The sequence below is a fragment of the Taurulus bubalis genome, assembly GCF_910589615.1.
Source record: "Taurulus bubalis genome assembly, chromosome: 11".
Classification (NCBI taxonomy): domain Eukaryota; kingdom Metazoa; phylum Chordata; class Actinopteri; order Perciformes; family Cottidae; genus Taurulus; species Taurulus bubalis.
This window is the reverse complement of record NC_136599.1, coordinates 15866753-16010931: the sequence shown is the minus strand read 5'-3', so window position 1 is coordinate 16010931 and position 144179 is coordinate 15866753. Positions and strand designations below refer to the sequence as shown.

Sequence of the window (144179 nt, the reverse complement as noted above, 5' to 3'; positions counted from 1 at the left end):
GCCGACTGGAAACCATATGACCCGATAATATGCACATGACACGGTGTTTACTGCCAGGAGAAAACTAGCCTGTTGTTCAAGTGTCCCTTTCATTACAAAGCACTTCACTCCTCAGCAGCAACATGCAAGTGACAATCAGGAGTTTAAATTAACAAACGTGAAATCTCTTTCCAGAAATGTTGTCATTTTACATGGACACACAATATGATGAAATAATAAAACACTGTCTTCAGTATTGCCCCCTTGAGTCAGATGTGACTCTTTCCAGCATCCTAACTTCCATTCATCGAAACACACACACACACACACACACACACACACACACACACACACACACACACACACACACACACACACACACACACACATTTCTCCTCACACCCTGCGAACAGGGCAGGTATGTGTGGTGATGTGTGTGAAGATACATCAGTGACATACCTCAGTCTGGAGAGGGCTGCTTCCTCCGATGCAGGTTCACAGTCTACTGAAGGAGTGCCGACCTGTTTCGCTTTCTCTCCCCCACACACACAGCAAACACACACTGACACACCAAACACACTCTCACACACACACACCACGTCACAGAGAGAGAAAGAGAGAGAGAGAGAGAGAGAGAAAGAGTGAGAGAGAGAGAGAGAGAGAGAGAGAGAGAGAGAGAGAGAGAGGGGCGCTTCTGTCTCTCCTCCTCACCTGGCCCCTTTCATCTCGTCATCACCTCCCACCCAACCAAGCTGACCGCCCCCCTCCCCATCCCTTCAAACACACACCTCCCTCCCATCAGTTCTCTTCTAGCCAGGTCTTCGATTCAGGTGGGAGAGCACGAGCACAACGGAGAGATGGTACCAAAAAAAGGAGGAGAGGGCTCCTGTCTTCCAGCCTGTGATGCACAAAGATTGAACACACACATACACACTTTCATACACACATGTGCTGTCTCCAGCACGCGCCCAGGGCAACTGCAGAGCCGTGCAGAGCAGACAGGCAGGCGGCGGGTGGGCAGGCTGGCAGCACCCAGGCTCCCTGCTCTCCACTGGGTCTTAGTGCCTTACTGTCTCTAGGCTCCTCACTTTGCTTTTCAACCTTTTCAACGAATCTCACCGCAGGTCACATCAAGTCCCCCTAACAGGAGCAGACGTTGCAAACAATAATGATAGAAAGTCCCCTTTATACTCTGGATCAGCTTTTCTCTGATTCTCTGTCTCGTATGCTCAGCTCGCCGAGATCTCCCTCCATGCATAATCCAGCAAAAGCCCTCTCACGAGGCTGGATTATTGATTCACAGAGAGGAAAAGAATCCCAGTGGTCAATGTTAATGAGCTGAGATTAACATTTACAAAATCCCGGCGTACACAACATACATATTACACTTCTGTTTCCTGCTCTGAGGAACGGCTTTGTTTTCCACTGGACTGTGAGATGTTTGTGGTTTGTGATATTCATTTGTTGAGAGCAACAATATCTTGATTCCGCTTGGGGATTTAAAATACATACATGCTGTATATGTACAGTACATATAGTTATATAGAGACACATCGAGATCAAGAGAGCTGAAACAATTAGTCGATTATCTGATTTAACGATCACAAGAAAATGTAATTGAATCAGAATGGTTACAGTTTAATCAAGAGAAAGTAAACATATTATTAAACATATTAGAATTTTGGACTGTTAATTGGACAAAACAGGACTGAACGTTACTTTGGTTTTAAAGAACTTGTTATTTTGAAAGATTATATATGATAAAAATATTGAAATAAGTGTAGAGTGTTGTGATTGCGGTCATAAAAACATCAGATATAAAGCATAATTTGCACAGGTTGGCCCACTGTTGCTGCCTCTGGCTCATGTCCTCAATCATGCTTTTAGTAATCGTGCCAAATGAGAGGATTTAATAACAATGTGCTTTGGACACAAGCAGTAACCTTTTGATGTATGGCGGTGGCTGTTGTATCTGTCAACTCAACTTTATTTCACTGTGCATATCTCCTTTTGTTATCCAACATCCAGTGATAGGACTTTATTTTTAGGTTTTCTCGTCTTAATTGATGCCTTGCAAAATTGCTATTTCCTCCCTCAGGATTTGCATGAATGGACTGTCCCACACAACATCAGTAAGTGGCATCTCTCTGTCATGCAGTGTATTTCCTGAGGGATCCATTCATCAGAGGAAGTGCAGCTGCACAAACACTGATTTGTTTATGAGTCATTGCTTTTTGTTACTGATAAATCAATTGGTAAATTGAACACATTTTCAGTTATTGATCCAAGTGCAGTTCAACAAAGGTTATCTACCATGAACCTGCTGCTGCCGTTTGAAGATCACACGTTGCTGCTGCTGAGAGGCTGCAGTCGCTCATACGATCTGTAGGAAGAAGGATCAGACATTCATTTGTCCCATAAATGTGTTTTAGCATTGAACTGTGGTAAGATGACTAAAGATAAATAAAACCCCAGAGTGTTTATGAGTAATGATCAGGGATTGAAGAAGGAAACTGAGTATAGAGGAGTCTTTGTTTGTGTTTGTTAATGTTCCACTCTTTTTGTGTCCTGTGACTGTGCTCGTGTCTGAGGTGTTGAATAATGACAGAAATAGCAGATACTTGCTCTGGCCAGGCGCACCAATCAGGGGTAGGGGAATACAATGGTTTCCGTGGCAACCCCCTCCCCTCCCCCCCTTCTCTCTCTCATCCCCCCTCCAATCCCCCAACAGCAGATAAGAAAAGAAGAAAAGTATCAACCTCAGACCACAAATACACACTCTCTCATACACACTAAATGCATTACCAGCCATTACGAGTAGAGTTCAATGTGTTCTGCCACCATGTTGGATCGCTGATCTCAGCTTCCTTTTTCCTCATTTAACTGAACACAGGTGGGCTGATTCATGCTCAATTACAGCTGCTGATCTCATGTTGTTGTCCATTGTGATCTCATATCTCATCAGCAGGGGGAGCTCTCACATTTGACAAGAAACTGCAACACCTGACATCCCAGAACAACATTTAGCCAACTGACAAATGCTCACAGAGCAATACTTCAAATAACATTTAGCTATTTATATGGTCGTCATCATGACCATTAAATGCATGTTTCACACTGAAATGCTTGGCCTCATTCGAGCTCACAGACTGCAGACAAAAGCTGTGGAACAGTTCATCAGTTTTAAGAAGGATGCAGTGCAGCAGGCACACACACTCACTGTTGGAGAAAGAGGAGATCATGTTTGGGCAGACAGACACCAAACCCCCATGGATAACTTAAATCATTTTGCATTATTTCATTTAAATTGCTTTGCTCAGGGCTTTATTTTCCCCATGACCTACATACCAGCAACTGAGGGTGCACATTATTTTAAAGGCAAATTACCTATTTGTAATGTCTACATTTTCTTTTTGTGTATACATAGCATTTTTTAATCTTTTACATCGTCCTATGTGAAGACTAGTAGTCAATACATTTATAAAACATGCGGGAAGCCAGTTTAATCATCTTTGCTCAAGTTTCAGCCTCCCACGGTACCCAAGAGAACAACATCCACCTGGAAGGTCACATCAGACTGATTACTAACACCCTATCATGCACCGCAGCAGATGAGGGAGATGCACACTTATCTGAGCTGACAAATCTGGAGCAACATTGTGTATCCTCACATATTTCAGCTAAACGAAGAGCTATTTGAAACCGGACTAAAATTACATGTATGTGTAAACACACATGGCCAATAAAGCTGATTCCGATTCTGATTCTGAACTGCCAAAAGTAATGCTAAATTCTATTTAAATACTGCAGCTGCAAGGAAAGAGCAGTGATCCAAAATTGTAGGGCTTGTTTCAATGAAAAGTGTCACATGGTTGGTCTACATGCTCCTCGAACTCATTTTCAGTTAATAGAGCATGTAGATTGTAAACTATTTGATCCTGTTTTAAAAATTTCTGGACAACACCGGACCATGTCAGACACATTAAATATCCAATAACACATTTTATTTAAAGACATACATATTTTACAGCAAAGATTGGAGTTTGATTAATACACTGCATGACTGAAATCTACTTTTTTTTAGAGCTCACTTTAACCATTAAGATCATAAGAATATTTTGGAATAGCTTGCTGGGAGTCCTGGGACAGCCAGAGAAAACACTAGCCAGTGACGGGAACTGATTTCTGCTGTTAGATTTTCCAAACGAATGCATTGGAGTCCAAACAGACACAATTAGCTCTCTCTGTTGGCTCCAGGTTGGCACTGTCATCCTCTGCACACTCTGAGTCACTGATGAGTGTCGACGCTCCAGGCCGCTCTGTCTGTCTGGGGACGCGTAATGACGCCGAACCTCAAAAAAGACTGTTTTGTAAATTAAATTAAATTGAGGATGGTATGGCATCTTGCAGGCATTTGAAGTCCTCCTGCTGATAATCATTTTCTTATCACCATCATTTTTATTTTTCAACATGCTTCAGACTTGTGATTTAAGTCAACTTCATCAGTTTTGGACCGCCTCAAGCCCACAGATGCTCGATGACTGTTTTCAGTGTCACACTTTTTATTGTGAGAGCATCATGACTCCCCTTCGAATTACTGTTTTTTATTCACTTACCGTTTTGTGTCATTGGACGGATTAATTTGCCACTTTCTGTGTTATTTAAAAAAAAATGTGTTTCCTGTTATACTATATGCTCTATGACTTTTTTGACATTTTGATAATCTGGCTTCCCATGACATTCAGTTGCATTTTTAGCATCAAGCTGGTGGTTCAGTAAGGTGAGAAGTCCTTGGTTGAGTCACACATGGCCTACAGGGGCTTTGCTGCTTTACACGGCGGCAAGACACGACCACACAACCACGACACACAGCTCAGAACTACAAGGAAATATAAGATGGAAAATGATGACATCAACCGTGCAATATAAATAAATCTAATACATCAAACCTTTCTTTCTGTTAAACTTGTAACACAAAGAATAAAAACATGAAGTTGTTGATTTGCATGGGGTTGTGTGCTGGACTAGCGCTTGGCGTGCACAGTTAGTGCAACATATCACCCCCTTAAAACCACAATTTACAGTTGTTGTTTTTGGCACAAATTAAACAAGTGAGATAGAGGAGATGTATAAATGCTCATTTGTGCTGTTAGGTGGAGCCTGACTGTTTCCAATCGCAATGCTAAGCTAAGCTAATCGTATCTATCAGCTTTGAGCCATCACCAAGCAGAACCAAGCCCGAGGCCTTCACACCCCCTCCGCTCTGAAGGTTATACCCATCATGCATCACAAGTCTTGTCTTCACTGATAATAACAGCATATTTGCATTTATATTCTAGAGCCTCTTTCACTTCCTCACTCACATCAGGAAGCTTGAACTCAGCAGTTTTTGAAGTAACATCAATATCCACCATAAATATGAGCACTAAGTGCATTTACTGTCAGTGAGTTGAGCCCAGATGTATCTTCACTTATCCCACCTTTCATTTTTTTGCTTTCTCCATTTTGACATTATGGGAGTGGGTGTAATCTCTAACTTTTTATTTTTCATAAGAGGATTATGTTTGCTTTCTCTCTTCAGAGAAAATGTGTAGTTATATAACAAAGAGATCATTCTTTTTTATTTTTAAGTCCCATTATTTATGAGATTATTGTATCATTTGTACTGTAAACAGTTACATGTAAATCCAACATTATTTACCACAGGGATAGTCCAACAAATCCACTTCAGTCTGCCGTTTTTTATGTGAACACAGAATTCATACAGACTCATAGTTGATGTTTGCATGTGGACTCAGATTGGGGAGTGACACACATGGGTCTTAGCCTCGGAGTCTGCAGGTGGAAGCAGGGGTGGAGAACAGATTATTATATCAGTAGTGAAACAAGAGTTAGAGTCTATATCCATGAGGCTGCACTGAGCTCAACAGTTTAGCTCAAATGTTGAGCAGACAGACGATAATGTTTACTATATATTTGCCAAATTACTTCAGTATGTTAGCATGCTAATATTTGCTGATTCGCTGAAAACTAAGTACAGCTGAGGCTGATGAGAATAATGATAATATTATTCATAAGACACTAATCAAAATCTGTGATTCCAAAGTGTTTACAAAGAGAAGGCATAAGGTAATTATCAAAGTGAAAATAGTGAAACATGTTTGACCAGAAACCAAAGATTTAGACAAATACAACATTTGACCAGATGAATGCAGTAGATGAAAAGGATATTTAAATCTGGACCAATGTGGTGGGGACTGACCGACCTGACATTTCCATCTATACAAAATAATTCAAAATGTTTCCATTACACTTCCTTTCATACATCCGAGACAACAAAAGTTACACTATTTCACTCTCAGTGTCTCATTTTTACTTGTTATGAAGAAAATTAAACCATGACTAATGATGCTTCACCCAGTTTTAACTTGAATTATTGAAGAAAACTTTGTTTTTGTCACATGCTTCCACAACCGCATTTAACAATGGGAAAATGATATCAAAACATCTGTTTACAAACTGTCACGTAACACATGTAGTCTTATCCAAGTCTCATTTATCCAGTTGTATGCTCAATATAGGCCTATTTAAGCACATGCATTTTTGCTAAAACGGGACAAAGCAAGTGTTTTTTGGATTATTTGTTTACTGTGGAGGCATACGAGAAAAAACTAAGCTGGGGAAACATTCCTTTGATGAAAAGTTTAAATACAATTTTATATGGCAATATATTTTCATGCAAGGCAGTTAAATGACTTCAGTTGTACAATAGCTTAAATGTCACAGTGATGAGAGAAATAAAGAGTGATTGTGTGTCAATATCACACTGGCTCACTGCACAACCTATTCTCTCTGGTTTGACGGGTGATGAAAGAGCATTACTCACTCGAACTGTCCAAATACACATTAGGTGACAGAAATAGTCATGACATACATATTTATGAGAACATTACAAATGCCAGTGGTCTGCAAAAGTGAAACATTGACACGACAACTTGTCACGTCTTTAGTGCAGTTTGTGAGCTTTTCGCTCACTGGTGCTGATGATGTGTTTTTCTTTACAGTAGTTTTTTACTCTCAGCCCTCATCTCTTCTCTCCACTGCCATCTTGCTCACGTCTTCCATGCTCATTAGAGCCAGAGAGCCGAGTCCTGCAGGCGGGATGTTGTGAAAGCCAGACAGATGCTGCACAGTTAATAATCCAAGCCAGCTGTCAGCATTCAGAAGGGTGAGACACTGGAAATCAGCTGAGCAGCATTCAGGCTCGTCCGGCTCTCAGACACAGTGGCTCAACGACCTAAAACATATTTTTGCTTCAGCCACAGCAGCACATGCACAACTTCACAGACTGTTTTTCTTTTACCTGCTGACTGCAAAATACAAAAACCCAGAAAAAAGCTATCGTTCGACATTTTGGGGAATACACTTATTTCAAATATTTCTTTAATGCAGCAATCATCATGCACAACATCCACAAAATGTATTCTACACGGCCCTGGTTATGTTTTGACACAAATGCTAAAACATAAATCTACATAAACATATGTAGATTTATGTGTTCATTAAAATAACAAATCTATAAAGACTGCAGGATTTCTATTTTTGACAACAAGGGATTTATCTTTCTGTGTTTACAGTCGAATCAGATGTAATAAACTCAGTGGAAATCCATTAACAAGGTTACAAAAAGAACATTTGATGCCCAAGGGCACCATATCTTTTAAGAATCACTATGCTTTGACTGTGTGTTTGTGTAAGAGGGATAGTTGTATTTGTACTTGTCACCGGGTTCACAGCTCTGTGGTAATGAAACAGGATGGAATTGTAATAATGACCCTGCATTAAACCTCAGATTCCCAGAAACCGTCCTCAAGCCACAGAGAGCAGAGGGCTGTGATTAATAGAGGCAACAGCAAGAGAAGTAGATATCCTTTTAAATCCCGTACAGCTCGCCACAGGGCTGTTCTGAAGATTATTACAGACTGACACTGTCATAAAAAAATCTATTTAATATCAGTAGCATGCTCTCTCTCTCTTGTGATCCCAGAACGCCTGGCATTTTCTCTTGATTGTGGTTTTGGTTGCAGTGTGTCCTGGACTCCTGAACCCTGATAGCCATTAATTACCATGACACAGATGTCAGAAACCAAATCTGATGTGACCAGGTTTGCAGTAACAGTGTAGAGTCAACCGATGCCTCCGAAGGTCAAAGAAAAAAAGTTATTCAGACAAGTGAAATTAGCAATACCACAGAGTAAAAACATTCGGAAAAAAGGTCCTGTAGCTGAATAAGAGTTAAAACTGCTTTCATCAATACTTTCAAACTAATTATAACGACATGTAATGTGAAGGTGTCGCCCATACGGGCAAACCCACAGATGATTGCAGATTATTTTAAAGCATTACGTGCCACCGCCACTGAGGTTGCTTTCGTCATACCGAAGTGGGCGTTCGTGTATAATCTCAGCCCCGAATGCACTTTTTTTTGTTGCATTTTCTTATTAAAATTGTGAAGCGGGTGGATAGTCTCAGGGTCCCGGTATTGCGCAATAATTTCTGCCTGTTGAAACTGAACTGTGCGCCGCTGGGAGAGTGCTGCACTGCCAGAGTGAGCGCTTTCATCCCTGATGCTCGTTCGCAGGCTGTTTCTCTGGACCTGCTGAGTGAGTGTCTGGTCTTGATTGGAAGATTGGCACATGGGAGAGCACCCAAGGGCGAGCCTGAATAATAGATACATCCTCCAGCAGCAAAGTAACTGACTCATTTCACTCCCTCATCAAACAGTGTCCTCAGCATCAGCAGTCGTTATATAACAACTGCAAAGGCTAGTTTCAGCTTAACAGGGTCCGTCTGTCTGGAGCTGCTGCTGAATTGGCTTTTTGGGCCGACTTCCCGCTAGTGCATCATGGGATTGGAGAAACCACATGCCGGAAAGATAGAGCTATAATTGAGGTTAGATTACATAGGGGAAAGTTTAAAACGTTAAATCCTCTTTACTCACATTTGAGTCACTGATGTGCATTCATGCCTGAGGGGTGTGTCTTACGCAATCAGGACAGTCAGGTTTTGTTTTGGCTGGTGCAGTGAAGGTCAGAGTTCAAGGGCAGTAAGAGGATGTATCAGATAATAGTCAAGCAGCTCAAGATGGGAATTGAGAAGGTGTGCATTTGAGCATTTTGACAATGATGACTACATTTAGAATTAGCAAAGAGCATCAACGTGTCTATTAATCGAAGAGGAAGCGCACACACACACAGACACACACATTGGCAATTGAGGAACGTCCTCAATGTGTGCTCCATTATTCACAGCCTAGAGCTAAATAAATAAAAGGCACAGAGTACACACCCCATATCTAATGATGCAACAGGACACTTGCTTTGGAAAAGCCAAAGGACATTCTGTCCAACACGTTCTCGCTCTGCCACCCTCCCTTCTTCTCTTGTATCAACGATCTCCTCTTTCAGCCCTCTGTCTCCTCTCCTGCTCCACCAAGGCCTCCAAAACGCCTCCCTGCGTCCTGCTCGTGATCCAGTCACTAGCTTGGCGGTTTGGAGGACATTTAATGAGCATTTCATGTGAAGGTGCAGCTGATTCATGTTTCCAGGCTCCGTAATCTCTTATGGGTTGTGACTTCCGAGCCACTTAGCCTCTCGATTACAGTCCCTTCCTGTATTGTATAGCACCACCCCATTATAATGTAATGTTCCATATCTCACTGAGGTTTTGAAGAAAATTATCCGCCATTAAATTAGATTTCCTTAACACACATTGTAAAAAAAAAAAAAAGCATCTTGATTCCCTTCTAATATTGCCGTATTCACAATTCAAACTATATTACTGTGGTATGTTGCTATTGATATTTACTCTGCTTCTTGTCTGGAAAAATGCAGAAAAATGTTTATCTCAATATGGCGCCGGTATAAAAAGATATTCAGGACTGCAGCCTGTTACTTCCTTTACTTCCGTGCATGCTTTCCTCTCAGCCTCATTACAGCACTCCACTCCAAAACGCAGATTCAATGTTCTGCCTGCCCTGAAGCACAATCATTGCCATTTGACTGGAGAGCTGTAGAGAAGACCTCTTTGCCCAGGCTTGATGTGCCACGAGTGGCCACAGGCACTGGGAAGTGAAAAGTGAGGGAGGAAAACGAAAGTTAAGTGCTCAGTAAACAAGACTGGAGGTCAGTGTTTCAACCTGCCCACTCTGGCTTGATGGACTCTTAGCAAAGACAACGAGAGGGACTCCGGGGCATGCACTGTCTCAGTCATGTGCGAGGGAAGTCCTCATGCCAAGTGATGGGCTCTGTGTTGACTGCTGCTGCATTGCTCGCTGCACCTCTCTGACACGCTCCCGAAATGGCTCCAGAGCAGAGAGTAATAAGAGACGAGTCTAAGAGACGAGATTCTAAGAGACGAGACTCTAAGAGACGAGTCTAAGAGACGAGAGTCTAAAATGAGACTAAGAGACGAGAGTCTAAGACGAGACTAAGAGACGAGTCCAAAATGAGTCTAAGAGACGAGAGTCTAAGAGACGAGTCAGACGAGTCTAAGAGACTCACGCTGAATGAAACATTTAAAATGAGGGGGAAACTCAGAAGAAACGTGCAAAGCTGAGTGCTAAATACAGGATTAACTCCTGGTGGCTGGAAACCAGCAGCACATACTCTACATACTTATCACTATCAAGAAGCCATTTTGTTATTCTTGTGTCGAACACATGGAGCCAAACATTTGCAAGGCAGTGAGTCACTGACTATTAGAGTATTTTCCTGCCTTCTCCAAGGGACCTCGTCTCATTGTCTGAGTGCAGGGGGGCACGGCTCTTATTGCAGACAGAGGATCAACTTTGTTTCCCCACATAGTTCATTAGTAGAGAATCATCCGTTTCCTTTGGGACCAGCTTGCATGCATCAACTCCTTTATCTTTCCCCTGAGGAGCGGATTAACAGGTATTAGAGACAGACTGGGCAATGCTTCATCTTCCAACAGCTCTCTCTCCATTCAGAATATGAACATAGCTCAATTATGTCTTCTGTTCTGTTTTTTCTCTACAGTACACCTGAATGCAGATGTAATATTTCCCCAGCTTCAAATAGATCTGTAACGGGCCCTCGGCTCGACAGTTTCACCTGACAGAGATAATTATGCCCAGTTATTACAGCAAAGCTTGTAGCTGCATTAGTGGCAGCTCTAATTAGTGAGTGAAAACAAAGTGTGCCCTGCCTCTTGATTGTACCCATTGTTCATGCTCACAGGCTGACACTAGCAGCCGTTTCTCCAGGTTTGAGAGTCATTGTCTCCGCTGTCTGGATGGCTAAAGTACGGCCTGTTGCTAAGCAATGGGAGACTAGTACGAGCCAAGGTTACAAACAGCTTTGCTTTTATTGAAGCATGTGTCGTCCATGTGGGCTTTCCCTTCCAGATATGATTGTTGAGTGACCTTGTTTCATCCCGGCACTTCTGAACAAACATAAAACTGAAAGTGTTGCCATGGAAACCAAGAGCGGTCCAGATGCAGACTAAACAAAGATTACGGTAACATTTATAAAGTATTTCTTTGCTCTTTCTTCTCAAGGCCGTTCCTGCATCTCTCAGATCTTTGTTTTGAGCCGGAGGGAAGATGCTGACCGCTGATGAGCTTATACTCATTATTAACAATAACAATGTCTTTGGTGAAAGCTGTATTTATCGGCATGATTAAACCAGATGTTGAATAATTACAGCTATGAACACATTCCAGTGAGAAAATGAACGATAAATTCACCTGGAAGTAGTTTTTATTGTGTAGCATCAGTATATGTGCTTCACATTTCAACTACTTCAACTAATCATTGGCTAAAATCTATTTTTTGTCATAAAAAGAATAATGTGAAAACAACGTGACATTGTGAAAAAGGGCCCTAAGACCCAAAAGGGATCAACAACTACTTCAGGAGCAGGAGGTATTTTTCCAGCCATCGGCTACAAACAAGATTTGTAGTCAATGTTGTGGCTCAAAACCTGACTTCCATTGAAGAGTTTGGTCTCGTTTTGAACTGAAGAACGTGCAAATGAATTCCATACCCAGTATGTTATGATCTAAGTTTTACTTACTGATAAATGTGGAGGAGATTCTTTGGTGTAGTTTCTGAGATCAGTATTGTGTATGGCCTTTGTATCAAAGATGACATATTATGCACAAAGTTACTTACATTGTCTGAAAGCGTTTCAGGTTTGTTTTGTACACAACGTTCACAGACAAGCTGGCCAGCTGCTAGCTTGCAGGCACTCACATGTCCACGTGTTTAAAAACAGGTTTACAAAGACAACAACATCAATCATACCTGTGGGCAAAAACAACCCTTTATCTGTGTTGTGCCATGTCGTGGGTACAACATGCACAGCCAGCATGGAGTCTAGTTGCATCCAGTGGTGGAGGTAATGTTGCTGCCGGCTCAGAGACAAGAGTGTATGTTTACCATGTCAGCAGAGAGGCAGGTGGAGCACTGGAAGCACCTGCTGTATGTACACATCATTTACATCGGTGTGATCAGGAGAGTGTGCTAATAACCTTCTCAGGTGTATAATGAGCTAATAGCTTTCAGAAGGCAAAATATCTTGTAATCCTCATGTTATCATTTGTGAAATATGATCGGGAAATACATCTCAGGCGCTAAAGTGCTGGTTACAAGACCCATATCATTTCACAATACCCCTTAATGATTAATACGTGGTGGATCACAGTCAGAGAAAGCCAGATGTTCTGTCACATTTTTTTATATTACAATATACAGTATGCTAATGAATTATGGACTAGAGAGTAAAATTGGTAGCAGATGTTTCTCCCTGTGCTCACAGAGAGGCGTTTTATTTTTGTTGCTAAGATCGAGACATCGATCCATGCTAGAAATCCCATCTGAGCAGGTAAACACAGATACACAAGAGTAGGAAAGACACCTCAGATTTGCCACGGAGCCAAAGCAGTCAACGAAAGGCCGCAGACGGTTGCCAGGCAACACTATCCCTATCACAGCAGGAAGTGGAGTCGAACATTAATCACTTTCAGCATCTCACAAGAGTTAGTGCTATTGCTCCGGTGAGGCAGGGGTTTCTCACTAGGTTTAGTTGGTTCACACCTGTATTTCCTGACATTTTGCCTATTGAGATAGAATCAAGATGTCTCCAGCAAGTGTATTGGCATAATTAATGGTATTCATTTCTGAGAATTTATATCAGTTTTTGTTCCAATTTACTGTTCAAGTTCTAACATCCCAACAAAGGAGACATTTTACTGTCGAAACAGTGTTTGTTTTCAGAGGGAAACAAGTTAAATCTGTTTCAAATGAGTTATCTTGTGGAGAATTTATTTGGCACTCAACTTCCTGAAAACAAACCATGTGGGAAGTCAGCCTGCAGTTCAGTCTGCTTCAAATCTGTTTGTTTCACCTGCCAAAGCACACTGTTTCAAGGCAACTCCAGCTCCAATAGAGTTTCTGAAATTATATATCTGCTATGCTTTTTGTCTCACAAGGGTCCAGCCTTGCACCAAGACAAAAAAGGCTTGAGCCTAATGTCAGCAAAACAGGAACAATACAAGGTGACATTCAAAGCACAACATGTCACAGTATCTTATGGTCCTCCCTCTATTGGTCAAATGAGTTTGAACTTGGGATCAAATCAGCAAAATGGGACCATATAGAGAGTAACCCCTTCAGCGTCTGACCGATATTGAGATAATATGATCAGCTCTGATCACCTGATACATCTCCATCTAATTGATCAGAAGACACTCTCACACATTCATGTTTTACAATGAGGTAATAATTCCATTAAAAGTATCCTGTGTCCCCTGTTGCGATACTGTTCATTTATTAAATTATTTCTGGTGGCATTTTGAGTAGAAGGCTACATGTAGCAGCGTATTGGCCATGCATGGGTTCTAACAGCTTTGCATAAGCCAGGCTCGCTGCAGCAGACCTGTGAATTGAGGAAAACCCGAAACAAAATTTCAAAAAGGCAGCATGTGGGCGGATTCACTCGAGTTAGAAAAAAAAAAGACACGGTTCTCCCCGCTTAGTCGGCACTCATAAACAGACCCAATCAAATACATAAATAGAGTCTGCACATTGAGCGAGAACAGAACGGGAGATGTGTGAATATTATTGTTGGAAAGCTGGACAGGCTGATGGCTGCCTGCCTAACTGAAATTATAGAATAATGTTCTGATGTAAATAGTAAAACCAGTATAGTATCTGGGATAATCAGCAACTAAATACGTACATAAATAGTACAATTAAAAGAGTGTCTCTTGTGTTATAAAAGCCCTCAAAGACATGGCACAGTAACAAGTTGCCGGCTTTATGTGTAAATTTCAAGGCTGAAAATTAGAATGAAAACTGCAGCTGAATCACACATCCAAGGATAATGAATGAACCAAAGATAGTCCAGTATATGTATGACACAATACAAAAATGGCAGTAGTCCGAACATGTTAGCATCAGCTGTCGGATGGTGTGAAGATGGACTGAATATTGCGTGACTGCTTAGCATGGCCACATTCAGCCACTTGTTGGTGGACCAGGTGGACTCTCACCTGGTCAACAAATACATATATTACACATTAACAGAAATCGTATAGTTGCATAACTTTTGGCTGACAATGAGACTGCAGTGAAGTCTTAATTAATATCAGACCAAAAAGGGGACACTAAACAGGGCATTACAAAGAGGGGAATGGCATGGTCACCAAGATGATTTCTTTCTTTTAGTATAACAATGACGTTGTTGTATTGAATCAATAACCTCTGCTCCTCAGCAGAGTTGGTCATTAGACTAATAATGATGGTATAATGGACACTGAATAACATGTTCATGGCCGGTTGGACCCTCTCGTGGGGTTTCAGTAGTGTCTCCGCAGCGCATCTTCGGTGCGCCACTTTCAGTAAACAGCGCCTTCTGAGTTAGAGCGCACAAAACACGTCCATCCCTGCAGCACTGCGCGAAGACAGCAAGCACCAGGCCTGCGAGGAGCCACAGGGAAGCTTGCCAGCCACAGACTGCTCATTCTTAATGATCTCCACGGCTGCTGATAATACCAGACAGGAGCCGGATCTGCTCCAAATGCGCCAATTATCCGCAGAGGACGGACGTGCGCAGGGCTGTATGCTCAGCTGAGAGCAAAGACAGTTGATTATCGATGGTTGTCAGCAGTTAAAAGCACGCGCGTGCTCTGCTCTTTACGTAATCTTGTTGTTTTTTTTGCGTAATTTTGCACCGTTGGATGCCGCGTGGACCAGGATTATTTTGGCGAGGATATCTCTAGGGGTCTCCCCGCCTCCATCCATCCATTTTTGTCCTCAACAGCAGACACACACTCATTCAGACGGGGACTATTTGTCTGGAGCAATATTGTAATTGTAAACAGACGAGGAGCTGTTTTGATGAAATCCAACATCGCTGCATCCCGGTTGAAGGTAGGTGTCTCTCGGTTTCCTTCTCAATCTCTCGCCTCACGTTTCCATGTTGTGCTCGTTTGTTTTCGAGCAGAATGGTGCAATGCAACGTTTGCACAGCTCTTCCACAAATGGAAAGGACATTTCAGAATGCGGCATAGCCTAAATTTGCATGTTTCACATTTGTATGCACATGTTCTTTATGTTATTTTAGTGTCGGCTGTAAAACATTTTCAGCGTCTTAAAGAGATCAAGAGAGCGAGGGAGGGAGAGAGAAAGAGAGAGAGACAGAGAAAGAGAGAGGGGGAAATGGGAAGAGGAAGACAAATCAATGCATGTCTTCCAGGAGTGTGAATGCACATTGGTGAGTGCGAGTACTGGTGTGTGTGTTTGTTTTAAAGGAAGGCGTGCGTTGTGCAAAGCAGCAGGTTAAAGTTAGTATTGTACACAATATATGCGCGAGGAGCCGAGAGAGACAGATGCTTAAGGTGCTTTACTGCATGTCCACATGGATGCAGAGGTGATACGTAACTAAGGACATGCATTCAAGTACTGCGCAGTATGCACAACACAGATACATATAATATAACTCGTATAATACGTATTTTCCTTTTGGGTAACTTGGCATTTAAGAGGGAGATAATCCAGTCAGTCCATTCAGGCTGGGCTGCACTCCTTTATTTGCGTATTAAGGGTTTACTTATAAAACATTACAAGGATATAAAACAGGTATACCAAGTGCAGTAACATTACAATGCTGGTTTTAAGGAACCATTCTTCTCACTGAATACTTTTAATACTTAAAATAACAACTAATATTTGTTACTTTTTGTTTATTCGTAACCGTCATGCAGGTATTTAATAGAAGGATGGGAAATATATGCATTTATGTTTGTCTCAAGGGATCATAATTAAACATAGGTATTATATTTGCACTTACAGTCCTTACTGAAGTAAACAAACCGATAACAGCATCTAAAACATTTGTTGTTTGTCCCTGTATTAATGTGAGACATCAAGTTCATGTGTTCACTGTTTACATGTGTCACAGATTTCCATTGTGGTACCTTTGGGATATGAATACTTTCTCTCTGTGGCATAAATGTACCTGTGTGTCTACACATGTTTGTTTGTACAAAGGATGATATTCCCTTTCATCCATCCATCTATCTATATATGTATCTATAGTATAATCTGTATTTCTGTCTAATAATTACATCTGTTTGTTCCCTCTGTTTCTGCTTTTTTCCCCAGCCTTCACTGTGCAATGCCTGGGGAATTCTCCAGCTGCTCTTCCATGCTTTTCTCTGAGAATGGGATCGTAGTAAACATATCTGGGATTTAGATCAACAGCTAGCATGTTGCAGCCTTTTACCAGAACAGGTGACGGCCTGCTGAAAACATCACCTCATTGGAGAAAGCGTCCGGGATGGGTCCTCTCCCTCACCCTCTGCATGGCTCTCCTCTGGCTTCCGGGGGCAGCGGCATCGATCCTAAACTGCCATAAGACATGCATCTGCGCCTCAAACATAGTGAGCTGCTCCAAGATGAATCTGACCACCGTCCCGACAGGGCTGCCACACTACACTGCTGTGCTGGATCTCAGCTACAATGAGATAGAGCATCTGCGATCTGAGTGGACGCCGGTCAAGCTTCTGAAGCTGCATAACCTCCTCCTCAGCCATAATGGTCTCCACTTCCTGTCTTCAGAGGCCTTCCAACATGTGAAGCCCCTGCGTTACTTGGACTTGTCCTCCAACAACTTGCAACTGCTGGATGAGTTAATCTTCGAGCCTTTGGTCAACCTGGAGGTCCTCTTGCTTTACAATAACCACATTTCCCAGATTGATCGCTCAGCTTTTCTCGGCATGATCAACCTTCAGAAGCTCTACCTAAGCCAGAACCAAATCTCCCGCTTCCCTGTGGAGCTGGTCAAGGACAAGTCCCGCCTGGAGAAACTTAGTCTCCTGGATGTGTCCTCCAACAAGATCAAGATGTTTCCCCTCGATGAGTTCCAGGTGCTGCCTGCCTGGATTAAAAACGGTCTCTACTTCCACAATAACCCTCTGCTGTGTCACTGTGATCTTTACACACTCCTTGCCCATTGGTACATTCGAAAGCTCAACTCTGCTGTGGACTTCAAAGACGACTACACGTGTATTCTGCCTGGCCCGCAAAAAACCCATGTAGGCGTTTTTGATCTCAGCGGTGACAGTATGAACTGCAGCACATTCAAGGAGGCAGATGAAGAGGCTTTTTTGGAGCAGAGGCTGATCCTTAGCTGTGACACCAAACACAGGGGGATGTTAAAAACCTGGACGATGCCTGGCAATGTGGCAGTGACAACTGGAAGCAACCAGACAGCCAAAGTCTTGAAAGATGGAAATCTGCAGATTGATCCAGTGAGGACTGAGGACTCTGGGACCTACACTTGCTTTGGCATGAGCTCGGCCTTCAATGAGACGATTTATGTGGTGCTGAAGGTTCACAACTTCACCATGCATGGGGGCAGCGAGACCCTGAACACAGCCTACACCACCTTGGTGGGCTGTCTGGCCAGTGTGGTGCTTGTGCTCATGTATCTTTACTTGACGCCATGTCGCTGCTTCTGCTGTCCCAATAAAGGTAAGGCTCGGGGTGATGACAGCATCCACTCGTCCATGCTCAGCGTGACCCCGACTCACGAGGACCCGGCACTCAAGGCCGAGTTGAACAGGCACGTGGCTTTCATAGACTCCAAGGACTTGCAGGGCCAGAACGGAAAGCTGAACCCCAATGGGGATGAGGATGATGACGATGATCTGGATGCAGAGGCTGGTTCTCTTATGAAGGGGAAGAGGAAGAAGTCAGTAGCAGAGTCCATCAGCTCCGTCTTCTCGGACACTCCCATGGTGGTCTGAGAAGAGACTGGATGTATATGGTACAATGTGAGCCATGTTTTCATTGACGTAAACTGTGACCTTGTGGGAGGAAACGGAGGAAGGAAGTTCATCTGTAGTTGTCGGCAAGTGGAAATAAGGATCTCAAAGGGAGTAAAAAAACAAACGATCTTGTTGCCCACAAGGACAATGAGCAGGACTTTTCCAGCATTTTAATCTGTAGCACTTAATATTCATACTGTGAAGGAATGGCAGTGTACATGAACAGTGGGAACTACTGAAGTCTTATGAGAGTATACGTAGACAGTATATTGTTGATATGAGCACTCAGGAAGTGATCCATTAATCTGCTAAAGTGTGGGAAATAGATATAATACAATGCACAGGTTGAAATTAAATTTGAAAAACTTAGTTTATATTTAAACCATGGCTGGCTCATAATTATATATATATATTAAACGGACTAGACTATATTCATTGTACCTAAACATTAGATCATAGGTGTGACCCTCTATCAGGAAACGGGCCATGAATACATTTGTTGTTAACCTTGAGTCATCTGTAGAGAAACAGCATGCCATAAAACACCCTCATTAAATGAGGCCTCAGGCTGATCTGTAGAAGTGGGATAAAAATAAATAATAAATAAATGTGCCCATGGAGAAAGCAGTAGCATAAACACTATATTAAGAGGCAATCGCAGGTTATTCCCATTCTACTTCATATCCGATATTTAGCTACACTCAGATATAGTTCATCGGTCTGATATTTATTAATATTCATAGTCGCGATATAGGACAAATTGGTATTCGAGAAAGAGGGATCAATTTACACAGAGGCATGGTATAAAATAGTTAATCAGCTGGAGGCTGCTTAACTTGCTTATGAATGGACTATAAAGGAAAAAAATAGCCTCTTAGTTATTGCACATCTACAGTATAACCCCAAAAAGCCTTACACCATTCAAAACATGGCACACAGACAGCAGATACACATTAGACATGGGCAGGGAAATAATTTTGTCTTGAAAGATTATCAACATATTGTCTCAGATCTGTATACAGACCGGTACCATGTTCTTAGAAGGACTACTAGACTGAGGTGCCCCTTGCTGAGGAGCTTGACTCTTCCTCTCGACCAAGTTATATTAATTTGTTTCTCTCAGTCACACAAGCAGGAAGTTAAAGACCAAGCTAAAAGCTGCTAGCTTGAGTTTATTTGATTCATTATTGTATGTATAATGAGCACCTTACACAGAATATGAACCGTAATGTGGACATATGTCATAAATTATGTAGTAGATTTAAGTATTTTGCTTGGATGGACAATTAGAAGTGTCACACTGTTTTGTCCTGTGGTAGTACACTGTGTTAGCAGGTAAACAGAGTCTGCCAAATAATAAAACCTGCAGGGTTCCTCCAGACGATTATGAGTAACGTTGATGAGGCTGTACATTATTTGACAGGACAGAAATTATTCTACAGTTTGTAGCTACTGTCAGAAAGCCTCTCGTAAAACTAGAGACATCAGAAGATAAGTTGAATTATTTTCCGTGCGAAACACCTCGTATGCTATGCATATTTCATTAACAAGGTTTAAAGCAGACGTGGACAAGAAAGAGTGATTTTAATAAATGGTGTCGTAATACAACAAGGCTAGTTACATCTTTTTTTTTTATGGGATGCAGCGTCCCTCTGCTTTGTCTTTGTCTCTCTTAGGAGCAGGTGTGTTATTATGAGTCACAATAACACAAAGCATTTCTCTCTGGCTCCCTGCAGACGAACAGCTTGAATTCAGTCCAGATGTGTTCGCTTTTATTTGTGTACCTCTGTCAGTACGGAACTGCCCTCACTATAGTTCAAAAGCAATCAGTCAACCAGGCAATGATGTGATGTCCTTTAAGTAGTCTTTAATATGTTTATGAGGGAAATGCCTGGAGCTTTCATTCAACATTTGCTCTCCCACTGAGTCTTATGATTTTAAAGAATAATTATAGTATAATGTATTGCTCAATGCTTCTAGGTTTTCCACTTCACCACAACACTACATATAACAGATAGGTACATCAAATCCCATTCAGCTAGCAATTACATGTTAGTATAGCTCTAAAATGTTAAGATGTACCCTTTTCTGAGTGCAATAGGTTTTTACGCAAAATTGTTATATTCACAGTTGCAGTGTGCAACGCAGCATCTTCTGTGTGTGGGTGAGAAGAGGAAGTCACACTTATCAGAGAGATGGTGTGTGAATCATTCCACTCTCGCACACACATAGGAATACCAGGTGGAAAAATGGAAAACCACATTTAGCACTACTGCTGACTGGCTGCAATTGGTGAAACATCTGTCCCATTTTTAGTGCTCCAGCCTTTAGGTGTTGTGCTCTAGAATTTAAATATATGTGCTGTTTGTCAATCCAAAACCTCTCGGATTTCAAGCCATGGTCCCTCAAGGCAGCATGAGAAGCTACTAAATGGCAGATACAGAATCTAATATGGCAAACAATAAAATAAACTCATACACAGATATAATGGCCTTTGCGTTGCGCACATTGATCTGATAGACTCTCAAGGAATATCATGTGTCTGCTCCGCAGTAAGTTAGTGTCAATCGATTAAATCGATTTGGCTAATGATTGGTCTTCTGGATTTTCACTCAAAATATGTGCTATTGCGAAGGTCCTAGCATCGAGGAGAAGAGTGGCTTTGTTGTCTCCAAAGCAAATCTGCCTTCCTATATATATATATATATATCTATATATACAGTATATATGTATTAAGACTCACTTTTCTGTGTTCAGTATTGATTAGTTGTGTACTGCTATGTTCTACCAGTGTACTGACTGTATTGTATAATCTGATGTCATTTTGCATTACATCTGCCGCTGTGCTACTGTTAGTCGTTTCAACATTCAAGTCTTGACCATTAATGTTAATTTTTTAAGCGGGGTGGGGTTTAGTTTTTTATTGACATAGGATGTATTTTACACTTGACTCTGCTGAACAATATGGTTAAACTGAAAATATGTATTGAACATGTTTGTAAAACTGCATAGGAGGGGTGCCAGTTTTGAAATCATCAATCCATCCTAATGGGCAGTGAGTATGTAGCCAGCAGTTATTCTCAGTCAGTATCATAAAGCCATAAGGAATTCAAGGAAAAGCAGAGTGCTTCATCAGATTGGTGGCTATGTCAGGTGATATATGGAGTTGTGGGTGATTTCTCAAATGGATACAACAACAACTTTTTTGTTGATAAAAAAGTCAAAGAATATTTTTATAAAAGCTGGGGAGGAAAATCAAGAGACCTCTCCGCCAATGAATTCCAGAAACACAACGGGTTCTGAATGGATTTTAAGAGACGGTGAATAAATTTTCTCAGGACTACGTCATTTTTAAGTTCTAATTTAATACGATGTACACGTTTTCACATTTGCAGCATCAATAAAACTAAATATTGGGTTTAAGATCTGCAGTTCACAGGCCTTTTGCCATCTGCAGTAATGCTACATTTACTGTTCCCTTAATTATTAGGGAAGGGAGGTCTCTGCCCGACATACATCTAGCTCCGTTCATCTGACGGTCTAGTAGCAATTATGGAAACATCCTTGAGATTGTGGGGCTAGAAGCTGTCTGCGTTCATAGTGTCTAAAGTACAAGAATGGAGCTTTCTAACAGCATTAAAAGCACAGAGTTTATTGGCTACTGCCTCAAAGATGAGCTGGTTGGTCACTGCCATAAAATCTGAAAGGTCTTGCAGCTTAAGTGGAATGGCTTTGCATGGTTTGCTTAAGAGCTTCTCTGACTGCAGGATAGATGCAACCTAGTAGGCATTAAAGATAAAGAAAATGTAATTTGACTTAATAAAAAAGATCAAGTTTTTCACTTTGTGCTGAATCGTCCTTTACTGTTATCTCTTACTATTTCCAGAAATCCTCTGTGACATGTTCCTGTATTTGTTTTCCGCTAAATCTTTGCGGCTGATATCTCATGGAGTAGTTTAAGGACAAAGTTGTGATATTTTGCCAACGTTACTATGACTAATGTAGAGGTGCTAACACAGTAAATATAGTGTAGCCATTGGGGGATACTTGAGACACGCACCATGTATTTCCCTGATTAGTAACTGACTAACGCAAATCTCATCTACATAGATGTGTATAAACTCCATGTGAGTTATAAATGTTCATCATGAACTGATTAAATCGTATTTGTAATATAACAGGCAAAGTAGGTATATATAAAGTGTGTGCTTACATAACATGCTGGAAATGTCTAAAGGTTCATCATGCTGCTTTTTTTCAGAGGAGCAACATTGATGGCTGAACAACATCTGGTGGTAAACTGAGGAATTGCACTACTGAATAAACACTAAATAAACACTTTATATAACTGTAATTTGAGTGGACAAGAACATTAAAGTAAATGTTTTTCAAAAAGTCCATATTGAACTTCAGTCCACACATCAGTGCTAGCTCATTCATACACATACCTACATACATACATACATACATACATATATATATATATATATATATATATAGAGCTGTCGTAATCCTTCTGGGAGTTACTTCACACCTATAGTGTCTACCTGGTAAAACGGGAACGAGACAAGGCTGTCTGCTCATCTACTGACAGATTTTTCCAAATATCAGAAAATCTAAACATTATCAAAGCAGCACTTGGGACAATAAGAGAAAACCCTTCGAATACACCTGACCATCTTTAATGCGCTCATCTATTGGTACAGAACCACAGAAAAAAAAAAAAAAAAAAGAAGACACGGGGCGAAATATGGATTGAAGAATTTTTTATTGTTTTGATGATATCACTTTTCATTTTAGCAGCATGATGAGTACTGAGGTATTTTTACATTCTTACACAAGTTACAAACTGAGACATTTAGTCACGTAGAAAAATAGACTGTTTGCAAAAAGACATACATATGGTAACATGCAGACAAATATTTATTCCTGATGTCTGTGCATAAAAATGTGAAGATCTAAACATGTGTGGACAGAAACATACAGACACATACCATGCAGGCAGCAGACTTCTTCTCGAAGTGTTTCTTTAAGGCTGGCCTCTTCATTGTCTGTGAAGATAAGAGGCAAACAACTGTCAGCTATAAATGCAGTTATTGTTGGTAAAACATTCAATCAAGTTCAGGTCAAGAACTTGTTCAGTGCCACTCATGTCATTTTAGACTTTACGGTCAAAAAACATTGATGTTATGCGACCTGCAGTATTGCATGCCACAGCTAGCAAGTCTACCCACTCTTCAGGAGTTGGATCTTTTCTCCAGGCCCAAAGCATGCGTGTGCTCGTTATTCTTTCCATTCTCTCTCCTCTCTGGGAAGGGGAGGACAAGCGTTGACACTTGGTTCTGGATAGCGAGGAGCTGATGGGCTGAGACTCGTTGCTGCCTTTGCGCTTTTGGCCAGCACCTCTGTGGTCGTAGCCCCCAACCTTCTGCTGAATCCCCGGGGGCTTCCCTCTGCTGCGGGGGGAGTGGTTGAGAGGAGGGCATGGCTTCTTTTTGTGTGAAAAGGTGCCATTTACCGTTCCTTGATTGGAGGGGACGTGTGGCTGGTCCTTCTCATTGAGTGGGTCTCTGATGTATTTGGGGGATTTGTCCTCACCGCTGTGAGCAGCTTTCGATGCTGCGCTTGCATCGTGCACAAGTCTTGCAGATGTGGTGGAAGACGTCGGTTTGATACTGTGAGAGTTGCGCTGACTGGTTTTGGTTTCCAGTGGTCCCAGTGAGGTAGACTCAAGGCTGAGGGAGCCAGTGGATTTGGTGGGTCTGGCAGTCTTGACAGGTGATCCTACAGTTGGAGGTGTGACATGAAGGGACCTGAGACCTGATGATACTTGAGGCATTTTCCTGTAAATTAAAAAGGAAAAACATGAAGCAGAAGAAAAGCAAAACATCCAAGCAGGAGATCTAAGACAGGTCCGGTCAGAGCTGTCTGTCTGGCAATCAACCACAGGCACACACTGTGTCTTGCTTATGGCCAAATTAACGCTCAGTAATAGAGCATTCCTTATCAGGCTTGTCAAAGGTGAAATAAAACAACTGTGAGTGCTGCCCAGCAGACTCTTGGATGAATAGCCCAGTTGGGCTAAAAGATCCTAATAAAAAATATAACAGGATATTATCACTCACCGGATGTGGTTCTCGTGAATGAGCGGCAGCCTCATTTCGTTATTAGACAGAATATGCAGTGGCTGATCATCCCAAATGTAAGCTAACATTCCTGCGATTGACTACCAGGTAAAGTTCTAAAATCGGGCTCCATTAGTACACTTAAAGCAGACAATACTCTTACGTTTTTCTTATGCCTCTGTTGATGACGTGAAAACTTGGCAATCAATACTTTCGTCCACTTCAGATCTTTTTTTTAATATGAGTATCAGATCAATGTCTGTCCTTTTTCCTCATTAGATAATTATATTACATTTAAATGGGAATGCACTTTTTTTTAATACTGGCTCCCAACTCACTGAGTAACTCTTTTCTTCACCATGTCATGTTAAAATAGGTGTCATTTCTATCGTGTAGAGTAATGATACTCACTTCCACAAGTGTGTGCTGACATGGTGCTCCAACATGGCACTGAGGGCAAACCGCAGGTGCTGCCATCGCCGGTTGAAGGTGAAGATGCTGCAACCCAATGTGCGGCATCCAAAAGTGCATAGCTACAAAACAGAAACAGGTTTAATCCTATTGACACTGTCCTTTTGAGGAGGTGCAAACGGTGAGTTTAAGTAGAATTCAGCCAAAAGCATTGAGACCCACCTTTTTCCTTTTAATTGAGACAATGAAAATTAGCCTTGTGTTTTTCACTCTCTAAATTCCAACTGCTTAACTTTTACCCTCTTAAAACAATCATACTAAACTACTTTTGCATTGTACTACTATTTCTGCACTCACCCCAAGAGGTTTGGGGTGCCAAGGTGTGGCAGGCAGGTCTATGGCTTCCACCTGCTCATCGTCTTCACTCTCCTCGCCTGAACACAGGCTCTTGTTGAAGAGAATTTGAGGCTCCACTTCCACAGTGCTGTCGCCTTCCTCCTCTGGAATGCTTTCTGATGGGACTCTGGACCTGCTTTGAAGGCAAAAAAGGTTACAACCAACTGAATCATGAAGGGTATTGATCATATACTTCCTACGTGTAATGTGTGTTACTGGAGGATTCCACTAGAGGGCACATCAGAGGACTCTCCGTATAGAAGACAGCCATCAGGACAAGCATATTTGTCAGTGTGCAGAGGCAATGACACATGATACAGATGTGTGTAATTATCAAAAAGCAAGTATATCTACAGTTTAAGTATGTGCCCTTGTTTATCTCAACCAGTGATTTAGAGCAATACTTCATCTCCAGAAACAATTTGTTATAGTTACTCAAGGGAAGATTTTAGTCAATCAAATTACATTTATTTATTTATATATAAAAATAAAAAAAACACACACATCATACCTGAGAATGTGACAGTTGCTCTTAACGGTTTTACTGCTCTGAAGTGTTATTTTCTCTTGTTGTTGATGCTCTTTGTCTTTTGATTTGACAGGAAGCTGCTCCATATCTCGATCTGCAGAGGCTGTTTTCTGCACCTCTGTCAACTGATCAATGGTCTTAGTCCTTCCCAAAGCTCTCTGCTGCTGGTGGCTAGAATCCATCTGTGTAGACATGAACAGCACAGGGGAGAAAAGAGGCGTTACATCCCATCCCAAACGATGATAATCAGATAAAAAAAAAAATCTTCTATGTTTCTTTTATCAAGTGACAAATGCAACCGCTACGACAAAAGTATCACATCTCAGTTAATAATAAACACCAATAAAGACACTGGTAACAATATTGGACAAAAGGCCATGACAATAGATTGAAAGTTTACATTGCATATAAGCTCCTGGCTGCAAAGCTTCTTCCTCTCTGGATCCAGAACCCCAAACTGTTTGTTCAGGTCACATTCTTTCTCTATGGGAAAGAAAGCAAACACAGTAGTCAGTGAGCAACAGAGACGGTCAACGTGATCCACTGCTGGTGGAGAGATTACAGACCACCGTATGGTCATTTTATAGAAAACTAATAGGCGACTATTATGCATACAATCTAATTATACTGGCATGTAAATACTGCTGTATACAACATACGATGACAAAAAAAATTCCCCTTGGGGATTAATAAAGTATATATTCATTCATTCATTCATTCATACCCTGGCAAATACACTAAATGTTTATTGGTCCTTGAAAGTTCAGAGACATGGTAGAAAAGCAGTCAAGGAAGAAACAACAGATGTTGTATAAACAAAAGACTTACTGTTGATGTTTTTGTAAGTCCGACTGTAGGTTCTCGTTCCCAGCAGAGGACTAGGAGACTCACTGAACTGCCCAGCTGGGGGCTTCTGCACTGAGGGTAACTCTGAAGGAGAAGTGGAGGAGGAACAGTGGCCAGGGGGCAGGGGTCCTGAGTGCCGTGGAGGGACCCTGAGGCGAGGCATGGAGGAGGACGAGTGGTGTGGGAGAGGAGACTTCTCCTGAGGGATCTTCTCCACTGAAGGAAAACTGGAGTAGTGAAAGTTGACTTCAGAGATTTATGCAATATAGGCTTGAAATGTAGGTTTACGCAAGTTCCAAATGACATGCAAACTAAGACAGTTTCTAAGTGGGAGCATATTGCAAAGCATTTTGTATGTTGAACGTAATACATTGTTGACATGATTTCTTTGATGTTCTGCATATTTAAGAGTTACTGCATTCAATTCAACATGTTTTTGAGACAAATGTTATACTGTTGTTCCACCCACATCTATCTTCCAACAGCTTTAGTTAGATTCAACAAAGCAACAATTAAAAAAGAAAAAGGGATGGTAACTGGGCCACATTTCAAGTTAAGCAACATCTAAATCAAAATATTTTGCATTCTGTTGTTATAAAATAAACAATCGTAAACAGTACCTCACTGCCTCCTGCTGGGCCTTGCTAGGCCTGTGCTGGTGTACCGGTGACGCTGCTGAGGAGGCGCTGGCTTCATGACCTCTGCCATCTTTTTGCTTTTCTCTCGAGGAATGATTTGCAAGAGGGCGTGCAGGGCGAAGTCGCTGCTGTGAAGCCAAAGAAGAGGACTGTCCACACGTCTTAGTGAGAGGACCATGCCGGCTCTCACAGTGCTTCTCAAAGGCTTGAGGCTTCACCACCTGGCCACAGTGGCTGCACACCACCAGATTGATCTCATCGTGTGATGGGCAATGGCCAAATGTGTGCATATCTGAAAAGATGAACAGAAGAGTTAATGTGATATAGATGAACTTGAGGCAATGCTGAATGAGTGTGATTGAGTTTCATGGGTCACCTTCTTTCTTGAGGGTCGTGGTCTCGAGGGGGTTTCTCCCATGCTTGCTGCTGTTGTCAGCATTAAACTCAGCTGCATGAAAGGAAGAAAAAAAAAACAGTCAGCATGACAAATTGCGAGGGGACTTTTTTGTAGCATCATCCAAGAGGCAGGTGTACACATTTATAGATAGCTTTGCTGAGGAAACCCCGGAGCAGTTCGCTCAAACCAGTTCCAGATTTAAGGAGGTTTTGAGCGGATATTGCTAATAAATCTAAGAGTTATCCAGATGAAATTCCCTTCTCCAAACCTCACCTATCAAACATCGACTGCCAGCAACTCCCTTGTTGTGTGGTCTAGTCGCAGCTGGCCACTCAGTTTTGCTGTTAGCAAACTGGACAAATCCCCCTTAAGTAGTGCTGTTGTTTAGTGTGACAGTAGCTTCCAGGATAAAGCTAACGGTAAACTTGCCTGGCCAAAGGTAAGGCACTCGCGTTGTATTTGTAGCACACGTTACCAAATGCAAAATAAACTATTATTATAATTAGTTTTCTTGTTTGTTACCAGTTAACATTCCTAGCAAACGTGCCCTGCACTAGGACCCAGCAGGTCTTTTGTTTGGGTCGCCCTTTATGCCGCTATGTGCATGTAACAACAAATAAATCACAGGCCGTGGGCACTGTGACGTGATGAAGACCGGGTCCACGGCAGGGCGGGCGACTCACCGTCAGATGGTGAAATATTCACTCTTTCCACCCAACAACTCCAGTTTAATCCGACAAAATCGTCGAGATTAGGATTTCGCCGATCCAAAGCGGCCATTGCTGCACTTGCGCGTTCACGAGGTGATCGCGTCAGTTCGCGCGCATCACAGCCGCGTCACAAAGCTCGCGGCCGCGACTTTTAACGTCGTGTAAGTAAGGCTAATATAGGGAGGGAGGGAATAGGTATTTGTAAAGTCATCCTTAATACATCTGCATTCACAGCAAAAGTCACTACATTGATTAAACTCTTTGTTTTATAACTAGCAGAATAACCTCTAATACTGAAGACATTTCTGATTAAAGATACAATGTGGATAGAGATTGTAGCAGAGACTTTTATTATTAATACTTAACTAACACTGTGTCTACCTCCTAATACCTGTATGCTGCTGTTTCGTCAGTTGAATGACATTCTTTATATATATATATATATATATATATATATATATATATATATATATATATATATATATATATATATATTTGTGTGTGTGTGTATAAACATTGAACAAAAAGTTTGGAAATTTGTGTTTGGTAGATTATTTATCTGTTTTAACAATGCTTCTTGGCAATACATTGTACACCATTGGAAAGCCTGTTATTTTCCCTTTTAAATGGTGCCCCATTTGTACGGAACAACTTGCATTTCTGGGATGAGCAGCACACCTGAGTATGTGGGTTGCCCCCATGAAAAATGTGCCAAATTTTCTCTGCCAATTCCAAACAGTTTATTCTGTTGTTGCTATTGACTCTTGTTTGGTGGATTGGATGATTTATGTCAGTAACGAGGAAGAAACAAGACATATTGGCAATCTTAGAATATATTCATTTAACAAACAGTCAGGAGCGTGTGGGAGAACCATCCACAGCCACAACAGCCTGGCTCCTCCTCCTCATGCTGGTCGCCAGCCTGGTGAACACTGCTGTGGATGACAGAATAAGCTGTTTGGCATTTTAATGGGCGCAACCCACATAATCAGCTGTACTGCTCATAAATGTAAATGCATGTTCCTTACAAATGGGGCACCGTTGAAAAAGGGAAATAAACAGCATTTCCAACGGTATAAAATGTTTTGCCAAGAAGTATTGTTACAACAGATTTCCAAACTTTTTGTTCGATCTGTGTGTGTGTGTGTGTGTGTGTGTGTGTGTGTGTGTGTGTGTGTGTGTGTGTGTGTGTGTGTGTGTGTGTGTTCAAGTGGTGGGCCAGCTAAGCCTTCTCTGCTGGCCTAAACAGAATCACATAGTTAAAGCTATTTTATAATTTAATTTTGTTTCACAAATACACTACATGCATTATAATTATGTTCCCCTATTAGCTTATTTTCTCATGTACAGCTCCTGTCTTCCTCTGTTGCTCTGCTTCCAGCCTGCAGCACTGCTTCAAGTGCATCTTTTTTTAAGGAGAGCTTTTATCCAATCATATTTCACCTCTATGTCTCTATGGAAGGAGAGTGGCCCCGAGGCCTTCTAGCTGGCCTTTGCAAATTAAAGTACATGGGGACGTTATCGTTGATTGTCATCGTCTTTAACCAATCTAATCTTTAGTTAGACATGCTGGGCGTATTCTTTGACGTGCCAGGGCCTGTGAGGTGGCCTGGAAGTACGTCAGTATTAACATGCGCTGTGATTGGTCAGTGGGCCAGCGTGACTTTAGTCAACAGAAAGCTACCTAGCTGCTAGCAGAACTCGGTAGTAGTAAGAAAAGTTCAGGCTGAAACATAAGAGAAGTTATGACAATTTTAGTGTTTTGCTTGGTGTAGTTTTTTAAAAACTCAATGGCTGAAGGAGGAGGAGAAACGGACTTGGTGGCAGATTTACTGACAATGCCTTTCTCACGAAGGGTTACGGGCGCATGGAAACTTATTCCAGAAACGCAACTGGGAGGCGCGGCTGTCCTCACTGGCGTGCAAAAAGAGGAGGATGAACTTTGTCTTTAAGTGAACAGCATCTGGTGATTAAACTGCTTGTCGTGTTTTTACATCTGCAGTAGTGTTGTGTTAATGTGTCTGTAACGAACCTCCAATACCCACGGCAGTCTTGGGCAGCACAAAGGGCAACACGCTAGGATTTGCCGTTTCTTAATAGCTTTTATTTATGTCAGCTCTACGGTCTTGGCTGTCTTGTGTGCGCTCCCGGCCTTGCCCCTGTTGTGGCTGCATCACCTCTGCTCCCCGCTCTTTCCCGTTCCTCAGACGCTACTCCTGTTATAACGGGGAGAGATACACACACAAATTGCCCCTAGCTGAGGCTGATTACACCTCATCCTGGCACCTGTTCCCTGAACCACAGCCTCGCTCAGTTTTATTATATAATTAATATAATTAATATCAATGATCATGGCTCACGCTCTTGAGTGTGCGTTGTTTTAGTGCCGCAATTTTGTTGTATTGTTTTGTCCTGTTTTGTTATAACGAAATGTAACTGGTTGTTGAAGTGGACTACATGCATTGTTCGTTAATGACGCAGCATCCTATCATGCGTGTATTTATGTAAACTATATCAGACGGCACAGAAGGCCCAGGTAGAAAATGCACGGCCCGCCACTGTTCTAATTTTAATCGATTAGTCTATTGAATGTTATAAGATCGGTTTAAAAATACCAATCACAATTTCAAGATCAGTTATTAACATCTGATTCCCTGACAGGATCACTTGACTGGACCGAAGTGGGTCAGGAGGTTCATTTGAAGGCCTGTGTGTGAGAAGATGCTTATGGTGTCAGCTGATGATGATGATACCTGATAGAAGTAGCACATCTGCCACCTAGTGAGTGTAAAACAGTATTGCATGTTACCTGGCCTTTCTTGCTAAATGCCTAATCAGTACTACTAATTCAAACTATGGCAAACAGTAAGTGTTTAAGAGGTGTAAGATTGTATTCAGCTGTCTGATAAAAACATTACATACATACATATGTGTGTGCTCCCACCAGTTAAAAAAATTAGGCGTAAAATCAGACACGTAACAACAAATCCAGTTCATCCTTTTAATGATGCACAGCATTTCATGTCAACTTCTTCCTGAAATGTGAACAGCAACTCCAGTCTCATCTATGTGACACTTATAAAAACACAGTTAACTCAAGCTAGAAACTGTGAATCAAGCAAGGCTATAGCAAAGTAGGAAATCATAATAATGGCAGCAACAGAGTAAACAGCTCATCTTATTATCTTACAATAAGGTAGATGCCAGGCAATAGCAAGAACAACGGGTAATCAGTAACTGGTTAAAGATCAGTAAATTATTACTAACAGAAGGTTATATAATACTTAGGATCATCACTTTGAAATAATGTCGGATTGCTGGGGTATTAAAATCAACATTATAAACATCCAAGGAAAAGATAAGAAATGCTGTGTAATACATGTAATAGTTACATGTAAAATATCATAAAGAGCGAACATGCTGTTAGTCTAAAATACTTTATTAACTGCGGAATTTAGCCTTCCGTAGTGAGCCGATGAGGCGCAACATTACACAAAAAGATGCAATTAAATTGCTTTTACCCATTAGAAATAATCTCATAATTGCAACTGGATTTTATGAAGAACAACTATTCAACATTAATTCGTTGTAACAACATGTTTAGATACCTATTGCAAGTTTTAGGTTTGGGCTCAAATTTGATTTTGTCTAGACCTGTGTTAATAATAAATGCACTTCAAGTATTTCATATTTGTATTTCGTACACTCAACAACCCTGAGGTTTTGTTTTTTTAAAGAAAATGCTGATGGTACAGAAATGCTGTTGGCAGTTGACAAAGTGATGCTTCATTCTGATTTATCACCAACAAGGATGCACAGCCCACATCTGCAGTACCATGTTAAATAAGGGGCACTTTGGGTATGAATGTTTTAAAACATTCAAACTGAGCCTCTATGAGAAAAACATCTGAATGCTACAATTTCCTGTATTAGTTTGACGATGAACAACTCAAGTTCTAATACATTTTCTAAGTGTATTTGAGACAACACAGCCCTGAATATGAAATTAATACTTAGCAGAAAAAGGAGCAGTCAGAATTGGAAACGTATTCCGTGTAATCTACAACATTTTGACAGTTGGTACCAGAACGACTCTTTCCATTTGAAATGAGGAAGCTGCGCGGTTATGATGACCCGACTACTTCCTGCACATCTGCAGGCGGGTTGGCTGATTTGTGAAAAGGTGTTTCCTTGAAAATGAACCAGCAGTTGCTGCCCCAGAGGATGAGGTTGAGAAAACCAGAAATCTGCCAAAGAATAAGGCATAAGTCAAATATCCCAGGCTGTTGTGCACACAATGTCTGAAAAAGATAAAAGTTCCATGCAACTTACCACAGAGGCGTTCAGCCGGCCCATGTGAGGCATAGCACCTGGGGTGCACTTGTGCTTTCCATCTTTGCACACATCAAGAAAAGTTACAATGTTTGCAGGACTGGTGGCCCACTTCACATCAGACAAGCCTTTAGCCCAAGCAGAGGAGGATGCCAACCACAAGAAGGCCAAGGCGGCAGTCACCAACAGGTCCTGAGAGAAAAGAAATGACCAGATTAAAACCAATAAACCGACTACAGTGGTAGCTTCCCTCAAGCAGCTTTCTTGGATGTGGACTAGCTAGTGCAGTATGTTCCTTAGTTGCTTGGGAACCACACCCCTTCCCTCTTTTTCATTTACACAACTCTGTTAAATGCACGTTCTCTGACCTCCAGTCGGATTCCAGGATGAAGTGGACTCATTGAAGTCCAGCAGCTGACGTCAAATGCAACATTTTACACACACAGCAATATAAATATTACCTTCAAAGCTAAAACTCCATTAATCTGTTCAGATCGGTGGTTTCACTACTGTATTTGCACAACAGCTCGAAGGAAAACTCTCCTGCTTCAAATACAAGCTCTCGTAAATCCACACTGTGTCATTTCATCTCACTCCATGGCTAAGCTATTTATACATGGAGAGGAGGACTTGGCTAAGCACAAACATTCGCCAAAACTGTAAAATATGGAGAATTCAGACAAACATACCACAGTGGGACCACGACTAGATTCTCTATATATGTGCTGGTAGCCCAAGTAGAGGACGAGTGTGGCAGTGGCGTAGAGAAAGGACAACACGCCAATGCAGACATAAAACTGGGCCGAGGATGCATGGTCTCCAGTCAGGAAGAACTCGGTAGCGGTAGTTTGATTGATTTTGCAGTCAGGAACATGATAGGGATGCTGCATCAACCTGTATAAACACAGATATTAAAATGATGAACACTTTCCAGTAAACTGGTTATTCACTGTAAAGGAGTGTGAGACTGTTTGCTCACACACACACCACACACACACACCTGAATGGGTAGTTAAAGTCTGCCTGTATCTCTTGACTGGCACTCCCTTGGCACTGAACGTTGATGCTGGTGGTGCCGCTGTAACCCCCAGTCGTAGCAAAGGCAAAGATGGCGAACACCTGCAGACGCATGATGATAGGAGACACTTTGGCATAAGAGTGCTGATCAAACTGTTTAACACACAAACACACACTTCCCTTTATGTTTACGCAACACACCTTTGACAGGAAATAGTCTTAATCACCAGATGCCTTCAGTGTGAGTGGTGTTCAGAGTTTACAGCTAAAACTAGTATAAGCAATGCACTGCGACGTTTCATCTGGGAAGTGGAAGCACACATGCCAAAAGCAAAAAACACATTTTGTATTGTAAGTAGGCTAGAAATATTGTCGACCTTGGCAGCAACTTTTCCTACTTCGTATATCATTAGCTACAGGTGCTACACTGGACATGCTAACACATGTTAGACAGAAAAAACGAAAATGCAAAGTATATACAGTGTATACAACGTGTATATAAGTATATACAGTGAGATATATTAGCTCAACAGTGTGTGCCAGTATGCTGTTGTCACGTTACTTATCTGGACACACACGCCCTCCTGAACTGGCGTTAGAAACGTCCACAGCTCAAAGGATGGGCGTCATGGCGGTCACAAGACAAACAACATAATCAATTCGCGTGGAATTCCAGCTCCCCGGGATGGACAGCTCGTGCTTCAGACACGCAGTTAGACTGAGGCCATATGCTCAAAAATATGTTAAAAACTCACCCATTGCAGCAGGCGGATGAAGGCCAGTGGTTCTTTCAGAGGTCCCAGGTCAAACGTGAACCCTGCAGCCAGCACTTTCTAATAGGAAACAAACATGCAACGTGAGCGAGAAGCTGCTACACTGCAGAGGAAGTCACACGAAAATATGTGTTTGCTACAAAAAAAACTAAGTATGCGCCATGAAGCGTTCAAGCTTCCAGTCAGCGGGACTACCTGGGCGACGGATTCCATTGTGTGTCCGGAGATGTGCAATATATAACAAGAATATATAAGATACTATAATGTGCCTCTTTCCCTCGATCCGTAGCAGCTCTCTCTCTCTTTCTCTCTTTCTCTCTCTCTCTCCAGGCTTGTCAAACTTTTCTCTAACTTCAGCGAATCGCAGTACATAGCACGTGATCACTGACGTGCACGCGTCAACAGGCGGCGCTGCTGGGACAGTGATCACAGCGGTGTTTAAATGTGGTTATGATTTCAGTAGATATGTATGTGTCCATCGCATGTAGGTATTAGCAGCTATATTAAATCAGAACATATACACTATGACATGTATAAGCAGACAGTAGTGCAATGGTGCCGAGTGCAAGGGATGCTGGAATGAGGGAGTTGATCTATAAGTGAAACTTAACAAATACTTAATTTCATGTATCACATGTAAAAGTTATCATATTTCAGAATGGCCTCTGTCAGTATACATTAATGGATAAATGAATTGCATTATTATCAGTAGTAGTATGTAACTAAGCAGGATCCAACCATGTGTTGTCTTCTGTCTGAACTGTACTTATACGGAACTTGGAGGCAACAAGGTACATATACAATGCAAAGATGGCAGGAGATGTTAGGGGCTCTATTGGGTCCCAGCAACAACCGTTTACCCTGGGGCCCCTTATCCGGTTAATCTGGCCGACCAGTTGAAACGATGGTGAATATGTACATCATTGATGATGATCTAATTTTAGATTAGAATGTTCAGGAGTACATAGTGAATGCACAGTAATGGTAATTATTTTTCACGAGAAGTCACCATTTCCACAGACACTACCTGAACATTACTAAACTATCCCTTTTTACACAAAGCAAGCCATGTGTTAAGTGTGGGCTGAACTCATTGACATACAGATCGTTTGGGTCAAACAAAATGCTTGGTAACAGGGAAAGGCACTTTGTTCCATCCTTCAATTTTCCCACTGTCTCTCAACACACTGCAACCAAAAAGGAAAATCTGCATAAAGATACCGCTCTCATCCTAACAGAGTACATCTCGAAGGCATAAGAGTGGCTTTGTTCTCCACCTTTTAATAGTTGACTGAGCTGCCATGGGGGAGGGGCTGCGACTCCATTGTACAGTCTTTTTGTGGAGGAATGCTTCTCCCCAGATCAGATTGTTTGGCTTTCTGAGTGAATTTGGAAATCAAGAAATACACAAGCAAGACTTGACACATACAAAAAGAGTATTCCCAATGATCCAATGCACGTTTGGGTGTAGCTAAGTTGTGGGTTCAACTTTTTAAGATTTTAGGTTTTAGTCAGGGACATTAAAACTTGTTCAACAGCTTTTTATTTTCAGCTGTGAAGAGATGACACCCTTTTGTTATGGTGACATGCCTGCAGACTTGTCGAACAGGTTATGCACTCTAAAGGACAAACATGAGCAGAATTAAATACTCATCCTGACTGTCGGAGCAGATTCTCCCACCCTCTACTAACAGAGAGTTTGTTTCGGTTAACCCGCTGGTATGACTTGGCAACTAAATCCCATCCTGTCCTACTGGAAGTTTACTACAATGGAAACTTAAAACTCCATATTTCTTATGTTCAGATTACAGTTGGTGGTCTGTATCTCTTCAGTCAGGCCCATGGTGGTTATGGGTACAGGATTCAATTTCCCTGCATCACATGACCAGTCGTCATGGGTTTGTTATGACCCGCTGTCTCATCACATGCACCAATTTAATCAGGAACATATTTGGACTCATTGCAACAAACACAAATATAAGACTACAGCAGGCTACACAAAAACAGCCACTTTAATTCATTCACAGGTGTTCAGATCATGTGATACAAAGGTTAGTTTTTTCTTTGATGAGCAAGCTCAAGCTATCCTAAATATTTTCGAGAGATTTTGGTAACTGAGACGGCGGTGACTAGAGCAGGTCACCCGTAACCATAAGGTTAGTTCAATAGTCTCTATGTTGGAGTGTCTTTATGCAAACACTGAACCCAAGTTGCTCCACAGACACGTTACAGTAGCCCACTGATCCTAGATGCTCAAAATGGATTAAATGCAGAGCTCAAATTTCATGTATGTACGAAATGTGTTTGTGTTAAAGTCAATGAAATAAGCATTTTTTTTCCTCCAAAATATCTGCCTTAAAAAATGGACCACTAGTTAGTTAATTAGTTGCAAATCATTTTCTCCAGTTGTTTTCAGGACTGTTCCATTGGTGGAGAGGTCACTGAGATCCAGCTCAATGTAATCTCTTATTGGCTTCTCCTTCTTTTTTTTAAGTAACGTATTTGCGCTATTAATTAGATTGTTTGTTTTTAAATTAGATTGGATGGAGTATTTACGATAGTATTGCTCAACCTAGCTTGGCATGCTTTGACAGCTAATAAGCAACTCCTCTATCTGACCCCGCCTTTTCAGAATGTAACCAATCAAAACAGCGGATAGGTGGAGCAGACGAAAAGATCAGCCAATCACAGCGGCTCTTCGCTGCACAGAGTATTGCAGTCCACAGACACAATTTGCGTACCCGTTACAGTGTATCATGTTGGCTGAGGAGTTACAGCGCGAATGATTGGTGTCAAATATTCCGGTTAATTTCGCAAAATTGCAATTTTTTTCTTCTGTTTTGATATTTGCTCCGCTGCTGCGCGGGGAAATAATCGGAGTGTTGAGGGTTTTCAAAGCCCCGAAATAATCGCTGTCAGTGTTGTTGATGTCATCCTCGGCAGAGCTGTAGCGACCTTCAATTTGTAGGCAAGACCAGCATAAACAAAGACTGGTTTTGGGGTGTTTCTATCGTCTTTGTTTTATTTTTGTTTGCTAGTGACAACAGAAACGAGGATGGGACTTTTGCTGCCCTCTCTCCTGCTGTTATCTCTTTCCACTTTCACAGCCGGTGTAGATTTTAAGGTGGGATCCAAACCATTCGCACAGTCGTTTTTGAGGCATCCAAACAGTGAAGAGAAAGCTGCGAACATCATAAAGAGATCTCTGCCTGCATGGCTGGCGGCATCACCAACCCACAAGATAAAACGAAGAAGCACCGAGCTGGGCGACAACTGCAAAGCTCTTCAAGGATATGACACCAAGTTAGCAGACAACACCCACAGTGTAAGTTACCAACCGAGGTCCTGTTACTCTTCACACATCCGACAATTAAATGAGCCTAGACAAGATGATGCGCAGGTGCTAACCAGGTGCACTCATAGGCCTAATCAGCTATTCTCTGCGCTTAGAAACCTGGCTCCTGATGGGCTGTTTTCCATTCAACTGTAAGCAATATAGCCCGAGATGACAGTTAAATACAATATCTATTGCACTGCAGATTTATTTGTGTATTTATGTGTTGTAGGCTACAACAAAAACACACAATTAAATCAACATGACTGGCGGGGTCCAAGTCTTTACACCTCAAACAGCCATTAAAGATACCACCTTGGCTTTCTGTTGTCCATATTTTTTATCTCTCACATTTGGTGCAGTGAAATACAGTGTAGTTAAACAGTAACAACGCCTATTTCCCTCGTGCTTTAAGACCTACGTAGGCTCCACTCAGCTCACCAGCTCCACCAGACCGGTTTACCTCTCAAATGTTCCAGTAATGGCCATGACCTATATCTCATTCTTGTGCAGGATTCAGCTGCATTCTGTATGTGAGGACGCCACTTGTCTGCCTCACTGAGAGTGAATCTGTTTACAGGGAAATTGGCCCAGTGGGATCCATGTGACTGGCTGTGTGGTAGTTATTTTGTAATAAGCCTAATTAAAAGTTTTGTTTGTGTGGTGGTGAAAGCAGTTAGCATTGGCAAGCAGGAACTCTGTTAGGACACAGAGAGACTTCAGTATTGTGATTGGAAAGGTCAGAAGGCTATATTTGGTCTTACTAGATGTATAATGGATTTCCCTGTTATAGAACAGGAAGTAAAAGCATCCAAATAAATGCAGTTTATAAAATATATATTTAACTATGCAGTGCCGTTTTCTATGCACCTTATTTGCATAGCTCTTCATTGCCATGGGATCAACTTTGCATGGCAGTCTCTGTATGCTTGTCCCTGGTAATCTAAAATCGACAGAATTCCTGGTGGCTCAGCTTCGTCATTCCCCTTGAGGTTTCTGTTGCAGGTCCCATCGGTACTGGAGCTGCTTACAGCATCAGACCTTGATTTGCACATAACTAATGTCAGAGTAAAGTCTGATCCCAGGCTTTTGTATTCAGTAGCTGTATTCAGAATACTTGTCTCTTCTGGGATTCTTGGCTGGTCTGATAAGTGGTGCTTCACTTTTTACACTTTGTCATGTACGCTCAACCACATGGTCCAAATTCACAAATAGGTTTTCACTCCAGTTCATAATTGTGTGGTCAGTTCATCCCTTCTTGTCAGCTAGACTCCAAATCCTCACTTATTTTAGTGTCATTCACAGATATTTTGGATTTACTGCTCAATTGGTGATTTTTAACGTGTTTATTTTTGTATGTGTTTTACATCTTTTCTCAGTATACCTTCAATGACCTGAGTGGGTCGGTGTCGCTGGCCTGGGTTGGAGATGGCACAGGGGTGAGTGTTATATTCAGTGAATGGTATGGAGGTGACAGGGTAGCAAAGAACCTAGTAGATTACACAACGAGGTCCCTCACATAAGGGTCTCATCATGCACGTTAATAAATGATCCATGCTCCACTTTCCTCAAGCTGAACCTCCTTTGTTTCGGCAGGTCATCCTGGCTTTGACAACTTTTCAGGTGCCCTTCTTCATGATAAGGCTTGGGCAGTCCAAACTCTATCGAAGGTAAATCTCACAACCTCACCTCGAAACAACATAGTTTGCATTTGTTTTGCATCTAATTTGACTGTAACCATTTGTCTGCCAGTGAAAACTACGGGAAGTCGTTCGAGGACGTGACCAGTCTAATTAACAACACCTTCATCAGATCAGAGTTTGGCATTGCAATCGGTAGCGCTGGGAAAGTAAGTAATGTCCTCATCAAGAAGTGTAATGTGGGTCTTCTTCTGTGAAGAACCTTTAATGTCTGACCATTTTTTATGGTTTCATCAGTCTGAATTTTGGGCTCTGGCTTATAGGTGATCCTGACCGGAGAAATGTCCGGAGGTTATGGGTCTCGGATCTTTGTCTCCAATGACTATGGAAAGAGTTTCACCCCTCGGGGCCTGACCTTCATCCCCCTGACTCAGATCACGTATAACCCTGAGGATTCCAATGTACTGATGGCCCTCAGCAACAGCGTGAGTAGTGAATGTGGAAAAGCTATATATTTAAGTAACCAGTTTGAATGCAAGCTAGTTCATATGAACTTGAAAGATTAGATTAGTAATTAGTAATAGTACATATGTCATTAATTTATGAGGGCAAGTGACCTTTTTTATGGCAGGTTGTAAAACTTGCCATAAAACTCTATCATCTCACTCCCTCATGGCAAATGAGACCCCTGTTGAGCAATCATTTGTTTGCACAGAATACATGTATTAACATGGCTATAACCTTTTATGAGCAGCTCTAGGTGACCAAGTTCTCCGGAAGCTGTGTGAGCCATGTAAACGGTTCATCATCGAAAAAATCTTGTTTTTTCTGTCCTCAGAATGAACTCTGGCTGTCTGAAGATTTTGGTAGCAACTGGAAAAAGCTCCACGACATGGTGTGTCTTGTGAAATGGTGAGAGACGACACAAACTGATGATATCTTTGTCAGGCGATAGATGAACAAACAGTAATGTTATTCAATATCCCCAAGTGACTGGAAATATTTCTAGTGCGTATTGTTATTGGTTTGACATGCAGCTAAGATTTCAAAACATGACATTGTATCCTCCTTTTCTTTCCCTCAAACAAGCTAATTATTAAAGGTAGTTGACGACGAAATCAATTTTTTTAAACATGTTTTGACTCCTTCACAGTTATGCCAGCCTGCTCTCCCTTACTGAGAGTTGTAATAACGTTAAACACCCTGAGATCAACATGTGGGGCGTTTTTCTGCAAATACTTTTATTGTTGCTCCACCTTAGTAAAATAGCCAGTATAACTGCATTGCAGTGCAGTCAGTGACTGTTTAACTTGCTCTGGTGTGGCCAAGCCCTCACCGCATTCTTGTTGTTTTTAGAGGAACTTCCTGGTACGTATCGCTTAGTAACCTTAACAGCTCTAGATATCTGTTCAGTCACATTTAAGGCTTCGTTTTCAAGGTCTGAGTGAACTGAGAGAAATAGTCTTCAATACTAACCCAAAGACGTTGATCTGAACAAACTTCTGGAAAAGTTCCAGGGGCAGACAACACGCAAAAGACAGTAGATATTAAGGAAGGGCATGCCTTTATGCTTGTTGCATTTGATAAGCCATGTCATGTGATGCTTACTTTCACAATGAAGCAAAGCTTATTATGGGAATAGATAGATAATAGATAAAGAATCCAGTATGAGAGCTGATTTCTTCCATCCTCATGTGTTATTTAGTGAGATAAAAGCTCACCGAGAGCTGTTACAGCCTTTATCAACAAAGCAGCCTGCATCTATATTTTGCTCACATATCCTTGAGTCTGTGGACTCAAATGTGTGTGTTTGCTTATCTGACATTTTTGGTACTTTCCACTCTGGTTCTAGGGGAAGAAAAAATACCATCTTCTTTACAGCCAATTACAACGGATCCTGCAGTAAGTGATCCCCCCTTTTAAGCAAAATCTGAAATGAAAGCTTGGTATGTGCAACGTTTGTTTCCATGTACTGAGGAGCAGCACACGAAATATAATGTATTCTCAAGGCAGTTTCAAAGATAAGCATCATCATGTTTTTATTGAATCCTCTGTTTATCACTGATTAACTGGATTTGGATTGGATTATGAATAAAAATTGTAATGAGAAATGTTTTCAAGATTTTCATATTCCTCTTATGGGCTATATGCAATCATTAGTTAAACGTATGAATCAGAATAATTTGGTTGCCCTTTCATTTCTAAATTGTCTTGTATTATTTTTCAGGTGAACGGGGAATGCTGGAACTGAAGAGGACGACGGACTACGGTAAAAACATCAAGACTGTCGCCGGTAAGATCTACTCCTTTGGCCTGGGTGGACGCTTCCTGTTTGCCTCTGTCATGACAGGCAAGGTCAGTATACAGTTGATCCAAATCTCCCACAGATACAGAAACATGATCAGGTATCCAGAGGCAAAATATTGCTTGTATTTAGACATTTGTGTTTGTAAGAAACTTTTTCAGTCTACTAAATTTGAAATAAAGTATGCTGTTGTGAGGTGAGAAATGTGTGCTGTCCCTAAATCCTTTTTATGACATAGGGCGATTCAAATCAAGCATTAGGAAAATATTTGTGTAGTATTGGTATATTTAGAACAGGCATACTTTCTATCTCCATGTTTGGTTTGATAGAGAAGGTTAAATCGCCCATGAGGAAGTTTGGTATTTTGAAGGAGAATCAGTGTGCTCCTTTAATTATCAGATGGGGAAATGTTCATGGAAAACAACAACTGATCATATTAACTTCAATGGTCAGAGTCAGATGAATAGTTTGCTGCACTCATGGCGAGCTCATGTGGATATTGTTACGCTCAAAATACATACAGTAGCTCTCATGACACATATTGTGTGCTTATTTTCTGCATGACCCTGTTTCTTTTCCTCTGCCTTTTAGCATGAGGTAATTACTCTCCAAACTGATCTAATTATTTCCTCTTTCTTTCTGTACTGCCTCTTTCTCTGCAGAGCACTCTGAGAATGATCCATGTGTCAGTGGACCAGGGAGAGACGTGGAACATGGCCCAGCTGCCCCCTGTTGGTCATGAGCAGTTCTACTCCATCCTGGCAGCAAACGATGAAATGGTCTTCATGCATGTGGACGAGCCAGGAGGTCAGGGCATACATAAATACATCTCACCTGTATACTCTTCCTGTTGTATAGCAATGCAGTACAATTATCTAGGAGTAGGCCACAGTGTGTTCGCCTGTTTAGAGAATGTAATGTAAAAAATGCACATGTGGTCATGTAGAGAACTTGCACCATATTAACACAATATTTCATTATTTCAAATGAACATCTCTGAAACCCTGTATCTGAATTTTCTCTCCAGTAGTAGTACACTAATTTGTGTTTTTTTTTCTACGTTTACAGATACAGGATATGGCACCATTTATGTGTCAGATACCCGGGGCACTGTCTACTCCAAGTCATTGGAGCGCCACCTTTACACAGCCACGGGGGGCGATACAGACTTCACTAACGTCACCTCCCTGCGAGGAGTTTTCCTCAGCAGTGTCCTGGCAGAAGGTAGCTCTATTCATGTGCCTGTGCGTTGATAAGGAATAGCAACATTTGCCTGGACTCAAATTCTCCTCAGAAAAACATACACATATGACTTCTCCATTACATGCCAGAGGGAGGGTGTTGAGTAAATATTTAATTAGATGTTCAGTGTTAGATGTGCTGTCTATCTGATGCGGCTGGCTGACAAGTCATCAGAAATACCACATCACCTGTTAAAATCCTGACTCCATCATGTCTGCTGCTCGCTGTATTTTCTGTTGAACAATCTCCTCTTTCTTTCTCCGTGTATATAACATTTTACTGTCACACAAAACAACAACAAAACTACTTAAAGCAGGTTGTGTTGCTGGCAGTGGATGTGTGATAAGAGAGGTTTATCCAGATAAATTCTACATTTATTAGCAAAATTCAGTCAAACTATCTCAAATCTGAAACCTGGATGGATGTGAGCATCCTGTTCTCTTTTTCTTACCTCCACGACCATTCAGTGGTTACATGATTATTGCTAGCAGTGAGGTGGCAGATTGCAACCAGCTGAAACTTCTCCTGTGTGCCCACTAGTCCCTTACGAGTTACCAGTGGCTCACTACCTGTTTCTGAGGGGAATATGTCCATACATTTGATAACAAAAAATCACTTTCTATACCTGTTTAAACATTTAAACAAAACATCCCGGCCCCTTCAGACACAAAATAAGCTATCCGCTATTGCCGATGTACAATGAGTGCAAAGTATTGGACTGTAGATATAATGGTTCATTCTAAGGCAACAAAAACGAAACACTAAATGATTCACTGAAGAAAACATACCTTCTATTTTTATATTTAATTTCCACCAATAGATCCTCCTGAATGCTACACATTAGCTCTTTATGCTTTATCTGCAAACAGTGTTTTTGGACAGAGGTATCTCAATGCTTCATGTGATGTCTTTGTCTTCCTGTTCCAGATAAGTCTGTGCAGACTGTGGTGTCCTTTGATCAGGGAGGGGAATGGGTTCCCCTGCGGAAACCTGCCAACGGCAAGTGTGACGCTACAACCAAAGATCCAGACAAGGTAAGGAGAGAAACAATAATCGATAGAAAGTTGATCAGTCTTGATCAGTGTGCTTTGAATAACTATTTATTTTTCGTGTTCTTTTTTTGACTTTCACAGTGTTTGCACTATGTACAATAACAAATGCTTTTGTGTTTGCGTCTATAGTGCTTTCTCCACCTCCACGCGGCCTACAGTACTGCTATGAGGCTGAACGTCCCCATGCTCCCGCTGACTGAACCAAACGCTGTGGGTCTCATCTTAGCTCATGGTAATTATTCTTTCTTTTTTTGATGGAGTAGAAGTTATTAATTGGATAAACTAGAGATTTTTGCAATATCACCATTCCTGTGTATCTCCTCAGGGAGTGTTGGTGATTCGATCTCCGTGATGAAGCCTGATGTTTATGTGTCTGATGATGGGGGGTACACCTGGATTAAGGCCCTGGTTGGGCCCCATCACTACGCTATTCTGGACTCTGGAGGGCTGCTGGTTGCCGTGGAGCACAGCCCCACTCAAGCTATCAACACGATCAAGTGAGTTACAGTTGGAAGGAACAGATGAGTTTGTAAAGTTCGGAGTCTGTTTGTCCTTTATGGGATTTACATATATTCTGATTTTAATTTAAATTGCAAGCTATACAACTTCCTCTCATATGTTATTGCTTTACTTCTAAAGTTTGTTTGGTTCATGCTAATGCACATTGTTTGATGTCCTGACAGATTTTCTACTGACGAAGGACAGTGCTGGGGTGTTTACAACTTCACTAAAGACCCCATCTACTTTACTGGGCTGGCATCAGAGCCGGGAGCTCGCTCCATGAATGTCAGTGTCTGGGGCTACAGAGACTCCCTCCTCAGCCAGTACTGGATCTCCACCACAATTGACTTCAGGGAGCTTCTCACCAGAGACTGTAAGTGGCATGACAATGGGTTTGATATAACAAACTGACTTTTAACACACTTTTAACACAATATTAGGTGGCGACAAGGATTATGTGCAGTGGTTGGCCCACTCAGATGACATCAGTGACCCCAACGATGGTTGCATGCTGGGCTACAAAGAGAAGTTCCTGCGTCTCAGGAAGGACTCTGTTTGCTGGAACGGACGAAAATACCAGGTCAACACCCAGCCAACCCTGTGTCCATGCACCCTGGATGACTTCCTGTGGTAAGACTCAAGCTGGTTCCCAAATCCACATTACATACCAATTATGTACAGTATATTCTATGTAACAATTGGTATCGTTTACTATTTTTGCAGTTAGTATAAAAAATAAATTGACATACACAATAATAACAGGAAGTAATGCAATCAATCAATTAATCATGCAATGTCAGATGTCCATCACACTGTAGTATTTAAATGTTTCCTCAAGTTAAACTTCATAAATAGGAAGTAAAATGTCTTTCTTAATTTAATAATTCTTTAAAACTGACCACAATACAATTTTTTTTTTTATCTGCTGTGAGCACCCCCTCCATTGCCTATGTACATTGCATTGTGGGAGAAAAGTATCCATTTAGCACGCATTCTGTCTCGTATACCTAAACATCCTGTTGAGATAGAAGTACTGCTAACGGGCTGTGATTGCTTTTATTGAAAGTTAATTTACTGGTGTACAAGTCGACTCAAGGAAAGTTAAAACGTTGCTTATTCAAATGTGATTAACTTTCTTATCTGACACTGACACAGCTCATACAGAATGGATGTACTTTGACACATAAATTACAGTAATTTGAGGAAGAGTTCACATTCAACATGGCAAATTGGTATTGAATAGCAGTGTAAAAGTATCCTGGATTAAAAATGAATTGTGGCTCGGGATATTAAATCCACCCTTGCTTATCATCCTGGCATCTTCCGACTCTTTGCAGTGACTTTGGATACTACCGTAAGGAGAACAGCTCGGAGTGTGTGGAGCAGCCGGACCTGAAAGGCAAAGTGCTCGAGTTCTGTCTACACGGCCAAGAGGAGCAACTGCAGACAAGTGGGTCAGTGAATGTGTTGACTCTCTTTCATCATCAATGCTACAGGATTTCCTTCAACTTTACTGTAATTGTCTATTCTGCTCCATCATTTTTTTTAGTTATTGTGTAGTGTATTGCCAAAAGTCTTATCAAAGCAGTGACTTTATTTGTATTTTTTTAATATGAAAATAATATAAATATTAAAACAGATACTGTGTACATTGTTTAGTGTCCAAAGCCATCCCCACTGACATATTTCATAGTAGAGACAGTGACAGAGGATTGCTCTCAGTGATGAGGAAGTCATTGTCATGCAGAGATAAGTCAGAGGAAGCAGGTGAGGGCGAGAGTGGTGAGTCTCATGTTTTCAGTGAGGAAGAATGACTGCTGACTGTAAAAGCAGAGGACATTCTTGGTAAATCGTGCACACAGTTTGACTCATATAAAATGAATAATTGTTATACAGAAGGTTTTGTAAAATTGTGATAATGAATAAATTACAATTAGTGGAAGAACAATAAACTGTTTTAGACTGATTTCTATTTGAAAGAGCCAAAACTCAAAAAAGATATCAGTTACAGCTTCAAACCTCCAATTAACTTCCATGCACTCTTGATGTTTCTTTGGTCCACAGCTATAGGAAAATCCCTGGAGATAAATGTGAGGGAGGAAAGATGCCCGAGCGTAAAGAGATCGACCTAAGCAAGAGGTGTGTGAGTGACCTGGTGGCCCCTGAACTTCTGGTCAGTAACCCTGCCTACTGGATAATGTCATGAGTATAGGTTCATTCATGCTATGTATGTACTGTATATTTGCCTACAGTGTGTTCCTGCACGACCACTTTAACACACTGCTGTTGTCTGCTGTTATTTTTACAGATTGACAGTCACTCCTCCAAGCATGTAGCCATTACGGTAACAGTCATCATCATCATGCTGCTGAGCATTGCAGCAGGAGTTGTCTTTGTCAAGAAATATGTCTGCGGTGGCAGGTCAGTGTTTCTTTTCACACAAATGTATAGTCTAATACAAAACCAAAATCTGTCCAGGATAGCAAAGTGTATTTTTGTAATTGAGGCAGCACTTTTCTTTTTGTCTTGTCCTTCATGTGTGTTTTCCAGATGATTTTAAGTGACCTGATAATATTTTGAATGTGCCCTCCAGGTTCTTGGTTCACAGGTACTCGGTGCTGCAGCAGCATGTCGAGGACAATGCTGTTGATGGGATGGACGACCCCCTGGAGACCAACCACACTCAAAATGGCAAGATTGAGTTTCACGACGACTCAGATGAGGTACAGTGGATACCGTTTCCTCGCTCATACACGGGCTAAGATAGAAACAATGGGCCATTGTTTTGCAATGGAACCGATGGCATACGTCTGTATCTTTAAAGCTTGCTAGATGTCCCATAGAAATGCAGAGAACTTAAGTAGTTACATAGAAACATAGAAGGACATAGAAAACAACCAACCCAGAATACAAATAATCTCTTACATGCTACTGTTAAATCAACCCTAACGGTGGTTTTGCTTGGGTTCATTGATGGAGGAAGAAACCCTTTACATGTCATGAGCCTCTTTGTCATGTAATTAAACATTAAGGACCCTGGTGATGAAGCCATGATGTCCCACTGTGTACTCCTCCTGTACAGACCCACCACCTGCTGTGACAGCTGAACTTGTCTTATATAAGTAGTGAAGGTGTAGAAGGAAACCAAGCAACATAATAGTCCACAATGATGATGAGATAACAGATGTTGTTCATTCTTGTAATTTGACCAGCTAAGTAAATGTTGCAGCGCTCTCTGGTGGACAAACTCTGTAATGGGACAATTTCTAAATGACCTCAAACTTTGGCATTTCTGAACTGCAATTTCTATTGTCAGCCGACATGCACGGCGATACCAGAATACCTGTGGTCAGCTATCACTAGCCGATACATTGCCCAGGATGGGATCAGTCAGATTCAAGATTGTTGAAAAGGGACAAACATGCTTTGCCCTCCAAATTATGCTTGTCACATAATTTTCTTAGAGTTGAAGCTAAAGCTTCAACATCGGCCAAGAGTAAGTCCGAGTTTTAAAGCTAAAAACATGGGTTTAAATTATTGCTCCAAAGCCACTACATTATCATACATTTCCCTACAACCAGGCTACCTGAGTAACCGAGTTAAGTGCATGTGTAAACATAGTCATAATGGTTTCTTGTTTGCTCACCTGTGTTGGTTCTGGCTTCATTGGTATGCTATTTTCTTGTCTTTGCACAGGACATGCTTGAATAGCGTGCACAACCTGTCAACAGGTTTCCAGTTCACCCGAGGCCGGCCGCTGATCCTGTCACTCTCTTGTCTCCAGCTACTTTACCTTTCACTTTCTATTATAAACTTTGGCCTCAGCTATCAGACGAAGAGTGTGCATCACTCTGCTGTCATCTATGAAGTATAATGAATGTACGGAGGCTTTCTGGAACTAATGCCACAGTTAAGGGGGAAGGAGGTGTTTTAGTGTTTGTGCTTCAGTTTTTGATTCTGTTTGAGTCTCCAAGTTATTTATTTTAGGGAACAAAGAATTTGTGCAGTAATTTCAACTGCCGACAGAGCCAGAGTAATGGGTTTTGAAGCAAAGCTTGTTGTATAAATCCACCACCATTGCATTACGGGTCCTGCCTCTCCCATCACCTGGGAGCGTTCCTGGAAATACTTCTCACTTCTGTCGGAGATCTGTGTCCTTTTTCTCATGCAATTGTATATAAATCCACTTTTCTTTGCCATTTTCGACATGGTATGAATTTGCTAGGTGTAAAAAAGGTTGCTGTTGGTTAATAACTCTCCCAAAACCATTTGAGTCTTAATCCCTACTTTTAACAAAGTAGTTGTTTGTCAAAAAGTGTCCCCCATATGGCTCAGAGTATGTAAATGTGAGGTTTTCAGCTTTCTCCTCTGGGCACTGATTTGTGAAATCCCCTGTTGTAGTCTGTATTTGGAATACAAGCCAGCGTACTTTTACTCCATGGCATTTAGAACCACGGTTGAAGTAATAAGATATACGTGGAAATGTCCCTTTGCATTAGTTTTAATAGCAATAACAATGTTTAGATTCAGTAAATTGTCCATGTAAATTCCTCATGGCATGTTTGGTGAATGAAGATGTCATTGTGTGAAACACATTAATGTATAGGGAGGTAAAGTGTGTCTGTTTCAAGACAGGATTTGTTCAAAAATGTATGTCTGCAGTTATAACTGCCCAAAGCACAAGGTCCTTTGTATGCTTACAGTTTGTAGTTTAACATTTTTCCTAAATGTGACCTAATGATTAACGTGATAAGACTGTAATAATCACTCTAGTCATATACGAGTTGTGTTTATAATCATTTGAGCAGTTTTTGTACTAACAAACTTTTGAACTTGTGTCACACATTGTGGTTCGAATATGTTCAGAAATGACAGAAATAATTTTAGTTTGATAGTAAATATCTGTCGATATTTTTACATCAGATTCAAATAACTGATTTACTGATTTGGAGACAGAAGCATAGGAAGCAATAAGAAAAAACTAATAGATTGTGTAAATGTTGTATATCATAATTAAAAGTGTAGTAGCCTTTTAGAGTTAAGACATGGTTGTTGGGACTGTTTTTAAATTGGTATTTGCATCTGAGGTAGAGCAAAACACAGGGTTGTTGAAAGTTTTTAATTTCACAGTGAACTGCTGTTTTTTTAAAACTTTTTCATCATCCTGATACTGCTGTAATTTTAAAGCTAAACTGGATTGGTCAATACCTCTCAAAAGATCTGTCGTCTATCACGCAGTTATTTTTTTCTTCTTTCAAACATTTATTGCACAATTATTTGTCTGTCTTGCGTTAAATACATTGCTTTCGTGCAGGTTTTATTTATTCATGACTTGCAGATTCAGAGTGCAGTAAATTGGATGTGGTTATACAAGTGCCTGTTGTGAGGATATGATGCAAGGCCCTCTCGAGATGTGGCCAGCATCTCTTTACTACTATTTATATCAACTAATGTGTAACCAGTTCCATCTATTTCATTAGTGACATCCTGGAGTTGCACTTATTGCCTAAATTATATCCTTGAGCAGTGACGTACATGTGTGTTTCATACGAGCGCCCATTGAACTGCATGTCATCTTTCACTATTTAAATCCACAGAGCTTTGTAAAGAAAAATACCCCACAATATGCTGGTTATTATTTATTTCATGTCTTGGTATGATAAATAATTCTGATTGGAATTTTGACGAGATTAAAAAAACGAGTGAAAGAGTGGATACAGGGTTATTATGTAGCTGCTATACACTGGGAGACACTTGGCAAGTTATTGTATGATGGTTTATTGCATTATGTAAAAGTAACCCATTTTTCTTACTGTTTAAAACTGCTGTATAAAAGAATGAGTCATTGTGATGGTTCTGTAAATATACAAGGCTACTTCTTTGTATCTGCTATGTTTCTCTCTTCTGTAAATTTTAGGCAATGTTCTTTGGGTTTGCCAATAAATTCATGAGTTCCTCTATTCGTCACCGAACTCTTATTTTACAGCAAAGGTTAAAAAAACATAGAAAAGGTTGTTTATAAAAAAGGGATTAATTACCCAAAAATATTTCGGTTGTCAGATGGCTGCTTAAATCCGGTTGAAATACTCTTAAAGTACAACTGTAGTTTCAGACTTGAACAATTGTTTTTATTTTGCCGATATACTAACGGTTTAGAAATTCACTGAGGAGATACATAATTGTCATAATTCCATCCCTGAACATCACACATGGTTAGTCAACAGTTCAACACAGGAAGTCCTCAGATTCTATACAATAAGTTGCCCTCTCCATCAAAGAAGTCATTGCCAATTTGTACCACAGGGTAAGGCTTTTCCATATCCATAAACTCTTCAAGTTCTTCGTCTGTCAACAGCTGTCCATCCCAGCTCTCCTCGTCCTCTTTGTCTTCCTCTGTAGGATTTGAGTTAGAAGCGCTGTCCTCTCCTTCTGATATAGTCACAGGGACGTCTTTACTACCAGCTCTGAAGTGGGTGGCCTGGAGAGCACCAGGGGCAGGAATCTTTTCCAGGGATCCTGTACTTTCACCTCGAAGCATCATCGCCTGCTCAGCCACCGGCACCACTGCACATTCTCTACTTCTAGGTGGGAGTGCAGCTAATGTGTGGATTCCAGGCAGCTTCAGCCTATTCGACTCGGCACCTGAAGGCAGCGCCTGCTGGCCGAGACCAGACAGTACTTTGGCATCCTGCTTCGTTTTTCTATCAGGAGCGGAGACATGCTTGCTCCGGAGCACTCTCAGGATGACATCTGGGGTGACAGAGTAGCCCTCAGCCAGACGCTCTACTGTCCACTCTTCTGGTTGCTCTTGCTTCAGATATCTACAAATTTAGGACAATGTTAAGCCTCATTCATGCAATAACCTTGAAGACAGAACAGGTGAGTGGTTGAAGTGAGATAACAAAGCACCTCACCTTATCTGCTCAATAGCATCCCAGGTTAGCTTCCTCTGTGGAGCTCCTAGTGGAGTCATCTGCCTTCTCAGTATATGATATTTTACAGTCTTCTGCCTCTTTCTTTCCTCCCTGAAAAAAACCACGGGAGGCAGCACACATAAAAAGCATTGCACATTATATTATTCGTTTTATACTATAATAATGTCGACTCTTACTCAGCCAAGGTCTGTAGCTTGTCTTCTACATCCTCCAGTCCAAGTTCATCAAATGACATCTCATGGCCGTGTCTCGGAGCTCTGTTGGACCCTCTGTCTCTGGGCACACGGCTCGGTCCCAGGCTCGCCCTGCTGGCTCCGCTGGCAGATCGACATCCGTTCATAGAAACGGAGGGCATCGCGCACAGAGCACCAAGCCTGGAGAGGAGCGAGAAGACCTGCGGAGGTCGAGCCATGTTTACGCCGTGTTCTCCCTTCGCTTTTTGAGCCAACAGCACGAGCTAATTGTCCCACAGAGGAGGCTCAAACTGTCGGGAACAAGTTCACTGACATTGACGCACTTCTAATAGTCTTTGCTCAACCCGAATAACGTCCCCTGCTTGTTGTGCCCACTAGAGTTTATCAGTTTGCGTGCAGTTATTACAGAAGGACACTTCACCTAAAATAGACAACTCCGAAACGTGTGGACGGACTTCCGCAAACGTCACTCCATACGTCACAGCGACGCGCGGCACTGCCCACTACCGGAATGGAGGCGCAGTTATGGGCTGGACCTCCATTAAACGAAGAGGTTGTCTTGTACAAAATAAATTGCAATATCATCCATTACACGACTTAACAACTGATTATGCCATTTTAAATGCCAAACAATACGACGGGCGGACCCGTAGAGGCCATCATGTAACCCAAGGGGAACTGTCAAAGAAAACAGAAAATACCAAAATGGCAACATCTGCCGGTCGCCCGCGGCCCTGCAGCCTGCTCCGTCCCCGCGTTCATGTGTCACGCAGCTGCGCACCTCCTCCTCCCAGGCGCCGTTTGTTTCATTTGCGCCATTTTGTCCGCTCACTTTGTTGATTGGGCTTTAGCGAGCTGTACTAGAGCCAATCAGAGGGAAACCGGACAGCGAAGACACGGTAAGGGAAACCCGATTGAAGGCATTGGTAGTTGTCAGCACGGATTGGTTTGCCACGAACCAACCAAATTACTAACCCGGATAAATGCAAAAAAACCCGAATGGCAGTTTGGTTTCGACCGCTGCGTCCTTGGGCCGGTCGGGCTGCAAATACCGGCCCGTTCTCGCCGTTGGCTCCTTGGAAACATGATCCCGGTGGTCCACGAGCCCCGAACAACGTTAGCGGATAAATAGACTCAAACAAAGGAATGGGCGGTACACGCCTTTGTCCTCCGTCAGTGAACGTTGCCTCGTACATGATCACTAACGTTATAATCACATAGCAGCATAAAGGCGGACGGTACCTGTTAACTGTTTACCTGTTAGCTGTTTACCTGTTAGCTGGCCTCCTGCTTTGTAACGTTCACTACGCGTTGTACGGAGCTAACTAGCCCGACTAGCTCCAACGGCGATATCAGCTAAACACCCAGTAAAGACGAGCGTGAACCCAGTGTGTGCTTCTTATATCGAGGCCAGATTCCCGACGTAGCATTTTATATATGAATGGTACACACGTTAGTTGGGGGATGAGTTGAAATGGTGAAAAGGCCCCACTTGAATATCCTTCATGGCAAACGTGATCAAAAAATGAGTTGGCTGCAGTAACCTAAAAAAATCGGTTGACAATACCTTGTTTTTTTCTGGAAGATCAAGAAGGTTGTATGTACATTTACAATGCATTGCTAAGAAGCATACATCTGCTGTCGGCTAATACTGTACGTGTCTTTCTTTAGTTTCTAGAGGAGGTTGTGACAATAACAAGCCATGGAGCAGTACACCACTGCCACCACTACTACTGGGGAGCAGATAGTTGTGCAGACATCCAATGGACAGATCCAACAGCAGGTGAGCATAAGGTTTACTCTCATTCGTTTAGTTTGGATAAATACATCGTCTTTTACCACCAACAATTTAACACACTCTGCTAGAAGGTAACAGATACCCAGAATGAAAGCGCTCCAGTGGATTCCAGAGCCAATCTTTTTTTCTCTCCTGTTAATTACTTGTCTGAGACTGTATTATCCTGCATTACCTTTAGACACAGGGCACAGTGACTGCTGTGCAGCTGCAAACAGAGGCGCCAGTGGTGACGGCCTCAGGCCAGCAGGTGCAGACACTCCAGGTAGTGGTGTCACCGCCGCCGCCCTGCGTCAGTCATGACAGTGTTACAGCCTACGAGATTGCATGTTCCAACCAGGGCTGTTTTTGATGACCCTTCTTTGTGCTGTTTGGTTCATCCTCCCTCCCGGCATGTCTTACAGCTGCCTGAACTGCATGTTCCTCAGCACAGTGTGTTGCGTGTTAGCCTCGGGTTCCCGCTTGGGCTCTCATGACTACTGTTTGTCTGAGTTGTGTTTGTCTCTTGCAAGTTAAGCAAGTTTGACGTTCTTCCCAATGAGAACAAAGGTGCTCTGAAACATGTGTCATATGGATGCGTTTTGCTGTCAGCTGAAGAACCAGAACTGAACAGCAAGGATCCATTTTCATTATTGGCTGTCACCTCATCATCTATCTATGCTTTTTTGTTTTCTAGTGGCAAATTGTCAGTGGATTGCTTGTTTTTGGCATTTTCCCCTATGGTACAACTGCTGCCACAGGCTTTCAGTGGTCCATTGTGGTCACTTAATGAATAGATGCCAATGGCACAATTTGTACATGTTAAGTTGCATAGTGAATGCAAATTAACTTGATTGCAACATCTTTTAAGCAAATCATGTTTAAAATGACTTAATCAATAATCTTGGTTCTACTCTATTTTTTGTTTTGTAATTGTAACCGAATTTAATGGTAATTGTATTATAGAATATACTGTAAATAGGCTAGTTTGGATTTGTTATGAAGCCAGATAGTTTCATGTTTGTATCCCAAAACAAAACAAAAAAATCATCACATTTAATCCATGATGTGGTATCCTGGATGTTCCAGATTTGACATCATTTGCTTGCGGTCTGTGAGTCACCCATAAGAGATATTGAGGTAACAAACACTGGCAGTGGTGCTGTAATATCTTTCTGTATCTCTCTGTAGGTCCAGGGACAGCCTCTGATGGTCCAGGTGAGCGGTGGGCAGCTCATCACATCATCAGGGCAACCCATAATGGTGCAAGCCATGTCGGGGGGTCAGGGTCAAACCATAATGCAGGTCCCCGTATCTGGAGCTCAGGGATTACAGCAGGTAAGAGATGAGGCTCAGTTACTAGATTCAGTTCTGTATTCATATTGAGCCACATTATCTTGTATAAGGACATGTGTTCTCTGCATAATACTATCGGCAGATGTAAAAGGTGGGTGTAATATTTTAGTATGAGAAGCACATTGTGACTGGGCTTTCGTTTAATTAGTCATCAGTTGCTATACATGTTGCTGTTGACAAATGCTTCTTACTGGGCAGGTTTTCTAATTTAAAGTTACTACAAGGTACCTTAAACTAGTTCAATAAATACATAAATAAATATCAGTTTCAATGTAATACTGATGCCTGCTAACTGGACCATCAGTGAGACGATTGGCTATTTCTATATAGTTATTTTTAAATGCCTGTCATCAATGTCACCAGATCAGAATTGGAAGAAATCATGCAGGTTCACCAGAAACCCTTTCAGCTCAGACTCCAACAGGGCCCACCGAGGACAGACTCAGATCTGAATCTAAAGGTAGTGCTTTGTCCATGCGTAGATCCAGCTGGTGCAGCCGGGTCAGATCCAGCTGCAAGGCGGACAGACTATCCAGCTCCAGGGCCAGCAGGGTCAACCCCAGCAGATCATCATCCAGCAGCCTCAGACAGCCATCACTGCTGGACAGAACCAGGTCTTAAACTCTGACCAGTTGAACGGCAAATCCCTTTGGTCAGCTTATTGTTAACATGATTACTGAGTGTCTTCTCTTCTTACTTGTGGTCCCACAGGGACAACAGATCAGTGTCCAGGGCCAACAGGTTGCACAGACGGCTGATGGACAGACCATTGTCTACCAGCCAGTCAATGCAGATGGCACCGTCCTGCAGCAGGGTAAACTCAAATTTCTCCTACATTTTATGTTTGCCTTCTGCTGTGTATACTTTCTAAAGTAGTAATTTCCCATAAAAACTGTGATATTAATCTGTTTGCAGGAATGATCACTATTCCAGCTTCCAGCTTGGCAGGTGCCCAGATTGTACAGGCAGGCGGTGCCAACACCAACACTACTAACAGCGGCCAAGGCACTGTGACCGTCACCCTGCCCGTCAATGGTAACATGGTCAATGCAGGTGGAATGGTCATGGTAAGACCCTGTGCAGAGGTATCTAGCATCTTATTACCTTTTAGTTTTTTATCTCGACACTCGCAGTGTGGTGGAGGTCCCTTTTTTAAGAGCACCAAATACAGTTTTTCGAATTTATAGTTTTTGTGCCAATCATAACTGCCTTTCTCTATCCATTGTGAAACTTTAGAAATGTGGTGTAGTAACGTATTCATATCGTTTTAGTAGAATCATATTGTGTGATATGGTGATGCATCAATATTTTTCTAAAGTGGTATGTTTAATGGAAAAGATGTAAAAATAACATTGGATTTGTTTTCCATTGAATGCAGTGAATATTGCTCTTTATTTAACACACATTGTCCTTCCACGTGGGTATTTTCACTTTTCTTAGGACTGTACTGGCATTTACAGACTGGTTGATTGCCATCTCCCTCAACTCTTCTGCACTTGTTAGGGCAGGACAACTTTTTTTCCAGGGCACCTTTAAGTGCTTTATTTGTTCAGGACATTTGGTGACCTCATGCAATTCCCAGAATAACTCCACCCAGTGTCTGCCTATAGAGAAGTCTATTCAGCTAGAATGACTGAAAACATCTGTATTTGCACAGTAACTACTTGCTTATGTCAGCATGCTACTATACATGTGTGCTTTCCATGCCAGAGGCTTTAAACACTGTCTCTGTTTGTGTCTCTCCCTCTATCAGATGGTGCCTGGAGGTGGTGCAGTTCCCACAATGCAGCGTATCCCCCTGCCAGGGGCTGAGATGCTCGAGGAGGAACCTCTGTACGTTAACGCCAAACAGTACCACCGCATCTTGAAGCGAAGACAGGCCCGTGCCAAGCTGGAGGCTGAGGGCAAGATCCCCAAAGAAAGGAGGGTAAGACACATTGATTAATGTGACCCATACAGGCACATTGAAGCCCCTTCTTCATCAATGCCTGCTAAATGTATGCCAATGCACATGTTTTGTCTAGCGACATTCTGTGTTTACTCTTGTGCTGTGATAGTGTCCGTCTAGTGGCATTTAGCCAAGTAATCTAAAAGACGAAAGGCAAGTGCGAAAATGTGTTACGTTTTTTCTCCAGTACTGGTACAGAGGTGGCACAAAGTATTCACAATATGCACTGAACCTATACATCTGCTTAATCCATAGCAGAAATACCTTCACGAATCTCGCCACCGTCACGCTATGCAGCGCAAGCGAGGAGATGGAGGACGTTTCTTTTCACCTAAAGACAAAGAGGAAATGGCATTGGCCTTGGCACAGGTAAGAATTTGTGTGCAAAAAAACATCACCTACATCAGCACAAAAAATATACTGACTCAAGCTAATATAGTACATATGTTATAAATTGTCAACTAAGCACTTAATGTGTATGGAATTAGGTGTCACTTTGTTTGAATAGGAGATATCTCATTTTGCAATTAAACTCCTCATAATTTATTATGGTGACCTCACTGATCATTTCTCCTCCTCCTCCTCCAGCAACAACAGGAGGTAGCCCAGGCAGTAGCAGATGAGACCGTGGCCCAGATGATCCGAGTCTCATAGCACAACATCCTCTCTTCTGTCTGTGAACTGCCTGAGACTCTTCATCCCCACCCTGAGACTCTTCATCCCATCTAACCTGATCTGCCACACCATCTACTCTCACTTTTACTCCCTCCTGCCATGCCGTCATACACCAAATCACAGCACCGCCACTTGGTTTCTTCTGTTATCTCTCCAGTCCGACACTGGTCTTCCAGAGAGCCGTCTATGTGGCAGCCGAGCCTGTTGACGGTTCTGGACGTCTTCTCTGAAATTGAGGATGCTTCCACCTTCAGCTTATCTGATCGAGAGTTTACAACCAGCTTTTTATTTTCATAAGAATTTGACAATAATGATGCATGAATTTATAGGTAACCAAGGCAAGTCACTCGCAGCAAATAACAGCTGATGTCACATCCCGGTCTGTGAAAAAAGAAAGAAGAAAAAAATAGATTTTGTCACCAGTGGATGCTTTAAATATTTTTTGTAAATGGTTCATTTGTTTTCAGAGATACGCTTTAATTATTGGTGTCTTGTATCTTTTATGTGATGCCCTTTATTTTGACTTTAGATTTTTTTCAACCCATGTACCGTGGGGGCTGGACGCATCATAAGTCCAACCTGCATCCACTGAGCAAAAACTGAAATGTCATACTAATGTGAAGATATTGTACAGCCATTCTCTTCCCCAGTGTGTATTCGATGTACTAATTTGCCCAATTTTGCGGATGCATTTTATACAATTTTGTTGTTAGACATAGTGTTTGTAGGAAAACAATGGATTGGTGTTTAATCACATTATTCTATCTATGTAGTTACCTCTTCATCAGTCAGTCCACCTAAGTGTTTAATTTTTCATTGTCAATAATAGATTTTTTTTTTTTTGTATCAGATGCAGCAATGCAATGTTTTTGTTAGTTTTTTTATAATGGAAAAAAAGTTGGACATTCTTGAAACTTATGTCAAGTAAATTTTATTAAGAGACTCAAGGTTGTTTGTGGTTACTTATTCACTCACAGTTTTGGTTAGTTTAGTTATTAATCTTTTCAGAATCAGAAACCGTTTATTTGCCAGGAATATTTACACAAACAAGGAATTTTTCTAGACGGAAGGTGCATACATTAGACATGAGACGTTAGAAGAGACAAAAAACAATCAACAACAACAGTGCAATGGGTATTAAATTAAGTATAAGATAAAGTGCTCAGACAAACATAACGTTAATGTAAGTGTATGTTAAAGTGACATGAGTGTTTAAATATGAAGTGTGCAGGGGAGTGCCCGGTAAGGAGAAAGAAAAGAAAGTTCTCAGTGGGGGACCCGGGCTCTGTTGATGAGCTCGACTGCCGACGGGAAAAAACTTAGTGTGGCGTGAGGTCTTGGTCCTGATGGACCTCAGCCTCCTGCCAGAGCGAAGGGACTCAAAAGTTTGTGTCCAGGGTCAGCGGGGTCAGTTACAATCTTCCTAGCTCGTTTCAGAGTCCTGGAAGCGAATCATTCAGTCAAGATGTTCCATGAGTCTTATCTATTAGCTTTCTATCAATACTTTATGGGAGTTGTAATTGTGCTTTTGGGTAGTTCAATTAATACAAGTATAGCACATTTTCTAAATGTATTATGTAGTTTGTATATACAATATGAATGTGCAAAATATTAGATAACCTAAAATGTAGTAAAAATTGCTTGCTTTAACTTTGTAATGTAATATGATAGAAGTATGATGTAGCATACAATTAAAATGGCCAAGTACAGGAACTAATAATAAATTGTACATTATTTTGACATTATTATTTTATCCAAGTAAATGACCCTGAGACTAATTACATTCTAAAACTTAGTGTTGTTTACACATTTTAATAAATAAATTCAACGTAATACAAAATGTATGGAGTGACTAAAATGGCATGGTCTTTTCCGTTTGTTACACCTCCTAGGGCAAAGGGTCAAACACTGTCCCGAGCAGGCTCAGCCAATCAGACGCTGTAGAATACAGACGTTGGTACCACGGTCTGCCAATCACAAGCGAAGAGGGCGGGACATGTCCTCAGCCTCCTATGACGCTGAAGGGCCATTGAAATACTGCTTATATTGAAACGGAACATCTAGGTTACACTCGCGTCGACTCACAAGTAGTAACCTAGTACTAACCGGTGAATGTAACCAAAACTAGCGCTACTCTTAATTTGAGGAACCAGACACAGCCGTTGCTTCTCCGTATTCCTCCGCACCGGCTCTGGCTGGATGAACGCCGCCTAACGTTGCTCGTCCAGGTGACAGCCTCGTCAAACCGCCCCCTCCCCTCCGGAGATGCTGCCGCCGCCTGCGGATGACAGCAGACCAGAGGACCGAAACAAGTGCCTGTGCCGCTCTTTAGAAAGTAGTGAAGATAGAGAGCAGTCTCACCTCTTTTAAACAAGGCTACGTATTGCTCCTGCGCTGGGGTCTAGTGGAAGAAGAGCTTCCGCCACGGTGCAGTCATTTTAAGCCACGAAGCTTAACGACGCTCGCTGACAACGCGTCTCTCTTCAGCCAACAGTCTCACCATCTCCTGGATGCGATGACCGACTCGGTTGTGGACAGCAAGGCGGAGGTGAAACAAGCCACGAAATATGTCAAGGAGACCGAAAACGTCGCGGAAAAATATTCGGCGTTAACCGTCAGCAAGAACAGCAGCGATGTGAACATGAACGTCGGGGAAATGCCTTCCGCCGCGTTCACCGCAGTCCCCACGCTGAAATCCGTCAAGAAGGTAAGAAACGTGATGCTCGCCATCACTCAGTGCCACCGGGCGGAGAGACTGTACTGTCTGCAGGCACATGCGTGGAGGACACAGCAGCATTGTTATGCAGAGAAGCACCAGTAAATGTACTGTGTGTTGAATTGCCATGTATTTATTCATAAACCACCAGAGAGACAGCAGGGAGGTTAGTTCAGCTCTGATGCCTCGTTACGTGTGGTGCTGCAGTGTCACACTCTCCATCCCGAGCAGAGCTGCGACGTGAACAATTGTATTTAACATTTATGTTGTTCATATGCGACTATATAATTTAAGAAGTTAGACCACCAAGCAAAGCCGTCACTTGTGGTATATCTCTAATCTTTGCTTTTGGTTGCTTTTAGTATGTTATTACTGGCTACAGCATATTATGTCAAAAGGGCTTTCATATAATTTGGATTATTGTTAAAACCTGCCTTCATGCAGCCTTCCTGTTTATGTAAATCACAATGTCGACATCATGTCACATCCTGTCGGCAGGAAACAACTAAAAGCCAAGTTGAGCTCTTAAACCTCTGATTTAAGGCCTCTGAAAAGTGAAGTAATACATGGCCTAACATACCTGAGCTTAGACATATGAGGTGTTACATGAGGGGTGGGCTTTGCTTTATGAAGGGAATGAATTGCCATCACAGAACTTTGATTTTGTTGAAGGTGGGTCAGGGAGATTTCATTTGTAAAAAATAATCGGGTATATATACATATATATATATATATATATATATATATATATATATATATATATATATATATATATATATATATATATATATATATATATATATATATATATATATATATATATATATATATAGAGAGAGAGAGAGAGAGAATATATTATTGTTCAGGAGTGTGTGTGTGTGTGTGTGTGTGTGTGTGTGTGTGTGTGTGTGTGTGGGCACTACAGTTATTATTAATATGAACAGCATAACAGAAAGGTATTCGCAGCACAAGGCCCTGTGAGAGGATGCCTTAAACGTCTTGGCAATCACAGAGCGGCACAGAACAATCATCAGAATTAAAGACTCCCTTGAGATGACTGCTCATTACAGATCCACCACAATGTCTTACAGCTGGCAGCAGGCAGCAGATTAACATGGAACAGACAGTGGATTTTATTTTTCATACCATGCTATTGTTAAGTTTGCCATCTCAATTGAGGGAAATTTTTCTATCCCTCAAGGTGACCTTTAACTTGTGACACCGGTCCTTCTTACGGATTTGCTTTGTTTGTGTTTGACACACACAACTGATGAAATATTATGCCATGTCTCGATATTATGGCCTATGCCCATGCCTATACTGGCATGTTTGTCAGCAGATATCCAGAATTTTCTTTAATTTGATTTGTGCTTTTATTCATATAGATATTTATATTTATTGTAATAATTCCATTGAAGCTGTACAAAACGGGTTGCTATGTTCACTATCACTACAATCTTGATACCAGCCTCACAATGTCGGTATCAGTTGGGTTCTACGTGACACATTACATAATTACACAGGGATTGTGACACAACTGCTATTCTGGGACCGAATGCTAAAATTCATGAACATTTTAAATCTCACATGCAGGAGCGGTCGCCACGCCTCTTGATGCTGTGTGCTTTATGTTGATCATGATTCCTTTGCTTTATTACACACTTTGAGATGTGTGTGACGTCTTTGTACTTCTGTATTGTTGCCAGAAAACAACAATAGTTTGCATATAATTCAGTCACAAGCATTACACATTTATGAAATGTGGTAAAGATAAATCTTAGTAGTCACAATGACATGTACCCAGCACAAGAACATTGCAGTGGCAGAGGAAGTTAATTAATCACAAGCAGACAGTCCCATTGAAGCAAAATGCTGAGTTTCTCCTGTAGGCTTTATTGCTTGTCCTGTTTGACAATAGTTGTGTGGTATGGTCCCTGTTAAATAAACTAACAAACAAATAAACACAGCTGTAAAAATCACCTGCAATTTGAGTGAACCTCTCTAACTGTAGAGGTACCACTTATTGTTACAAGTCAGTAGTGTACATTCAAAATGATATGTTTTGTGTAGCTGCATTTGTGATTTGATTGTTTCAAAGTTGAAGTAGGCTGATGTCCAAGAGGTGGACAAAATAATCAGCATAATACACATATCTATATTCCCAGCAGCGGGGTTTACAAACTTCAGAATATTAGCTCAGACCCCCTGTCTGACGAGGCAATAACGTGTGGACCGCGAGTCGCCTCGGGGAGCCCGATTGAAAACATATTGGATGGTAGGAATGTGCACTCCGCTTATGAAAACAAAGCAGTGTGTTATGAATAAATGTGAGAGCCTGGTGTCAAACGGAGCCACCTGTTTGCATGGAAACAATGAATAAATAAAACAAATACTGAAAATGATTGGAAAAAAAAGATAAAACTAATTTAAATCCTAGAAAATATGAAGGAAAAAGAAGCGTTCCATCCATGTCTGATGGACATTGTCACATAATCTACTGAGAGGGGCCACGAACGAAAACAATCAATGCTACAAAATGAAGTGTGCATGTGCGTGTGAGTGTGTGTGAGAGAGAGTCAAAGAACACCACTACTCCACCTCCTCTCTCTCTCTCTCTCTCTCTCTCTCTCTCTCTCTCTCTCTCTCTCTCTCTCTCTCTCTCTCTCTCAATCCATCCAGCAGTTACACAATACGCCCCACTGGGAACTGAACTTACTCACTGTGAATTTGTTCATGCATCATCATCCTTTTTATCTGACCCCTGTGGGCTGTTTTACATAGATAAAAAAAGAGAAAGGATTGTACCTCATTTTTGCTATCTCATCTTGTTAGTCTGCCAGTTTTGTGAAGGTCTAAATAAAAATATTCTTGTGGTGACATGTACAGTAAATGATGTGGCTTCAAACTAGCTATATGATCAAAAAAATAAACCTAACAACAGTTTCTTTCTAGTGTTCATTGAAAATCAGCCTGCCGCAGTCCACACAAGTATAGTACTGTGATACATATTAACACTGAGGGAAAAGTCACCATAAGATGAGAAATATAACACATCCATACTGACTTGTTTTATCATTTCCCAGCTATGTTCTTAGTTTGTCTTTTGGTATTTAAAAAGGATCCCTCGAGTTCAACTACAGTATTTGTTATCAGCATTCTTTCTCTTTTCTCATTTTACAATTGTAGGAACAACATGGTATTGGTATTGCAGATGATGTTCATGAGATATGGTTGTGGGTTATCTGTTATACATATTCATTGACGATTTAGGTGTATGGTAATACGTAGAAGTTGTAGTTTCTGGGAAAGGTCACATAGTTCTGAAGGAAGGATTAGCATTGTGTGTTTTTTTCACAACACTGTAATCCGTCATGCAAGCGCTGATCTCAACAGGCGCCTCTGCAGAACACATGAAGAGCTACATCTGTCTGAGGAACTTCACACCTGTTGCACCCCACTGCTTTACTGTCTACACCATTTGTCCTCAGTTAAATCCGAGAAAAAAATACTCCTCCCCTCCTGTCTTTGACTTGTTGAACTCTGTAGTCGGTATACAAAGATCTGTGTGGATTAGACTGGATGTCTTCTCTGTTAGATGGCGCTGTAGAGTACTAGTGGTGTCTGGCTAAGTAGTTAATATCACCTTATGCCAGGCCCATATTGAACCCTTTACACTCCCGACTGACAGTCACACCACAGATTAAGTCTGTGACCTGGCCTGTTATCGAAGAGAGAAAGGCTATTTTTAGCCGTAGGATGGGACTGGATGGGCCGCTTATTGATGCAGCTAAAGGCTAATGGAAACAGGGTTTAATTCCTCCTGTCAATCCCCTTTCATTCAGCAGTCCAAATCAGGAGTACAGCCTGAAAGTAAAAGCTGCAGCAGATGTGTTTTTTTTTTCTGTGTGTATTTGATGTTTTTTTTTCTGTTCCTATTTATTGTTTGTGTCTATACGTACAAATCTGAATCTTCCAACATTTGCTCTCTCAGGACTTAAAAAGCGTAAATCATAAAATACAACATACCGACTTTAGCAGCTGGCTGTCAAGGGCAGAGAGAGAGAGAGAGAGAGAGAGAGAGAGAGGGGGGGAGAGAGAGAGAGAGGAAGAGAGATAACTCTCTCTTTCTCTCTCGCTCTCTCGCTCTCTCTCTCTCTCTCTCCAGGTTGGCCATTACAAATCTCGATAATAGGTGGGAACCTCCCCCTGGCTCTGCCTGGGAGTGTTCTGGGATAATAGCATCAGGGACACCTAGTCCCATCACACAGAGGACACACACAGCAAGGCAGGCTAGAGAACTGGAGAGTGACTGGCAGCCATGGCACACAAACATGGGCACGGGAGAGAAAGGGTGAGTCGCTACTAATGCATCACCGGGAACTCACCCAGCACACTGATTCTTATAGATACTGCTGATCCACAACACACGTGTGCCACATTTACTTTTGGCATGTCATATAGTGTTCTTGTTTTGGCAGTTATGTAAAATGATTATTTATCTTATGCAACAATGCAGACTACACAGAAGTGGTTCTCTGTTAATTGCAACCCAATATTTGAGCTGAAATGCAGGTAGAAGTCAATATTCTCCTTTAAAAGGCCAAGGTTAGTCATAGAGCTCACTTCTGGTATAGTTTACTGTCTAAGAGGACCCAAAACAGAATGATGAATGATGAATAATTCATCATTAATCAGATTATCTTGTTTTCCCTAATGCTTTAACCACAAGAGAAGCAGTCTCAGGTTTTTTTTGGGGGGTGGGGGGGATACAGAAATTTAAGAGACTGTGCAAAAACTAACTTTTTTACAGGTGCATGAGAGAGAGCACAACCAAAGTTGTAAAAACAGAGACATGTAGAGATCTCAGTTCAAACTGTCTCACAAGCTTCTTGAGTTTCGTTATACTGACGCAGTAGATGTTGAAGGTATCATTGCTCATCGGAAACAGGGGCTTTGAGATACAAACACTCAGCAAATAAAGTTACTACTGTTGTAGCCATTAATGCTACAGCTACTTTCTTTCTGAACGAATGGCACATTAGTCGTAAAAAAAGTACGTGAAAACCTACCCTTTTTTGTCTCATAAGGCAGAAGGAGTGTGGTGTGTGAAGCTATTTTTCTTAGAGATCACAAAAGTTGGTGATGACCATATGAGCTTTATTTATTCCACCTCGGCTTCCGCTACCGTGTGTGTGGACTACCAGGGAACTGAGTCATGCACGCTAGTTCAGCACAGCTGTGAGCTTACACTCCTCTCACTATTATCTTTGACAGAGCAGATCATATCTTTACATATAACATTGCCTAAATGTTGATTACTCTTTTGTGTCATAATCATTAACACTAAGCTTCCACTATAGGTCACGGTTGTGGGCTGGTGGTCATGTGTGCACTGCACATCTTACTCAAATGTTACCCAACTCACTGTTGTCAGTCTGGCATTTATGTGTTCCCGGATTTATCCTCAGTGTGTTGTGTCAACTCTGATGGCCTGCACGCTAGTTTTAAGTCCAAACACATTCTATGGACGTTTAAAATAAGAGAACAAGGAAATCCCACAGCAATGTCACTATGAAAGATAATTGAATGGAGTTATCACTGAGGAGAACAAAGCTGTGAAGAAATGTAAAGATAGCCTCTAACACTACCAATAAAGAAACATAGTTGTTTCAGGAATTAGATAGTGTAAGCAACAAGAAGGCCTTTGAATGGGTTTCAGGGGCGTGGAACCTCCTCCAGCCATTAAAGCACAAGTAAACCATCAATATAAATACATAATATTATGACAGCAATCAAGACATTATCACTCAGCAGTGATGACAAGGAAATAATGAAGGAAAGCAGAAGGACACATCAATAAAAGAATGTGTGAATGTGCACGTTAAAAGTTCACCCCTCTTCATTGTATGCCATTATACGATGTTGTGACATGATACAGTGTTGACAGAAAGTTTGAGCGTGGCAACACGTGCAGCAACACCAACAGCAACATCAGGCTTTCAAGGTAGCATTGGTGAACCGTTTTATTCATGCGAAATAATGTTGCTCAACATGCAGTCGTGGATCTGTTGCCGGCAGCGGTCGGAAAGCATTTGTGCATCAGTGTTCACCAAATGTGATGTGAAGTCCCGGAACAGAACAATTCAAGCCAAAGCTAAAACTAAAGAACATTTATGAGGTTAAGACTTGAAACCCATCTGCAGGCTTCCTATTTCAGTAAAATGCAGAGTACATCATCTAGCTATGTCTTACAGGCCTATTTATTTACAGTGCCAGGTGGAAGCAAAGTAGAAGCTAGCCACCTGGACTTCTACGTGTGTAAATAAAAGTATTTCTGCAAAAATTTTAAAATTGCATCAACTTCTGTTGTTTGGTCGAGTAGCCCCAAAGACTGGACAGGTGAGACTTTAAGTCTGTTTCGGGCCTGTCAAGAAAATAGCCGAGCTCGCTGTGTGCTGATCCACTCGATGTGTTTCCAGGTCTTTGATCTTGGGCCCTTTGAAGGGTCGGGTTGACACGATGCACCACACCAACAACTGAAGCCTATGTTTTTTAACAAAGCCTAAATCACAGAGCGGGAGGGCAGCATCTAAAAATATGCCACAGCTCCCTTCTTCCTGACCCACCTGTGATTTACTGAAACAGACTCAGGTGACTTACCTTTTAAAAAGGAGCGTTTTAAAGGTGAAATCAGCAAAATGAGTCCAAATATAAAATACTGTGAACAAATAACCTAAAGCATATAACTGAGTGTGTTCAGGTGTGATGATGATTGTCCTTTTATTTTTGACACTTAATCAGTGCATACAGAGAGAATAAAAGTCCTCACGCTAAGTCAGTAATATCTGGATTTTGTTTACCTTTTATGTTTACCTCGTGCACCATTTTGTTCTGGTTCTTTCCAGATCCAGTTTGCGAACACTGAGGACAAACAAGAGTTCAGCAAGTACCCCACCAAAGCTGGTCGCCGCTCCCTCTCTCGCTCCATCTCGCAGTCCTCCACAGACAGCTACAGCTCAGGTGCTGCTCACCTCCATGAGATGTTAAATCACCTGCTGTAGTTTTACAGACCGACAGCGACTGTAAACGCTTGCTGTTGATATAGAAGCTTACTGCAAATGTTATACTTTGTGTTGTAAATTTGATTTAACTGATTTTATGTGTCTATTTTTAAGTCATTTTTATCATCTTTTGGAATGAAGTTGTACACCCATTGCTTTTTATAATATATGTTTGAAATATTGCTATCAACCATTACCATATAAGCTCCACCCTGCACGCATTGGATTTTAAGTATATATTTCATAATTGTCTCTTTAGCATGATATTCCACAATAAGTGACCTTTGTGTTCTCCCTCTCACAGCTGCGTCCTACACCGACAGCTCCGATGATGAAACCTCCCCCCGGGACAAAGCCCAGGTCAACACCCACAGCGGCAGTGACTTCTGTGTGAAGAACATCAAGCAGGCCGAATTTGGCCGCCGTGAAATAGAAATTGCAGAACAAGGTATATCTGATCCGACGGGTGTTTGAAAGCGTATTGATTCTTTTTAAAAAATTTTAATTTCTACATTTTTTGCTGAGAATCTCTATAGTATTTCTTATGAAATCCCTTTCACTCCTGGCCATACTGTTTCAATCTTAAAAGTTGGTTTCACTGTTTTTGTGATTTTATTTGACTTAGTCAGATAAGAGACTTGCCATCCTTACCATTTATGCAAAGAGAGCTTTGTGCTACCTGTTATGACTCACAGATATGTGTCCCATGGCATCTGTTTCGCTGCTTTGTCACTATTTGATAACAGCCCTCTCCTCCTGATTTCAAAATAGTTTATGACCCAAGGCTGAGGCAGTGTCAATATTATTCATGAAACATGATCGGCCCTCTTTCTCTCAGTTCTATTCATCACTTCTTACCTATTTTCTTCTCTTACCTCTTCCCCCGTCTCATCTGTTGTTTTTTGTATACTCCAAGGCTGCAAGTCTATCTCCCTGGTTGTTTACATTTCCCGTGTGAGTGATATGTAGTCATGCGTACTGGATGAGTGTTCTTCAGGCTTAAAGCCAGGGTGGCAACAGCTGATGACATTATTGTTTAATCAGTCTCCATTGTATAGCCATTCACTGCAAATCCACATCGTAGAAAGTGGGTTTGTTTTTACCTTCAAAACTTCCCATCATTCTTTTCTCTCCCAAAACAAAGCCTGACCTTTACGTCCTCTCAGCTTCCACTAACGTGTGCTCAATCGGTTCCTCCCCAGACATGTCAGCCCTGATTTCCTTGAGGAAGAGAGCCCAGGGGGAGAAGCCATTGGCTGGGGCGAAGATAGTGGGCTGTACCCATATCACTGCTCAGACTGCAGTACGTCCTCTCATTCTGTTCTCTGCAGATCACTGTGATGGTTCTGTGCTTCTCTCCTTTACCTCCGCTACTGGTTCATGTAGCTGTGTATTTTTTGTCGTTCCCTCTCAGGTCCTGATTGAGACTCTGGTAGCCCTCGGGGCCCAGTGCCGCTGGACTGCCTGCAACATCTACTCCACTCAAAATGAAGTGTCTGCTGCTCTCGCTGAAACAGGTACGAGTCTCTCCTCTCTGAAACGTTTTCTTGCAACTTGGTTTGCAGCTAAATCTCATCAGTCAGCTCATCAATGACCAGAAGAACCATCACCATTATCAGTTATTATAAGTATAGACATGGTTTTTAGATTAACAAGTATAACATATATATTTCGGACAATTAAAACACTAGTAATAACATAATAGCTAGGTCTACGCATTAACTATAATGGGCATCTACAATGCCTTGAACAATGGTGCATTTACTTTTGATCTTGTGTAAATCCGGTGCATGTGCGTTCCCTGTGTAATATCCCCCCGATAGACGTGTTGCTCATGCAACCTGGCCAGTCCCCCTCTCCTCTGCTGTCTCTCTTTGCTATCAGGTGTGTCTGTTTTGTTTCCTGCAGGGGTGCCTGTGTTTGCATGGAAGGGCGAGTCAGAGGACGACTTCTGGTGGTGCATCGATCGCTGTGTCAACACGGAGGGCTGGCAAGCTAATATGGTAGCAACCTGTCAATCGCATGATGGACTCAACACTAAATCTTGGACTGTTATCTGTTCTATCTCTGGGTTCTACTACGCTATCATAGATTGTGTGGTGGTTATCATTCATGCTGTGAATCCTGCCGTGTTCTCTCTTAGATCTTGGATGATGGTGGAGACTTAACCCACTGGGTCTACAAGAAGTATCCAAGTGTCTTCAAGAAAGTTCGGGGCATCGTGGAGGAGAGCGTGACTGGAGTGCACAGGTGGGATGGGGCTTAGATTTGATGACTGTGGAGGTTTTAAAGGAAGGAAGGAAATATTATATATATATATATATATATATATATATATATATATATATATATATATATATATATATATATATATATATACGTATAAATATATATATATATATATATATACGTATAAATAAATATATATATATATATATATATATATATATATATATATATAATGTTATATTTGATTTTGCCACCATATACCTCTTTGTAAACCAACCTATTTTTAGGCCTCTGCTCGAAAATTGCATACCCAAAATAAAAAGGGTGTATCTCTGTAACCAATAGGGTTATTTTAATAATTTTGGTGTTATAATAAAATACACATGTGAGATTTTGTTCAGATGTGTAAATATCATTATATATATGTTGCTAGTTATGAGTAAATGAATTATGATTATGATTTACAGTTTTATATAACAATCGCTCAGTCTGCCCCCCTAGGGGGGGATTGGTTTTGAATGTTAACTCAGGCACTCTATTTGATGAGTAAAGTCAGCACTGTCAGAATAATAGAATTGATCTTTCAGCCACCAATAAATTGTGGCACAGCTTATGACAGCTCGTAATGGACTATACATTATAGAGACTGTGGCAATATATTTTGAGTTATTAGTATTGATCAAACCCCAGGAGTTACTTTATGGTTATTTTCTCTCCCATTAACACTGAACTAAAGAAGGTAGATAAAACAATGTAAACACGTTATAAATAAGGATGTGATATTTAGAGAAACTGTTTGCCATTGCAAACAAAGGTGGATCATGTAAGGTTTCATGCCATTTAATCTAATTTTTCTAACCTCTTTCATAATGTATATATCCAAATTACTGTAGTTTGATCATGTGACTGCTGTCCCTCTTCTGTCAGTGCAGTTTGTGTTTAGCATATGTTTTCAAGAATTTCAACACCGCTATACAATATAATTTAGCATTGTTGGAGTTCTGATTATTGTTTTATTGTGTGTATATATATATATATATATATATATATATACAGTGTGTATATATATATATATATATATATATATATATATATATATATATATATATATATATATATATATATATATATAGATAGATAGATAGATAATGAAAACCTTAATAAGGCTCACTGTTGTTAACCGATTAAAGTTAAGCTGCTTCTTCTCCACAAGGTCTTTACATTATTTTGTCCTTCATATGGAGCTGAAAAGTGAATGACACATACAGTGTCAGCACAAACAGTATCAAAAGTAGTTATATAAGTCATAGTAGTATTAATACATACTGACATTGTAGATTGAAAAGGTCACTGGCCTGATTTGACTGGAGCCTATTTGAGAAACCCGGAAGAGCTGGACTGCAACTATCAATGGAATGAATTAGCCAGAAGCCCCGGAGAGCGTAAAGTTGCGCTCAGCTCAGTTTGTTTGTGGATCTGTGCATGTGTGTTGCGTGTGCCTGAGCATGTTTCCTCATGTGTCCTCTCAGATTGTACCAGTTGTCTAAGGCTGGAAAGCTGTGTGTCCCGGCCATGAATGTTAATGACTCCGTCACCAAGCAGAAATTTGACAACCTTTACTGCTGCCGTGAATCCATCCTGGATGGGTGAGGAGAATTAAATCATCCAGAGAGTTAGCCATTATTTGCCAACTTTTGTTTTCTGTGCTTCAGTCGGGCAAATAGATAAAAGTCTGTGTCATCTTGTCTCTGCCAGTTTGAAGAGGACCACAGATATCATGTTTGGAGGCAAGCAAGTTGTCGTTTGTGGTTATGGAGAGGTAAATCATTCTTTGATTTCAGACTTTTAAAAATCTCACTTTTAATGGAACGACTTAATTTTCACTGTAGATTTCTGTTTACAACTGTTGCCTCGTCCTGTGGTGTGTAGGTTGGGAAAGGCTGCTGCACTGCTCTAAAGGCTCTTGGAGCCATTGTGTGCATCACAGAGATCGACCCCATCTGTGCCCTGCAGGCATGGTGAGTCACTAACATTACCATTCAGCACGGCTCCATGTTGTGCTCCACTGTCTCTATGTTGTGCATCAGATTAGCTGTGATTCCAAAAAGCCAATTTATTACCATCATGTGTTTTAAGTTGTGTTAACAGTGTTTGTGCAGCTTAAGCTAATGATAGCATCTGTATGTGATCCACACAGCATGGACGGCTTCCGAGTGGTCAAATTGAGTGAAGTCATCCGGCAGATGGACGTGGTGATAACTTGCACTGGTACTGTGCCCCATGCAGTGGCATCCATTACTTCTGCTTTGAAAATCATAGTGTTCCAGCAAACAAAAGTGTGCCCTATTTAAATATCCCAGTTTAGGTTTCTGGGTCAAAAACAGACTTTACATCTGAAAAATAAAAATATTTTTGAGTCTGTAATCCCAATCCCAATTTAGATGTAGCTGTAAATCCATTATTATAACAGAAAGTAGTGCAATACTGACCCACTCTCACTAGTGCTCTGACAGTGACTCTGTTTACAAATCACATTATGTTTTTTTATTCTTTTTTCTAGGTAACAAGAATGTCGTCACTAGAGAACAGCTGGACCGAATGAAGAATGGTTGCATCGTCTGCAATATGGGACACTCCAATACTGAGATTGATGTGGTAATGTGTCTTCTTAATTGTATGAGTGTTAAAGATGCAGACCAGTGGGAGCTTCAATGCAACACAATTAAATATGTTGCACTTCTCTCCAGTACCGTCGCGCTTTTGGCTTTCTTGATTCTATCAGTGTGGCGTCTGAGGCTGTTTCCGGTTTCCTTATCCAAAGTAGTGATCAGCCATGTGATCTAGAGATAACCATAAATTATCGTCATCCTTTGCGAAATACTATATTCATTCTTACGTTCAAAACAAACGTACTACTGTATTTTTTTCAGCCTCATTTTTCAAAAACAATTTTCAAAACAGAGTATAAACTATCTTCCATCTCTTAATATTGTGTTGTGTCAGTCTGTGGCTGATCGTAACACATTCAACCCGTATGTACAAAATCCTGTTCTTTGAGACCGAATATACTCATTAGACAAAAAAACACATCAGGCCTAATTCCTCATAATACCCTCTCAGGTTTTAGGTGCCAAAATCTAAAATCTAGTCTAAATCTTTGCCTGTCTTTGACAAACATGCCTTTTTGATTCCTATATATTTTAGACTAGATGATTCATTTCCATGAATTGTGACAGTTGTATCTCTTTTTAATTTATTGTTTAAACGTTAATTCTATGTTCCGCTCTGCTTTGTTTGAATTGTTTGAATGTTAACACATGGATGACACCCTTTGTGTTGCATTAAATTAGCCGACCTTTGTTCTTCTACCTGTATTCTTCTGACTGACCTGTGTTTTATCTGTTCAGGCGAGTCTGCGCAGCCCTGAGCTGACCTGGGAGAGGGTCCGCTCTCAGGTGGACCACATTATCTGGCCCGATGGAAAGAGGGTTGTTCTGCTTGCAGAGGTAATGCACCTCTACAGTGCTACACTTGTGCAAAACTGGGGCTCTTAAAATCTTAAGATGAGTTTGGGCACATCTTTTTTAAACTCATACTCTTACCCTCTTAACTAAACTAAAATATTTTGGTGTTTAGATATTGAGATATCTACAGTGAAGTTCATGTACAGTATGTGCTTTGTTATTTCTCAGGGCCGCCTCTTAAACCTGAGCTGCTCCACAGTGCCTACGTTTGTGTTGTCCATCACTGCCACAACTCAGGTTAGTAGTTCTCTCTGTGGAGCCCTTCACCGACACTTTAAACATGTAGTTTCCTGAAACTCATTCTGTGTGCTCTGTGTTGTCTGAAGGCCCTGGCCCTGATTGAGTTGTTCAACGCTCCAGAGGGGCGTTACAAACAGGATGTCTATCTCCTGCCCAAGAAGATGGGTAAGAAAGAAATCTGCTTTGTTTTATATTTTTGATTAATAGATTTAGAATAAGAATAATCATATACGTCAGTTTAAAAAGCCTGTTTGTTGCTCATTGTTGCCACCTTGTGACTACACAAGAACAAATATCTTTCCAGACAGTTTAGATTCCAATCGGTCTCCTTTTCCTTCCAGATGAGTATGTGGCCAGTTTGCACCTACCAAACTTTGATGCCCACCTGACAGAGCTCTCTGACGAGCAGGCCAAGTACATGGGTCTCAACAAGAACGGCCCCTTCAAACCTAATTATTACAGGTAGATTTCACCATATACATACATATATCTTACAATGTATAGTAGTCTTGCATCATATATAATTATGATGTATTCACATGTGTGCAATAACACTGTATTTTGTTCACAGGTATTAATGACAGCGTCTGATGCTGTGATCCTCAGCACACAACAGTCCTGGGATAAACAGAGATATCTATTTTGTTTTGTAAATTGCTACAAAATGGAGGAATTATTTTAACTATGCTGAATGTAACTTATTAATAGCACTTCGGACATAGTGTTAAATATGAAGAATAAGACGTGTAGGAAACATACAATGTATAACCAACTAACATGTTACATGTCTTGTCACGTGTTTGAGAGAAAAGCTGCTTGTATGCTTTCATGTGTATGTGCTTATTTAGTTGCTAATGCGTCTTTTGCTAGATCACAAAGTTGTTGATTTGTTTGTTTATCCTATTTATGCACAGTGCCAAAAGATGGCTGTAACACTGGAACAGATACCATGTATGTTTTGTCTGTCGATGACATCAAGATTTTATTAGTACATTCCACGAGCCAGGGTTTGGCCTGAACCATAACAGAGTCTGTATTCCAATGTACATTATTTTAGAAATGTTTGTTTTACATTCATTAAATAATCTCATTGAATGGTATCTGCATACATGCCCAAAAAGGTATCATCCAGTCACACTTTTTTAATTATTTAAGTACAGTGATTAAATATAACACTTTTTGGTTATTATAAAAATGTAATAGTCTGTGAAAAGTTGATTGAAAAGCTTCACCTGAATAAATTTAAACCAAAGGGATGTTTTATGTGCTGACAGATGAAGATGTTCTGTTATTTTAAAGATAACACGCTGTGTGCGTTCTTAAAAAAGAAGAACTGAAAAGGTTGACGAGTAAAAGATTTTCAAACTACTACAATTTTCTTTCTTTAATATCAAGTTTCCATTGGCTCACTGAGATTCCAGCAGGGATCTGTTTCTCTGACTGCAGCGAGGTCGATTATTAAGTGGTTCGACTGGATACTTGGATACTGGATACCTTTGAGGCCATAGTATGAATGTGCCTTTTAAATCATTTACAACACGTAATAAATATCAGCACTGACCTTAATTAAATAAACATTCCTTTTTTGTGAAACCACATCTATTAGTGGTGCGTTTAATGACTTCCTTTCACTGCTTCTGGTATTAAAAATAACTGCAATGTTTGAGCTGTGTTGAGAAAATATATTAGACTTTTATGTTTGCCATATGATTGTCGCTGTCTTAATTTGATCCAATAGGGTCACCTAAAGTAAAGTTTTATGTCATCAAAAAGCATAAGTGTATACAATGTATGTAAAAATAATTCATTAAATCAGCAATAAAACAACTTCTTTTAACAGAGAAAAGTAACTTTAAACATGTCAAAATGTCTTTTAACCGAAAGGCCTCTTGAGGTCAGTGGTTGCAGTGTATGTTTCCATTTTTGAGGGGAAAAAGTTTGTATTCATGACTGATAACACTGCCCCCCGCCCCCCCCCCCCAATGTTCCTTAGTGCTACATTCTCTACATTGCGTTCCCTCGCCGTAAGCCCTGCTGGCCAAGCGTCAAACTGCTGTCCCGTTCCAGAATAGTCTCCGTCTCTCTCGCACCAGGCCAGCTGCATTAGTTGCTAATATTAACAGTGGAGTCACTGAGCCCGAAGGAGAGGGGGGGGCGGGGGATCTGGGAGCTTCTGGAAGTCTGCATGGCACAACTATAAAAGCAAAGGGCCCGAGTCTGTTCAGGCATCAGTTTAAGAAGAAGCATACAGAGGCAACAAGCTGCCAACGAGGAAACTCTAAGATCCTTCAACATCTTTGAGCAACAGAGAACTCATCGCTGAAAGTAAGTAGCAATTGATTTTCCCATTTTTGAATGGAAACATCAGTGCAGACTTCCTGTAATGACATATTTGTGATGGCATCCTCAGGTTTATTTTAGTCCACTTGTTCCATTAAAAATAACACTCAAACTCACCATTACTAATTTCAGAGTGCATTAGAGGAACAGTTGAATTATAGTATGTATTTATAATAAAGGTGTTAGAATTACTTCAAGTGTGATATTGGACATCAGATGTTATTATATATTTTGTCCAATGGAATAGGGTAATATAATTGTATTATTACATTTAACTAAGTGTAATAAGTTAATATGTGTATAAATTTGTTATATTTTCATAGTAGAGACAATTTATTAGATTATAATGAGGATGTTTTTAACTCCAAATGTAACATTTGTCTGATTATTGTTAGATCACTGACATCAATGGTAGTCATTTTAAACGAGTGCTTTCATGTGTAGCACTACATAATTAAAAATGTAATGTTTTCTCATTTTTCTAGGAACTCTAAAGCATCAAGCAAAATGTCTTCAGCTAAGGGACTATCTATTGGCATTGATCTGGGCACCACCTATTCTTGTGTGGCGGTTTTCCAGCATGGCAAAGTGGAGATCATTGCCAACGACCAGGGCAACAGGACCACGGCCAGCTATGTGGCCTTTACAGACACCGAGAGGCTCATTGGAGATGCTGCCAAGAACCAGGTCGCCTTAAACCCCACCAACACAATCTTTGATGCCAAACGGCTCATCGGGAGAAAGTGTAACGATGCCGTTGTCCAGTCTGATATGAAACTCTGGCCTTTCAAGGTGATCAGCGATAATGGAAAGCCCAAAGTCCAAGTGGAGTACAAAGGGGAGACCAAGGCCTTCTACCCAGAGGAAATCTCCTCCATGGTCCTGGTCAAAATGAAGGAGATCGCTGAGGCCTACCTTGGACAGAGTGTGTCAAATGCAGTCATCACAGTTCCAGCTTATTTCAATGACTCTCAGAGGCAAGCCACCAAAGACGCCGGCGTGATCTCAGGACTGAATGTTCTCAGGATCATCAACGAGCCAACAGCAGCCGCCATCGCCTACGGCCTGGATAAAGGTAAAACAGGAGAGCGCAATGTGCTCATCTTTGATCTCGGGGGAGGCACCTTCGACGTATCCATCCTGACCATTGAGGACGGCATCTTTGAGGTGAAAGCCACGGCCGGAGACACACACCTTGGCGGGGAGGACTTTGACAACCGGATGGTCAACCACTTTGTAGAGGAATTTAAAAGAAAACACAAGAAGGACATCAGCCACAATAAAAGAGCAGTGAGGAGACTTCGTACAGCTTGTGAGAGAGCAAAGAGGACCCTGTCCTCCAGCACCCAGGCCAGCGTTGAGATCGACTCTCTGTTTGAGGGCGTCGACTTCTACACCTCCATCACGAGGGCCCGCTTTGAGGAGCTCAACTTGGAGCTCTTCAGGGGAACACTGGAGCCAGTTGAGAAGGCCCTGCAAGATGCCAAGTTGGATAAATCAAAGATCCATGAAATCGTCTTGGTTGGCGGCTCCACAAGAATTCCCAAAATCCAGAAGCTCTTGCAGGACTGTTTTAATGGCAGAGAACTGAACAAGAGCATCAACCCAGATGAAGCTGTGGCATACGGCGCAGCAGTCCAGGCTGCTATCCTCATGGGTGACACCTCCGAGAATGTCCAAGATCTGCTGCTACTGGACGTGGCTCCCCTGTCTCTGGGCATTGAAACTGCAGGTGGAGTTATGACACCTCTCATCAAACGAAACACCACCATCCCCTCCAAGCAGACCCAGATATTCTCCACCTATTCGGACAATCAGCCAGGTGTGCTGATTCAGGTGTATGAGGGTGAGAGAGCCATGACCAAAGACAACAACCTTTTGGGCAAGTTTGAGCTCACAGGTATCGCGCCTGCTCCTCGGGGAGTGCCACAGGTGGAGGTCACATTCGACATCGACGCCAACGGCATTCTGAACGTGTCCGCCGTTGACAAAAGCACCGGCAAAGAAAACAAAATCACCATCACCAATGACAAGGGGCGCCTCAGCAAAGAGGAGATAGAGCGGATGGTACAGGACTCTGAAAAGTACAAGGCTGAGGACGATGTGCAGAGGGAGAAGATTGCAGTAAAGAACTCACTTGAGTCATACGCCTACCACATGAAGAGCAGTGTTGAGGATGAGAACATGAAAGGAAAAATTAGCGAGGAGGATAAAAAGATGGTCATTGACAAGTGCAACCAGACGATCTCCTGGCTGGAGAACAACCAGCTGGCAGAGAAAGAGGAGTATGAGCATCAGCAGAAGGAACTAGAGAAGGTGTGCAAGCCGGTTGTGGCCAAGTTGTACCAGGGAGCAGCGCCGGCAGGAGGCTGCGGCAGCCAGGCGGGAGGCAGCTCCAAGGGCCCCACTATCGAGGAAGTGGACTAAAGCATGGATACCAACAGTTAGTTCTCAGAAATACTTTGACTGTATTACTGTTGTTTGGTCGCAAAAATGGTGTGATGTCACCCTTTGTTTTATTGATACTTTAAATGATATAACGCTCTTTAATTTGTTCCTGTGACACACACTTTACAGAGTGTGTTTTGCACATGTTGACCTTTAAAATCTGAAACTTGTTTGAAATTTTGGCCTTTTCTCTATTCAAAAAGTTAGCACAGCGTTGCATTTTTGAGTCTCTACTAATTAGACTACCATTTTATTTATCTTCACTTCTTGAAAAGAGATCCAGTACTTATCAAACTCACTCTGCAGACTAAGGCTACTGGTTGCAATAATATATTCTGAGCTTGGAAAGTTTGATTGAGGGAATGTTTTTGAAGAAGAAGCTTGAATGGAAATTTCCCCATGCTTTTATTTCTATTCAATCCTTTGGTCTTCCCTTTTCTTGTGTTGGAATATGATCTATAGTTTACAAATGTATGTATTACACAAGACACACACAACAATTAAAAGAAGCAAGTTTTTTTGAAAACATAACATTTTGTGTCGTTTTCCTTAGAATTTAACTGGTAAAATGTAATTGTACATTTACTCAATTACTGGGCTGAAGTACAATTTTGAGGGGGGCCTATTTACCTTTACATATTCACTTGTATGTTCATGTATTGCCTAGTTGCACTCCACTGTACTATACTGTCAAGCTGTTACTTTGCTCTCCACGCCCACACAGGTGTTTTCAATAATCTGGTTGATTAGACCTCAGGTGTAAATTGGGAGGAGTTATACTGGGACACCAACCCAACAGAGGGAAGAGGGAGGGAAATGTCAAGAGCTGTTTGTCAGGTCCCGAGAAGAGGCAACATAACCTGGTGTAGGTTTACATATCATCAGTGGTTGCATCAAGAGCTAATATGTCAGAAATAGCACTACCAGGTTCTACTCTGCAATTAGTTATTTTACTTTTGATATGTAGCCCTACATTGAGGATTTATTTCTGATCATATTTACGTTCTCTGAGAGAGCGTTGCACCGACTCATTGCTATTATAACAATGTCAGACTCACGATGCACAATTTAAGAAATAAATATATCCAGAGATCGTCTTTTTATGATACTTTCACATCTTTTTACTGTGGTATTTTTTTGCCTTCTAAATCAACTGGACACTCCCTCTTCCACTTTTTATCTGCAACTAATTGGCCCAATTCTTAACTCCTGAATGGTTCTGTCGTCTCCCTGCTTGTGTTGTTCACTGAAGGATCCACTAGGGGGCGTTGTTGGCTCGTGTCAGCAACATCAGTTGCTCAATAATAACAACAATACTTATAATAATCTTGGGCTACTCATGGAAATCTCACCTGTTTCTTTCAGTTGAACTGCAGCTGGAAGTCTAGGCTAACATTAATCCAGATATAAACAGTGATGGAATGGCTTAATTTAAGATAATAGTCTGTAATTGTCATGCAGTGAAACATAGGCACATGTTCAGGCCGGTAGAGGCCAATTGAGTCTATATAGTGGGAGCCTACTAGTCCTTCAGTCAGGTTAACAATAAGCCCTTTTTTTTCACATGCTGGAGTGGACATGTCACTGACACCTGTACCTGAACCATCCATGTAATAGCAACATATACAGTACACAACAATTAAAATATTGTGCACAGTTAGTTGTATTTTCTTCTTATACCCCAATGTAGACGGATTAGGTAACATATTATAGTCTCACAAACAAACAAACACACACACACACACACACACACACACACACACACACACACACACACACACACACACACACACACACACACACACACACACACACACTTCATCAGCCCTTCCTCTCGGTCTGATTAGAGGGAGTGGTTCAATGATGCGCCAACCTTCGCCAGCAGCCAAAGGGTTAAACCGACGAGCCTGTTGTTGAACCATCCAACCGGGCTGTGTCGCTGGGGGAAGACAGGCTACTTGTGAGGAAAGCAACAGATCCCCAGCTGAAAAACAACCTCACATCTGGCACTCGAGCTGAACTGGCAGAATTGGTGGAAATATGTCAGCGCGCGATTAGCGCGGCTGGATCATCGTCAGGCTTCATCATCTTGTATGGAGGAGAGAAAAGTTGTCAGGAATAATCGTGGATTTTGCCGTTGCATAGTTTGGATATGATTTGTCTAAAAGGAGGTGAGAAGTGACACACTACTTCAGACTAAGTGGTTCATCCTATAGGCACGTACTGTCTGCCTACTGTGCGTCATTGATCAATTGTTGTGTTATTTTTATTAGCGGGAAATAAGTTCCACATCTGGAAGTATTATTCGAAGTCAAATTGTGTAATCTATTTGACGAAAACATTGACAAACACATCCAGTGATCCCGACCACCGTTTTATTTCGACAACAGCCGGAGTTTTGTAACAGGTGGTTTTTGTTGTGCGTCCCACTTCTGCAGCTGTCTGGATTATTAGGCTGTTTTTTGGGGGGGAGATGCTACATGACACTGGGCTGTGAAATGAGGGCGCACTTTGCGTTCATTTCCTGATTTTTGGACGAGTGGACAACCGCTTCTTGTACCGGAGGGGAGCAGCCAGAAGGTCCCTAGCTGCGTCTCGATGATCAGCTCGGTGTGTGTGTCGTCTTACCGGGGCCGCAAGTCGGGAAACAAACCTCCGTCTAAAACATGTCTGAAGGAGGAGATGTACCGAGGGGAAGACTCGGAGAAAATTATCATCAACGTGGGCGGAACCCGGCATGAAACCTACAAGAGCACCCTCAGGACCCTGCCGGGGACTCGCCTGGCATGGCTGGCGGACCCAGAGCCGCAGGTCAGCTCGGACTCGGACGCTGCGCCCCCGAGCGCCGAGTTCTTCTTCGACAGACACCCGGGCATCTTCGCCTACGTGCTCAACTACTACCGGACCGGCAAGCTGCACTGCCCGGCCGACGTGTGCGGTCCTCTGTTCGAGGAGGAGCTGGCGTACTGGGGCATTGACGAGACCGACGTGGAGCCGTGCTGCTGGATGACCTACCGGCAGCACCGGGACGCGGAGGAGGCCCTGGAGACCTTTGAACCGCCGGACCCGGAGGCCGAGGACGACAGAGAGATGCCGAGGCGGTTCGGCATCGAGGACTGCCCCGGCAGGTCGAGGAGCTGCTGCGAAGTTTGGCAGCCGAAGGTCTGGGCTTTGTTTGAAGACCCGTACTCGTCCAGAGCAGCCAGGGTGAGTCCACCAGGGGTTTCATCCGCTTTCATGGGCACATGTCGCCGTGATTTGTCCATTTGTTGTCTGAATCAAGAGCCGTTGTCATACTCAACAGATGTTGTCATACTCAACAGATGTTGTCATAATCAACAGGTGTCCCTATAATAAGTCCAGCCAACATTACCAGCCCTGCTGGATGAACTATCTGCGTTTGTATATTTACACTTTTCACGTCACAGTGTTTACCATCGACTCCTGACAACTACGATTTCTCCGCACCAGTTGTTTTAGTCCAATTTTGTTGGCTGCAGGGTCAGAAGCTCAATTTAATTTAAATTAACTTTATCTCTCCAGGGTAATTCACTCAATATACGTACATACTGCTGTAAAACCAAGACAGGACACAATAAAACAATGAAACAAATGGCATAATAGCATCGCTTCAGTCTGCCAGCCCAGTGCATTTGTTTATATTTCCTCCTCAGTGGCCTGATGTTACTGCTTGGTTATTTAGTTGTAAAATCCTCCAGCCTATAATAACTCAACTTATTCAAGCGAGTATAGAAAACGTATTAATAGCTAAATAATTTGAACCTGGACCTTTTATTTATGTGACTGTGACTTTTAATTTTGATTAACACAATGGATTTTTTTGGGACGTTTTCGGCAGGTGTTGAGGCTCGATGTGGTTCATCACATCTGTTTCATTGACTGTTTCCAGGAACAGACGTAGCTTCCCCCACTCATCAACTAGGGATTGAATCTTAACATCTGTTCAGACGTTTGACTTGCTCACGTTTTAAACAACAGTCCAACAGAAAATCAATTTTTGTCTGTGTTTTTTCCAGAGTTTCATCCTATGTAGTACTTATGTTTGGAGCCCAACTCCTTATTAGACTCACGATAACACTAACAACAGCTACGGATTCCAAATAGATGTGCAGTATAGATTTGACCATGTTCTTGGTCCATGCCTTCTGAAACATGTAATCCGTTCAGAAATATTTTAATGAACAACAAAAAGTATGAAACAGCATGACATTTCAGAACAAAACAATGTAACGGCTGTTTTTTGAGCTGTTAAAAAGGGCCTTGGACCCTAAACAGAACATTCAAGTTAATGTAGTTTTGTGCTCGTTTAGCTTCTTCTCTGTCTCTCCACCAATTTGTTTTTTAATAGTTAGAAGTCATAACAAATGTATTTATTCAGCTCCCAGTTAAAGTTGATAACTATTTATTTGTATAATGTAGCACACGGCCGGCACTCACTCCCTACAACTAAATGTTGCTCATTTAAATAGACATTTTTTCAGTTCTTTCCTAAATATATGTTATGAAATTGTACCAGAATGCTGAAAATAGAGAAAATGCTGTTTTATGATAAAAATACAGTGGTGCTGAAGTGTTCCCACACATGCCGTTCAAGGGTTGCTCTCAAAGCTTCTCTAATCACGAGTGTTTGAAAGGCAGCAGGAGTGTACACCCATGTGCTGTAAATCATGCTGTATATTAAACAGAAGAATGGGGTCTAAAATACACACATTATCCATGTATTACAACATTAATCATATAATTTACAATGTTGAGAGAAGTACTACTTTATTCGAAGATTGTCATCTATTCACAAGATATACACTCCCCCAATGATCAATCTCAGTTTATATTTCATCACGCTGAACAAGATACACTTCTGTTTGGTTTATTGATAAAATAAATGTTTCTATATTGTAAATTAAAATTACTTTGCTCTAATTTCTTCCACAGGGACTAACAGCCATTTCAAAGCATTTGAAAGTATGCTCTGCCTAATGGCTTAGCAACAAAAGCAGCAGAGCGCTTAATGAAGTAAACATGAAGGCAAGTATCGAGTGTCACGAGCAGGAGTTGTCAGGCAAAGGGCCAGGAGCTTTCATCGTTCAAAAAAGAAAAATGCTTTTAGTCCGGAAAGAGAGACGCTGATGCTCACTCTAATTTCTGTTTGAATGGTCTATTCAGAGGCTCCCGCAGTGTTGCAAAAGTTCTTATTCCACGCCAGTCACAATACAAATAGTGTTTATTTTAGCTTCCCGTCCAGGTGGCATTTGCAGGCCTGTCACTGTGGAACAGCCGACGTCTCTGAGTCACAGCTGCCATCTGAAGATGACCGCGCTCTGCCTGCCAGATCATAACGTCTGTCGCTCACCGCTAAAAATGTGTAAATGAATCAGTCGGGATTTTCACAGTAGATGTGAATCTGGATCTATCTAACAAGAACGAGCGAGGACAGATCCATATTGACCCGCTCATAATGCTCTTTGTCCATTTCCTCTCCAGCTGATTCATGCACGTATGTTTGCTCTGTGTGCATTCTGAGAGGAGTGCATTTTTGACTCGCGTTACCTTTATGGCCTTTTATTTCAAAGAGCCTATGAGCTCAGCTCAGCTCAGTTAATGTGATTCTTGAAAGCCGGAGGGAAGGCAATCATTTCAGCCACATCCTCCTCACTCTCAACCATGACTGGAGGTGCAGCTCTGGGGAAGTCTGCACACAAAGACTGTTCTGATGATGGAATAACTCAAAAATCAAAGATGTGAGAAGATTATATACAGCATCTAAAGTGCTGACTAATTTGAGGGTGTTTACTTCCACATCACAAGAATTTTGTATCATTTGTCATCCTTGTTGGTTGGCGAGGCACCAGGACATGTCATGGTGATCCCCCGACTTTTCCTTTTGCGCCACCAAGAGGTTGACATTTGTGGTTTTGAGTGAAATGTCTCAAAAGTGAATTGCCGATGCCGGATATTCACGTTACCCGCCGGCTGAATAACTTTGCTGATCTCCTGACTTTTCATCAAGCGCCATCTTCAGGTCAAACCTAATGTTTCCAATACTTCTACTATGATCAAAAATCTGCAAAAATAATGAGATTCCCACCAACCTCAATCGTACTTTGTGTTAGTATGCTAGCAGAGAAAACTAAGAGGTTGACAATGACAAACATGACACCCGCTAAACATCAGCATGTTGGCACACTCACGTTTGCATTTGGTGCCACGAGCATCACTGTAAACGCTGCAGTCCATTTTAGGGGACAGGAAGTTTAAATAACCTTAACATTAAGTTAACATGATTCATTTTTGGTTGTAAATCTTTTTTATGTCTCAAAGACATCAGCAGACTTATCTTCCCTTTCTGCATATTTAGGATAAATTTGAGGGTGAAAGTATTAAAATAGATAAAATTTCGACACTGTTCACCAATTATGGATGTGAACACTCTCAAATACCTTTTAAACTGAAAGCCAGAACATTAAGTTTGTCGTGATGTATTTTACTTTTAAACCAAATCACTGGAGCATAGAGCCAAAACACTCGCACAGTAATATATAGAAATAAACATGTTATATGAGTTTAACATCTGGAGAGCTCCGGGACACTGAACGCGTACCAGGCGTTGTAATTTCCGGTTGGATGTGACAATTAGACTTGACATTGACATTAAAATCAGACAAGATAACTTTGTCAAATCTTCCTATATGCAACATTTCATAAGTTCTACCATCCTGATGCCTGTATTAATCGTCGCTGTGGTAATGCGCTGCAAGTTGTTTTCAGTGGTGAGATATTGAAACTGCCTTTCCCACAGAAAAGAGCAGCGCATTTCATCCCACAAGGAGAGAGAAATCAATTTGTCTTTGTTGTGAGAGCAAAGGATTAACTGATGTGGGATTGTTGAGGTCTGGAGTCTACATTTCCAATAACAATCAATTTGACATTAGAAAATGCTGTTGTGTTTTTGTGTGTTAAGATATTACACTTACATTTCTTATTGAATGACGTTTACATTCAGATTCAGTAACTAGATAAGATAACGTGGCATGAATTAGTTTTTTCTATTTTCTATAGTTAGATGTTTAAAAGACATTTATTCTTGTTTAAAGTTGCAATATACAATGTTGAGAGCAATAATATGGAGCAAACAAGTATTTGCGATGTAAAAATATAGTGAAGTAATGTCTACCTGAAGGAAGTTGCTCTCTCTCTCTGTGTGTGTGTGTGTGTGTGTGTGTGTGTGTGTGTGTGTGTGTGTGTGTGTGTGTGTGTGTGTGTGTGTTGTAATCTGAGTTTGTTTTTAGCAACATTAATTATGTTTAGATTAGTTGTAGATAAACAGATTTAAATAATGTTTTATGTGTCCCGATTTTACACTTAAATATTAATATTGGGTGGAAAGTCCAACCGTAATAAAAAATTAAAATGGCCTTTTCACCTTTATCTTCAGGGAATCACATTAGTGTCACCACATCCTCATCAAAACCTAATTTCGTCTTCCTTGCTGAATATAAAATCCATCCTCACACGTCTCATTTCATCTCCATGTGACACCCAGTTGATAAATAATAAAGGAGCCTTCTGGGCTCGACATTCACAGCACTGACACCTTTCTCTGCTGCTCTGTGATTGGACCACAGGATTTGATTTTTTAACACATCATCAAAGCAGCGCAGCCTCGTTAGGAAATTGTTATAACAGCGAATCTTTTGTGAAAGTGGGATGTAATCCTGTGAGATTATGTTGGCTGTTTATTCGGCCAGTTCTAAGCAGTTGGCTGAAAATAGATTGGCTATGTTTCATTGTGAGTTCAGTGAAAGTATACAGAGTTGCAGACTTTTTTCTTTGTAGAGAAAATAGAATCAATAAATACATATAGCTGACAATGTAATCTTACATCAACCAAATCAAAGATTTTCCCTTTTTTTTTGTCTTTGTAGTATTTGTCCTTGATTATGCAACTATTTTGATATTGAACATTCCCAAAAAGTAACATGGTCAGATTCAAACCACAGAAGGACTGGTGACACTGTATTATATTGTTGTACATTTGAGAAGGAGAGATATGTCAAATAACTGTGAAGTCAGTATTATTTTCTGGCTTTTTCTCCCAAGTTTTCTGCCAAGTACCCCTAACCAGCGTAAAACATTTTTTGTTGAAAAAAAATATATAATACACAGCGCTGTGCCATCAGTGTCTGATTTAAAATAGACTATCAAATTCAGTTCATAAACTTACACTTATATTTTATTGAACATTTATTAAATAACTATTTGTAAAGGATTTTTGAATTGATGCTAATTTTAAACGTATTTTTAACGTACCCCCTGGAGTGCCCCCACGTACCCCCATTTGAGAACCACTGCTCTAAGGTATGGAGTTAAGGTTGAATTTTTACAGATGATCCTAACCCCTGTCCCTGATCAAAAATGATCTCTGACGTTGTATGTGGATCTTTCTCCAGTCGTCCACTGACTCCTGTCGATGACCTTTGCCCTGTTTGTAGTCTATGCTCATATAGCTTTGATGGGGACCATCCCCGTTGCTTCTGGTTTCATGAAATATTAAGGTGTGACAGTGGATAAGCCCAGCTGAGTAGTGGACATTAATGCTCCTTCATCTTCAGGTGGACTGATACTGAATCATTGTGACATGAATTATAAGAAAACATAAGTGGCGGCGCTCATCGGCTTTTCAGCTGCTAACTGTTGAGAAGGCATGTTGTTGTGGTTCTTGCGTACAGCGCGTCAGTGTTAGTAACAGAGCGTGATGGTGAACAGCTGGAGGTGATGGCCGTGGTGGGACTCCCCAGCTGCTGCACCCTGACGCACAGCCTGCTGCCGGTCCTGTCTCTCCCTCTCCCTCCCTCCCACTCTAGTTTTCCCATCTGGGACTGTGCGGTTCCGCCCTCGAGGGACATCGGCTCTCTTTACACACCGACACCAGTGATTGGCATCACATACACTCAGAGGCTTTAGTGAACTCTCCTCTGGGTACAGCGCTCGTATTTCATCTGTAACAAAAAGTCGTAGAAGAAGACAGAGTTGTCATTCATAGTGATGAACTCACAAATAATGATCACAACTGTGCCCTTTTCATGAGCTCTTTGGGGTTTTATAGTGTTTTTTAACGCATTATTCAGCTGTCTGGCCCACACTTGTATTCTTTTGTTCTCACCACTCTCATCGCTCTGTTTTCAGTGAACATTTTCAAAAAATCCCCTGTACACTACCTGCTCAGCACCAAACAGAAGGCAGACATAAACTATAAATGTAGTGAAACATTTAGGACTGAATACTGGACGTACATACACACAGAGACAAACGGTTCTAAACGTATATGCTTTTTTTTTTAGGCTGTGTCTTAGGGTTGTTTTAGGCTGTAAATAGACATCTCTATGCTAACAAGTCCGCCATAACAACTTTTTGAGATATGCCAGTGTTTATGCCAGTTGGCCAAAACAAATCAAGTTGAAGTAGAAATCCTGTAGCGTAAACATTACAAGAAGAAGTCCAGCATTCAAAATATTAGTAGGTAAAAGTTGAGATGATCTATTAGCTAAATTAATTTGGATTAAAATAAGTTCTGCATAGAAATGGGTTTGGTGAGAACTATACTATAATTACGGACTAATGTCGAAATATAATTCTTGCAATTGGAGTTAGTGGAACTATCTATTACCAGTCCCTTTTCCTGGAGCTTTCAATCAGATATCATGGTCTTCATCAGCGAATGTAGATTGTTCATCTCAGCCATTAACATAGTGACTGAAGTGAAATGTCAGATTGAAAATGGCAATTAAATCTGAACATCATGGTTACTAAGAGCTGGAACTGTAAAACAAATGTAGTAGAATACACATTTAAATAACGGACATGAAGCGTAGAATGGAAAACCTCAAATGTTATTGTACTGAAAGAAAATCTAAAATATGATTATAACCAGGAGATAAAATACCATTCCAGCAAGCAGACCATAGAAAGGAACCAGATAGACATGTGTAGAAAAGTAGATAAATAACAAATGTATTACATGGAAACGGTTATATACATCCAGTGCTTGTATCAGCTTCAACCTTCAAGAAGATTGTAGAAGCTACATTTACATTCCCAGGAAATTCAAAACAAAAGTCTACATGTTAGTATGGCAAAGAGTGATTATGACAATCCCTCACTCACTGTAACCGTGTTCAAAATTTCCACCATTCAGCTGTAAACATGCTATTGTGGTCTCAGACCTTAAATTAACCATACAGACACATTTAAATGCTGCAAGATTTATTGAACAAGACAATCACTTGCCGACATGGACACATGGAAATAAATAAGAATACAAACGGAGGTGTGAGGTCAAGCCGTGTGGTGTTATTGGGAAGACTTGTTGAGCATTTTAGGAGCAGAGCAAATTGTCCTTGTGTGTGCCAGGACCTCCAGCTCTGTTTAGTTATTGGATAAACCATTTTCCCTTTGAATAAACTGAACACTGTTCAGGCCTGTTGGGCTCATCAAGAGCAACAGGACTCAGTTTTTATTTTGATGCCTGCTGATTTATTGTCATACCGAAGGAGCCTTTTTTTGTGTGATGTGTTTTTGTCAAAGCCAGAAAAATGTGAAAATGTGTTTGGCTGCAAGATGATTTTTATTTATACGCATCAAAATAATGACTGTCACTTGAGACTAATTCAGAGATTGAGGAAACAGCTGGACAGATTTTTAAATTACACAATGGACACATTTATTGAGGCTTTTGTTTTCCAACAAACACATCTGCTTGAGTTTGCAAGTGTGAAAGTGTCCAGGCTGGATGTTTGAGGGGTGGAAGCTGGATCTGGCTGGACATCATGGAGGTCCCACGTGTTGCAGGGTGTAGCTCGTTGCTGGCAGGTGAAAAGAAGTGGCTGTTTACACCACTGTGTCACAGAGGTGGCACCTGTCTGTCTGCACGACCCCCTTCTTCTCTAACACTTCTTCTTTGGATGGTAACACTGAGCTCTCACTGAGCTCTCACTGAGCTCCTACTATTAATATTTTTAATAGTTGACTTCGTAAAATGTCTTGCTGCGGTGCTTCACCAGAGGCTGAACCCTCTCATTTGGTGGAGCCCATCTTAATTATCTGGCTCTTTTGTTTAGTTTTCAAACATATTGTGCGAGTGCATGTAAATTAATACTTTCATACATTTTCGGCAAATAAAGGCTCTTCAAGCAAATTCAGTGTAGTAAAATCCTTCTACAAACCTTCCAAATTCCTTGTATGTGTCAATAAATGATTCTGATTCTACATGGTTACAATTCTCAACTCCAGCCGCTGTGATGTGCTGAATAAGTAATCCAGCTGTGTGCTTCTGTTTCTGTCTGCTTGTTGTGATACTCCCTGTGACTCAGCGCCACAGTCGGTGGGCTTAGTGATGCTCAGGGAGACCGTGTCCATGCAACAGGGGGAACTCTGAGCTCCTCCTGGGGCAGTCAGGGCTTCACGGCCTTCCTTCTTGCCTTGCAGCTCCGTCCTCAGCATCTTGGGGGATCAGAGCTGTGAGCGCCTCCGGGCTCTGCAGGGACAGAGTTGAAGAAGGTTGTCATGGTAGAAAGCTGCACATTATCTGTGTGCACAATAGAGATACGATCACACACGTACCATAGTTTGTGCAGTATTGCCGTTTTGAACATGGGCTGCTATTTTTTCAACTCCATAAGCTGTCCCATTCGTATTGATCTTATTTGTTCCACAGTGAGTTAGTATTTCCATTGGACATCGCATGCTTTATTTGTTTTCTCTAATCCCAGACACAAACACTATAAAGCAGATTGAAATGTGAGAGGGCCTTGTAGGGAAAAGGTAGCTGAGTGCATGGCAAGGTAAAGGTACATATTTATCCAGCTGAAATATTATAAAGGTTGGAGAGGCATTGCAATTTGTCAAGGCTTTAGTAAACAGTAAAGGCATAACTGGTATGAGTTAGCACACAATATTAACACAAACACAGACAGACATTGTGCTGGATCAGGAGGATGGCATGCAGCCGCATTGTTCAATTTACATGGACATTTCACCATTTTGTTTGGATTTGTACTTTGAGTGAGATCATTTGGGTTTTTATGTCGTGATAATTCGAGGTAGCACTGATAGCAGTGCTTCACTCGGTGAAAAATGTCTGATAAACCCGTCAACAGGACAGGTGACTCTTTCATGACTCTTTTCCCGAGCCATCCTGTGTCGACAGACTCTGCTCATCCCTTCACTTCCTTTTCCTCCACTTATGGTGAGAGACGACACAAGCTGTTACCAGATGAACCAAAAACGTATTTTTCGGTGCGCCATGTGAACACCTCCTGCTGTCCGAGACTGTCATGGCCCATGTAATGGGGCTCATGTTTTCTCTCAGCATGATTCAGGCTCTGTGTGCATGGCAGTAATTGGTTTGAAATTGGTCCGTTTTCTCAAAAGAAAATTGTCCTGAAAAAAAGTGGCAGTGGACAATCACAAGAATGAATTAATTCCTGGCAGGTAATAGGACGTCATGAGGAGGCGTAGTGGCAGCACACAAGATATCGGGGCTCAATTTCTACACTTCATATGAAGTTATTTTTCAGCCAGTCATTCTTTTAAGTGAAAAACTAATTTCAAAGTGAATAATTCAATTAACATGCATCCTTCCTTTGGTATCATCAATGTTTGTGTCTTATCATAATGTTTTTGTGCTTGACTTAAGTGTTCTCATATCAGTGTTTAGTCTTTGCTTGCTGTCAATCATCTCACTGACTCCGCCAGAAAATAATCCCTCAAAACATGCTGCTTTCACATCAATGTATTTTGTAATGGTTGATAAAAAGAAGTCTGATAATATAATTACACAAGGAATGGATAGAAAAATAGTTTTCTGGAATGAAAATATTTTAAGCCTTCGCACGAACAATACTTGTTATAATAAACACACTACTGATTGCATATTAAGTTATTGGAAGGCATGCAATTGTATTAATTGTTTGTTTTATCTATCTTTTCCAGGGAGTGGCATTTGCCTCTCTCTTTTTCATCCTGGTGTCCATCACCACCTTCTGCATGGAGACCCACGAAGCCTTCAATGAACTGCAGAATCGGACGCAGCTGGTTATGGTGGGCAACCTCACACAGATGATGGAGACGCAGGAAATGGTCACCAAGCCCATCCTCACCGTGGTGGAGGGCATCTGTGTGGTCTGGTTCACGTTTGAATTCCTGGTGCGCATCGTCTGCTGCCCACACAAGGCGGTCTTCATCAAGAACACGCTCAACATCATCGACTTCGTGGCCATTCTGCCGTTCTACCTGGAGATGGGCCTGAAGGGTCTATCGTCCAAAGCTGCCAACAACGTGCTGGGCTTCCTCCGCGTGGTGCGGTTTGTGCGGATTCTCCGGATCTTCAAGCTGACGCGGCACTTTGTCGGCCTGCGCGTGCTCGGCCACACGCTGAGGGCCAGCGTCAATGAATTCCTCCTCCTCATCATCTTCTTGGCACTGGGTGTACTCATCTTCGCCACCATGATATACTACGCGGAGCGCATGGGAGCCAGCCCCAGTGACCCCACGGGCGCAAACCACACACACTTCAAGAACATCCCCATCAGCTTCTGGTGGGCGGTGGTCACCATGACCACGCTGGGCTATGGAGACATGTATCCAAAGACATGGCTGGGCATGATAGTGGGGGCGCTGTGCGCGCTGGCCGGGGTGTTGACCATCGCTATGCCGGTCCCCGTCATTGTCAATAACTTTGGGATGTACTACTCGCTGGCCATGGCCAAACAGAAGCTGCCGAAAAAGAAGAAGAAGCATAACCCGAACCCGGACGCTCCGGCTGACTCTGTCTCGTTTGGGAAGTCGGAAACAAATTCGCACAGAGACAGCACTCAGAGCGACACGTGTCCGCTGGCTGCTGAGGAGAGCGTCAGCAGGAACCGCTCAGGTCAGGCTGCAATGCAATGTTAAAGGGTCAGTTCACCCAAATTATAGAAGGAAAAACAACATTTTCCCGCTTGCCTTTTGTGGTATGTAGCCATGCTGTAGGTTTGATTTTGTTTTGATTCTCAGTTTCCGGATGCCGTCCAATACAAAGAAGATATTTATGGTGCTCACATCATTGAAAAATTACCTTTTAATTTAAACTGTAAACATCGTCCTAGTTACTCAGCATAATCCATAGACCATCCATAGTCCATACTTTGTATCATGTAAGGATTGGGGACATTTTTGCTGGAGAGAGATAATGGAAATATTTTTGATTTCATATTTATAATTTATATTATATATATTATATAATAATTATATATATAAAATGACATTGACCTTAATGGTAGCAGAAGTTGGGGTAAATAAAACCAAAAATGACTAAATACCACGAGAGCTAAGTTAGAAAATATTTTCTTTGTAATTCGGATGGAGTGACCCTTTTCATCCGATGTTACTGTTTATTGAATGTATTTATTTATTAAGATTAATTTGTTTATGCTGTTTGTTTAAGTAATGATACATATTTGAGAGGTATTAAACTAATTATAACATAGCAGCCACTGTATTTCTCATCTTTTGTTTGTCTGACAGATGAAATGTGCTTATTCATAGAGACAGTAGCACAAGTAGCATCACAGAAAAATACAGATTTTTGCAATATACCTCTGCCTTTGTCTGCGCATTCGGGGCGGTCTCAGTAAAAGCTTTGGCATTTACGTCTCTGTGTGTTTTTGTCTTCCTGTCAGACTCCAAACAGAATGGGGATGCAAATGTGGCCCTTTCAGAGGAAGAAGGCTGCAGCCTGACCCAGCCGCTTTCCCCCAGTGAAAAGTGGTCCCTGCGGTGCTCTCGAGGGCGAGACAAGACTAAGAAGGAGGCCACCTGCTTCCTCCTAACCCCTGGAGACCCCAATGTCCATACTGGTAAGTTAAATATCAGTACACACCTGGATGTACACATTTACTGTTGGTGTGGTTGCACACTGCTTTCTGTCTGCACTGCGGTTTCAATTCACTTCTCTGAGAAAATTCAAATTTGGTTCTATTGATATTTCATCAGGTGATTTGTGTTTTCCTCCACTGGTGCTCTCTGGGGATTAAACAGTTTATTCAAGATCATCGTGTTAGTTAGTAAAGATCCTGACGGATTATAGGTACTTAAGGGTACTTACCTTTTGGGAAATTTGCTTTTTTGGAAACCAATTTCCGGTCTGTTCTCCAAACATGAACCTCCAGCCAGGACACAGTTAACCTAGTTCAGGAAGAAACAGCTAGCCTGGCTTTGTCCAAAGGTATAAAACAATCTGCCTACCAGCTCCTCTAAAGTTCACTAATTCAAAATTGTCTCTGCAACATTCAGAGCATTGGTAAACATTTACTATGTAAAGATGTCTGCCGTAGCAGAGAATGAAGTTGCTGTCCATCTGTGTGTGTGTTCCGAGTTTCTGCTTGCTTTCTTGACATAGCCAAGCCGGCTGTGCAAGCTTTTGAGCATGTGAGAGTTCCCCACTTGTTAGTTTACGGCCGCCGCTCTCATAAGGCTGCTACAAATTATAATGGCGGCCAGCAGACAATTGAAGCATAGCACCCACCTTCTGATTCCCCCTCAGATAAACACTGTTATTAGTCAGCACTTTTGCTGTAGTTAGCACTGTTAGAGCCGTTAGCACCGTTAGCTATGTGCTACCGGTTCAGCCGTGGCCATATTGAGAGCCGTCTGGAGGCAATAGATGTGCTCTGAATTTCTAATTTAGCACCTTTAACGTGTTGTATCTTGTTTGTTTGATTATTACAAATCTCAAAGTGAAAAAATTACACATTTGTAGCCTTTACACTTTGATACCAAATAACCTGTTGTGTCTAAATGTAAGAAAAGCCCAATATACTCAAGATGATGCTTTCAAGTTCATGTACAGGTATTTGTAATACAAGTTGGATTAAATCAGTCATCCTGTAGACATTCAGATTGCATTCATACACCTTTGACCTTCAACTCTGTGTTTACTTATATGACACCAATATTCTTTAATTTGGACTATTAGAGGAGCTGTCTGAAGCAGGTGCGTGGACAAAAAAAAAGGTGACTCTCCCTTAATACCGCTTCAGTTTACCCGCTTCAGTTTACTTGCGCGAGTGAAACCAAACGCGGAAAATCGCGTCGCTTCTCGCCGTGAAAAAGAGTTCTCTTTTCCGCTATCGACCATGGACTAAATAACCACTAGTTCTACTTTACATTACATTTACATTACATTTCAAGCTTTATACTTGGAAGTCCCAAGAACGTTGGAACGTCAAACGCCCTCGTGTCTGGGTTCATAACACCATCCGTAGCCGCACACAGCCCGGTGAATTTCACCAACTCCTCCAGGAACTGCGTCTGGCTTATCTCCGTAAAAACACCGTTTCCGTTTCCTTTATCCACCATGGAAATAACCACTAGTTCTGCTTTATACTTGTTGTGTAAATTCCACATACGTCGGAACATCAAACTCCATCGTGTCTGGGTTCATAATATTATCCGTAGTCCCACAACAGCGTCTGAATGACGGCCGCTACCAGCGCTACTTCAGGTGGAGCAGCATTAGTTTGATTTAGCAACGGCAAGACGGCGGTGGTGACGGGCGGAGCTTCTCAACGCTGATTGGCTGACGCATCTTTGCGCCATGCAATTTTTTCGCTGGAGTTGGGATATTTCAACTCGTGTGAATTTGCGCCGCGTCCTTCGCTCTGTTCGCGCCGCCTCAAACGCGTCTATCACACCGCCCGGCCAAAAAACGCTTTTTCCCAACCTATCGCGTCTGTGCATTGACTTTGCATGTAATCTGGTTGCCCAAATAATTCGCGCCGCGCTTGGTGTGAACGCAGCATACGACTCTCAATTGACATCCAGTGTCAGCCTGCCATCTCCCTCTGCTTGAATAGCTGCTGGATCTCACACCCGAGCTTCCTGAAGTACCCAAAAGCCCCTTGTGAGAAGAGGATCTATATTTGGCAGTTGTGGATTAGTTCCTGACATCCTGAGCACACATCCCACCCAGTCAACATCCTGACTCTCCTCTGTAAACGACACAACGACACTGAAGGTGTTTTGCTGCAAAACCGCACTTTACCGAGATGCATTTTTTCTACCAAAGGTCATTAACACATCACTGTGGAGGAAAAAAACAACACATAATTGGAGCACTTTATTTAGCTTGGCTCCTATGAGACAATAAACTCCCCTTTTTTTGACAATCCATTACAAAGAAATTATATTTGAACATGTTAGTTGAAAGCCTTATCAATTACTGAATGTGTTGAGTGTTGTAGATTGGTGTCGGTTAATGGTAGGTTGCCACATGCAGAGGAAAAAAACAAAACAGCCTCAGTTACATCAGATTTCTGATAAATAAGATGAAGGGATGTTCGTCGACATGTTATGATGCTCAGAGGAGGAAATAATTTGTCAATATAAAATTTACAGCCTCACAGTCACAGTGGGAAAGACACAAAAACAGATAAACACAAATCATCACCAGCCTGTTTCCACGCTGACTCTAATAATACGCTGAAGTATCTCGTCAGCTCATGAAATTGCCAAGCGAGCTTTCTTCTGATTGCAGAGACAAAAACGATTGGAAGCTAAGCAAAGCCAGAACACCTCAAAACTAATTTATGAGAGAGAGAGAGAGAGAGAGAGAGAGAGAGAGAGAGAGAGAGAGAGAGGAGGGGGTAATTCAATCCAGAGCCCTATGTCTGGTGAGTATGTGGATAATGACATCCCAGTCTATTACAGGGGAATATCGCACATACACAACACATTTTAGTGCACATTACCTGCAAAAAGGGCTCAAGTAGACGTCCACTGTTTCCTAACAGTGTTAAAATTGTTGTGTCAGAGTTCAAAATTAAAAACTCCTCGTTTCTGTCCAACATGCAAAAGGCTGCCTTTTGTGATTGCAGTCATTTTGAGCTGGTTGGATGGAGATGGATTATGACACTATGCCCATAAGGGATGGTGTTAGCTTTATTCCAGGGTTACAGGATATATGCTATGGATCATATTTCACCAGAGCAGTATGGCAGGAAGCAGAGAGAAGGACAGATGGATGCAGCAGGTCTGAAGATGCTCAGATGGTTATCAGGGACAGGAAATGGTCGCCCGCCATGCAGTGGGAACAAAATGCTGGTGAATTTGAAGTGATTACGGCCGTCACAGGGAATCACGGGGCATTGTTGCAACACTCGCTGTCACAATTTATACGTGCAAGCACTGTCCTGTTTGGAAGTGCATTGCCTTCGCAATGTGACAACCACCAGCCTGTCTCCTTATGATGAGTGCGTAATGGTGTGGCAACCTGTTCAAGTGCTGCTAAAAGGAAGTATCAGGCAGATATTCAGACGAGCAGAGAAAAGGCTCCTGAGCTCTGATGGGCCGCCATATTCCCGAGTGACTCCTCTGGGTGATTGCTCCTAATAAGTTTCCATTAACAACATGGGTGGTCAGAGCAAAAGCCTCCTGCTGGCCTCTAAAGTTCAGATCTGTAGTATGTCTCTGTCTATGGAGTAAAGGTAAAATAATAGTCCTTAAACAGGACATTTGAAACAACAATTTTCTTCAATTAAATATTATTTTGTAAATTTAATTCCTCTGGGTTTTGAACTGTTGGTGAGATGAAATAGGCTTTTTGAAAATGTCTCCTTGGGCTCAGGAAACCTGTCTTTTTTTAACAATTTTATGACATGTTATAGATTAAAAGCATTGATTTAGGTTTAACTGTTGACCAATAATAAGACTATTCATTAGTTTACAGTGACAAGTTACCAGCATGAACAGGGTCAACTTTTATTCAGCAGATATACTTCATTACACTACAACAAGATGATGCTCCAGGACCATGTTCTCGGTCTTTCATGCTCAAATCATAAATCAGCGTGTTTCATTGCGTTCCTTCACAGAGACCTGTAAAGACATCCTCGCTGCCACTGGGAACTACGCTCAGCCGGAGGTCACCACGCTGACCTGATGCTGATTGGCTACGAAAAGGAGGAAGAGCATGAGCTCTCGGTGGAGCACATGAACTGCCGAGTGGATTCTCTTTATTAAAGACAAGATTTGTTGTATTTAATTTGTTTTTCTCTGTCATACATTCATAAACCCTGGAGTAGAAAACCAGTTACATAAGAGATTTACCATATGTGTACACTCATTTGTATGTTACAGAGCATTTTGCATGCGTTGCATGATCTACCATTATACAATGTAGTGGCTACCATTTAATGTTCATCATTTAGTGGGCGGGTCTTAAAGGCCCTGATCGGTCAGCTTCTTGTTGGGTCCTACATGAACACACAGGTTTCTAGTTTTGGTTACTTCACATAAAAGCTCTGGGTATTTTCTTCTCATTGCTTTTTTTTTTTACAAGTTTGAAGTGGGCGAGGCTCAATTGGAAAAATATGATGTCATGTAAGTCAGTGTACTGATCAGGATCACTGTCAATCAAATCTGACCAAGTCTTACCCACACAGTGCTGATGAAGCAGATTATTGGTTTCGGTCGTAAACTTTTAATGTATATCATAAACTTGAGTTTCTATTATTGGTCAACTTTGACTGTTGCTTATTTAGTAATGAATAGTCATGAATAGTCAATGTTGTGAAAGAAGACCTTTCATGGGTTTTAATCTAAAATGAGTCTCCTTTAACCATATAGCAACATTTTTGCTAATGAGATTTATTTGTGTGATTTTCTTTATCTTTCACCTTTTGGATTAGTAAAGTGTGTCTATAGAAGTGTCAGTTTTAGAACTATAAACAACATACAACTTAATCGTCATTTGGATTAACGTCTATAAATGTTAACTGTCAAGTAAGAACACCCGAACACTTGTGAATATGGGTTTGTACAGAAATACTGTTACTGTGAACTAGGATTAGATGAGAATTTGAAATCACTGTTCGATCCTGAACAAAACAGAACCAGAATTCTCCGTTGGTCATCCGGTCGCTGCCTTCTGTTGTGCCACTGCTTTTTAACACTGACCACAGGGACACAGCAGGTCCCCAGCGTGGTATGAATGCTGCTCAGGCAACACATTGTTTGTAAATCCTTGTACAATAAGAAACAAACAAAGAATCAATGGAGCAGTATTGTTTGCCTGTTACATTAGCTGTATACAATTGCGGCATCACTGCTGGTTGAGTCAGGACCAAATGTAGATTCTATCAGATCACATGGTAGATTTTTAGTACTATCATTTGTCAAATCAAAAATACATACAGTGCAATGCCATCAGTTCCACTTGTGGCTCATGTTGAGTAATGGAGCTTAAATGTGTGCGGTAATGTGATTTGTACCTTAACACTTCTGGTCGTGTCGGATCTGTAGTAACCCTGTTACTCGCTTCAGCAGAGGGAGAAGCGGCAGGAGTGTGGTTTCTTTCACTTGTGACTTATAATATATTCCTCATGGTCTACCATAGTGGCCTTATGTTTAATAAACAAAGGGAAAGTTCATCTCGTCTCATCTTCATCAGCTCTGTTTCTATGCTGACCCGGAGGTCTGTAATTATGTATAAGCACAGTTGTACGTATGTAGCACAGCATATTCTGCATCATTCCTTTAACTCTTTTCTCTTCTGTATATGTCATGTTTATGCACCATGAAATGGTCGTGAGCCAATAAGGAAGCATTATTATTTAGATGATTAACCTTTTTCGCCTCATTTCCTGTTTTCCCTGTTGTAAACTTGAATGCGATGGAGAAGGACACTCCGTTTCATATCTCCCCATCATGGATAGTATAGGTGTGATGGAATTTAACCCACTCCAACTCTCAGATGTGTGTGTGTGTGATGTATCATGTAGGCATGTGTTTAAAAAAAATGCAGAAATATAAATAAAAGACACCCTTCCCCCCCTGGTGTTGAAGATAAGACCTTGTCGTTTCTGAACATTTGTATTTTCATTCACAGCTTGTGTTATGGAATCTGCCTTTCCCCCCCAATACCTGCACAGTGTCTCTCTGCTGCTGTGTCACCGTACGGCTATTTATAGTGGTGACATAAGTGTAGTCTGGTGGCTTGTCTGGTGTACCAGCAGTCACAGCTTCCTGCTTGCCTGTGCCTTCATGATTATGTACCAAAGGTGTAGATGGCATACAGAACACATCACCATGGAGATTTGGGATGACAGGCAACACTAATTGCTGCTCGGCTGCCTTCGTCTCCCTCTCCTGTCTTTCACAGGCAAAGAAACACCTCTCCCTCGTTCTCTCTCGCTCTCTCTCTCTCTCTCTCTCTCATGCACACACATACATACTCATCTCTGCATGATCATCATGACTGTTGCCCATGAAGAAGGTTTTGATGTACATGGATGTATCGTGCGGTGCTCGGTGGCGATGAAGGGAGGGGGGCCAAGATGTCACGAGTGAGTCTGAGCCATCCAGGCTGCATGATGATAGCAGACACGATCATTTAACGAAGCTAAATGTGGACTGAGATACTAATTGGTCAAATAGAAGCAGGGAAATGACAAGAAGATGCTCTTACTCGGTCTCAAACAGTATTTGGCTGCACTGATATTAAATTATGTTAACTTGAGTAAGGATGTAAACATGTGAAGAGAAATATTCAGCTCGTTATTGGAGTCTCTACATGTGACGACATCTTAAGACCTGCATCTGCTTGAAGTTGTGAAACATTGAGCATTTGTTTGAAAAGTGGATTTAGCTTGAGCAAGATTTATTCAATCGCAGATTAATCACCTCACTCACCTAGAGGTGGCAGTTTTGGTTTTCTTTCGCCGAGTTGAAATACCTGCTTCCCCCGTAACACAATAAAGGCAAAAGGAATTTAAATTGTTCAGTTTCTCTTTACAGGTACGGATCCACATTACTCAAAGCTATTCACCAAACTGATTTCATGGGGTAAACAATGTTTTTATGTGGTTGATAACAGTTTTGCTTATTTACATGGCTGCTGCACTGAATAGTTGATTCACGTCCGTTACCATATAGTGTTATTAAGCTATTTGTCAATGCTGTGGGCACCCAAACAAAATTTCCTTCCACTCTATTGCTTTGGGCTAGAAAAAGAGATGAATATTTAAAAATGCAGACCAATAAAAAAAAAATGTTTGCCTGGCCAGATACCACCAAAGGTAAGTGTGAGAAAACAGTTTTAACCCCTATAACCGACCCTATAATCCACTAATAATTTGAGTGACTTTTCCTTTGCATAGTTAATTAAATCAGATTTGATTTCGGTTTTTGCATCAGGTCTACATCAGCCTTTCACAATTTCAGCTGCCAACAATCTAAAAACTGCCCTGTTTCTGCTTCAGGTTTTTCAATTCCATATTTCAAATAAAGCAGCAACATCGTGAGAAACATGTGATGTTTTCCACAACTTTGGGTGCTGATTGAAGAATTAATGAAAGTGTTTTACAGCTCAGTTTGTCATTAAACTGTCCTTTTTGCTTTGTGGCTATTTCCCTGTCATGATCATCACAGGTATAAAATCACCTGGTTTTCCCAACTGAGGCCCCCTCAGCTCTACAACAGACACACTGATAACATACAACCCTCATGGTCTTCAGAGGGAATATAGCTCTTTAAACGTGTACATCAAGTGCTCAGAGGTGATAATTGCCCAGCTGGGTCCTTTGATTTGGTTGAATGCCCTATTTTGATGACTATCAACACAAAGCAGCCACCATGCTACATGATGGTCTTCCACACTTGAATAGCTCCATTAGTGAAGCAGCATCTCCCGCTCAGGGGAGATGATTGACAGGTTTGCGAGGCTGTGATTCATGAGACGAGGTGAGCTTCTGCTGAAGAGAAAGATCCGGAGCCGTACGCCGAGAGAGAGAATCCATCATCTGAGATAACTCCCTTTCATTTTTCACCCTCATTCCTTGTTTTCTTTTATTCCTCCTTTGTTGAAGGTTGTCATGACAACATTGAACACAGTTTCCATGGAGAAAGGATGAGCCCGACCCATTTCACCAGTTCATTGATTGGTGCGACGCTGTAGGAAAGGGACCATCTTGTCGTCTTATATTGTCTGTTGGAAAAACTAACTTTCACGAATGTATCGCTTTATGAGGATGTCATTTAGAGGGTGGGAGAAATGTGGGATTTCCACTATAAGAGATAAGGAGCTTCCATGTAATATATTAATTTTGCTTCATTATTAGATTGTTGTGGCCAGCAAAAAAAGTGTGCAAAGTGGGTTTGGATTAATGCATTGCACTTACTTTGTGCACTTTATAATGAAAAAAAAGACTGTCCATTAATATGCTTACAACATATCGTGGTTTTATATTATGAATGAGAAGATATTTTCAAATAGGGATAAGACTTTTTTGACTCATCTTTTGAAGCAGGACTCAAAATCACAATCGAGCCACGGTAAAGCTACGAGATGCCATGTCAAACATGTCTGAATCCTGAGCAATGTGGATCCTGTTTTACAGTATTGAAGGGCTTTTGTTAGTCCAGATACACCAGACACCAAAATGGACAGAAGACACAATGTGATATGCAGATAGAGGTTTGGGGATCTTTCTTTTGTTTTTTTTTCCACTTTCTTCTCTTCACTATCAGTATTTGACCTGTAATTGACAGTATTCCCTGTTTGGAGAGCCAACCTTTATTAGCCTTCAGAACTTGTGTGGATGTGGAGCCACAGGAGCTCTTCACTGCTGTCATTACGAGGAGCAAGAGATGCTGTGCCATGTTGTTTCTGGACTGAGCTCCCAACTCATTAAGAATTACGGTTTATGACAACTTGCTGTGTATACGGTGTATAGAGGGTATAAAAATGAGATCTGTGAGTGTGGATGGAGACACAATGATCTGTGAAGAGCAGGAGATTTGTTTCCCAGCCAACTGTCCTAAAGGGCGTTTCCTCTCGCCACAGAAGCATAATGTGTTCAGCACAAGGCCAGTCTCTTGTGACCCACTAATGGACAACACTCCCAGCTCTCATGTCCGTGTGTGTGTGTGTGTGTGTGTGTGTGTGTGTGTGTGTGTGTGTGTGTGTGTGTGTGTGTGTGTGTGTGTGTGTGTGTGTGTGCGTTAACCATGACCCTTCACATAATGATCACAGCACCAACATGACACTTTTATCAGAAACTATATATTTAATCCTGGCTGCTTGATTTTCTAATCTGGTAAAGGGTCAATTCATCTTTAGCCGAAGATGGATGTAATATGAGATGACCGGCCAATACTGACATACAAGAAAGGTTTGATCAGTAATGTTTTAAAGCTCCTGAATATGATTCCAACTAGATGTGTTTTTATTTTTTATTTTAGGACTGAATATAACTGCCTGGCTGTTTTCTGTTTCCATAAGACTCACATGTTGTGCATCCACATCTTAATGAGGGAACGAGGTACAGCTAAGAAGCCGATGAACACACCAGGCAGCAGAGCCGCTTCATCATGAACTCAATTGGCGGAGGAAAAATTGAGGGAGGAAAAATGAGCCGTTGGTGTTGTGGTGGAAATGTTGTTATTATCCGTCTAGTTGTAAGTCTCTTAACAGAACTTGTCTTTGTTGATTTTATTATTTGCCGCAGCAAATGTTCAATGGTTGTACAGAGTGCAGGCAGTCTGGCCTCAACGCAGTAGAGTTGGATGTGACACAAGAAGAAGAGCAGAGGTGGGGTGTCTCACTTCCTGAAAACATAACAATTACTAATATCATAACTTGAAAGTAGACATGGAGGAAGAAGAAGTGTGAGTCACAAAGGCAAGGTCATATATACTGTAGGTGAGATGCCAAAGCGAGAGGCTGCTTTGGTGCACATCCTCAATAATTGCAGAATCAGACGTGGAGTAAAGGAGCGGTGACGCACAAAAGCGAGAGCTGGTACAAGTTCTTGTGGCTGTGGCAGGAAGCAAGTCTTGCATCATATCCAACAAGAGTGTGGTGATATGTGATTTGAGCCCAACAGGTGTGAAAACAACATCACAGACTTCTGAGAAGCACAACAGAACATGTTTTTCCATCACAGCGTGTGGAAACGGGATGAGGGATCATACAGCTGTGTTTCCAAAGCACTATTGTATGGTACCTTTCCTTATACCATAGCACAGACCTTGGCAGGGTCCATCTGACTAACGTGTGCATATTTACCTCACAGACTAAAGAGTGGTATTCATAATAATAACATAAAATCACTTTCAATCGGAAACAACTGAACATTTCTTTCATAAATGTACAAATCTTATGTCAAAATATACTGTAGATTTCAACATTAAATATCAGATGAACTATATGTTTTACACATTTTGTGTTGCATATTTGTGAAATGACAATATATACTGTATTGAAGTAAGAATAGCATACATTACTATTTCACATTACAGAAACGTATGAGCCAAATAAAAATCTGACCCATGTATAATTCATCTTTTACCTCTCAAGTGTCCTGATTGTTGAACGTTCGGGTCGTGTTCCTGCTCTGGAAGGCACAACAATCAACCTTCACCAAGTGACCCAGCTGATTAGATTTGTACCAGCTGACAACAACAAATCTGTTGCTTCTGAGAAGCCATCCCCTCTTACACAGATATCTCCCAGTGGATTGTGTATGTAAACTGTTCGAAAAATAGTGGGGTGCTTTTCCAAGTATCCTGGATAAACTTACAAACAATATCTTCATTCAGCGTGACAAGTAACTCACCGAATGATAATGTTTGAGTGGCATTTCAACTGTGGCTACATATCTTTGTTCTGAATCTGGAATCTGCTAAACAGCAGGAAAGTTTAGGAAACGTTACGTGTTTTCTATATGTTCTCTTTTGAAGCTCTTTACATTGGGAGGGATGTATAGTGTAAGAGCTTGGCCATTATGTCTGAAGACAGGCGGAAGAGTAACACAGCCATTAGCAATATGTGCATTTGCACTCTGAAATACTGGGTCCATTTAGATACCCGTACAGTCACTTCCCAACCCTTTGAGAGGGAATAATTAAAAACATCGGTAAGTGAAAATATGATTATTCATCGCTCCTTTGGCTTCCCTCAAAAACACTTTGTCACTTGCTGTAAAGGCATCTGTTAAAACACAAAAGACTCCATCTTCGCTTTACAGCAACAATACATTGCAAACCTTCGATCATACAGGATGTCATTACTAATGCATAATGAAGTCTTTACATCATTCAAAAATCAATGAGGAGTTAGAGAATAAGAACATCCCTCTTTCTCAGCAGCAGTCTAATCTACTGCCTACTGCTCTTCGGCTGTCATTTCAGAGCTGCACTCCAAGAGAATGGTTGAATGGGTGCAATCATCCCTCTTGACTGGGCCAGCACACACTAAATGGTTAATGCATTAGTGATGAAGCCTCCCCAGGTAGGTGTGGCATTATTTAGACGCCACCATTATTCCTCATGGAATGATTGTGCTACCTTCAACTACTTCAACAAACAGGTCTTCCGGTAATATCTATGTGTGCTAACATTAGCCACCATAAGCTTCTATTCAATTCAATTCAATTCAGTTTATTTTATATAGCCCAACATCACAAATACAAGTTTGCCTCGGAGGGCTTTACAATCTGTACACATGACATCCCTATCCCGGGACCTCACATTGGATTAGGAAAAACTCCCCCAATAAAGACAGTAAAAACCCTTTCACAGGGAAAAAATGGGAAGAAACCTGAGGGAGAGCAACAGAGGAGGATCCCTCTCCCTGGATGGACAGAAGCAATAGATGTCATGTGGCCAGAATGAATAACGTAACGGAGTTACAGCACATTCAATGAATGTGACAGAAATTATTCATATAATGAGTAGTATGCATGGTCCATGATCCAGATAATCACGATCCATTAAGCAGAAGGAGGTAGAGAGGAGGGGCATCCCAGGGGCAGTGGGAGGAGAAAGCAGGGCCATGGCAGCTGGCAGGACCGGCTGCAGGCCAGTTGCATCAGCAGGGCCATGGTTGCATCAGCAGGGGAACCAGGGTCCAGGCAGCCACAAATCCATGAAAAAAGAAAGTAGAGTTAGTAATATGCATTGAAGAGACAATCATTTATCCAGAAGGAGAGAAAGAAGAGGTGAAGAGGAGAGGAGGAGAGGAGGAGCGAAAGAGGAAGAGAAGAAAAGGAGGAGCTCAGTGTATCCTAAGATGTCCCCCAGCAGTCTAGGCCTATAGCAGCATATCTAGGGGCTGGACCAGGGCAAACCTGAGCCAGCCCTAACTATAAGCGCCATCAAAGAGGAAAGTCTTAAGTCTACTCTTAAATGAGGTGACCGTGCCTGCCCCCCGAACTGAAAGTGGAAGCTGATTCCAAAGAAGAGGAGCCCGATAACTGAAAGCTCTAGCCCCCAACCTACTTGTTAACACTCTGGGAACCACAAGTAACCCTGCATTCAGTGAGCGTAATACTCTCGTGGGGTAATATGGCACTATAAGGTCCTTAAGATATGATGGTGCATCACCAGTTAAGGCTTTGTAGGTAAGGAGAAGGATTTTAAATATGATTCTCGATCTTACAGGAAGCCAGTGGAGAGCAGCTAGTACAGGAGTAATGTGATCTCTCTTCCGCGTCCTCGTTAGTACACAAGCTGCAGCATTCTGGATCAATTGGAGAGATCCAAGGAATTTACCGGAGCAGCCTGATAATACGGAGTTACAGTAATCCAGTCTTGAGGTAAAAAATGCATGAATCAATGTTTCTGCATCGCGGTGAGACAGGATGTGCCGGATCCTTAAGATGTTCCGTAGGTGAAAATAGGCGGTCCATGAGATCTGGTTTGCCAGATCAATCAGCAGGCCAAGCTCTTAAATTGACATGGTGAAACCACTTAACAATAGCACACAGCATAAATGGACAGGCCTTGAATACATATGCAGTTGAATAACTACTAGCTCAATTACAACCACTCCTTAACACAGTTATCACTTATTTTGGTATTGCTGTTAATTTAACCTTAAAACAAAATAACTTGAACACGACTAGACATGCAAGTTTACCGACAAAACCATGTCTGTACATCAGTCATCACCATCTGGGTGATTTATTCACTGATGGTGATTTCCCTTCCTTCATTCACACCAACCTGCCGGGTGTGAGCAGAAAGGTGGCAGCATCAACAGATGGATTTGGCGTAGACCTGAAACCATAGCAACCAATGAGGATATCTGTAGGAGCAACTTCAATCAATGCAGTAATAAATTCAACAAATCAGACCAGACCCCTCAACCATCTGAAGACTTACAAAACACCTCCCTCCCACTGTAGGACAATATCTTCCTGCTGATCTGTCAAAGAAATGGAAAAACACCAATTATTTTTGGATGGTTCATGTTTTAGATACCTGAAGTCATTGTTCATCTGCAGTGTGTGTGTCAGTGTTTTATAGCACAACCACAATCCCATTTCTCACTTTTTTTTTTTTAAAGGTGCCCTCCAGAAAACCAGAGGTAAAGATCACCCAAGTGGGAAATACAGCATGTTTGCCTTGTGAATTGGTGTGAGCCATCAACGTCACACCATGTGTTAGTATGTTGTATTTTCAGTAAAGGGAGATCAATATCACAACATGGATTTACAGGATTCCCGCCAAGCGCTAATGGAGAAGAATCTAAAACAATTAACTGATACCAAATATTTTCAGTGAACCGCTGTCTGCTGCCAGATCTTATCCTAGGAAGCTGTGTCGATATTTCCATCTCATCTGTTTTCACTTTGTCTCTTACCAGCAAAAGTTTACTTCAGAAGTTGTAATGTTTTGCTGTAAAACAGGTTAAATAACACACCACAAACTTGTGCCTTGCAGCCAAAACATTGCTAAAACCCCCAAATTCATTCAGATTAGTGGAGATATTCATTTATTTTTCATTTTATGATTGTGACTAAATAAATGCTTTTTCTTTGTGTCAGTTTCCTTGTTTCATAAATTACCAGAGGCATGGTGTCCCTTTAATATACTGCTTTGTTAAATAACTCTGTGAAATGAGTCTTAATTGCCATGTATGAACCAACATATTAAACCAAAAAAGGTTCAACGTAGAGCTACATCAAATCTTATTGCCTCAGCTTGTTTTCCAGATATGTTCCATGATTGAAGCCATCACATGGCAGTATTTGGCAATGGACCGGTTTGTGTTTATTGTACTCCTCTGATGGATCCTGTAACTTCTGCTTTCCTCATCACTTCCTGGTGGTTTTTAAACGTCTTCCTGTTTACCTGTGATGGTTCAACCTCACAGACACAGCTTGTATTTAAGATTTAAGATGTATGGAACCACGTACTGTGTGTATTTACATTACATTTAATTTAACTGATGCTTTTATCCAGAGCGACTTACAATAAGTGCAATTCCACCATGAGTACAAACTCAGAACAACAAGAATCAAGAAAGTACAATTTCTTCAACAAAGTTAAACTACAAAGTGCTATCAGTAAGTGCCATCTAAGTGCTACTAAAGTGCTACTACAGTGCTACCTTCCGTATTCGAGGTGTAGTCGAAAAAGATGTGTTTTTAATTTGCGGCGGAAAATGTAGAGACTTTCTGCTGTCCTGATGTCAATGGGGAGCTTATTCCACCATTGAGGAGCCAGGATAGCAAACAGTCGTGACTTTGTTGAGTGTTTAGCTAGAAGTGACGGGACTACAAGCCGATTGGCAGAAGCCGAGCGGAGCGAACGAGCCGGGGTGTACGGTTTTACCATGTCCTGGATGTAGATTGGACCCGATCTGTTCGTAGCATGGTACGCAAGTACCAATGTTTTGAAGCGGATGCGGGCGACCACCGGTAACCAGTGTAAGTCGCGGAGGAGTGGAGTCGTGTGGGTGAATTTCGGGAGGTTAAAGACCAGTCGAGCTGCTGCATTCTGGATGAGCTGCAGGGGTCGGATGGCACTAGCAGGTAGACCTGCCAGGAGGGAGTTACAGTAGTCAAGACGCGAGATGATCAGAGCCTGTACAAGAACCTGTGCCGCCTTCTGGGTGAGAAGGGGACGTATTCCCCTGATGTTGTACAGCATGAATTGACAGCAACGTGTTGTTGCGGTGATGTTGGCAGTCAGGGAGAGTTGACTGTCGAGTGTAACACCGAGGTCGGTGCCAACAGTGAGTTGTTGAAGGTGATAGTGAGGTCGTGGGTGGGAGAGCCTTTTCCTGGAAGGAAAAGTAGTTCAGTTTTGTCAGGGTTAATTTTCAGGTGGTGTGCGGACATCCACTGAGAGATGTCAGTCAGACAGGCAGAGATATGTGCTGCTACCTGTGTTTCCGACTGGGGAAACGAGAGGATCAGTTGGGTGTCATCGGCAAAGCTATGGTAGGAAAAGCCATGCGAGCGGATGACAGAGCCGAGAGAGTTGGTGTACAGAGAGAAGAGGAGAGGACCCAGTACGGAGCCTTGTGGGACCCCTGTAGTGAGAGGACAAGGTTCAGACACAGATCCTCTCCAAGTTACCCGGTAGGTGCGGTCATTGAGGTAGGATGAGAAGAGGGAGAGTGCAGTGCCTGTGATACCAAGGTCCTGGAGGGAGGAGATAAGGATCTGGTGGTTCACTGTGTCAAAGGCAGCAGAAAGGTCTACAAGGATAAGGACAGAGGAGAGAGAAGCCACTCTAGCAGTGTGAAGCTTCTCAGAGACAGCAAGGAGGGCAATCTCTGTTGAGTGACCTACCTTGAATCCAGACTGGTGAGGGTCCATAAGGTTGTTCCGTTGGAGAAAGGAGGAGACTTGGTTAAAGATAGCTCACTCCAGAGTTTTTGAAAGAAAGGGAAGGAGAGAGACAGGTCTGTAGTATTTGACTTCCGACGGGTTGAGAGTGCGTTTCTTCAGGAGAGGGTTGACTCTTGCCTCCTTCAGAGAGTCAGGGAAACAGCCAGTTGAGAGGGAGGTGTTGATAAGATGGGTGAGAAAGGGAAGAAGGTCAGGAGCAATGGACTGGAGAATGGGAGATGGGATGGGGTCAAGGGGGCAAGTGGTTGGGCGGACAGAGGTTACCAAGGTAAGAACTTGATTGGGAGACAGGGGGTGAAAGAGGAAAGCAAAGAGGAAGAAGATGAAGTTAATGGAGGTGTAGGTATAGAAGAAGATGGGTTCGTAAATGAAGAGTACATGTCATCTATCTTTTTTGTAAAGTAGTCAACAAAGTGGCTTGGTAGAAGGGTGGAGGGAGGAGGAGGACTGGGGGGTGGGAGGGTCAAGGAGGTTGGAGAAGATAGAGAAGAGTTTTTTGGGGTTAGAAAAAAAGAAGGATTCAATTCTGGATTGGTAGAACAGGCTTTTTGCTGCAGAGATAGAGGCAGAGAAAAAGGAGAGAATGGAGTGATAGACGAGCAGGTCGTCGGCATGTTTGGATTTTTGCCATTTCCTTTCCGATGCTCGCATAGTGGCTCTCTGGGCACACACCAAGTCAGACAGCCAGGAGCCGGAGAGGACTTGCGGACATTTCGTGTTGTAAGAGGACAGAGAGAATCAAGAGAGGAAGACAGAGTAGAGAGGAGAATGTCTGTGGCAGAGTTAGGATGCATGAGTGCGAAAGAGTCAGTTGAAGGAAGGGCTAACAGAACAGACGAGGCAAGAGAGGATGCGAATGTTGCGACGGACAGGTGTAGATTCTGTTGATGTGGTAGGGTTGTGAGTTCCAAAGAGTGGGAGAGAGTGAGAGATGAAGAAGTGGTCAGAGACATGAAGTGGAGTTACAGTGAGGTCAGATGTAGAGCAGTTTCTGGTAAAAAAATATAGTCAAGGTGATTGCCAGCTGTGTGAGTAGGAGGGGAAGACCAAACCAACCAAAGGAAGACAGTAAGAGTAACAGGTCAGATGACTTCTCTGTCTGGATGTTAAAGTCACCCAGAAGGATGAGAGGGGGGCCGTTTTCTTGGAAGTTTTGATAGGAGGACGTCTAATTCTTCCAAGAAATCTCCCAAGGAACCGGGTGGACGGTAGAGAACACCAATGTCAAGTTGGACTGGATGAGTAACCGTCACAGCATGAAACTCAAAAGACAGCGGGGTAAACAGTGGAAGCGGGTAGGGAGAAAAACTCCATTTGGGGGAGATAAGTAGACCTGTGCCACCACCCCGACCAGTGGGCCGAGGTGTGTGGCCGAAGGAGAAAGCAGAGGCGAGGGCAGCAGGGGTAGATGTGTTGTCTGGTGTGATCTCGGTGTGATCTTGGTGAGAGCCAGGAAGTCCAGCGATTGCTTGATAGCGAAGCCAGAGATGAAGTCAGCCTTGCGGTTAGCTGACTGGCAGTTCCAGAGGCCCCCTGTGACGAGGTGTTGGGTCTGAGTGGAGCGGGTGGGATAAATAACAGAAGAGGGATTGTGATGCAGGTGCGAACGAGTCCAAGGCCTATAGTATCTACGAGTGGATATGTACACAGGTATGGATGGGAAACACATTTTTACAGGGCAATGTTTATACTCATAGTATATAGCAATAGTTATATTGCAGAGAAACTTATTTAAACTGTACTCAGGCAGGATTCAGGTAGTCCAGCAGTCTGAGATCTCACAGGTAGAGCTTGCACACTATTTGAACATTATTGCTAAAAAAGGACACGAGCTGAGCATTTTCTCTTTAAGGGTTGTTTTGTTTAAACTTCCTATAGTCACATACTGATGCCAAGAGGGTTTTATATAATGTGATCTTGTTGAAAACACAATTCTCTATCTGTATTGTCTATCCAGAGATATGTCTGGCTCTTCTTTAATGCAGCGCAAACTCCAGTCAAGTGAAACATGAAAGTTTCTTCTTTTCACAGTTCACGGGAACGCTGCCCTTGTGAAAGCTAGCCAGTTTTCAGTGGGTGTCTGGGGTCACAGTTATCTTAACCAACTAATTGGGATCCAGGAAGACAAGGTGCATTGTGGTTTATCGGTGCTTGAGTGTGTAGATAAGTGATGCAGCTAGATCTTTATATTTAACCTTACTGTGGCAATATTATAGTGTAAAGATCACTATACTACTACTGTCAAATTAATGGATCATATAAAAAATACAAATGCTTCAAGATAAATTTGTTTGTTTCTTTAAATTGTCTCCTGCTTCCTGCTTCCCTTCGCTCTGCGTCAGATAATTGACCTCTACAGCTCTCGCAGCAGTCCATGTAGCCCTGCTCTCAACTTGTTGCTCATTTAACAGGAAAAAACAAATGGAGCGGAAAAAGCCGCCTCTCATGACCTGCGCTACCTGTTTCTCTGAGGCTGAGTAGTCCCTCAGCTGATTATGACAGCTATCTAACATATAACAATGCTAAAATGTTGATGCTAAGAGCATGCGTAATGTTTCCCATGTTTGCAATGTTAGATGTCAGAAAATCTGCCTGTCTTCCAATTTGAGAAGCCCGAACCAGAGAATGTTCGCTATCTTTTCTTGATTAAAGAAACTGAAACAATGAATATATTATAACATTTGATGCCAATTAATTTTTTTATGTTAGCATCCCCAGAGGGGCATGGCTGAACTAATTAAATTTAGGGAGGTTCTCTTAAGTAAGATGCTTTATCTTCACAGGGTTAGAAACTCACATTTTGGAGCCTTTGCAGTTTTTATTCACTGAGCAGACACCTTAAGGATTAAAACTATCTTCAACCTGCTACCTTGTGATGTAAAAAAACAACATGTATTTCGCTGAGATCTGTGTTAAAATAGATCAGATTAAAGGTGAGAGAGAAAAACAAAATCCATCTCCAAAGCATAAAATTCCTTTCTGCCTTTCTACAGAGCAACATGTGGCCTTCCTCACTGGGAAAGCTGTGAAAGTTTAGCGTTGTTTGCAGTGAGACTAGCTGGTCAAACAGTAATGAGCTGGCGTGGCTGTCTGGTCAGTCCTCCGATCAGCCTCACAGAGGACCATCTGGTCTCTACTGTGGAGGCTGACAGCAGCTGAAAGAGCCATGTGAGAATATGACTGATGGATCTCTGCCCACGCAATCCTAGTCTGCCAAGAGAATGCCGCTCAAAGTGTGAAAAATGTCCACCGACACAGTCTTTTCCTGGATCAGGTGGTGGGGCAGTGGGAAAATGGGAAACGGCCTCTTGGCTGCATGTGTTGTTTTTTAGATAAACATCTGAAAGGGATCCTGCAGATGGAATTGTCATTAATGCTTGTGCATAAACTGTGTGTGTGTGTGTGTGTGTGTGTGTGTGTGTGTGTGTGTGTGTGTGTATGTGTGTGTGTGTGTAATATCAAGTCACCTCTGTCTATTTGTGTATCTCATTTGTTACACTGTGGTGGGAAATTATTTGTTTACAGGATACAGATAGTGAGATGTTCTTCAAAGTGCACCGGACAGCCGAGTCAAAAGAGGATGTATGACGCAGCCTGGGAGACAAATAGCTCGACATTTACACACAACAATCTGTGAGGCCCAAACCAACGCAGCAGCATTGCTTGATTGGAACTGTGAGTGCATGCTGTCCAATATCAATTTCAGCAATATCACTCCGTAGACACCAAAATGGCATGTGGGAGTGGAGAAGCATTTTTATCAAATCCACTAATCAGATGAAATTAAGCTACAATTAGACTGTTTCTGTTGTTTTTCAAGTTCAAGTATATAAAGACAAGAGCAACTTAAAATGTTCACACCATTGTGACCACTGATTTTCAGCAAATGTGTCTGTTGTATGATGTGAATCTCTACCATCTGACTGCACTTGTGCGCCACCGTGAGCAGCTGCATGGAGCGCTAGCAGGTGATGGACCTCGTAGCTCTAAAGGGTGACGATGTGTCCCTGTCGACAGTCCATAATAAGGCTGCGTTGCGATGGATGTGTGATGTGTCAGTGCTATCAGAGCCTGGATCTGTGTTCAGATCACGGCGGTTTGGTAGGCTGAATATAGTGCAAGCCGCTGTGGGCTGCCAGACCAAATTGCTGCGTCCATTTCCGACCAACCGTCTGCCACCGAGCGGGACAGGAGACGAGCAAATTAGGCCATTTAGTTGTGGGAAGATGTTAAAAAAAAGAGGTGGGGGCTGAAAGTGCAACAAACAAAATATCTTCTTTGATTATTGAATGCCAATAAAGCGATTGATTGTTGCTTTAGCATCAACAATAAACAGATACAACTGACATTCAGACATGCACAAAAATTAGATATTGTCACTTTCATGAGGAACTTATTCTTATTCTATACTTATTCTCAAAATGTTTCACAGGGATAGTTTTCTGTGTCTCTTTCACACACAGTCATTTTGTCACAAACCTCCTTTTAACATATAGTAACCGTCCACTGGTAGACGAGAAACACATTAAGTCAGAAACTAAAATGACTAAATGAGTTTTACAGTATGTCTGGTAAACATCAATCCTCATTGAGATTTTGGGTAAGTTAAAAATCAATAGCCTCTCTTAGTGAGCGTAGGCCAGACAATATAATGCAATAATGCAGTTTTAATAATGTCTTTTGTCTGAAATCTATAAATCACAAACGTAATGTCTGTGTTCAGTCAAGTCAGTATGAACAAAACATTGTCCTGAAAAACCTGTATTTGCATTTAGACTTTCATATAAATCAGAATAAATCAAACTAAATGAGACAAACAACATGGTCTGTTTGATAAAACTGTTTATTTTAATTTCCTGATCGCTCCATCATGTTCCACACTCTTAAACTTCGGTGTCTTCCTCGTTCGACATTTCCTTCTGATTGTGTTTTCAGTTTTGTGCTGGAAGCTGCTGCCGTTCCAGTGAGAAACACATCTTACATTAGTGGTCCCAGTTAAATGTGACAACAGGATTTAATCTACTGAATTAGATCAGCAGCACACAACACTGAGAGAGGAGAACAAATAACACATTTAAACACTAAAAACCTACATACTCTCACACACACACACACACACACACACACACACACACACACACACACACACACACACACACACACAACTATATACACATATTCAGACACACAGGCGCAGTCGCTCAGCTATTTTGATTTAGAACCACACACTAACACCAGACACCAACAGACACCAAAGTAACATTACAAAAATCAAAAAATATCTCAAAATTTACAATTATTATTTACAGCTCAAGTATTCACCCTGTCACTCTTACTGTAGATAGATACTCTGTGTGAATTCATCAGAATGTACATCGATATGTACAGATTAAATGCATCGTCTTAAATACTATAAATATAACTATGGGGTTGGTCACATAAAGACTATTTGCACGGTTAAATAAATACACTATTAATCTGTTTTTATTGTTTTAATCACAGTAATTCAACTGAGTTAACCTCTAGAAGTTGCCTTAAAGTACATAATGCAACATCGCTGACACATGGACAAGACAACGAGACCCTGGAGTCTTTGTTTTCAATAATAAAGATAAAATATCAATACTAGATGCCAATATCGTATTACTGAGCCAATTTGAACTAACATTAGAAGACGTTTTTCCACTGTGCAGAGTATTAACCATGTTTTTAAACGTAAGCAAAGACCTGCTGTGCCTGGAGAGGTGGGAACTCCTTGGTGAAATGTGGCAAATTGTGCATCAAATATTGAAATAAGCCAGTGGTTTAAATATACTATATATATATATATATATATATATATATATATATATATATATATATATATATATATATATATATATATATATATATATATATATATATATATACATACTAGTATATATATATACTTTATAAACCCTGTTAATTGTGCTCTCTCTTAACCCTCTCATTTAATCATTGTGCGGATCAGCTCCAGAACAAACCAATGGTGCAGTTTAGTTTCTTGTGAAGATTGAAGTGCATTAAAGTGTGCGGATCCTCCAGTGACCCCCGGGAGGATGCAGGAATCAGATCAAAACTAACATGATCTGCAAGTTATATCATCAAGTTCATCCACACTGGCTCTATTTTAACTCATTGACTGGTGCTTGCTCACCAAGGAATGAAACTTCTTTGTGCTCACTTTCCTGTGCTTCTATAAATGTGCTTCAACTCTCAACCGAAGCTGCAGGTGAATACAGATGAGTGCCCTCACCTGTACTCACCCGAGGTCATGTGTCGTTTATGTCACAAGCCAATTGACCAAAAACATCCGGTTTCTTGTACATGTTAATAGTAGTTTTTTCCACATTCACTTTTAGCAACTGAACAGGTTATTATCCAGCTGGGGCATGTTTATTTGTTCATTTATCTTGACACATTCAGGATAGAGTACAACCACCGTTCCTGTTATTTAGACTGAACAACATAGGTGTTGGTCTGACAATAGGTATGATAGGGAGGAAGCATCGATCAACAATGGAGTGATAACAAGGCAAAATTCAACGCACCAACACGCTTTTAACCTCATAAGTTGAAACATTACAACTTGATGAATGCTCAAATTTTAAAGACATAAAGATCTGCCGTACTAACACGCAAGAAACGATGTAAGATGTTTTTGCAAAGTGGCTTGTGATACATGTGAAGGTTTTTTGTTAAAACTGTACTTAACAAACGACTCCAGGGTCTCTCCCTAATTAAAGTGCGCAAGTGAATGAGACGAGACATTGGTCCAAACTCACGACATAATCGAGAAGAAAAAATGACAAAAGCATAAGGCAAACAGACAACAGGGACGCTGTTCAGGCACCAAACAATGTGACTGACTGTGCTTCACACTACATCTGTTCAGTCTCAAGTATTGATGTTGTCTCAGGGAGGGGCCATGAGACAGTTGGCTCCTCCGCTGGCCAGCAGAGACACCTAGTGGTGAAATCGATGTACTACCACTTATTCCAAACCTTAATATCACTACACATTTTCCACATTATACCCCAAAACATACATCGTCATCCAAGATTATACATTAAAAAAAGTGTTCACACCTCAGTTCACAAAAATACATCAAAGTGGAAATTGTAGTGCTGATGAAATGATGTCCGTAGTGGTCATAATTTGAGAAATGTACAATAATTAAACCCTAACATTGTATTGTAGGGGCGACAAATCCAAAGCACGGCCCGGAGCTGAACCTCTTATTCAATGCACTGTAACAACATTAGAGATATATTGTTGTGTGACCTCAACAGTAAAATGTATTGTCTGTGTATTGCACAGCTGTGCAGGTGGAGCAGACAAAGCAAGGCGTCTGCTCTTTTCCTTCTTTACATCAGAAGAGGATCTGTATCTATGATGCGTTGCCACGGCTTCCCCTGGGTAACACAGCTCTATTTTTAAAGCGGCAGGGTCACCAGGAGCTCTCATTCAGCGGCAGACGACACACTGACGCACACACACACTTGCACATCTGTACGTATACAAATAACTCACATTTTCCTATCCCTTCTGGCTCTGCCTCTCTCACACAGACCAGTGTAAACCTCTCTGCTTATCTCTGCACATGCAATACCACCTCTGCCCTTCTATGGCATGGATTTAAATGGAATTGCTTGATTAAAAGCATTGATTCAAATGGAAAAGCTTTGTCTAGAACAGCTACAACTGGAACAGCACAGAGACAACGTGTGCAGCGCTGTTGCCAACAGCTCCAGAACCTCATTTGTCGAGGAGAAACGTTGTTCAAAAGAAAAGTGCTACTCTGTGTTTAAGGCTCAGAGATGCTCTAAAACAATAGCAGGAGACTGTGCTCTGGTGTTTAGCGGGAAGAAATGAAGAGGTGAAAAGCTTCCCCTCATTTTTCACTACTGTGGTGTATAAACACGATTTACGGTGACATCTCAGACTATTGCACAACACATATGTATAGTATTCTACATCGGTGGGAACAGTAGGGATAGAAGGAGATCCACAGTTTTACGAGGACCCTACTCTGCCTGCTTATTATTGCTGATGCATGATAGGCACAATAAAGAAGTAATGTGCTTTAAACACTGTTCACACTATCAGAATCACTTATTACATACTGTTATGGATGCATTTGTAATCATTATGTTTTCTAGATGTGAAATGTTCTTACATGGTGATACAGATCATGAAAATATTTTTCTCCTTCCATCCCAACCCCACGGGGAACAATCTTCTACAACTGAACCAGAATGATGATCTCCTAGATTTAGGAACATCCAACTGTCTCAAAAATAATCTTCTCCAAACTGGTGAACACACGATTCAGTACAACGTAAAGCATTTTGCGCTGCACACACCTTAACCTCGGCCATAGCTTATTACAAAACAGCCCATATTGAAGCCCTCAGAGGACCTTTCATTGCTCCCTCTATTCTTGTCTCTGCCCCTCTCTCTCTGCCCCTTTAATACATCGACAGATGGAAAAGGTTGTCAGATCTGCCGCGATCCCTTCATTTCAACTGGGAATTGGCAGCACAGATTCTATGATGGGGAAGAAGGGTCGGCGAGGAGCATCGGGGCAGAAAAAGGGGGGATAGAGGAACTCGGCTCTGGGGGTTAAGGTGTGAAGAACGCGGCAACAACTGGCAGTGGATTTTCTCTCCCTATTGACTTCCTCTGTTCCTCCCCTACATCCTCTGTCTCCCTCTCTGCAAGCAGGGCTGGGGTTTAACAGACGGGAGGATCTATGAGCTCAGTGGATCATAGCTCAGACTCGGGCGAGCCGATGTTCTGGTAGCCCGTCTTGGTGCTGGTGCCATAGTTGGTGTTGGTCATCTCCTGGGTGCCGCCGGGGCCCAGGTAGGCACGGGGGGCGGGCATCGGGGAAGGAGCCTCGCTGGGGTTCTTGTTGAGGATGAAGCGCTGCTCGTCCTGCTCTTCCAGGTTGGAGATGTCCTTCATCATGCCTTTACGGTAGGAGACGGACAGCTTGTTGGAGCCATCGGAGATAAGATTGAAGTGGCGGACAATGAAGACAATTGGTAAAGGCAGCATAGCCACCACAATGAGGGAGTAGGCCATGGCTGCAGCCCAGGGAGGGTAGTTGTGGAAACGCTCTGCGCCCTGGCAAACAAAGAGTGCAGACAGAAGAGCATGAAGAAACAGGGGAAGAGATATAAAAACAAGGAAAAGAGGAGAAGGACATGTATGGAATAATGAGGCAAGTCTGGCCGAGCTTTCCCTCTTTGTTTATCTCCTTTCCCACTCTTCTTTTTACTATGTGCAAACACACAAAAACACTGACCTCAGCTTCCACCCAGGCGTTGTATCCTGCAGGACTGACGACCATCTCGATGACCGTGGCGATAATGAGAAGCACCAGGATAGCTGGCGACACGTACCTCCACATGTAGTAATAGAAGGAGTACGGCCTGAAACCAAGCATGTCCTCCAGGTCCTGCATGAACCTGAAATAAAGAAAGAACGAGTTTCTAAGCATCTCAGTTGGCCGTGTCAATGATCAATGCACAATACCAGGCCCAATCCCAACGTCCCACCTCAGGCCTTAAACCCTGAAACCTCAGGGACTTACTGACGTCACCGAGTGAATGGTTGTGTGAGAGACTGTAAAGGCTTGAAACGGTGTAACTACGAATAGGGGAGCGCACCTCAAAGCCTGTGAGGGTTTAGGGCTGTCCCACTGTCACATCGTCGAATGTTTGAGGGCTCTCTTACAGACAATCACAGTAACGTAGTTGGCACTAAACAGTTCTGATTAAAAGGAATTTTATCCAAATATGGCTGCGTCTACATATCCGGTTGAGTCACCTCTTAGTGCCGTAGATCCAGGCCACAGAGATGTTCTCTAGGATCACCACCACAGTGAGAGGCAAACCAGCTGAGTAGTCATCAAACATGGTGACAAAGTAGTTCCCTGAACGCTGCACAAACAGCAGGCCGAGCAGGAAGGCCACAATGCAGCAACCCACTGAGAAAAGAAAAGAAGAAGAAACATCGAGTGAGAATCACAAGCACTTTGATATCATGTACCACCTATAACCACCATAACAGTTAACTCACCACACAGGATCTCTTTACGAATCTTGAAAGCATCCAGAATGGGCGTGGTGATGCCGGTCATTGTGCCGATCATGCTTCCCAGACCCAGGTTGATCAGCATGAAGAAGAACATGACAGACCAGAAGGGACTGGCAGGGAAATGTGTCATGGCCTCTGTGAAGGCGATGAACGCCAGACCAGTGCCCTGAACCGACTGGAGGACAAAAGAGGGAGGTGGAGGTCAAAGGTGGCTCAAGATGGAGATGAGTGATCCGAGGTGGAAAATCAACCACCTAACTTCCATTTTTAGATTGATCAATGAGTGCAGCCCCTTAAAGGACCAGAGACACTTTAAGTGAGTCCACAGTGGATTAGGGTTCAAATTCCAACGAGAGAATGCGAGTGCGATTACTGTCAGCGGCACCTCCGTGACTACTGCTTGCCGCTGTTCGGCACCTGAGTGGCAGACATGTTGCAAACTTGCCACGTCGCACACTCGCCACCTGGCTGAAGCCTGCCACACGCCTGCCACTGGGTGCCAGTGCCACAAGGAGCAGCTTGGCCTTGCTGATTCGAACAGCACTCGCCAAAAACAAGAAAAGTATGAATGACGATGCCTTAACAATATTCCTGTGACCTCTAAATGATCTGTGTATTAAAAGGTTCTCTGAACGCTGAAATGGATGATCACAGTGTTCAAAATACGCGAAATATTCAGCATTTTGTCTGCTAAGTGGCCACTGTGTGGGTGCAATAACAGACTTGAAGAAACAGGGGCTGCAACTCATGATTATTAGTCTGCCGATGATTTACTCAAATCATTGAATAACTTGTTTTTATATAGATTAAAAACAGCAAAACTTGGTCATTATATTTCCCCAGAGTCCAAAATGATTAATGCTTGTTTTATTTGACCAAAACTTTTCTTTTACAATGACAGAAAAACATAACATTTTCAAATTCTAGCTTGAAAGATTTGTGAAACAATTAATCGATTGCCAAATCGATTTATTGTTTATTAAAACGTTTGCAGCTCTAGAAGAAACAGTGCTTTGCTTTGCAACCTGGTATTATTAACCTCCCCATGTCTTTTTTTAAACACTAGGACAACTTGTCATTCATCATCACTCAAACACAAACAAAATCTTGATAGCTAAAAAAGATTATTCTCAAATACTCAACAATCACATTCCCTTCAGCTTTGTGAATTCTCCTCTTCTGACCTTGTTAAGTTCGTCCTCCAGTAAACAGGCATCCAGGCCCATCTCTCCGAAAGTGTCCTCCTTCACCGTCTTAATGACGGCGTACATCTCTGTGTAGTCCTGGGAGGACAGGTGGGAGAAGTTGATGTGAGGAGGGATGAGCTCTTTGCTCAGCACACCTGTGTTTAGGAAGCCCAGAATCTTCTCTGCATTACTGCACATGGAACATAGGAGATGTGGAGAAAGATGAGTTAGTGAGTAAAGGTTATTGTCAAAAAGAAAGCTTAGTCGGATAGCACTTGTTACAGTATGACACACTCACTCGACGACACACTTCTCGTTCATGATATTTGCCTTGAACCCCAGGACAGCAAACACGACTAAAGTGGCCAAGATGGAGGTAACAAAGTTGATAGTGGAGACCAGTGCTGCGTCAAAGTGGCAGTTATTGTCTCGCTTGTTGTAGCTGGAGAAAGCAATGACGCCTCCGAAGCCCAGACCAAGAGCGAAGAAGACCTGCGTGGCTGCTTCTCTCCACACCTGCGGCTCCAACATCTTTTCCAGCTAGAGACAAGATAGAGAAAACACTTCAGATTTAATCTTTTTTTAATAATCTTTAACCTTGATGTTATATGCTCAGAATCAGAATCAACTTTATTGGCCATGTGTGTGTGTACACATACATGGAAATTGACTCTGGTTATACATATTTATATATTTATATATATATATATATATATATATATATATATATATATATATATATATATGAACAATGACAATGGACAATGAATTTTGGATATTAGTAAAACATATGTTTTGTACATTATTTTATATTATGTCATCCCTCTGTGAATCAGCATATTTGGTATATTTGGAACCTTTGTGTTCATCTTATCTGGTTTTTATCTTCAATTCAAACTATCTTTTGAATAATTTTGAATGCAAGACTAACAGAGAAATCCACAAGTTTACTCTTGTTGCTTGTTGCAATCTACTGCAGGTAGCCCAACTACAAAATGTATATTGCATGATCATATAGAACAAATAGCTAAGTGCAGGTTAAAATGTTCCATGTACTTATAAATATTCACCACTAGAGGGGGACATCAACCCAACACGTGACAATGTGGATATTAATGACATTTATGAGCATGAGGGGATCTGACCATCAACCACTCGGCTGAGCAGCTTGCAGACACAAAGTGGCTGACAGTGAAGAAGTGATCAGGACAAAGACAGCAGTGAGCTTAAGACTACACTTTCCCCTCCAATCATATTGTGGACAGCCTCAGCAAACGACTACATATTATATTATTTTTTATTGTGAAATGTACCAATGTATTGTTTGTTTTATTCATCTCACCTTAGGGGTGAACATGTGAGCGATGCCGTCCACCGCTCCCTTCAGCATCAAACCTCGCACCAGGAAACAGAAAAGCACCACATACGGGAAGAGAGAGCTGAAGTACATCACCTGAGAGAGAGAGAGAGAGAGAGAGAGAGAGAGAGAGAGAGAGAGAGAGAGAGTCAAGTCCGTTGCACAGTGTTGCCATGGACACGCTTTTCTGAGGCCTCACACATGGGAGAAAAACTGCAACCATAAATGCACACACACACACACACACACACACACACACACACACACACACACACACACACACACACACACACACAGCTTTGTGTTTCTTGGCACTGAATCTGTGAAATCTTACCAAACGTGGAGAGGACTCCTTGAGATTTGAAGAGAGGAGTCTAAAATCCTCCCTACAGCATTTCTGTGAATCATTGCAGTAAACTGATGATAATTGGATTACCACGTTTAGCGTGTAAAAAATGTGTCATACCATGGCGATCCATTTATTTTCCTATTGAAAAAGTGGGCCGATGTTGCGCTGTGGTGTATAACTCACTCTGGATAGAGATTACAGGATGTTGTTGCAGTTGTTGCCAAACTAAGCATTTTCCATCTGCATTCTGAATCAGTCTTTGCTGGGTTCAGTTTAAGATTATTAATGTTGCATCTGTGTCTCTTCTATATAGATGAGATACCAAAATAGAAAAGTGTTTTCAAGAGGCTTTAGAATCTCACCTCTGTGAATAAAACACTCACTGATAGTGAGCAATCGTTCATTGTGAAAACAATGCGTCTTTATATGTTGTAATCTCTGAAGGCTCTGCCCCTGCTGTGAAGCCATGGAGACCCCGTACCTTCCCAGAGGACTGAATGCCCTTGATGACAGCCAGGCAGACCAAGATCCAGGCCACCAGCAGGGAGAGGGTCATCTTCCAGTTCAGGCCACCCGTGTCGTCGATGCTGCTGGTGATGTTGAGAGTCTGGCGGTACCAGAAGTACGTTGTGGCCGAGCTCTTCTCGCACTCTGGCACCACGACTACAACAGCAACGATGATAAGGAGGGAATTGGCATTAACAGTGCTGCGACAGTTGAGATATATATCAAATACACAATGGACAGCCGATTTGGAGACTTATAGAACACTTAAAATTGTATTAATTCTGAATTCATTGATTTATTACTACTGCTGATGCATTCATGTGTAATATTTATCTTAATGTTGACATTTAACCAATTGCTGTGTGCTTTTCATATTTCTAAAACATACATCTTGCACTCTAAGTTAATAAGTTAATGCATGATGGAGGAGAGTTGAAAAGATCCAAGTTTCCATAATTGACAAACAAATTACTTACTAATATAGAGATTTTTGAGTGTTATGTTTTTAATGTAAAATGTAAAAGGTGGAGTTGCATTTCTTTCTTTCTAAAAAATTTTCAAAGTACATTTTTGTTTACGTCCATCTTTACTACCTTGCAGTCTGCCTTTTCTGACAAATTGTTGTGTTTTTTGAAGCATTACCGCAACCTGTTGTTTGATGGAATATTGTGAGACCATTGCAAGGAATATGTATCACACGGTGCATGTGCATGTTTATATCTCTGTGCACAAGGACAGGACACGCAAAATGCTGCCGACTGAACAAAACATGGCTTCGTAGGGCTACTAGTCAAAAACTCCACTGAGTTCCTTTAATCTGCAAGTAACAAGTGCCTTTTACTGTTAGACGAATGTAGTGGAGTATAAAGAACAACAGTACGAAGCAAATACAAAAACACTCAAGTAGTACTTCATAATTGTACTGTATAAATGTACTGACTCACTGTGCTTCTACTACTGCACGTAGCTTAACTGAATCCTGTAAGACGCTTCACAGCATCGCTGCTGCATTCATAATCATAAGCAGAGTGGACATCCTGCCCTCTAATGTTAAGCTGATGTCCTTTACTCTGCCAGAACCCGCATGTGCCTCCACCACAGGCTACCAGCTGCCAGCCATTCGAGGTACTGACCCTGTCGGCCGGATCATACCATCCGACAGGCCTCACCAATAGAGCCGCTCTGTAGGATGCCGTGCAGGGCCGTCCCGCCTATAGAGACAGCACAAATTTATATTCTGTTTGCCTGCAGAAGCACTGCTGCTTCTCTGCTGAGCCACAGCGAGGCAAGCTGTTTGGATGCAAAGACACGTTCTGCAGCCTTAAGCACCGCCATGCGTAGCACTGGGCAGCCTGTGTGCGTCTGAGATACTTGGCTGAATATGGAATTGTCTTGCAGGCATTAGATTTTCCTCTATGTGGTGTCACGGTCTTCACAATAAAAATATATTTTGCATGGGCACTTGTCTTGAGCCGCACACCTCTGTCATAGCTGTGTTGTGCGGTGGCATTATGTTGTGCACTCACTGGCTCGGGTTCCATTTATTTCGAAAGGGCATTCCGCCCAAGGCAGTGGATACTGGAAAGACTGGAAGAAATAGAAGATGCTCCAGCCGATAATGACGTTATAGTAGAGGCCCACAAAACCGCAAACCTGAAGGGGGAATGAGAGAAAAAGGTTATATTTATCGCTCCTAAAAAACAATCACTGTCTCACCATAAAAACAACACTGTGGATAAACAGTGTGCAGTTTGTGGAGGTGAACACCTCTTCTTGAGTAAGAGCACAGACGCTGAGCACACAGCTTAAATGGATGAATTATTGAGCTGTTTGCTCTCAGCGGCCATGGCTGGGGTCCTCTATGAGAAGGTATTTATAGCTGCTGAATCTCCCTCTGCCACATCCAGGCTGCCACACGCCTAACTGCGCCAGGACAAGCCTCTCTCTTCCCTCTTTTGCATTAGATTGATGAATTTGTGATCAAAAGGACGGACAAACAGAAAGACAGACACAGTCAATCACTGGCTGTTGGAGGCCAATGACGCTGATGGGATGGATGGGTGCATGATGGGTCACCACTCTTGCAGATGATGGGGACAGATTACGACAGTGATCTACGTTGGTTTTTGCATGCTGCTTTGCTGTAAACCAGCAAGAGGAACTAATACTAGCAGGCAGAGGGGAGTCCAGTAGACTGTAGAGTGCTACAGCACGTTTGTTGTCTCTGCAAACAACATTTCTGACTCAAGTCAAGAAGTGAAAGAGAGAAAATTACCATTGATTAGTGTTTCAGGATCTTAAATACAGATTCCTGTCTGTCTGTTGTAATCATGTGTACAATAATTATGATACAACATTACTCTTTCTGGCATTTTATAAAAGGGCTCATAAATTATCATGCATAGGTGTATTAAGTGTTAATAATGTATTAATGCTTAACAGATCACTGATAAGTCATTAAAAGCTAGTAAAACATGGTTGACAGTTTGTGAGTCAACAAAAGGCCCCTTTGGTTGTTGAGTATCTCCTGGAATTGTTTTACAGTCTCAATTGCTGACTGGAAAAAATATGTAATGTTTTTCCAGTTATAATAAGACATAAAATATTAGTTGGTCATTAATAAATCCGACTTCCTCCAGAAGGCACTCAAACTGTTTAATGAGACAGGTTAATTTACAGACACAGACAAATGCAGAGAGTGGTTGTAGACATTTCACCTACAATATATTCCAGTAAAAAGCAGCAAAATGCCACAGAAACGTCTCCAATCTCTTCTGCGGCTTGACTTCCCCACTGGACATTTTAATGTGATTACACCTGATTAACTGGTAATCTACATGATTTCATGCTGACCTTGTGAATGAACCCTTTAACAGCCATCCTTTTTTTTTTTTTTTCATAGATCACTTCACATATTTTGTTACAATCTGTACATAATTGATCAATTTTATTTAGGACCCTATATAGTTACAACTTTCCATGTTGATCGGTTGCTTCACTGAAATAGTTTAGCTACGGGATGAAAATGTTCACCAGAGGATGATGTGCAGTGATCCCATAGCTTTCTGTGCAGCGCCTCAATCAGGTTAACATTTCAGTTGATCCAATACTTTGTTTTATAAACAAATACATCCAAAATGATACAGTAAGAAGAGGGATATTGTTGAAATATAACATTTAAATGGGAATAGATAATGAAGAAAAACTGTTCCAAAACAAGTACCCTATTCATTTAACATTTCAATTGGTTAATTGGCTCATGTTTGCGCTTACCATCAGACTGGAAACCCCAATGCCTCCCAGCTGTGGGTAGACGTAGTTCCACACCCCGATGCTGCCACGCCTGATCCTCTGACCCACTGCCAGCTCCAGGAAGAACAGGGGGATGCCGATGAGGAGGAGGAGAATAAAGTAGGGCACCAGGTATGCACCTGAGGGACAGAGGGAAGAGAGTACAGCTGCTTTAGTTATCTGAATGTTTGAAATCCATGTATAGTGAAGGACAAAAGCTCATTGTAAAACAAAATAGAGGACATTGTCAAATTATCTCAGTGAGTCTATTATCTTTATTATGCATCCCTTTCTTCCTCTCTTCCCTCTCACACTTTTCATCTTTTTTTTGCAGAATACAATAATTGAGAGGGAGCGGCAGGCACTTAAAGACCACAAGTCACGTCCAGTCTTTCCTGCTTACGTCAGGACATGAAGGGGCACCATGGTGACAAACCATCCACAGCCAGAGAGGGCGGGCTCATACTGACAGACAGCTCGAGGAGCAGCTTGTTTTAAGGCTGAAAACAAATGACGCTTGACTCGATCAAAAACACTGATCACGTTGTGAGTGGCTATTAGAGCTAAAGCAGCAGACAAAGGGAACAAAGACAGGGACACAGTGCTGTGTTGCAGTGGTATTATTATCTGGGCCGTTAGAAGTGACTTCTGTGTTGCTGACTACTTTTACTGATCTTTGATGTCTATTCTGAGCGGAAAACACACAGAACAAAGGAAACCAAATGTGATCAGGATTGGTCAGTACGGTTATACCTTGAGGGTGACGCTGTTATTTTAACTACACATTCACATTTGATATGGCTCTCTGGATATCTACGGTTAAAATATATTGAAAATATTCATTGTAGAAATATCCAGAAAACAGTCAATTTAATTTATAGATCTGTATGATTGGAAAAATTAGGTATCTTCTAACCTGCGGTGTAGCAGCTGCAGACACTTTAAGACTAGAGATTATTTGTTTGTGTTCAGAGCAAATCTGTATATATTTAGGTGAGTTAGTCATAGTCTGCAAAATTTCAACTTTATTTCTGTTTCTCTGCTTTTCAATTACCTCCTGGATGGGTTCAAGGATAAATGTTTTAATTGCTCCACTGAGGCGAGCTCTGTTAGATAGATGAGGTCCATAAGTCTGTCAACATGTTTATTTGTTACTGCTTTTTTGTTTTTGTTTTGGACTATTTAACATTATTTTGTGACTGATCTTTGCAATTAAGTAAACCTTCACTTTACCAAAAATGGCTGAGAAAAAGACGACGTAATGGACAAGGGTGGACAAAAGATGGAGACAGTTTGTCCTCATCTCTGGAACAAGCCCAGACAAGACAATACAACACCTCCCACACTGTCAACATCCAGCAGGGGATACACACTCATTACTGCACACACTCAGATTAATATGATTCAGCTTTGCTATATCATGCATCTCAAAAACCCTCTTTACACACACCTCCTACTTGAGGTAGAACCAACAATGTCTGAAAGCCCATGAAATCAGTATTTACTCCTCCACTTCCTCCATCTTAGTCATCACGCCGTTTATCCATAAAACCACTAAATCATAATACCAAAGAGATAGGACAGATAGACCAGCAAGAACCACAAATATAGACTAAACAAGAGGCTGTTGCAGCGAGCCCTCATCGTTACCTCGTCTTGATGGGGGAAACTATCTCATCTGGTAGCTGCTAACAGCACAAGTCTAAAAACGCTGAAGAGACAGCCTCTCGGACTTGGACGATTAGTTAGCTAATTGGTTGACAGGACACAATTTGTCAAAGAGGAGGAGGACCGTCACCAGGCAAACTGTCTTGTGTTTCTTTCCTTTTTTTTACACTGTGGATGAGAAAAAAAAATCTCATGCCCAAACCAAAGGATACTATCTAAATTGTTACATACTATTAAAGTAACAACTCCCATCTGGCCACTTATTTTATTGATGATTTTACACTAGTAGCATAACAGCATTGATTTAACACAACATTTATTTGCTAACAAATACAATTATTATTGCTAACAATTACTCAGCACATGTTCCCCATGGGTGGCCCAATCAGGAACAAACTTCCAAAGTGTTTCTCCACTTTACCCATTGGGATACCCGTTTCTGTGGTTCAAACTGATCATATGCAACAAAATCATGCCCAGATATACATCCACCTACCTCCTCCGTTCTTCTGGCACAGGTAGGGAAACCTCCAGACATTACCCAGGCCCACGGAGAAGCCCACCTGGGCCAGGATGTACTCCATCTTGTTGTTCCAGGCCGGCCGGCCGTCCTCTAAGTCTGGGTCAGGGGAGGGTATCAGGGCCTTTACTGGAGCAGTAGAGCCGGGACTCAGACCCATACTCATCTGACTGCTCTTATAGTCCATGGGGTGCTCCAGGGACAGCAGGTCAGCCACCGACTCAGTGACCGGCTCATTGCTGTGCTCCCGCTGGGTCACCTTGGTGTTCTTTGGCATGGCTGCAGCACCGGAGCTCCTTCAGGTTAAAGGAGGAGGAGGAGGATGCAGGGAGAGCCTGAGGTGTTTGGCTGGACGAAGATCGTTGACAGGAAATAAAATTGTGCTTTTTTTTTCAATCTGTGAAGAGAAATATTGGAGACAGAGAGGAAATGTGGGTGTTTAGGGAAGAAATCCTTTTTCTGCAAGAACCATCATTTGCAAAACTGTGATTAGCTTTCCCCCCCACTATTTGCTGATACTTTATAGATCAAGCAATTAATTGGGAAAATAATCATATTAATTGATAATAAAAATTATCACTTGAAGGCAGCCCTCTGCACAACATCACAGTTCAGGAGACGGACTTGCGACAAGCAACCTTAATCATTTCAGTTCAGAACCGAGCACGGTGCTTTTCCTGTTTGCTAAGCACAAGGAGTATTTTGAAACGGTCGTAGAACTGCAGCACTCTAGGGCCATAAGTGGTATTTCAGTAATCCACTTCATTATGGAGAAAGAGACTCTAATATTAAATTACAATCAATTTCAGAGGAAATTAAACCAAAGTAGAGTCATGTGAATAGCTCGAACAGCAGTGAACAGTCTGTATGTGTGACTGCTGGTCTCAGGAGAACATCGTGCTATAAAACTAAAGCCTCTAAGCACGTGTTTCATTGTTTATTACCATCTGAATTTTTTTCTCATCACACAGCTTTAACATCTTTAAGTTGTTTTAAGATTTCAAAGGTTGCCGTGAAGAAGTCCAATGCTCCTGAAAAGAAACAAGCTGCCTGGAAGGTTGGTCCCTCCGAGTTCTCTGGTATGTGTCACCTTTTCAGAGGCCCTTTGCAAATCCAATCCACTAATAATCCTATGGGCAGATAACACAGAATAAGTGCTACTGTGTCAGAATAAATACAGATTCTCCTTCATAAAAGAGGATTTTAGCCACCCAGATTCAGTTAAACGAGACATATTGATTAAAAGATGCCATTCATTTAGCAATACACAGTCACTCAAGATGGACAGTTTAAAAGGAAAATCAATTATTCCACAAATGTTTCTCCTTTAGCTTAGTGTCTACATTACCCATAATGCAACTTGACCAGCTTCAAGTGGAGCTCACTTCTTTTCAACTTCACTCTCCTATATTCTTTTCAATTTCAGTGTACGGCTCCAGTGAAATCGCTTGAGGTAATTTATACTCTTTCTGGAGCCACAAAAGTCTTCAAACTACTTTTGTTCCACATTTAAAGTACTACCAAATCAGTTTCCTTTAAATGAATGGTATTTTCTGGGTGAAAAATCATCTTGGCTCTCTAATGATGTTACAGGAGGTGGTATTTAATTCCACCTCTGCTATAAAACACTGTGGGAAACCTTGTCAACACTGTATAACTAATCCTTTTAAATTAAAATGGAAATTTGTAGCTGCAAGCATTAAACACTCAACATGTCAAGACTATTGACCCTCAACGACTGGTGTTTGAAATGCACATGAAAACATAGTGAGACATTTAGCATTTACTGCAAAATACTACTAAAGGTCACCTTAACAGTGCATGAAGTGGACAATCTTGGTTAAATACCAAAGAAGCAGCTACATGAGCAGAAAAAGACAGAAACCAGAATTTGAACACAGATTTCAGGTTCAGCTGGTTGACTTTTCACTCTGGGAGCTCAAGAGCAGCAGCAAAACCAGAAGTGTTCGATCTGAAAAAAGGCCACCAATCTGAAAACATATGCAGCCGGTGGAGATCATCAAAGGGGCTTTTATTCACAGTGACTTCTCCAAAACGGTTGCCAGCCGGCTGGACTCTGAGCCCTTCCAGAGGCTCGCACCAGCAGCACGCACATTACATTCCTGAACAGTGGCGCTGAGCCCCTGCAGTCACGACACGCAGCAGCTCCGTGGCTGAGATCTTGACACAGATCTCAGAACAGTAGTGACCTTTCCCACAGCAGTCTACAGATGCACAATACCGAGTCTTCATTGAACACTCCCTGCATTTGGTGTGAAACGATGATGTGCATGCATGGCCGTGAAGTGGAGCTCTGACAGACCGCTCACACAATGTTTTGCCCTGCTTTTCTTATGAATGGAAATGTTGATATAGTTAGTAACAAACTGTTCCAGTTACTGCTGATTGGTTAGGACGATGATTGCCCGCTACACACAAATGGCCGATACAATTCTCACTCTGACTTTCTAATCATGTGCAGTGAAAGTTTTCGATGTTGATGCAGAAACACACCAGCAACTTTCCCAGTTTCACAGTATGTGCTGACACAGATGGCAAATACAGAGACAGCAGGACTTCACGTATACAGTGCAAGACTGTTACAGATTATGACTCAAGGATCAATCTGAGAGAAACATGGTGAGTGGTGGAGAAGTGTTTTTTTTGACAGTATACTGAGGAGAAAAATGCAGGATTTTAGGAGCATTAAGGAACCGAGAAAAGATTAATGCAAAGGAAAAGGTGCTGCAGATACTGAATGATGTAACTTAAAAGCAATGGGAGTGTCGGGCCCAGACCCCTGAGAACAACACGTGCAGTCAAATGAGGCAGATGTGTGAATCAAGTGCATGTTCCTGTAACTATATATTTTATAATTCTCCGTGGATAGCTCTGGTGTTGATGACGTAACAGAACAGGTTCTCAGTTTCTCCTGCGAAGATTTGCACCACTTTTATCTTGCCTGGTTGCTAAGCGATGGCTCTTCCTGTAGAATTGAAATCCATCCCTGCAGCATCAGTGGTCGCCCATCTCTCCCCTCACCATCTCAAACAGGCCGACATGATACCCGTCAAGGGTCGGCTGCAAATAACACGGAGCTGCTGTGGCAGGACAGAGGGGGACGATAGATTGTGGCAAAGCTGAAGGTGACGGTCTGGTGTGGGATCTATTGCAGGGTCAATCAGGCGGCCATCACAGGCAGAACGATGTACAGATGCCATTCAGTAATGATAAATTACTTCCACTAACATTTGATCCTGAAGAATTCTGACAGGTACAAAACAGCACCTGCATGGCCATGTTCAGGCATCCTTTAGACACGTTACTGACATACAGCTTGAGGACTATAAGGGCATATAACCTCGGATGCCTCGTCAAGGTCAAATGAATAACATACATATATTATTATTGCGGAGATGCAAACAACCCCAACACAAGTCCGCAGGTGATGAACACCGGCGCAGAATGTGTCACGTATACCAGCCATATTTGGAGTCATCAAACACGGAGGATTAATGAGCCACGTTCACCGTCAATGTAGCGGCGAAACACCATCTGTCAAGTGAGGATAATCATCTCTACCAAATACATATACTGTTCTTTGGCAGGAGGGTGGGCGTACATTCGCTGGTTAGTCGAACGATTCACGGCAATACGGTTTATTTGACCCATAAAGCAAACACATCTAAATTGAGCAAATGGCTGACAGAACGTTATTCTTACCGTATGCAACGAGCAGAGCGGGTCCGCGTGACAGTGTGGATCCAAAGCGAGGGGACGGTTTCTTCATTCAGCCGCTGCCTCTGTGTACAACATCTCTGCGCGCACAGAGATGCAAGATCCGGTTCCAGTCGCACGGCGCATGGTGCGTAAGTTAAATCTGACGCAGGAGCCCGACGCCTGCCACAAGTTGGCTTCCTGTAATTACATTAACGTGTGCAGGTGAAGGCGTATTACGACTGTGTGTCCCTTTAACGGTGGTCTGCAGCACTGCACAACACCTGCCCGTACTTCTGGGTTCCACGTGCTTATGGCTGTGTTGTGGGATAAATGAGCTCCCCATAGTATTGAGAAATTACCATGGCAAGTCACGACGAAGTCTGACGCAGGTTTGAGTCACCAAATCGTGCGCACGTCAGCAGTTGATACAAAAAGCGGAAAAAAAACATCTGCAGTGTTCCCAGGACAATAATAAGAGAATCACACATGTATCATTCAATCATGTACTGTACATCAGGCGAATTGATTTAATATGCTGCTAGTGCAAAAGGTGTTTGGATTGATAAATGTTCAGCAGCGCTAATGAGAATAATAATTATTTTTTATATTTATCTATCTATTATTATTGTTGTTGTTATTATTATTATTATATTTGCAGAAGTAGTATACATACCGGTTATTCATATCAGTTCATCTTTACATTAATGGAGAAAGGTATACCAAAGTTGACCTCAATTACAGAGGCAGTGCTTGATAAGTACATATAATAATTTGCCGTTGATGTATAGACTGAAATAGGTGTGAAATGACATGTGCTTCCTAATGGCGTCTCTCAATAGATACTTTATGGCACAGTCACTTTTCTCTCCTGTGACTCTGTCTGACAATGCTCCACACTATTTTTTTCTCCTGGCCTAATAGGTGGCTTTTTATTTTCACCATATAGTCAGTGATTTTGCCTGACTTTTTTTCTTCCTTTTTTTGTTGCTCTAATTGTTCATTGTCAAGACAACACAGGGTTTGGTCAACACTGGGTAACCTTTCATTTGAATTGTCAGGGAGTTGTGAGTATAATCCTTGACAATTTGGGACACTATGAACAGTGCAGGTGCAGGAAGCGTTTCAGCTCCTGGAACGTCCTCCCTATGTCACCCGAACAAGCTTGGGGCGTGAAAATTAGAAAGGTGTGAGTCCAACAAAGACACAGATATGTTTAGGGGAGTATAGTATTTAAAGATGAAATGTGCTACTAGACGCTGAAGGATATCCTGCAGGAGTGACAGTTTGTTTTTCCACTGATAACTTCCTGACTATCGTCACAGCATTTAGAATACATGTGTCAGTGTCAGATCATCACAGTGAAGGTGTTCGGTGACGGCTGTTCTTACTGCACATCATCTTCCACTCATCTCCACTGTGACCTAACATCTTAGAAAATACAGAGGACAACTTAACCCTGCTGTACGTGCTAACCCTGGGCAATTCTCTGCTTTCATCACAAGACACACACCCCACACACACACACACACACACCCACACACACACACACACACACACACACACACACACACACACACACACACACACACACACACACACACACACACACACACACACACAATCGAGTGGTACTGCTTCAGCCGACAACATGCATACACACTATGCCTCCTGTCTCCTTCAATTCACTCATGTGACTCACTTTCCAAGGGCTGACTGCTGGGACCAGTTGCCATGGCAACCACTGATCATATGAGGGTTACTCACCCTGTGAGCCTTTTTCTTTCTTTTTTTCTCTCCTCCTCCTCTCTTGCACCTACTGGCATTCTGCAGCATGGCTGTGAATGAACCGCTGAAGTAAAGTAATCCCCCCACCCCCACCACCACACACATTATCACGAGGTTGGTTATCCAGCATGTGGTTCATCGCGTCTGATGAGTGACTCACCTCATGTAAACATGTTTATCACACCTTTAAATTATGCAACAGGAGACACAATGTGCCGTGCCTCATTCTGTCACAGCCATGCTTCTGCTGTATTGCTCACCTTAAAGCTCTATAAATAACCACATGGGGTGAGTCTATTTGATAAATGGTGCCACAGGAGAAATGTTCTTCTCCGTGCATCACCAAACATAGCTCTCCATCTCTTGACCTTGAGCTGGGTGCTTTTATTCCTATTCTTCTCACACAGAAGACTTGAGTCTTGAGCAATATTTCACCTCGCTAAATTAGAGCACATACAGAGGTAATGAGCCGTCAGACTGGGCTGTGATTTACTGAGCCTTTTATTCATAGTTCTGTGGAGTCCGACTGCTAAAGACCCAGTAAATACATAAAAGACAGACTGAACCTCAAGACTGATTGCAGCCATATGCAAGAACACAACCCAAGAGTCGCCATCAAATATTGACTTTATTCTGGAAGTGAAATCTGGCTTTGGAACAGGTGGGAGATAACATGTTTCCCCACCACATCACTCAATGAGATGTTATTCTTCAGCTTGAAAGCAAATTGTGAATGACGAGGATGTTTATATATGGAATACTATTGTGAGAACCCCATTCACACCAGTGGAGCAACAGTCCTTATCTCCAACCTCAGGATAGACCAGGTTGCCAGGTCCCAAATTAAACATGCTGTGAAACAACGGCGGGGATAATCAAATCCACGTCTCTGGGGTGTTTCTGTGCAGCTGAGCCGCCTCAGCACTCACGATTCAACTTCCTGTCTGTGCTCCCCCCTTTGCCTGTTGTCAGTGGTGCAGTCCCAAGTCCGTCAACATACTGACACCTTTGCCTATACTCCTCTCCGGGTGTGAGAGTGCTGCCATAGGAAAGAAATGGACGAATGAGGAGGGAGGGGGGCTTCGGCTATTCCCCTGACTGACTATTCTGAGCATGAATAAAGAGGATGAGAAGGCAGCTTAACTAACACTGGCTCGGGTGCAACACGAACAGACCACACTTCCAAGAAATGCTGCTAATGTACTGAAAAAGTGTTGTTTTTCACATTTGTTCACTAATACTTTGAAAATCAGTTCACTGGTGGACGAAATCTATAATGTCCCAGGACAGATGTCTCATTAGTAGTCATCCCCTGCCCTTTGCCTATTTCCATTTAATTGCCCATCCTGTTCAAGTGACAAGGGGCTCATAAACACTCTGGTTAAGCTTCAAGTCTCTTCCCGAGATAAAGAAACAAACACAAAAGTCACGACCGCGGGACGAAAAGCCGGAGTATTGACACCTGTGATGAATGTGCAGCGGTACAATCGATGGCAGAGATTGGGCTTTGAGACGATTGTGTAATAAACACTAAATGAATCTGGTGATTTATGGTTCGACATAATAAACCATGTACACAACGATAGCATCTAAATTTGAGGCTGTGATTCTGTTGCATGAGTAGCAATAAGTGTGGTCTCCTCCCAGAAGAATGACAGTAAAACTGTGAGATGAAAAACGATTTCACAAGGAGAGTGAATTTACTACCTTTTATGAGCACAGAAGTGACAGTTAGCCTTTTATCATCAGAAGCAAAACACAACAACAAGACCTCCTGCCACTGGCATTTCATCATTCAAACAGCTGAGAAGTCAGCAGATATTTACAGCTTCTCGTCATATTCTTCACATTAGGAGGGTTTCATGGAGAATAAACACTGAACTGCAAAGAACTAATGAATTCCACCGTTATTGCCCTGTTGTGTAGGCAAAATAAATAAGCAGAAATAGTCTAATATTATTGTTTGACCTTACTTCAGACTGCACTAAAAAAGGCTGAAGCCATTTATTAGTTGTTGACTCTTGGAATGTGGGACAAACAGTGACATTCCCAAACTACTATGTCTCTGAACTATCTCTTTAACCAATGCACGTATGCATTTCTTTGTGGTCTTCTTTTGATAGGCCTAACTAATGTAATCAGTTTTCACCTTCACTCCCTGAGCCCTCCTGCACGTAAAACCCAGCAGAACAAAACAGGGCAAATAGAAATTAATTAAGTTAGAAACAATTAAATAATTGACTTAAGTTTCAGTTAATGCTTTCTTGTTTGTTGCTAGACAGAACAGTTGCAATAACTTAGTGTTGGTAAAAACTTTACACACCCATTCCCATCACCTTACTGAAATGGACAGGAAGTATTGCAGTAACGTTACAGTTTGCTTGCACGAGGCGAACGTATACGCCACGTTGAGCGAGGAGTAGTTGCTCCGTCTGTCAACGTTGAGCTTCACAAAAGTTGAGACAGTAAACCGCTTTCTCTACAGAAGCCAAGACCGCCAAAAGTGCCGGTTCACGTTAACGTTAGTTGACCTTCACGTGCCTCGCTACGCTATCGTTAGCTCCCAAGTTCTATTTTGTTCGCTAACAAAGTTTGTTGTGTATTTCCATTTAAAGCCCCAACTAGCATTTCACTGTGGTTTGTGAGCATCAAGTGTCTAAAGGGAAATACATTTGAGGTTTATAGTGTAAGTTTCTAAACAGTACACAGGAAAAACGGGGGAGTAATTTTTCAGTTTCTATTATTTTCCTCTAAAGGAGTAATATTTCATCATTTTGGGGCGTAATTACTAGCCATAGCCAGTAGAGTAGGAGCAAATATTCAGAATAAAATCTATTAGAGTAAAACAGCGTGACCACGGCCACCACGGTTCCTTAAGTTCTGTTTCCGCCGCCATGAAACCTCTCGCTACGCTGGAATGAGCTGATGGTTTATGAGACAGAGAGCTGAAGGGAGTTGAACCCAATTCTATATAGAAATCTATTTAGAGTTGAATCCAATTCTATATAGAATTCTATTTAGAATTTAATCTAATTCTATAGAATTCTATTTAGAATTTAATCTAATTCTATAGAATTCTCAAATTGAATCAATTCTATATAGAATTGGATTCAACTCTATATTGAATTCAATCCAATTCTAGTATACATCATCATGTAAAGTTGAATATTAACAATAAATAGAGTAAAACAACAGAGAGAAAGGTTTGTATTAAAGTTTCAAGAGTAAGTTATATATACCTTATTGCTTACTCAGATATTGGTGAGGCTAAACCGGTTTAATTCATTCATTCATATTTTCATGTCTGATACTTGGTGTCAGTATACGAATCATGTTTTGTTCTTTGACATTGTTATGTCGAATGATACAACATATGAGAAAACATTTTTAAATGTTGCTTTTGTTTTGCCATTCACGGGAAACCTAAAGTTGCCATTAACTGAAATCACTTGTATTGTCGTGTTTATGGTTATTGCACTCAAACAAACCTAGAGCAAGGTGTACTCACTCAGAAGTGGGTTACACAAGCATCGCATGGTTGGCTTTGTAGAAATTATAATATAAAGGCCATATTGTGCGATGGGTTTGCAAAAGGCAGAAACTAATCAGAATCTTAATTTCCATAATCAATGAATCGTGCAATGAAACAAATGCCACAATTCTTGTTTGTATTGTGCAGCGCCTCCACCAGCTGCTTTAACATTACACCTTAAGGTCATAGCATAAAGCAAGGCGCAGAGATGTTTAAAGTTATCCCTGTTCTGGTGATAGTGTACACTGGTCCTCCTGGTCCTTCACTCATACCAGATGGCTGTGCAGACTCTGATGTCCGAGGCTGTACAGTAAAACAAATATGCAAATAGTACAGTAATGAGTTCCTGCTAGTCCATAGATCAATGTACATTCATCCGTATCTAATGCATAAGGAAAAATCATTGGGCCTTGTTGGTTTTAATGGTCGTGAGCCAGTTTGCTCTGATTGAAACAAATATATGGAAGCTGTTGGTCCTCAGATGTATTTAAATCCTGTAAATTACATCATTTATAGTCATAGCAGTTGTTTGCTTTATATGGCTAAATTTAGAGCCTGTCATACCTCAGTAGTTCAGTGATATGAGCTATTGTGACTAGAGGAGTGTTTCTAAACACAGTGACATGATGTACCAAAACCCCACAGAGTAAGTGACCTGTGAAAAGTCCATCTCAGACTGCGAACCCTGCTCTGCCACCTCTCAATGACTAATCTGCAGCGACTGGTGCCAACAGGGCAGAACAGGGCTTAAAGAAGCAGAGCATACGCCATCTTTTATGTAACGACATAAAAGACTGAACAACATGTTTGCACCCTGGCTGTTGTGACCTTGTCGGCTGCGTTCTTGTCAAAAATCAGCATTCCCAGGGGAAGATCAGAATTGTTCATGTGTATGTGTTGCGGATGTTCAAGTGTATCTGTATGTCATGTTTTTTGTACAGTATTAACAATCTTTCCGTGTTTACAGTCTTTATCTCGACCATAGATGCTGCAGTGCTTAGGGACAAAGGATGTAGCATCTTTCTTTATCATATTTCTTACAGCCAGAGCAGTTCCAAGTTCTCATGTTAATCAAATGTACATAACTATACCTGTGCTGAATGCAATGGATGCTTACTGCAAATACATCTCTCCCAGCTCCCCTGTAAAATGTATGCAGTGAGGCTTATTTATTCATGAGTGAACACCTAATGGACCTATGAGATTTAAAGGCCACAGCGTGACTCATGTTCCCCTATCCCTACACATCAGCCAGATCTATATAAGGACTTCAGTGCTTACATTTAGCTATAAGGAAAAACTAGAATGTCAAACTCGACACAAAAAAGTATAAAGTAAGAAAAAAAGGTAGTAGATTTGATCTTTTCCTCCCCTGCATTTGGAAGAAGAGATTTAAAAAAAAGTCTATTAATTCAGAAAGCATCACTTCTTACCAAGTCTTTGTGAATTTAAAAATGTTTTCTCAGTTTTACGCGACCAGCTCTTAGTGTGTTTTGGGTTTTCTTAAAGGGGTCTTTGTCACTTTGCAAACTAATTCAAACATTTCCAAGTAACAGGACAGAAATGTAAATCTCTAAATTGTTGCTTACAATATATATATATATATATATATATATATATATATATATATATATATATATATAATTGCTGTGCGCATTAATTGTATGCACCCTCTCTGAGAGGTGTTCATTCAACTATATATTTATTACTGAGGCCATAATTAGTGCTGGTGTAATTTATTTAAATTAACTGTTTTGCCATTGCCACTAAAATGTATTTTAAGAGCTTAATATAGTCATTTTTTATATTCAAACAGCAAAACATGCATTCACAAATATGAATAGAGACCAGTGAGTGCGAGAGATAATTTTCCGCCGTAAATGACACAGCCAGCCCTGCAGAGCCAAAACATCTGTCTGGACAGGACCACACGGATTATAATGTTTGTAAAAGTGGAATTTATGGATGATCTGTTGTATTGGATTGGATTTTAAAGGTGTCCCTGATAATGTGGCCACTGAGCGTAATGTCATGATGGAAGTTGTGATTCTGGAACAGCCTCCGTGATATTATTGCACCCTCTACTGGTTTGAATTGTATCAGCAACATATGATGTGAAGACCAAACAGGACAAGATAGAGATCATTTCATTACAGGTTGTTTCATCTGGACACCTGCAGTGTGAAATGAGAAACTGCACACATTGATATTATATAAAAATTGGAGGTTGCTTTGTAGTGCTGTTCTGGTTACAGTGGTTAGTTTAGTCTGCTGTTCTACAAGATCAAATAACAAATATTGATTGATTTTTCCACAGGTTTGCACAGCAAGTCTCGAGTCTCAGAACGCTTAGCATGGTAATCTTCTTTCCTCCCTCCAACTTCACTCCGGCTGTCGAGGCAGGCTGCTGAGACCTCAGCAGCCTGGGCTTCATGCCATCTGGGCTGCAACAGGGAGTGGCAACCAAGACACATGTTCAACCTTTATGGACCATCAGCAAGACACAAGATGGAGGAGTAAGATCCTCTTTTAAATTGAAGATAAAAGGGGGAAAACATGTATCCATCAAAAGAAGACATCACTAAACACGTTGGTAGCACTTTATAATAAGTGTCAAGTTCCTATGTATTTTTCGGTCAACTCTTGGGCCAACTTGCAATGACCTGGTACATGTGATCCCAAAGGACGCACGGTACAACTCGTTTCCAACACAGCTCAATCTTTATTGTTTTTCTTATTTATCAATTGTTGGCTGGTTGGTCCATATAGGTTGAAAACCTTCGAACACAAAAAGCAAAAAGTTATACAATCAGAATGTAAATAAACTTTAAACAATTTTCGCCAACAAATGAATAAATAATAGCTACAGTACCAGTGGCTTCTTTGGCTGTACCATCGGTTGACTCCTTCCTTCTCTCTGTCTCAGCTGAAATGTTTGCTGTCAGAGCTTCCCTTTGCAGGTGTTTCCAATTAAGCGATCAGCAGCCTGCACTGGCCTACTGGCCGTGCATTCTGGGACTTGCAGTCTTTTCTCTTTTTCCTTTACTTTTTCTTCTGGCAAAGTAACATAATTCGACTAAATAATAATAATTAACTCAACAATAAGTACACACTTATTAGCATTAGTAAAGCATGAATAAACACTGAATTCATCATTTATAAAGCATTATTCCAACATGAACACTCATAACTCATTAGTATGCAATTCATAAAGTTATACATGTTTGATTCTTGATTATTAGGCTTGGATTTTCATACTTTATTAATTATGGATTCCCCATTTGTAAATTAAGTATTTAGGACTTAGATGATTAATAAGATCATTTGTAAAGTGAATGATAAAAAACATGCTGCAAATCATAGTTGTTACTATCCGTTAGTTAAGTATTAGTTAAGTATGTTCTGTGACCTCATCTAAAGTGTAGACTATTTATGCCTTACAAAACATTAATACATGTCATGATTAATTCAGTAGTTACTACTGGTTAGTTAAGTATTAGTTAAGTATATTCTGTGACCTAATCTAAAGTGACGACTATCTATGCTTTACAAAGCATTTATAAGCAGTGGCTCAAAGCTAGCAGAAGTCTCAGTTATCTTCTCAACAGAAAAGGGAAATAGACACAACACAAAGTGATAAAGAACATTAATATGATGGTGCTGGGGGGCATGCCTGTCAGTGGCACAAGTGTTCCACAGTTTGTTGGCACATATTATTGATTATGCTAGTTATGGCCAGCTATCAAGCTCATTAGCTAGCTAGCAAGCTCGTCGCTGGTCGAGAGATAGACACCGGCACGCGCCACCTCAGTTGTAAGTAGACCAATCCAGGTGATAGCGAGATACTCATAATCAATCATTTGTACCAGTAAACTGAGAAACATGTCACCACTTGTGTTACTGTGCATTGGCTAACATCAGCTGGCCCGCGCGGATTTAAGGAGGTGGTGACACGTCATCAACGTGGGACACACGTTTACGCTTTAGGTGGAGGACCCAGTGTGTCCGACCACGGTGACCGGTCAGAAATAACTCCAGCCAGGTGATGGGACTGAGACTTTCTGACCCTACCAAAACGTTCATACAACAAAATAGTTGCTTAATAGGTTGTTCAAAACTGCCCAGCTTTGCAGAGACCCTAGCTCCATGGTCTGTTGTGAATTATTCTGGGATGACTAGCAGCACGCTGCAGGCCTCTGTTTACTCTAAGAACATCCAGAGAAACATGCTTTTCTTTCAGAGTGCAGTCTGAAAAGCTGAGGTAGTGTATTCAGAAAAGCTCAATAAATAAATAAAAAACAACTGCTCTTCTCAAGTATAAGAGAATACAGTGGTTTGTGTCATTCAAATCATGACATATCAGTCTTATAAGGTGACAGAGCATAATGAGCGTAAATGGATAAATGTACATAAAGTACAGTGAGACTAAATGTGAAGTTTTACATTTGGTATGTTTTCAGCATGCCTGATATACCTGCTGCTCCCCAACCATATTTCCTCTCTTGTTCAGAGTCGAGTCTTCATCAGGAACAATGCCAGCAGTCCCTGTGATTCATTGTTGTTCAGACACCCTCATACAGAGTCTGGCCAGCTCCTCGCTCTCTCGGCAGACAGCTCTGTCTGTAGACTGTCTCCTCTTCTTTCTCTCTCTCCCTCTCCTGGAGATAAACGACCTCATCTCTGCCATCGCTCTGAGGCCGCCATCGATTGTCGCTGGTCGCTGTCTCATTTCTCCTCCCCTCCCCTCCTATCGCTCTCATTTAATCCCTTGTTTTCACCACATCCCGTTTCACTATCGATTTCATTGCAGGGTGACAAGAGCTTGATGTCTCTTTTTGCAGTGTGCTCTTTTTATATGCAGAAGTAGCAAAGCCTGCAGGTTAAAGACAAAGATAATCACTGCAGGAGCCATTGACGATATATTCACATGCTTTTCACAACTGTTGCTTTGACGGGATGGTTCCAATGATTAAGTAAGAGTGTCATTCTTGCTGTAAAGATGCTTAACTTTGGGGTCAGCAGCATATTGCCTGAGTTAAAATCCGCCATCGCAGCCATGAATGCTGGCAACAGTTTGCCATTAGAACCATAAACAACAAAGTAATGGGTTAAATGACCTGGTCATAAAATCTGGCTAGTCACTGGGTTTGATGTACAGTTCTGGGCTCTGTAAAAACTGCCTTTGCTCTGAGCTCCATGGCCATTAGTGGGAATGATTATCGCCATATATTTCAACCTGTAGTCGCCTACTGAAGTTTTAGGTGTAGCAACTCCAAGGTCTTGCGCGTGACAGTAGGGAAACAAATGATTATTATAAGAGGTTAAAGGTAATAGGCCATAATTCAAAGAGTTTCTGGCCGTAATCAAAGCTGGTTTTCATACACTGAAGGTGCCTGTTTGACAGGCCGTTTGTCTGGCTGCATGAAGTTGTTACACCCTGCTCTCCATATATGTGCCAACTGTAAGAGGGAAATTATTTTGAGTAGCACGATTTTGATTATTATTTAATCAATCACCACAATATCTAAAAGCACATTCAGGCTTCAGGACAATTATTAATTACACAACCTTGTACACATGTACATAATATAGAGGTGAAACACTGCAGGAAGCATTCAGAGCTTTTACTCAAGTAAAACTACAACTAACTCAAATGTGCACTTAAGTACATACAGCACATGATTAAATGGTTCCTCACATTCCGCCACTGGTGAAATGTTCAAAGCTGAATACCTGATTATATTTCCAATTGCCAATCAGTACACCCACTAATAATTTACATAACTTGATTTTCACCCTTTATTGAGACATAGTTAAAGACAAAGACCAGTGGCAAACACGTGTATTAACTGGCCATTAATCATAAACAATGGATACAAGTGCAGGACATTACATTCTGGTTGATATAACTGTTAATCACCACTAGATGGTATCATTAATGTCGCTGTGCCTCAGGAGGTGATATGGTGATGATGACGAGCCGGCTTGAGGCTTGAAAGTCCATCCACATTGCAAATGTCAGTCTGTTGCTGGTCATTCAGGACAAACCCAAGCTGCACACTGCACTGGAGGACTTTTAGAGAAATTTGTCTTTCTACAAAACCAGGATGTCATAATATACACATAATACACATGTCAGCTTCCTAAAGTTCATTGTGAATCTTAAATTAATGCTCTGTCGGACTGTATGTTTCATGATACAGCAAGTCGACTGACATAAATACATTATTCTGAATGGGCATGCGCTCTGATATCTGATATCAACTAGTATTCCAGCACTAAAGTCAGCAGGCCAGATAAAACAAACACTGGTTTCTGGCTGTAACGATAGATAGCGTGAAATTAATTAAAGCAATAGAAGTCGTATCACTTGTGACCAGGAAATATATTCCTAATTCTTAATAAAATAACACAAAACTGCCCAAAGCAAACACAACTTTGCTGAAAGTCTTAAAAGTAAAGCAACAAAGATTTATAGTGGCTTTAGAAGAGAATAACACTTTGTCAAAACACACAGACTTCCACAAGCACAGTTGCCTGTTTGATACACAAAGGCTGCTGCTCTTTAGTCTTTCTCCTTGGGGTCAAAGGTAAAGCCTGTGAGACCAACATGCTCTTGTTAATAAAACAATAAACAGTCTTCTCTCAATAACCCCACAGTCAGCACCATCAGGGTTGGCGCTCTGAAACCTGCACTTTCATCCCCTTACTCTTAACTCCAACAACAACTAGCATACATGCATGCACGGAGGACCTGCACATACACATGCGAATACAATCATTTTTAACATCCTTCCACAGGAATATAAGTCTCATTTGGGTCATGGTGTAGGCTGAATCCTGTTTACACATGAGTGCTAAGAGGGAGTTTAATAAGACTTTGTTTACTCTTTGCCCACCATATGTGATGTTCCTGCGTGTTTGAAATCTAAGATCAGTCACAGAGGGGGGCCCTGTGGCTTCCAGGACACCGAATACTCTGCGTGCTCCAGGGCCAGTGAGAAGAAAAAGAGCACAATTGGATTAGATACCAAAATAGGGTCAGTGTTTGTTTTAATCAATCTGGTGACACAGGGAGCTCTTGAAAGCACTGGGTGAAGAGAGCCTGGAGAGAGAGAAAATGAGAGAAAGAGGAAGGGAGAGGGAGTAATGGAGACAGATAGTGAAAGAGAAGGAGAAAGGGAAAAAGGGGGACCGAGAGGGCAGGCGGGGTGATTGGTCCCCAGGCTATGGCTGGATAATGGAGACTAGAGGCTGGAGGGGAAGCTGTCTGGGGGGCGGCTGGTCTTTCAGAGTTCACTGTCAGGTCTCCAACCCAACGGGACAGTGGTCACTTCCACTATCCCAGCATTCGTCAAATTGAGCTTTGACAAATGTGGTGAAACTGGTTTGTTTCCCACACGACACCAACAAAT

At 41.6% G+C, this 144179-nt stretch overlaps 10 protein-coding genes across 13 annotated transcripts; 6 read left to right on the top strand and 4 right to left on the bottom strand.

Annotated features, from left to right (window-relative positions):
- Positions 1–16771: 16771 nt before the first annotated feature.
- amigo1 (adhesion molecule with Ig-like domain 1) lies at positions 16772–18313 on the top strand (the record flags this gene model as incomplete). The annotated part of the gene is made up of 1 exon (XM_079225927.1): positions 16772–18313. The coding sequence occupies one exon, from the start codon at positions 16772–16774 to the stop codon at positions 18311–18313; it is 1542 nt and encodes a 513-aa protein (XP_079082053.1).
- Positions 18314–23192: 4879 nt separating this feature from the next.
- On the bottom strand, positions 23193–28471 carry atxn7l2b (ataxin 7-like 2b; the record flags this gene model as incomplete). The annotated part of the gene is made up of 10 exons (XM_079225931.1): positions 28360–28471; positions 27656–27727; positions 27262–27571; positions 26624–26868; positions 26196–26278; positions 25812–25977; positions 25228–25430; positions 24871–24992; positions 23569–24177; positions 23193–23292 (listed from the first exon to the last, which is right to left on the bottom strand). The coding sequence occupies exons 1-10, from the start codon at positions 28454–28456 to the stop codon at positions 23193–23195; spliced, it is 2007 nt and encodes a 668-aa protein (XP_079082057.1). The 5' UTR covers positions 28457–28471.
- A 2902-nt stretch (positions 28472–31373) lies between these two features.
- On the bottom strand, positions 31374–34835 carry sypl2b (synaptophysin-like 2b). The gene is made up of 6 exons (XM_079225937.1): positions 34704–34835; positions 34491–34568; positions 33719–33837; positions 33408–33612; positions 32719–32910; positions 31374–32633 (listed from the first exon to the last, which is right to left on the bottom strand). Exons 1-6 carry the CDS (start codon positions 34719–34721, stop codon positions 32511–32513), a joined length of 735 nt encoding a protein of 244 aa, XP_079082063.1. The 5' UTR covers positions 34722–34835; the 3' UTR covers positions 31374–32510.
- A 2464-nt stretch (positions 34836–37299) lies between these two features.
- sort1b (sortilin 1b) lies at positions 37300–50542 on the top strand. The gene is made up of 20 exons (XM_079225921.1): positions 37300–37833; positions 39222–39281; positions 39439–39512; positions 39595–39691; positions 39806–39967; positions 40321–40394; positions 41335–41384; positions 41710–41837; positions 42450–42594; positions 42856–43011; positions 43957–44063; positions 44211–44313; positions 44407–44578; positions 44765–44955; positions 45023–45212; positions 45920–46036; positions 46647–46755; positions 46891–47003; positions 47176–47305; positions 48279–50542. Exons 1-20 carry the CDS (start codon positions 37564–37566, stop codon positions 48291–48293), a joined length of 2463 nt encoding a protein of 820 aa, XP_079082047.1. The 5' UTR covers positions 37300–37563; the 3' UTR covers positions 48294–50542.
- Positions 49316–52207, bottom strand: ngrn (neugrin, neurite outgrowth associated). Its single transcript, XM_079225936.1, has 3 exons — positions 51694–52207; positions 51497–51607; positions 49316–51403 (listed from the first exon to the last, which is right to left on the bottom strand). Exons 1-3 carry the CDS (start codon positions 51927–51929, stop codon positions 50824–50826), a joined length of 927 nt encoding a protein of 308 aa, XP_079082062.1. The 5' UTR covers positions 51930–52207; the 3' UTR covers positions 49316–50823.
- Positions 52208–53240: 1033 nt separating this feature from the next.
- nfyal (nuclear transcription factor Y, alpha, like) lies at positions 53241–58407 on the top strand. Of its 2 annotated transcripts, none has more exons than XM_079225934.1 (9): positions 53241–53305; positions 53383–53494; positions 54677–54823; positions 55324–55455; positions 55553–55655; positions 55757–55908; positions 56595–56768; positions 57045–57158; positions 57378–58407. In XM_079225934.1, the coding sequence occupies exons 2-9, from the start codon at positions 53414–53416 to the stop codon at positions 57441–57443; spliced, it is 969 nt and encodes a 322-aa protein (XP_079082060.1). In that variant the 5' UTR covers positions 53241–53305; positions 53383–53413; the 3' UTR covers positions 57444–58407. The 2 variants fall into 2 exon arrangements, with proteins under 2 accessions (XP_079082060.1, XP_079082059.1); XM_079225933.1 differs by having other exon boundaries at positions 55757–55926.
- Positions 58408–59979: 1572 nt separating this feature from the next.
- Positions 59980–73700, top strand: ahcyl1 (adenosylhomocysteinase-like 1; the record flags this gene model as incomplete). 2 transcript variants are annotated; one of them, XM_079225929.1, is made up of 16 exons in its annotated part: positions 59980–60171; positions 67086–67200; positions 67546–67689; positions 68444–68544; positions 68656–68758; positions 69150–69244; positions 69385–69491; positions 71000–71116; positions 71226–71289; positions 71400–71488; positions 71668–71738; positions 72031–72125; positions 72878–72976; positions 73163–73231; positions 73321–73399; positions 73576–73700. In XM_079225929.1, the coding sequence occupies 16 exons, from the start codon at positions 59980–59982 to the stop codon at positions 73698–73700; spliced, it is 1665 nt and encodes a 554-aa protein (XP_079082055.1). The 2 variants fall into 2 exon arrangements, with proteins under 2 accessions (XP_079082055.1, XP_079082054.1); XM_079225928.1 differs by having other exon boundaries at positions 59980–60180; positions 67092–67200.
- A 2381-nt stretch (positions 73701–76081) lies between these two features.
- Positions 76082–79203, top strand: hspa1b (heat shock protein family A (Hsp70) member 1B; the record flags this gene model as incomplete). The annotated part of the gene is made up of 1 exon (XM_079225924.1): positions 76082–79203. One exon carries the CDS (start codon positions 76082–76084, stop codon positions 77999–78001), a length of 1920 nt encoding a protein of 639 aa, XP_079082050.1. The 3' UTR covers positions 78002–79203.
- Positions 79204–80620: 1417 nt separating this feature from the next.
- On the top strand, positions 80621–97016 carry kcnc4 (potassium voltage-gated channel, Shaw-related subfamily, member 4; the record flags this gene model as incomplete). 2 transcript variants are annotated; one of them, XM_079225925.1, is made up of 4 exons in its annotated part: positions 80621–81229; positions 91031–91967; positions 92758–92934; positions 96949–97016. In XM_079225925.1, 4 exons carry the CDS (start codon positions 80621–80623, stop codon positions 97014–97016), a joined length of 1791 nt encoding a protein of 596 aa, XP_079082051.1. The 2 variants fall into 2 exon arrangements, with proteins under 2 accessions (XP_079082051.1, XP_079082052.1); XM_079225926.1 differs by having other exon boundaries at positions 92758–92949.
- Positions 97017–117510: 20494 nt separating this feature from the next.
- slc6a17 (solute carrier family 6 member 17) lies at positions 117511–128004 on the bottom strand (the record flags this gene model as incomplete). The annotated part of the gene is made up of 11 exons (XM_079225923.1): positions 117511–117873; positions 118055–118217; positions 118579–118738; positions 118831–119023; positions 120033–120225; positions 120334–120575; positions 121378–121488; positions 122223–122404; positions 123775–123901; positions 125522–125679; positions 127704–128004. 11 exons carry the CDS (start codon positions 128002–128004, stop codon positions 117511–117513), a joined length of 2193 nt encoding a protein of 730 aa, XP_079082049.1.
- Between the last annotated feature and the right edge of the window lie 16175 nt (positions 128005–144179).

Coding starts and splice junctions, on each gene's coding strand:
- sypl2b (XM_079225937.1), bottom strand. Junction 33,838..34,490: donor TCATCCGCCTGCTGCAATGG/GTGAGTTTTTAA, acceptor ATGCGTCTGCAG/GTGTTCGCCATCTTTGCCTT. Junction 32,911..33,407: donor CTAGTCGTGGTCCCACTGTG/GTATGTTTGTCT, acceptor CTTTTCTCTCAG/GACCTGTTGGTGACTGCCGC.
- sort1b (XM_079225921.1), top strand. CDS start 37,564: ATGGGACTTTTGCTGCCCTCTCTCCTGCTGTTATCTCTTTCCACTTTC. Junction 39,968..40,320: donor TGATGGCCCTCAGCAACAGC/GTGAGTAGTGAA, acceptor TTCTGTCCTCAG/AATGAACTCTGGCTGTCTGA. Junction 44,956..45,022: donor GGAGCTTCTCACCAGAGACT/GTAAGTGGCATG, acceptor ACACAATATTAG/GTGGCGACAAGGATTATGTG.
- ngrn (XM_079225936.1), bottom strand. CDS start 51,929: ATGGCTCGACCTCCGCAGGTCTTCTCGCTCCTCTCCAGGCTTGGTGCT. Junction 51,608..51,693: donor AAGCTACAGACCTTGGCTGA/GTAAGAGTCGAC, acceptor GGTTTTTTTCAG/GGAGGAAAGAAAGAGGCAGA. Junction 51,404..51,496: donor GATGCTATTGAGCAGATAAG/GTGAGGTGCTTT, acceptor CTAAATTTGTAG/ATATCTGAAGCAAGAGCAAC.
- nfyal (XM_079225933.1), top strand. CDS start 53,414: ATGGAGCAGTACACCACTGCCACCACTACTACTGGGGAGCAGATAGTT. Junction 54,824..55,323: donor GAGCTCAGGGATTACAGCAG/GTAAGAGATGAG, acceptor GTCCATGCGTAG/ATCCAGCTGGTGCAGCCGGG. Junction 55,927..56,594: donor TGGTAAGACCCTGTGCAGAG/GTATCTAGCATC, acceptor TCCCTCTATCAG/ATGGTGCCTGGAGGTGGTGC.